Here is a 141,220-nt window from a genome sequence, read left to right on the forward strand (position 1 = left end):
TTGCAGTTATCTGGGTTTCTGTCTGGCCTCCTCCGAAGGCCTCCTCCTTCTGAGTTCCTCGCAACAGTGTTTTAATCAGCTTTACTTCACAAACTCCTGAACATGCAGCAGGCGCTACACACATTATAGGACTGATATGCTATTATTTTCAGGGTTCAAAATGATTAGTGACGTATATGATCAATTGATTTTTAACAGGGATGCCAACACCATGCAGTGAGGGAAAGGACAGTCTTGTCAACAAATGCTGTTGGGAAAAATGCATGTCCATATGCATAAGAATGAAGTTGGATTTTACCTCATGCCATATACAAAATTTAACTCAAAATGGATTGAAGACATAAATATAAGAGCTAAAACTATAAAATTCTTCGAAGACAACATTGGGAAGAAGCTTCAGGACATTGGATGTGGTGATAATTTCTTGGAATGATACCAAAGCCAAAGCCAAAATATAATAGATAAATCAGATTTTATCAAAATTAGAAATGGACAATTAAAAATTACAAAAGTAAAAGGACAGTATAAAGAAAGTGAAAAGACAACCCATAAAAATGATAGGAAACACTTGAAAACCGTATATCTGATAAGGAATTAGTAACTAGAATACATAAGAAACTCCTGGAGCTCAACAGCAAAAATGCACACAATATGATACAAAAGGGGGCAAAGAACTTGAATAGGCATGTCTGAAGAAGATGCGCAAATAGCCAATAGTACGAAAAGATGCTCCACATCTCTAATCATCAGGGAAATGCAAATTGAAACCACAATGAGATGCTACTTCACACCATTAAGATGTCTACTATCAAAAAACCAGAAAATAACAAATGTTGACAAGGATGTGGAGACATTGGAACCTTTGTGCACTGTTGGTCGGATTTAACATGGTGCCTCTGCTTAAAAAATCAGTATGGACATTGCTCAAAACTAAAGTGGAATTATCATCTTATCCAGCAATTTCATTTATGGATACACATTCAAAAGAATTGAAAGCAGTGACTTGAACAGATATTGGTACACAAAATGCTTGTAGCAGCATCATTCACATAGGCAAAGGATGGAAACCACCTAAATGACCATCAACAGAGGAATGGATAAACACAATGTAGCATATACATGCAATGGACTATTTTTCAGCCTTAGAAAGGAGGGAAAATCTGGTGTGTGCCTCCGTCCAAATGAACCTTGAAGACATTATGCTAAGTGGAATAAACCAGACACTGAAGGATCAACATTGTATGATCCCACTCTAGGAGGCACTTAGACTAGTCAAATTCACAGAGATAGAAAGTAGAATAGATGTTACCAGGGACTGGAGGAGAGGGGAGCAGGGGGTTACTGTTTAATAGGTACAGTGTTTCAGTTTGGGATGATGGAAAAGTTCCTGATGTGGAAGGTAGGGATGGTTGCTCAACAATGTGAATATATGTCACGCCATTGAACTGGACACCTAAAAGTGGTTAAAATGGCAAATTTACATGACAGTCCCTTTACCACATTAAAGCAAAATAAGCAAATGATCCGTCAGTTGGTAGTCTAGGTTAGTAAGGATGAGGTGGTTTCTATCTTACTGAATGGAGAGAAATGGGGCATTTTTCCAGAGCTCAGGATCAGGGATCTGTGATATGCCTGAAACACAGCCCACTTCTCTGTCTGCCCTCAGAGTTTCTGGCGTCTATAGAGATTTGGAAGTTCCCAAATTTCCTGGTTGTGCTCTAAGCCTATGGGTTTGAGAGAGTTTGGGACTCCCAGAATTCCCAAGAATCACAGTCGGGGGAGGGGGGCGGAGACGGAGTTCCGTACAGTGTGGTTTTGGTTCTGAAATTCTGCCGTGGAAGGAGGCTAAGACTACTCCACATCCTGTGTTAGCTGGAACACACGGGGTAACTGAGTATTGGTCCAGGCGTCTCCTCAGGACAAGAGCTTCATGTAGGGTGCTGGGAAGATTCACCTGCTGCTATGATACCCTGCATGGAATGCTGACATTTCCAGCGCTCCAGGAAAGCCACCAGAATTTGTGACTGCTAAGTTGGCAATACTTTTGGAGTGAAGACCTGGCTTTGAATCCCAGGACTTGAGCCAGGCGAAGGAGTCAGAGTCGCAAGAAAACACCTATCTTTGCCTTTGAAAGAGAAAATGCTCCCAGTTCAGCCAAAATAAAATAAAATTGTTCTTGTTGCTGTTGTTTTTAATCCATGGCTTTTGGTACAACAGTAGGTTTGCATCGTCTTTGTGCAGTTCTACTGCTCTTAACTGGGAGCCTCCTCCTCCCTTCCCTGAACACGGTGCAACCTCCTACCTCACACAGATTCCTTTTATTTTCGGAAGGTCCTTCCATTGTGGCCTGATGCCATAGTTGTCACATTCATGGGCCTTGTTAAAACCAGATTTCACCCTTGATCTTGATGGATCTGGGTTCTGGGGTGGGGATGTATACTTTAAAAACAATTTTACTGACATATAATTCACGAGGGTACTGTACTTTAAGCAGCACCTCTGGTGATTCTGATGAGTGGCAAGGTTTGGGGACCACTGGCCTGAGAGGGAAATCAGCCAGACCCGGCACTGCTCCAGGAGATACAGAGGGAACAAGTCTACCAAAAAAATAAAAATAATAATAATAATTCCCGTTCTCATGAAACTTGCATTCTAGTCAGGTAATGATAGTCTAGTTCAGTAGGTAAATGAGATCAGTACGTAATGATAATCTATTTCAGTAGGTAAATTTCAGATGCTGAGAAGTACTATGGAAAAAACAGGGTCACGTGAAATAGAGGGGCTCTGGAGGATGCTTTAGCTGGAATCTGGGAAGATGCTCTGAGCAAGGAGAAACCTGAATGATGAAAAGAAGCAGCCATGTGAGGAGAGAGGGAAGATGGTTCCAGCCAGAGGTAATATCTGGTGCTAAGGCCCTAGGGAAGGATGAGCTTGGCAGGTGCAGGGGCGGAAAGCAGTCCAGGTGGCTGGAACATGGCAGGTGGGAGGAAGAGCAGGAGAAGGTGAAAGTTCAGGAGCAGGCATGCAGGCCCTATGGGTCTGAGAGTTTGCGTTTCATGATAATCGTAATGGGAAACCCCTAGAATATTTTCAGCAGAGGAGCGATGTGATGTCGTTTATGAAGATCATATGGCTGCGTGTGAAGAATAGACTTGTGAAGAGGAAGCGCTGTTGCAGAAATCTAGGTGAGAGATAATGGGGGTTGGGTTAGGGTTGTGCCAATGGAGATGGGGAGAAGTGGTTGGATTTGGGATTGGTTTTATAGGCACAACCTATTAATGGATTAGATATTGAGTATAAGAAAAAGAGAGGATTCAGAGATAACTCCTGGGGTTTTGGACTGATCAAATCAACAGAAGACTCAGGGGGTGAGATGGCAGATGTGGCTGTGTTGGTTTTGAGGATGCCTATCGGACATCCAAGTCAAGAAGTGAATAGGCAGTTGGCTATGCAAGTGTGCATCCGACGGAAGAGTTCTGGGCTGGAAACGCACATTTGAGAGTAAACAGTGTGGACAGTCCGCCAGGCCGTAGGACCAGATAACATGGTGGAGAGTATAGACCCGGAAGAAGACCACAGACCCAGGATGACTCCAACATTCGAGGTTTGGTGTAGGAGGCTGAGAGCAGGATATGGACAAGGGTGAGCACGAGGTAGAAGAGAACCAGGGGGATGCGTTATGGGAGCCAGACAAGGCAGTGTTCAAGGAGGGAGCGGCCAGCCTTGCTGCTGCTGAGACAATGAGTAAAAATGCAGAGAGAACTGACCAACGCTCTGGTCAACATGCAGGTGTTAAGTGGCCCCACTAAGCATCGTGTTAATGATATGACAAAAGCATAACTTTGGCAGGATGAAAATAAAGTCCCTTGTCCTAGTTCTATCAGAATAGTTGCTTCTGCATTTTGGGGAAGCCTAAGCCATCAAAGATAGAGCTTGGGATGGGGGTGGGGTGGGGTGGGGCATAGTGGGGGCAGTCAGGAAGACTCGCAAAAGAGAGACGATTCCCTCAGGACAGGAAGGGACAGAGACCAGAGGGTGGAGGACCGGCTGCCCCTCAGAGACAAGGGCTGGTGGAGGCTCCACATCTCTAGGACTTGGCAGAGATTCTGTGCTTCACCTGTGGGATGGAAGGCAAGAACTTCAAGAGACCACACAAACTTGGGTCTGAGAGTACCACGGCACTTATCATAGACTGGAGGTAAAGGGCCTTCACTCCATTTTCCAGGAAGTTCTTAAGCCTCCTGGATTCTAGAGCAGGAATTCGGAGAGTGGATTTCTCCTAATCCATTGGGATAGACCTTAATTCAGAATTAAGATGACCTAGATAGAGTGAGATTTCCTTTGCACCTGAGATTGTGGACTGAAATTCATTTCCACTAAGCTCTACAGTTTTCTTCAATCTCTTTCTCTCCTCAATGAAAAGCAGTATAATTAACTTATACATATCAGAGCATAGGGGTTCATAGAGCATTGTGATAAAAAAATGCAAAACACTTTGAAAAGTTATAAACACCAAATAAATGGAAAGGAAGAGAGAGCAATGCCCTGCTCAGAAAGAAAACCACTATCTCATTAAATCAGAAAGCTCCAATAAACCTGAGACCAGGAAAAACTAGAGTGAGTAACTCTTTAATAGCGTATGATCAACAATATTAGCTTGAAAATGTTAATATCTTTTATCATCAGAAGTCTCTGGAGAGCAGGAGCAATTATGGAGCCCAGCTAAATAAGTCATCATCTTTGTGTTACGATGTTTTGTTCAACAAAAAGAAGGGAGGGAAGAAAGGAGGGCAAAAGGTTGTTTTCTTTACCTCCTTTGTGAAATTCTTTTTTTCTTTGCATTTTTTTTCCCTGTGCTAAGGGTTGTCCTTTCACTTTTTTTCTTTTCTCTTTTCTTTTTGTCTTTTGTTAATTTCCTTTGTGAAATTCTATCCTGCATCCTAATAATGTAAACACTCCTGGGGAGAGTAGGGAAGAGCAGTTTATCATTTATATTTATACTTGGCTCTAAGGACTTGAGCAGATTTGCCAGAAAGTGTAAACTCGGTGAGCAGTTAGAGGAAGCTCCCTGCTTGGGAAAAAGTACCTCCTCTTGCCCCCAAACAATCTAGAGTGATGAGAATAAACTTGGGCTACTTTGCAATCTGGCTCAGGGCATTTCAATCAGTACCAGACCAATCTGCCGTGGATGCCGACGGTAATTTGCTAACTTCTACAAGAAACTGTTCAGATTCTCATCCTACACTCCAGAGTTCAGGCTGCAATCCCCACACAGTTTAATTTTTAGAGGGCCTTTTTTTTTTTTTTTTTTTTTTTTTTTTTTTTTGCCTGGAGGCATTCTTTAGGTTGGTGGCCATGCTCACTTGAGCAAGGGCGATCCTGCACGTCGCAGTTGCAGTGTCCAAGCGGGAAAAAATCCAGAGGAAGCATTAATCAGGTGTGAATATCGCGGATGAGAAAATTGTCGGGGCTGCCGTGCAGCGGCGGAGAGGCATCTGTCTAGTGTTTGCTGGATCACCAAGCCCAGGAGGATGGGTTGCCTAGCAGCTCCCAGTCACTTCTGGCCAGCGCTAGGCAACAAGATGCAATCTGTCAGCTGCAGGCCGTCCGTGTGTTCTCCCGGTGTTTAGAAAACATGTAGGTATTTCAGAAGCATCTAATTATCTTTGGTCTCATTCACTTCACTCTGTGCCTCAGGTTTCCCATCTCAGTGTCCCCCCCCCCCCCCCCCCCCAGAGGTCCAGATGCTCTTCTCACATAGAAGAGGACCTAGACCTTGCAGGAAATTGTTCACGCATTGCAGAGAACAGGAAAATGAGAATTTGTCTCTCTGGGTATATGAAGCCAGCTCTCTGTGGTCATTTTCTTTTTTTTCTTTTCTTAATGTTTGTTTATTTATTTATTTATTTATTTATTTTTGAGAGAGAGAGAGACAGACAGAGAATAAGTGAGGGAGGGGCAGAGAGAAAGGGAGACACAGAATCCAAACCAGGCTCCAGGCCCTGAGCTGTCAGCACAGAGCCCAACACAGGGCTCGAACTCATGAACTGCTAGATCATGATCTGAGCTGAAGCTGGAAGCTCAATCGGCTGAGCCACCAGGCACCCCTCTGTGGTCATTTTCTTTTTTTTTAAAAAAAAAATTTTTTTAACGTTTATTTATTTTTGAGACAGAGACAGAGCATGAACGGGGGAGGGCCAGAGAGAGAGGGAGACACAGAATCTGAAGCAGTCTCCAGGCTCTGAGCTGCCAGCACAGAGCCCAACGCGGGGCTCAAACTCACAGACCGTGAGATCATGACCTGAGCCGAAGTCGGACGCTTAACCGACTGAGCCACCCAGGCGCCCCTCTGTGGTCATTTTCAAGGCTCCTCACCCACACACAAATTGTTAGATGTGCAAAGAAAAATTCCCTGATGGATGCTAGGGAAACCAGGAGCCTTTTTTTATTGTGTGAGCTCCCTCAAGAAAAGGAGAGACAAGGATGTGGTGGGGCAGGTCTCTGATTTTCGTGGCCAACTGAGCAATAGTCTTTCTTGTGCGCTTTCTCTGTGTTAATCCTTTTTTGACTTTTTATTTCTCATGATAAACCCATTGTTTCTTTTTTTTAAGATTATTTATTTATTTTGAGAGAAAAAGAGAGAGACAGAAATAACGCATGAGTGGGGAGAGGGGCAGAGAGAGAGGGAGATAGATAATCCCAAGCAGGTTCCGCACTATCAGTGCCTCTAAAGTGCTTCTTCAGAAACTGGGTTGAAAAAAAATATGATATATGATATATCTATATCTATATCTATCTATCTATCTATCTACCTATCTATCTCAATCCTTCCTAGCATCACAGTGCCCAACTCCCTAAGTAGGAACCTGGAAACAAACAGAGGAGATCAGGTGACTGAGAATGGAAAGAGGTGGGGAAGAAGAATCAAGAGGCTTGGTTTAAGGTCAAAGTGAGTAAGGTGAGAATTTACAAAAATACGAGCTATCTCTTCATTTGTAAAACAGCTCCCTTAAAAGTTCACTGCTTTTGAATAGGAGTTTTATGACATTTGGTTCTTCTAAGGTCTGGGCACCATCCCCTATACACATGTACGTACACACACACACACACACACACACACACACACTGTGGCTTCATTAAGTTATTGACTCTCAGACCACCTATGAAGGGTATTATATAAGGCAATGACTCAAACTTTAATATGCATATAAATTATCTTGTCAAAATTCAGATTGTTGGATGGGGCTGGCAGATTGAGGCTGGGGCCCAAGTGTTACCACTTTGGGTAGCAAGGCTGTTGCAGCTTCTTGACTGGAGAAGGAATTGGGCCTGAAGACCTCACACATCTTTCCTGGCTCTTACTTGGGACCAAAATGTGGCTTAAACGCAAACCATCAAAGGCACAAAAATTAGCAGACTCACTAAATTTCACCCCCTTTGGTTGTCTGGAAAACTCCTTGTCAATACAACTTAATTTTTTCCCCGGCGGCTATACGATTCGAAGAGATGCCTGATACACGGTGTGGGATCTCTGTGAATCTTTGCCACAACTGTTTGAGGCAGCTGTTGTTATTTTTATGTCCAAGGTGAGGAAATTGGCGGTAAGCGCTGAAGTCAAGGCTGGAACTCAGATCATTTGCCTTCATGTCGTGGATTGTGCCTGTAAACCACAGAAAAACACTTCGCAGACCCTAGAGAAAGGGATGGGTAGCAGGTGCTTATAAACTCAGCCTTGATAAGTTTGCTGCGGTTGGGACAGATTGTTTGGACTGGGAGCGGGAGCTGCAGGGAAAGCATAGATCAGTCAACTCTAATGGGAAAGCCAAGGAGGTGAGATTGTGTTCAGTGTGACCCTCTCCTCCTGGTGCTTCCCTTTTCTTGCCTCACTTCCTCTCTCTACACAGCTGGCATGCTGCCTTCAGCCTGGCCGTGGAGGCCTGGCCTGGTGAGCCCAGCGCGATCGGGCTGGAATTCATTCAAAATGAGATGCATTTATTATATCTCCTTGTTACCCAGAGGTAATTCGAAGACATTAATAATAGGCACTTACCAGAGGAGTTGGGTAGATATTTGAAAGGAGATTGTTCAGCTTCAAGGACAGAATTTCTAAAAGCGGACTATGAGAGATTTTCATCGGTGTGCGTGGGAGGGGGTTAGGGATGGGGGAGAGTGCCAGGCGGGAACAGGGCTGCCCGCAGGTGCTCAAACCCACCCCGGGCAGTGCCAGCCCAGGTAGGGAAAGGGCAGGGCCCCCCCCTCAGCAGCACCATGCACCATGGCTTCCGAAAAGTGCTTGACACCATTTAGAAAAACAAAGTCATACTAGGTGAGTTTATTCAAATGGGTTTGGAAAATGTCCCTGACGTGCGAACGCAGGCCGTAGAGAAGTAAACAATGATTAATAGCAATGTCTGCTGGGCTGCTCAAGGGGTCTTTATTACATTTTATCTAACAGCCTCATTAATGGCCTAGAAGAGGTAGATGCTGACCGAATTTTAATTAAATTCACGGTGAATATTAAATTGGGAGTGATTGTGAATCTCAGGGAAGGCAGGAAGGCAACCTAGGAGTACGCGAGAAGATAAAAGAAAATTCAGTCTTAGCGGGTGAAGAGAAACGCCTTCGAAATGATTTGTGTGGAAGTAATAAGGCTTTCAGAGATTGGCTTATTGTGCACCAGACACTGCCCCAGGTGCTTTGGAAGTGTGGCTCATTTGTTCTTTCCAGTAACATGACAGGGTAGGTGCAGGTGAGGAGGGGCAGGAAGGGGTGAAGTGGTTTGCAAAAGGCACACACGTGGCAGATGGTCTAGAAATTAAAAAAAAAAAACCACCTTGGGTCTTTCTATTTTATATTTCTTTTCCTCTAGAGTAAAGCCATGCTTTAAAAATGTTTCTGGTTCTACGGTTTTAGTGGAAATGCGTATTTTGTGTATTAGCCTCAGAATAACCTATTTAAAGAAATGCTTTTTCAAAAAGAGATGATCCTAGTATCCATTTCACGACCGCCGTGAATGTGGCCTCCCTTCAGCCTGCTCTAAAAGGGGCAGGGGCGCCTGGGGGGCTCAGTCAGTTAAGCGTCTGACTCTCGATTTCGGCTTGGGTCATGATCTCACAGTTGGTGAATTCAAGCCCCCCATCAGGCTCTGCCCTGACAGTGTGGAGCCTGCTTCGGATTCCCTCTTTCTCCCTCTCCTTCTCTCTCTGCCCCTCCCCTCCTCGCTCTCGCTCAAAATAAATAAATGAACTTAAAAAATAAAAAAATAAAATGAAAGGGCAGCCACCAAGGACTCCACCTACAGAAAGCACTCGGTGCGAGCAGGGGGTCTAATCTGCTTGGGTCACTGCTACGGTGACCCAGCTCCGAGAAGCGTGCCTGGCATGCAGGAGACATTCAAGAAATAATTAATAAATGCATTTCTATTAGTCCACATTGATTTCCCATCAGCTTCAATTTGGAATTCAGAAAGCATTAGGTAGTGGTTTTAATGGCAGGGAGGAGGGCCGTGGACACCAGGTAAGGACGCACCTCTGCTCCACGCACTTACAGGTTTGAGCTGTGGAACACTTGCTGTTTGTGATGTGTAACATGGGCAAGAAACTCACCAGTTTCCTTGCTCATATGGGAGATGGTGGCCATGACCCCTCTCCTGCCTTCACAGGGTCTGGGGAATCAAATGAGAGGTGGACTGAAAAGGCATCTGGCAGCCAGGAGGCACGGCATAAATGCTAGTTATCATGCAGTTAGAACCTTACACTGTGTTTATCGAATTTAAGATCATCCCTGGGCTACCATTTGGAAAACAAGCTAGTTTAACCACTCAAATGAATTTACTGTAGTACTGAGATAGTCCAAGGTAGTGTGGCTCATCACTTAGGAACAGATGGTAACAGACTATGCTTTCTTTCCAGGTGAACTTCAGAGCCTTTGGGCATGGGGCCCGGGACTGTCGTTATTGAAAAGGGCACATTTGGTTGTGATGTTCCACCAGGTTTGAGAAATTCAGGGAAAAGTTGCTTCCTGAGGGGATAGCAGAAAGGGGTAGGGCTGGGGGAACAAATGGCCAGAAGGCAAGGAAGTGGCCAAGGAGGCCAAACGATGGGGGTTACTGGGGACCTTGATTCTTGGCAGGGAAGAGCTCAGAGGAAATGATGTCAAAGTCAAGGCCAGGGACTGTGCCTTGCAGGGTGAATACAGGGCCTCCCGTTGCCTAGCTGAGGGCCGTTTGGGGTAACTGGTGTCTGTATCAGGAGAGGACGCAGAATCAGTACTTCCTAGTTCCGATAATTGAAGATTATCTTGCAAATGGAGGTGAGTTATTTGTAGGGTCAGCTTTCATACTGCTGACTGTGTTCCTATACCTGGAGAGGTTAATTAGTTCCCCTTTTCATTGTACCCTTTGACCCAGCCATTTCCCCAAGACCAGCGGTGAGTATAAATTGTGGTCACTCGTTGAGTCAACAGTCATTGGTTGAGCGCTTGCCAGGCTCTCTGTGTAGCCCTGGGAATACAAGAGGGAGCAAAACAGACACGTCCTTGCCCTCTTAGAGCTCACGATCAAGTGGGAGAGATGGATGTGAACGAAGTAATCAAATAAATGCATACACAATTTAAAAATGTCTGTATGTGCCATGAAGAAACGTCTAGGGTCCATGAGAGCTTATGGCCAGATATGGTGTAGTGACAGTGTCTGTGACGGTATTCCTAAAGAAGTGACGCTTGAGCTGGTATTAAAGGGCTATTGGAAACTACTAGGTGAAGGGAGTCAGGGCAAGAGTGTTCTGGGTGGAGGAAGAACTTGTTCAAAAGTGCTCAGGTGTGAGGGATATGTCACAGGAAGACCAGTGTGGCTGGAGGGGAGAGGCGGAGGGTGACTACAGTGGAGGCCTGGCAGGGCCCTGCGTGCCTCACAGGCTGACTGCAGGGTTTGGGCTGTAGTCCTAAAAGAAATGGGAAACCTTGGAGGTTTGTAAGGAAGAGTGGCAGTAGGGGTGGGGTGTGTGAGAGAGAAGGAGAGGTTGAGGGCTGAGAGAGAGAGAGAGAGAAAGAGAGAGGCTATGCTGGGGCTGCCATCATAAAGTACCACAGACTGAGGGGCTTAAACAACAGAAATTAATTTTCCCACAGTTCTGGAGGCTACAGGAGATGGAGGTGTCAGTAGGGCTGGTTTCTCCTGAGGCCTCTCTCCTTTACTTGTAGATGGCTGTTTTCTTATGTCCTCATGTGACCTTTCCACGGTGTTATGTCTGTGTCCTCATGTCTTCTTACAGAGACACCAGCCATACTGGATCAGGGCCCACCTAATGACTTTGTTTTAAATGGATTACCTCGTTAAAGACACTATCTCTAAATACCTTCACATTCTGAGGTCCTGGGGGTTAGGACTTCAACATAGAAGCTTGGGGTAGAGGGACACAATTCTGCCCAGAACAGAAGTGTGAGTGGATTTATGTTTGAAAAGGCTTCTCTGGCTGCTGGATGGTGGATGACTGCAAGGGAGGAGAGTGAAAGCAAGAGGCCCCGTTGAAGCTGCCTTGATAGGCCAGGCTTGGCTTGTGCCACGCACCGTGACATGGAACACCCATTCCGGCAGCCTTTCCGCCTCTTGTTAGGACTTCATTGCACGTTCACGCAGAATATTCTAATGCTATGAAAATCTAAACGCCGCTCTAGAAGCTATACTTTTCAAAGTAGTCAGATGAGGGAATAGAAAATTTTACATTGAAGCAGTACCTCTATGTTTGAGTTTAAAAAAGAAACCACCCAGCTCCAAAAGTTCCCCACTCCTCTAAAGGCAAAAGGGAATGATTTTTGTAACTTAGTTATGAAAACACCAGATAAGTAAAATGATGCAAAATCATTTCTCAAAGTGATCAATCATTATTGATTTTTCTGCTGAAAAGTCACTTGAAATAAAAATAAGTGAACAGATACTAGTTGTCCTTTAAAATATGGTTCTCTAATTTGTCAGTGTTTTAGAGAAAGGAAGATGAGAGAAAATGATATCATTTAGCTATTGAAAGCTCATTTTCTTTCTCTATACTTGATTATATAAAAATTTGGAACAGCAAATCTGAACAGATCAGAATTGTCTCCGGTTCAAATAATGATACTCCCCAGCACATATTCATCATAAGGAGATGCTTCTCTAAATCCCTAAAAGGTAGAAGTATTGAAGCACATCCACAAAATAAGCTGTGGCCTAGAATGGAGGAGATGACAGATACCAGAATCACTGGCCACTCAACCGTGTCTCCTTTCTAGGCACTGTGCACAAGAGCAGGTCCCAGATAAAGTTGATGGGCCACCTGCCTTAGGATCACTTGGGAAACTCGTCCCACATGCAGATTCTTGAGGCTCATCTCAGCCCAGATCCACATGTCTGCACAAGACTCAAAGTATCAACAACTCTAAGCCATCGGAAAGCTCTCCAGGTGATTGTTCAGCCCAGTAAAGTTTGAAGACCGCTGTTAGAGACCAATGTATACTGTGCTATGTGGGCAAAAAAGGAAAATCAATTCCTCATGTCTGCCCTGAGGATTTATTATTGGCTGGGGAAACTTCATGGAGATGTGAAGTCATAAGGCAACAACCCATAGCATAGAATCTCTTGACTAAGAGACCACCACTGTCATTTAGCCTAATCCTGTCATTTTGCAAAGGGCAACTAACACAGAGAAGGCTTATGGACCCAGGTCACATGCTTAGGGGGTATGCTGGGGTTTGAATCCAAGTCTCCGGTTCAGCATTTGGTCCACTCTGTGGTGACATGTTGACTGCTCCCCTTGCATTGCCTCAAATACATTCAGATGCATACCCAGCACATGGTCCTTACAGAGAGGAGGGGGCTAGCTTCCTACATAAGATGCTTGGTTTTTGTTTTATTTTTAATTTTTTTAAAACACTTATTTATTTTTGAGAGACTGAGAGTGCTAGAGCATGAGTGGGGGAGGGTCAGAGAGAGAGACAGAAAAACAAAGAATGTGAAGCAGACTCCGGGCTCTGAGCTGTCAGCACAGAGCCCAATGTGGGGCTCGAACTCACGGTCCACAAGATCATGACCTGAGCCAAAGTCGGATGCTTAACTGACTGAGCCACCCAGGGGTCCCATGGTTTTGTTTTTTAAGGGGACACACAATCCTTGCTCTTTTCCAAGTTTGAAATAATAAAGTCATTCATGCATTCTGCAAAGTGTGGCCCTGGGAAAAGCTTACCATCTGTGCTTTGTTGTTGACTAGAACACTGACTGGAAAAAAAAAAAAAAAAGAAAGAAAAGGTCACCCAGGCAGTGCATGTGGCCTGTTGAGCCTCACCAATTCCTGGAAGGCTGCAGTAGCCTTGTGGAATTATTTTTTAACTTATCTAGGTATGCTTCTTAAAATAAAATTTTGATCTTATTGAGCTAAAAATAAAGGGATTGGAGTTTGTTTGTGTTTTTTTGTCCTAAAAGATTGAGAAGTTAATATCGTCAAGAATGCAAAGTGCTTTACATAAGTTAGAACCAGAGAAGAAATTATTATACAACATCATGAAGGATTTATGCTCCAAAGAAGGGGACCGCTGAAGGATGGTGCTGCCACCCTCTTTTCCAGTGGACTTTGAGAACAAATGGACTATCACCCCTCCTATAGTTTTCTCGGGTTTTCTCAAATAAGGTCATGGCTTCGATCACCCTCTACATTCTAAAGTCCTCCGAAGCCCTTACAGCACTGACGATGCAATGGGGATCCCCTTCTTGCCTGCCCTTGGCATAATGTATCCAAAGTGCCCTGGTGGCAGATGTAGCTGAAAGTTCAGTGGGGTTCTGGCTGTGTCCACCAGTAGCTGTATCCCCCTTTGAGAGCCAGAACCTGTTAAGGTACGGAGTTCAGAGATGCTGGGATGAGAAGCCAAACTTTCCCACTTGGTGAAAAGGGAGGCCAATATTGCTCTCATCCCTCGGTTCCTGAGCCCATGCATTTTCCCTACTTGGGACAAAACACTATACTGGTCACTGGTTTAGTGTATGTACTGTGTCCTACAGGATGCAACACATCCATGCAGGGTAGTACATCCTAACAGGCTCCTCAGATGTACCTTCAGCAGATAATTTTGTCCTTCTGTTGGGCCAGCAACTTCCCTATGATGTAGAATGTGAGAGATCAGTGGGTCCTGTGGTCATGTGCTTGCTGACATAGCTCCTGCTATAGAGTGGGGCTCTTGATGTTATGTGGGCTACAATGTTATGTGGGTTGTGAGAATGTGGATCACTCTAGAGCCTTCCTTCAGATAGTAATGCTGATTGAGTCCCTGTGAACAAGAAAGGCAAACCCATATCAGAATATTGTGAATTCTCTCAAGAAGAGTCATACCTCTTCCAGGGGCTGGGCTGGTTGGTCTCCTTGAGGGAAGGTGCCATCTTGGGGCCCGGTGTGGATTTGTTTTGTAGGGTTTCATTCAGCAGTGGCATAGCCAGATCAGCCTTGGTGAGAGAGAGGCTGTACTGTTGGGGCCATGCATGGCCTCTATCCCTGCCCCATGGCTACTTTGTGCATGTGACTATTGGGTCAGTACAATAAAAACATAAATAGTTTAAAATTTTGTTAGTTTAAATGTCAAATGTGGTAAATATGTATAAATACAGCTCATATACTCCAAAACTCTTGGGGTCCTCCATAATTTTTAAGAGCGTAAAGTGGTCTTGAGACCAAAATGTTTGAGAGGCACGTCTCTAAACCAATTGTAGTATCTCTGGCTGGTCAGAGCTGCTGGGCCTGCCCCCACTCACAGGCTGGGGCTGGGGCTGTCCACCAGCCCCCCTTGAAACACTGTGGACTGTAAATGAGGGGCAAGTGGCTCACGGAAAGGAAATCTACAAGCTATTGTCAGCAAAAGGGGGAGTTCTTACTGTTCCCTGACCCAAACAAAATCCAAAACCAAACAATGGGTATTTACCACCTTAACGTTCTTGGTTTCATTGTTTTGAAATCCTCAGGGCCTAAACCATGTAAAACAAATACTGTTTTTTCAATGACTGAATGAATGAAGGAAGGAAGGAAGGAAGGAAGGAAGGAAAGAAGGGAGAAACAAGTGGATGAATACCTGAGTGAGGGAATAAGTGAATAAATGAGTGAATCAACAAAAGCTAGGGAATGATCCAGATAACCTTTTGAGGTCCTTCTGACAGTATGATTTTATGCGTCTCCCATGGAATAACCATTGGAGTGTGTGTGTGTGTGTGTGTGTGTGTGCGTTGCATACATTAAGCAGGTGGGAGGATGGTGATGATGACTTGGAAGGTGGCAATTTTGAAGCCCTCTTAGCCAAAGGGCTTCAAGATCAGACCACGGTCTAACCGGGAATCTAAAATGGGCGAGAAGGTGGGACAATGACAGCAACAGCTGGCTCACTGCCACCCCCTCCCCATGCCCCATCAGGACACAGGCATAACTGATCAGGAAGCCAAATGCTGGTAGGAGGAAGCTGGGCAACCCGAGGCAGCTCTGAAGAAGAGGCCCCATGGGTTCCCGGGTAAAAGACATGGTTGAATATGATACTTAAAAATTACAGTGCAAGAGGGCAAGTCCGTGGGTCAGTGAGCCACAGTTGTGCACTGAAGAGAAATTGCCTTTTGGCAGAGCTTAGGTATGCTGTTTATGTATCTGAATATAAAAGAATCACATTTAGGGATGAATTTACAGGGACTCAGAAAAAAAGTGCAACTAATGGAGTCCTGCAGGACTGAGTGGATGCCAAAGAGCTATGGGAGGGAAGTGACAGCAATGCTTTTAACAAATAATTGCACTGTGGGTGCCCAGGGCCGGGAGACTGCCGAAGTGAGTCAGAGCATGATGCCGGGCCAAGAGGGGTTAGTTGAGATTGCCGATCACATCCCCGATGCCCAGCCCCGTGCTCCTGGCCTCATTGGTGCCGCTGTTGGAACTCAGAGCAAGTCAGCATCACGTGAGTGTTTGCTTACTTCTCTTCCTTCTTTAAGAGAAGGGCAGGGACTTCTCGGTTTCTAAATGCCTCAGATTGAAATGTGTGAAATTGGGTATTGCTGGCAAATTTACTGAAGCCTGGCCAAGTATTTTGGAATTCTAATAGGGATTTCATCGCCCAGCAGAGATGGGCAACTCCTCTTAATTGTAGGGATGGCTCATGTGACAGCCAAACCCAAGAGAAGAAGCCTAGGCTTACGGGGGCGTGCTGATAGAACACGATGTATGAACCGTGCATGGCCTTGCCATCTGGGCGAGACTGGAGCTTGATGACTGCAATATGCAGTGACGTTATGATGAAACTTTTCACCTTGATCTGTCCTCAAAGAATAAGCCTTTAAGAACCATCCTCTGTCAGAACCTAAGGAGATATTGTTAAAACTGAGTCTGTACTTAGCAGCCACAGGAGCGTTATGCCTTTCAATCCTAGGTTTTGGATTTTTATCATTTTTATGAATCTGATGGGTCTACACTTACATGAGTAGGGAGAGTTTAAAAATATAAAGAGGAAAAAAGTCACTGGTAACCCTACCTTTCACCGATAGCTACTGTCACCATTTTAATGCATGCCTTTTATTGACATGCTAATTATATGCATTTAAAAAATAAAATGGTAATTGTATTTTTTTTTTTTTTGGCCTTTGGTAATTGTATTTTGAACAAGCAAACAAACTAACAAAAGTATGGTAAGGAAATATATATAAATACAAAAATTCTTCAAGTGAAGGTCACCTCAGAAACCAGCACCTCCATCAGGATAAGGGCTTGGAGGACAAGGTCTTTGAACTGGATTTTAGACTTGCAATACTGAATTACCCTACGTGCTCAAATGATCTGTCCAAACAAACAGAAAATGACTTGTTAAAAAAAATTAATGGGTGTTTAAACTAATGGGTCTCTGCCTGTGGGTGTACATATGTGTAATTTTAAAGGTAATAAAATTTCACAGTCAGCAGCATGGATATCTGGGGATGGGAAGACTGAAGCCAACAGAATAGAATGACATGAAGTAGAGGCCTGTGGCAGCAAATGGCAGGGCACCCGGATGTAGGAGACACTGACAAGTGAAACATAAGATGAAGGTAAGCACCTGTTATAAATGGCAGGACCGCACAAACAGTGCATGGACAGACAAATGGGCTAGGAAATCTAGGTAGGGCCACTGTGGGAAATGAAGAAACCAACGTACAGAAATGGACAACAGACAATCGCCGATACAAACTGGCCTCCTCGGGCCTGATTAGTCTTCCGTGAGCTTACGTTGGCTCTATCCTCATTAACGCTGCTTGTAATACTCTCTCACCAGTTACTTATGGTCACTGGGAAGTAAAAGAAAGCTTTCAGGGCTTCTGGGGATGTTGGGCGTTGGTGCCTTATTGCATTTGCGGGCATTTTCAGATCACCCACAAACACTTGTTCTGTCATTAAACTCTAGTTAAGGGGCTGTAGACACATGTAAGAAGGTAACTGAAATTTAATGCAGTTTGTGGTAGATACCAGATGAAAGATTTGAATGATGGGGTCTCAGGAGTTCAGATGTGAGAAGAGATCTTTGTGGGCAACACAGCTCCAATATTTCTGTCATATCTGAGCCTGGTTCTGATGCTTGCCTTGTCCCTTCAAACTGTTGCCTTCCTTTTAGTATGCCTTGTAATTTTTTGTTGAAAAATTTGGTTGATGTACAGGGTAAAAGAGACTTTTGTGAATTGGCTGCCAGTAATGTAGTGGTGAAGTGTGGGGGAGGGGAAAGTTTGTATAATCATGTGATTGGGTCTCAGTCTTTTAGTGAGACTCTGCCTCTGGACTGTGAACATCAAAAGTGCTTTTCAGTACCTGATTCCCCACCCCATTCCCATCCCATCTTAGATGGGACAAGATGGCTAGAGGGAGATAGAGTTGGTTATTTCCTAACCCCTGAGTCAGTTAGATGCTGATAAGAACCCAATAGATTAGGCTCTGGTAAAATAGTTTCTCCTGAGGGTAGACCTTATTAAGAAGAGAATGCCCTGGTGTATTTCAAAATGGTTACCTTTTCCCTCTCCAGTGGGAAGCTCAAAAGGAATTTTCTTCAATATTCAGTGTGAGAACCCAGTAGAGCTCCTGGAGGTGAAACTTACAGAAAGGTGGGCAAATCCCCCTAAAACTGAGCCCTCCCTGGAGATTTTGTCTTTCAGACTTGTCCACTGTGAACCTCCAGCAATTTGTTAATTAGAGTTCAGGTGTTCCTATCCTGTTACTGGTTCCCTTAGGGATTTCTACCAGTAGGCTTCTGCTCCAGTAAACAGTTTCCCTGCTCCAGATATGCCTCTCTGTATCTACCCATCTGTCTCTAGTTTAGGGGGCAGTAGTTTGTCTTATGCCCCCAATTTTCTGACAAATCTAACAAGAGTTGCTGATTTCAATTTGTTCAGTTTTTTGCTTGTTAGGGTTCCATGATCACTTGTGAATCCTTTCAGATTGGAGTTGGGGCTCCATAATTCTCTTCGTTACTCTGTAACACTTGGAGAATACCAATAACAGTCCTCAGTGTTCAACCAGCACAAACAACAAACAAGTATTTAAGGTAACAACTTTGAGATAGTGGGGCATATAGAAAATCAGTATGTTCTGAGGGGTTTGTGGATGCTCTCCCACCGATTTGGATGGTATTCCCTGCAGAAGCCATAGGGCTTCTGCCTTGTTTTTGACTAGATCAAGTATCTCTACCCAATGCTTAGCACCTCCTCTGCCTCAGATAGATATAGGTTAAAATAATTTCTTCAAGTCTCAGTTTCCACATACATAAAAAGGAAATAATAATAATAATAATAGTTATAATACTGACCCCCACAGAGTGTTGTGAGTACTGAGATAATGCATGTTAAATATACAACTCTAGTCCTGGAACATAGCAAACACTCAATAAAAAGCTAGTATCATTATTATTACTATAATACCATAAATTTGTTGTATTAATAAAATTTGAGAATGTAAGAGCTAGAAGGGGGCTCAGGCACGGCAAAGATACAGACTGTGGTCTCTACACACTTAAGTGGGAATTCTGCCTCTGCTTCCTCCCTCCCGGCAGGATGACCTTGGGCAAGTGACCCTCCTGCCCAATAATATGTTAGACTCACTGGGCTAGTTAAAGTTTAGAGTCCAAGGTTCCTTGCCAGGTATTTTGATTAAGTGGTTTTTTCTGTGGGGCCCAGGGATCCGCACTGTAGAACGTTCAAGGGGATTCTGATCTATGAACCCCATGGACCATATTTTGTGCAATGTTGACTCAGTTTCTTTTTCTTTTTTAAGTTTATTTATTTATTTTGAAAGAGACAGAGACAGCACAAGTGGGGAAGGGGCAGAGAGAGCGGAAGACAGAGAATCCCAAGCAAGCTCCACGTTGTCAGTGTGGAGCCCGATGCGGGGCTCGAACTCACAAAACTGTGAGACCTTGACTTGAGCCCAAACCAAGAGTCAGACACTTAACTGACTGAGCCACCCAGGTGCCCCTGTTGACTCAGTTTCTTGAAGTCTCAGGCTTTCTCCCATACAGAGGACCAGTGACACCTGCTTTGTGGTTTGTGTATGGAGAGCATCTGGCCATGAATCCAGCATATTGCAGGTGCTCGGAAGCATTGGCTTCTTTTCTTCCAGATATTGTCTATTCACATATTCCATCCAACCATGTGAGTCCAGTGCCAAAGAGATTAGATTCTCTAGAATGTGCCAGAAGTTGACAGAAATCAGCTAACAAATGAGGGAGCATCACACTGTAAAGTGCAAAGAGTCTGTGAAGCACATAAGCATATTTTGAAGAATATAGGCCAGTGATAGAACGAGTGGGAATCCCACTCCCATCCCGCAGATCAGCCACGTGTGGAAATCAAAACTTTCCCTCTGACGAGTGCATTTCCGTGCTTCCACAGGCCAGAAAGCATATGAGCGGCAAACAGGACCTGCACTATTACCATCGGCAGCAAACATTTGTAATGAGTTTTGGAAATTTGACTACTTGCCGGCCTCTGATTCATTAATGTAATATTAGAAAGAAATTAACAGGGTATGATGACCTCAGAGGACATTTGGGGAGAAGGCCGAGTCCATGCTGAACTGGCTTAGCTACAAAGAAATGAAACTTGGGTTTGCCCACAAGCACTGGAACTTTTAAGGTCCTTGTTTGCTGTGTGTGCATCCCATTATCTCAGCAGACAGTTGCTCCTGCTGTTGCTATAGAATGGAAACTTTGAAGCCGTGGTGTCTATAATAAGCCAGATGAGCTCACTTGTCAGTGTCTTTCCTTCCTGTTATACTTTTCAGTATGGTAAGCTGCTATTTAACTTTGAATTGTCACAATCTGTGGCATTACATACTGATATAATGTCTTTGCTGTATAATTGGTAAAGAGCATCGTGATACTTCTGATTGGAGGGGATAAAACTATACGGAAACATAAGAGTGTTTATAGAAAATTAAAAAAAATCAATTCCACCAGCTATCCCAAAAACAAGTTGGGCGAAAACATTAAGCCTTCTTTATATATTTTTTTCTTTTACGCCAATAATTTACTTTCAAATGAATTTTTCCCCTTTTCATCCTCTGTGGACACAGGATATATAGCAGCAGGGGAGGAGATGAGAAAAATCTACTGAAAGCTGGTTCTGTTTAACAGATTAAATTCAAATTTGCTTTTAAAAAGAAAGAGCTTGTAATGTTTTATTCAGGTTCAGCAGTGGCAACATCATCAGAGTGGAAGCCTGCCTTAAGGAAAGAAGTTTGAATTTTTGTAATTAGAAATTGCAAAATAAAGCTTTGAAACAGAATCTGATTTGTCTATGGGGATCTTTTTTGTTGGTTTGTTTGAATTTATTCATATATTTGCCGATTCATTCAGCCACCACTGGCTCCCGCCATCTGTGCTAGTCAGAGGAAAAGGGAGGAGAGGGACGGTGCCCTCAAGGACACTCTGAGCTCTTGAACCCGTGACTGTCCGTGGAGTTCTGTGCCCCATCACAGCTGGTGAGACATTTTATTGAAACTACTGATTCAACAAACGCTTGTTGAGTATTTCCTCTGTGTCCAGCACAGGGTTCTCTAGTCCTTGCTTCCTGCCTGGGGCTGTAGTGAGGATTATTGGGGTTATTGCAGGTAGGTTGACCACAGGAACGACCCTGTGGTGGTGGGCTTCAGTGGGTGGGATGTAGAGAAGGAAGAAGTTTTTACCATGTAACCCTGCGTCTCTCCTACAGTCATGCATTTTGACCTTCTGTCTCCTCACCTTGGCTTAGGTTTCTCCTTTTGGCTTCCATCACTCTGTGACTTCCTTCCTTCCTGTCTCCCTCCCTCCCTCCGGGTTTCTTTCATACTCATTCTATACATACTGCTGCCATGAAACTCCAGCAACATTTCACCCCACCAACTTTATTCAAGGAAATATAAGAGCGGCCAGTAGAGGATAGGCTGCCCAGGAGGGTGCTCAAGGGCTCCGACTCCTTGGCCTGTAGGAGTTAGGGCAGGGGCCCAGGCTCCACCCCTTCAGATTGGACAGGTCTGAGGATGGGGAACATGATGTTCCTGTTTCAGCTTCAAGTATCTAGATACATACAAGCACATTGCTCTGTACAGCTACATGTGAATCTTTTTCAGGAGAGTTTTGATATTCTGAGTTATGGAACTAAAGTGCTGGCTCCTCTCATGAGAAGCACTGAACCCAGGATGAGTGACAAGGATATTTGAAGTCAAGGAAATGAGGAGTTATGGATTCTTGGGGGAGGGGGAGTATAACTTGAAGAGTTCAGCTGTCATTTCCTTTGCACGCATTTAGATATTTTAATTATACAGGATCATAGATCAAAGAAATTATATATATTCTTCATTTAAGAAAATTTTTAATGAAGACAGGAACTTGTTTATTGCCTCCCAGAGGGTGAACCTCTGAATATCACTTTTGCCCTTCGTGAGGGCTGTGTCTCCTCTCTGGGTCTGCCAGTTCCATAAGGGCAGAACCAGGTCTATTTTTGTCACTGTAAATCCCCAAAGCCTGCTATGGTGCCTGGTGCCCTAAAGTGCTCAACACACATCTATTAATGTAAAATAATGAGGCGTATGAAGTCATTCTGAAATGCTGCATCGTATAGCCCAAGTACCCTTAAACAGGATTCTTGACCAAGTGACAAACTAAAAACCTCTCAGAGAACATAGCAAACCAGAGCACGATGTTGAGGAATATTCTACTGATGGGATTTTAAACCACTGATTTAAGTACCAGCCACATATTCCATTTTGAGGTAATTGAGGAACTCAGAAACGACAGGATGACACCCGCACTCCTACAGGGATATTCATGGTGGGGGCCCAAGGCTGGTTGTTACCATGATGATCAAAACATTTATTGTGAAGGTGGGTCCAGTTTTCAGATTGGGGGAAGACTCATTTATAGGGGAGATGTGGGGAAAATAAAACAAAATGAACCCTAACTTCAGCTTACTAGGAATAATTTTCTGGTTTTAGCATTATCAAGTTCGATGGCCATACCCATGCCATTTGAGTAATCTCTGGGTATATGGAAACCAACAACTGAACTCAGCCGAGTTGATTTACTGACTGACTTGAGTTACTATGTCGTCTGTGTAGTCAGTGGTGCTTGGTTTTAAATCAGATCAAAATATACTTGAAGGGCAAAGAAGTTGATTCAGCGGCTTACCTAAAACATGCACTCTAGCGATGACAGAGAAATCTAATTAAGCCTAAAAGAAATTCAGATGTGTCAAAAATTTCTAAAAAGATACAAATGGAAAATAAATGCTCAGAATTGTATCTGTCAATGAATTTCTGGATTACATTGATAAACTACTGATGAGAGCAGACAAGTATTTTGTTCTATTGGATGGATTTTCTTCCCCACCTACTAGAAAACATTTTTCATGATATTATGTTATTAATAGAGGGTTCCAAACCATAACTAACAAATAGTTGCTTCCTGTGTTAAGGATAATGACTTCATATAGCAGAAAAGTTTGTTTTAGGGAACTAACAGAGTGTGTCTGTAAACAGGCAGCTGAATTGGACACAATTGAAAGATTTGGTTCTCAAATTTGCTATGGCTCATTAAAATTGTATTTGGAGCAGAGGGCCTATTACTTCTTGGATTTTTGTCTTCGCAGAGTTGTATAAACAGGCTGTTGAGAAATGGAACGATCAAATCTTCTCCTTGCATCTATTTAACAGTGCATATATGCATATGGCTATTGTCTTCAGTGCCAGTGAACTGGAACATGAAAATATTATTTCTAAATACAGCCAATATCCTTAATGGAACTACTTATAAAATCAATCTTACAAAATAAGACTGTACAGGGTAGTTTGCTATTATATTGTTTTAGCTTTTGTTGTTGTTCAGTGTCAATCTCTAGCAGTTTTTTGTTTGTTTTTGTTGTTGTCTGCTTGTTTTTTGTTTGTTTTGTGTGTGTGTGTGTGGGTGTGTGTGTGTGTGTTTGCTAATTACTGTTGAAATGTGTAGTACTCACAGACAGAAGGAAATGTGTCTAGGGCATCTTTGTGTAAGGGTACAAGTCTGGACTGCCAAACCTGGGCACAGAATCTTGAGTGAATTGGTCATGACCTTGTCCCAATATCTTCTCCTTATGAAACCAGGAGGGTCTTTACTTACAATTTTCTGAGGACAATGATAGCACTAACTAAGGATGACTAAAATCATACTATACATTAGCATGAAAACTCTACACAGTTTACAAATAACTCAAGTTTGGTCATATGAAGTGGGATCCCTTAATGGGGGGCCCACCGAGTCCAATTTATCATTGAAAAAAATATATACATACCTACATATATACGTGTGTGCGTGTGCACGTGTGTGTGTGTGTGTGAGTGTGTTTGAGGTAAATGTACCAGCAGTTTCTCTTATGGGCAGGAATAGGTAGGGGTCACCTTGGGGCATCTTTTTTGTGTGTGGTAAAATATATGTAACATAGAAGTTATCATTTTACTTATTTTTAAATGTAGAGTTCAGTGGCACTAAGTGCATTTATGATGTGCAATCATCACCACTATCTATTTCCAGAACTTTTTCATTACCTCCAACTGAGATTCTGTACCCAATAAATGCTAACTTCCAATCCCCTCCTCCTAGCCCCTGGTAACCTCCCTTCCACTTTCTGTCCCTATGAACTTGACCACTCTAGGTAACTCATGTGAGTGGAATCACACAGTACTTGTCTTTTCGTGCTTGGCTTATTTCACTTAGCACATTGTCCTCAAGATCATGCATGATGTAGCCTGTGTCAGAATTTTCTTCCTTTTTAAGGCTGAGTCATATTCCACTGTTTGGACAGACCGCTTTTGTTATCCATTCATCCATAAATGGACCCTTGTGTTGATTCTACCTTTTATCTATCGAGAATCACGTTGCTATGAACGTGAGTGTAGAAATACCTTTTCAAGACCCTGCTTTCAATTATTGTGCATACAAACCCAGAAGTGGAATTGCCGGATCATGTGGTAATTCTATTTTTAGTTTTTTTGAGGAAGCTCCATGCCGTTTTGCACAGTGGCTGCACCGTTTCACATTTGGAGTGCATCTTTCTTGATGCGCATCTTTCTTGGAGTGCAAATCCTCAGGGAGTTACTGTGGAATTTCCTGCCCACTGTCCTGTGGGCTCTGGTATAAAAGAGCTCTCAGGACACAAAATTAAAATGTTTCCTTGATAAAAAGTGTTATGACAACATCAAGATCCATATTAATGGAAGAAATGCTTTGCCTCTCAGTGGAACAGTGCTTTGGGTGTGAAAATGACACAAGGAATTGAGCCGCATTCTGAGTCCTATTAAACAAAAATGAAGCTACCGTTTCATTTGTCTGAATGAGACCTAATGCTGTGGAAAAAGCATTGAGGAAGAGATTTCTGTGCATATTTAGATCCTTAAGATTGGGTCATTTTATCTCTTTTAAATGAAGATTCTCATCCCCTGGCCCCTCCCCCCACAACACACACCAGAGTCTCATAAAATAGTTTTTCTACACGAGTGATTCATTTCTTCATACACATTTTTTTTGGAATTGTCGTTTTGTGCCTATGAAACAAAAGAACTTTTGATTAAGAAGGTTAAAAACACGTTCTTGCCCATTCTGATTAAAAAGATTAAAACTATTGGGCCTTATCTCAGCCATGAACTCAGGGAATGAAACGTATGTTTCCCTAGATGTGTAGAAAGCTTGCAAGAGCACATTTCATTTGCCCAAAACCTCACAGGATAGCACGTTCCAGGTACTTGACCCTGACACCCACACGCTGTTAAATAAATAAATAAATAAATAAATAAATATATATATGTGTGTGTGTGTGTGTGTCTAAAATATATATATATTTTATATATTATATATTTTATATTTTTTATATATTTATATTTTACATAATATATATTTTATATCTATATCTTATATCTATATCTATATCTGTATCTATATCTATATATATTTCAGACACACACGAGCCCTCCAGTGTGTGTGTGTGTGTGTGTGTGTGTGTGTGTGGTGGGGACAATGACAGTCACTCCAGAACCGGGGGCCTAGTGAATGTCAAGAGGCACTAGAGGTTGAGCTATTTAAGTGACACGAAAAAAACCATTAGATATGTTGTTTTGTAAATGTTTATCTTTATGTTTCATTGTACTCAGATGAATAGCACTTCTTTTCTATGTGTCTGAATAAATGAAATGATCAAGAAAAAAAAATGTGTCCCACATGTGTTCAAAAGCAGAGGAAACTGCTAGCTAAATTTAGAATTCGATACATAGGAAAAACACTAAAAATAGTTTTTAACTGGTCTAATTACTTCCTGATCATTGAGGGTTCCTATATAGTTTTTCAATTATCTAGGTTCCTGTGATGGTTGATTTTATGTTACTTGGAGGGTGTTTTTGGATGAGATTAACATTTAAATCAGTGAACTTTAAATATAGCAGATTGTCCTCCATATTGTGAGTTGGCCTCATCCAATCAGACGAACACACGAGTAGAACAAAAAGAATAATATCCTCCGGGCAAGGGGGAATTCTCCAGCAGACTGCCTTTAAACTTTATTTGTACTATCAGCTTTCCTGGGTCTTTAGTCTGCTGGCCCACACTGCAGATTTTGGACTTGCCAGCCTTCACAATTGCATGAGCCAATTCCTTGTAATAAATCTCTCTCTCTCTTTCTTTGTCTCTCTGCTTCTCCCTCCCTTGTCTATCTACCTAGTTCCTATCGGTTCTGTCTCTATAGAGAACTCTAATACAGTTTCTTTCTTATGTTTACATTTCTTCTCCCTGAATTCCTACCTTTTGTAAGGTGAACTCCTATCAGTGTTTTATGCTTTTTTTTCTTTTAGTGAGAAATTAAAATAGCTTATCTTATAAAACTATACAAAACAAATGTAAGAGTATATAGGAATAAAGAGATAGGAAGGTATCAGTCAGGGTTCTAGCAAGTAGGATTCCACTGGAAAGAATTTAACCGCAGAGTGACTATTTATAGAAGTGCAGAGGGTGAGGAAGCTAAGGAGGCATGGTGAGCCCTCAGGGAACTAGGGTTAGCAGGAAGTGGTTACCACACAACAGCTTGAAGAGAAAGGAAGAGAAACTGTTTGTAGAGCCCAGGAGTCCTGGAGGGGCCACTGGCTGGAGCTGTAATAAAGGAAGAAGGCAGACTATGACTGGAGCAAGAAACAGTGAAGAAATGCCCTGATCCTTTCATCCACCCCTCTGATCTCCTGCCAGCACCTCTTGCCGAACCCGTGGGGATCTCAAGGGCCAGGAGCTGGGAGATGCAGTTCGGAGAGGCCAGCTTCCTGGGGCATACAGTAGGGGAGAGACAGTGGATCTGGGGAGGCCAACAGAATTGCTAGCACACCTTGAGAAATATCCAAAAGGTTTTGCTAAGGACTACACAGTATCACGCTTCACCACCAGAGGACCTTCCGGCTTTGACGGCTGCGTGGACACAGAACCTGGAACATACGCTGCGTTGCCCACTGAGATTGGACCAGACTTCTGCTTGTTCTACGCCAACCATCACTAACCCCAAGCAGAGTGGACAGATGTCCATTACCCTCGCTCAGATTGGTTTTGGCCTGCCTTCTGTCCCTGTGGGCTGCTCTGGGCACCCGAGGCAGTTTTTACCATCTCCTCTGCAGGTCCCAGCCTGGCTCCAGCCAGCCCCCAGCAGCCCTGAGAACCGAGTGGTACCTCTTGTGACCATCACAGAGGATGCAAGAGAGTGCGTGCGCACAAGTTGGAAAGGGGCAGAGAGAGACCCGGGGAGGGGGGTGGGTGGGTGTGGAAAGAGAGAATCCCAAGCAGGCTCTGCACCACCAGCACAGAGCCCAACCAGGGGCTTGAACTCATAAACCATGAGATCATGACCTGAGCCAAAGTCGGATGCTTAACCAACTGAGCCACTCAGGCGCTTTGACCATTTGGTATCTTTTAATCTGTCATTTTACTTCAAGTCGGTGCCATATATAGTCATGTGGGCATAAAAGACTATCTGAAGTTATTTTGAGGGACACAAAAATGGATAAAAATCAATGAGCTTTTTCTAAAGTTTTTGGGGAGAGGCGTATATGTAAAATTCCAAATCTTCAAGTTCAAACAAGTAACCTTGCTTTATTGTTGTATTGGCAAAAAACAAAAATCTCCCAGTTCATACATACAGTGTTTTAAAATTATTTATATCAGCATTACCCAGTAGGTGTGCAACAAGATCATCCGGAAACCCAACTTTAAGAGAATAGAGCAGATAGAAGGGGCAAGGAGAAGAGATGTGTTACCCGAGCCCATGAGAGCTGGGGTCCCTTGAATGAAGTCCACAGGATGAGAAATGTAAGAGGTGCTCACACTCTGGGTGGTGCGGTGCCCATTCTCTCCTGAAGAAAGCCCCAACTAGAGCTGCCCACTGGCTTATTCTTTCTGGTTGATGGAATTCTACCATCCATCCATTCCTTCAGGTAAAAGCATCTTTGAAAAGGCAGACACTCTCGTTTAAGCTGGGAGAGCATGGGTGATATACTTAGGTTGCCAGCACTGTTACGAATTAAGAGTTGAGATCATTTTGGGGTGCTGAGTGGCTCAGTCAGTTAAATGTCAGCCTTCGGCTCAGGTCATGACCTCATGGTTCGTGAGTTCAAGCCCCATGTTGGGCTCTGTGGTGACTGCTCAGAGCCTGGAACCTGCTTTGGATTCTGTGTCTTCCTCTCTCTCTGCCCCTCCCCCACTCCTCCTCTCTCTCTCTCTCTCTCTCTCTCTCTCTCTCTCTTTCACTGTCTCTTTTTCCCAAAAGAGTTGAGGGCATTTTGGAGCACCTGTGTGGTTCAGTCAGTTAAGCCTCTGACTTTGGCTCAGGTCATGGTCCAATGGTTCATGAGTTCGAACCCCACAACAGGCTCTGTGCTGCCAGTGCAGAGCCTGCCTGGGATTCTCTCTCTCTCTCCCTCTCTCCCCCCACCAAATAAATAAATATACTAAAAAAAGGGGGGGGGAGTTGAGATCATTTTCCATAAAAGGGGAGGTTGTAAATTATGAAGATACATTTTATATTCTTCCAAATAGTATTTCCTATGGTCAGCACAAGATTCCAGAGGCTACAATCAGCCAGCCAGATTCGTTTGGTTTTGTTTTCTCCTCAGTATAGGACTTCATATGCAGAGCGGAGGAAAAGTAGCCCAAGAAATATTGAATAAAAATTTACATTAAAGAAATGCTGGGGGCGCCTGGGTGGCTCAGTCGGTTAAGCGTCTGACTTCGGCTCAGGTCACAATCTCACAGTTCGTGAGTTTGAGCCCCGCGATAGCTCAGAGCCTGGAGCCTGCTTCACATTCTGTGTCTCCCTCTCTCTCTGCCCCTTCCCTGCTCATGCTGTGTCTCTCTCTGTCTCAAAAATAAATAAACATTAAAAAAAAAATTTTTTTAAGAAATGCTGAATGTATCTGTTTCAGTCCCCATGGTTATCACCAATCACATGTGTCTTAGTCAGCTTGGGCTGCTAGAACAAAATCCAACAGTCTGGGTGGCTAGAACAACAGATATTTATTTCTCACAGTTCTGGAGCTTGGAAAGCCCAACCAAATCGAGGTGCCTACAGATTTTCTTCCTGGTGAGAACCTGTTTCCTGGCTTGTAGATGGCAGACGTCTTGCTTGGTTCTCACATGACAGAAAGAGAGAGAGAGAGAGAGAGAGACAGCTCCGGTGTCTCTTCCTTTTCTTATAAGGGCACTAATCCCACCATGGGGCCCAACCCTCATGACCTTATCTAATTACCACCCAAAAGACCCATCCTCAAATACCATCAACACTGGGAGTTAGGGTTTCAACATATGAATTTTAGGGTGTCACACACATTCAGTCCTTAACGACACAGTACAAATAACATAGTGTGAAGATGCTTGCAGAAATACTGTCAGGAAAACAGCTGAAATGTTAGCTTTTTGACTCCAGCTTGACTCTGATCCATTGTTCTAGTTCTGTAGATAGTTGGTCTTACGCATATGGTGGTGAAATGTATTGCATCCTTCTTCACTTGCAAAGAAAATATGTGGTCCTCGCAGCTCAGCGACAGATGGCCAAAGTTTACAAAACCACTAAGAAAACAAACTCAATGTATGAAAACAAAGTTCACTGCTAACGTTGGACCCTTTCTTTCATGTTTTGATTCATAAGGTAACAGTGTTCTAAACCGGAAAAAGAAAACACCTGACAGCATTTTTAAAAGCAACAACACCCCTAGTTAGCTGCTAAGAGCAGTTTCTTTTTTTGGATTAAAATGCACAAAGTAAAATACTTCTGGGGGAATGGTTACATGTGGCAACCTTAAGGGGAATGGCTGATGTGAAGGGCATCCCACTGCATTCGCTGGGGGATAAAATCAGCTTCCTCCTAATATTTGTGGCTAAAACTTTGTTAGGCAATATGGTATTAATGAGAAATATGGAAAAGAATTAGGAAATAATTATTGTTTACATGAAAGCTGTTCAACTACTTGTGCAAGAAAACCTCTTGCTTCCATATGACCCCATTCTCCAAACATAAAGGGAACAGATACACATTAATGTCTGCTGACTAAGTGTGTAATTACAGATAGCACTCTCTTAGTTAATCATAGTATCTCAGGAATTGTAAGAATGGGAAATCTAGCTAGAAAATGCCTTCCTGACATCATAATCAATGCATTTGCCTAATTATATTTAATCGACTGAAGCACGTTTTTGAAAAAATATGTAAAAAACTATTCTGTGCACAAACCTGTCCAAGTCTTCAATAGGATGCTCTGAACAGAAGCTTTGGGTGAAAAACCTTGTTGTGTTACACAGACACCACCCGCTAATGTCTGTAATTCTCTTGGTGCACCATCCCGCCCATTTGCATGATACAGGGTGTTCTGATCATGATGGGGGGCGGGGCAAGGGCAATGAGCAAGTTCAGACATGACCAGGAGGCGAAGGTGCAGCTCTGCAGAAGGGCTGAGGGTCCTTGTGGAGATGACAGAGGGGACTTTTCTTGGGGACACTTCAGTCCTTCGTGAAAGCCCGTGTTTCTAGGAATTGAACTGTGACAGCATTTACCAGGGATGGGGAATTTAAAGTGAGGAAAGGGTCATATTACCTGTGAGCTCTTGTTTTCTTTTTTCTTTTTTCTTTTTGACAAGAAAGTGATTCTCAGTACCTGGAATAAGGAAGTAAGGGGTCACCAGTGTGCCGAAAGTGGAGAAGCAGAGAGATAAATGCAATGGAACAGAGAGGCTGAAACTATGCCACAGGGTATAATTCTTTCTTAAAAGTTGGAAGATGCTATGATTTCTGTGCCATAGCTAACCCTCCAAACCCTAAAGATGATACATGAGTTAAAACAGTGGACTCTGTCTCCCTTATTTTTTCTTGTCTTCTAATAAATTTACTAAATAACTGAATCATCTTTCCTGGTAAACAATTCAGTGGGGATTCTGGGTGGCTCAGTCGATTAAGTGTCTGTCTCACTCTAGATTTCGGGTCAGGTCATGATCTCACAGTTGGTGAGAAGAGCCCCACGTGGGGCTCTGTGCTGACGGTGTGGGGCCTGCTTGGAATTCTCTCTCTCTCTCTCTCTCTCTCTCTGAAAATAAATAAACTTTAAAAAAAGTTAAAAAAATTCATAGTCACCTAAATTTTCAATCATTTGAATGTATCCTAAGGCAATTATGCTAGGTAGGTCATGTGAGACAATTCCCCTCAAGAAACATAAATTTGAACTAAATATGTGATGACAACAGTAACATACGTTGAGTGCTGACCATATACCAGATTGTTCTAAGTGCATCACTCATGTGAGTTAATTTAATTGAAGGGACAGAACAGGCAACATACAATTTTTATTGTATGGCAAGGTGATGCATTTTTAAAATTTAGAATTACTAAATATAATAAAGTGACAATAAAACATTTGTGGCCCCATGGATCACGCGTGACACAAAAGGGTGTCTATGTCTAATCGGTAGACATTATGTCTAATCTGACAAGGGACTAGTAACCAGAATACACAACGAACCTGTGCATATCAACAACAAAATACTCCAATAGAAAAAAACAGGCAAAATATAGAAGAAGCGGTTTACAGAAGAGGAAACTCTTTGAGCTAATAAACACACGGAAAGATGTTCAAACATTATTAATAAGAGAAATGCGAATAAAATAATGAAACGTCACTTTGTGCCCATTAATGAGGAATTAATCAGGGAGCTGGATGATGTCCACCTTCAGCAAGGGTGTGAGGTTAGGGGTCCCTCTGCCTTGCTGGTGGAAAAGCAGGCTGGAACAGCCATCCAGGAAATGGTACACTACTCAGTGCAGCTAAGCTTATGGACACCCTAGGGCCCAGCCATTCCTCTCTGGAGTCGCCCCTGGAAAATCTCATTATAGACCCTTAAGCGACACATCTAAGGGCTTTGGTAGCAGATTATAGAGGCATCTGAAATCCTTCAAGGAGAGTGGGTGATAAACGGTCAGGGTAAACACTGAGGGAGGACTGTGCCATAGTCAGAAGCAACAGATTCAATTTTCATATAGGAGCATGGATAAATGTTAAAAATATAACACTGAGTGAAAAACAAACAGAATGAGACATATAACATAATTCTGTTTATACAAATAAAAATATATCTTAAAGCTATAAAATTCTTAGAAGAAAATATAAGGCAAAAAAACGTAAGGGAAAATCTTCATGACATTAGCTTTGGCAATAGTTTCTTGGATATGACATCAAAAGCACAGGCAATGAAATAAATAAATTGGACTTCATCGAAATTAAGAACTTTTGTTCATAAAGACAGAAAGTAGAATGGTAGTTGCAGGGTTCGCAAGGGAGACAGTGTCTGACGGGGACAGAGTTTGAGATGAAAAAGTTCTGGAGATTGATGGTGATCATAATCACACAGCAATGTGATTGTACTTAATATCGTTCAACCATGTACTTAAAAGTTGTTCAAATGGTAAATGTTTTATTTTTTATGTTTTAAAGACAGAGGGAGAGCATGAGCAGGGGAGCAGGGCAGAGATGGGGAGAGAGAATCTTAAGGAAGCTCTACAAGCAGCACGGAGCCAAAATGGTATATATTATGTTATGTATACTTAACCACAATTACAGAAATAAAAAATACATTCAAAAAGACAAAAAAAGAAGAAAAAATATGTGATTCGGATAGTTTTTAAAGTAAGCATGCAATCCTTTTTTTTCAAAAGGAGAAGGGAGAGGGGCGCCTGGGTGGCTCAGTTGGTTGAGCGTCCAACTTCAGCTCAGGTCATGATCTTGCAGTTCACGAGTTCGAGCCATGCATTGGGCTCTGTGCTGACAGCTTGGAGCCCGGAGCCTGCTTTGGATTCTGTGTCTCCCTCTTTCTCTGCCCCTCCCCAGCTCATGCTCTGTCTCTCAAAAATAAATAAGCATTTATAAAAAAAAAAAAAGGAGAAGGGAGATTGTGCTTATGTCTTTACTTATGTGAAACAAAGCAACATGTAATAATTAAGTGGTCAATATTGTGCAAATTTTAAAATTCATTAGTTTGTTCAAAAATTTTTTGAGAGAAAAGATGTATCTGCACAAAACAACAAATACACATTTTAGGACATTTGTAAAACACACTAGAATGTTTGATGGGGGAGGGGAACGGTTTGGCTACAGGATGAAAGGGAAGAAACAAGTAAACGGAACAGCAAAGGACAATACTTGTGACCTCTCAACTCAATTCAGTTTAATAAACATTTGTGAAGACTCAACTTTTTCCAGGCACTTTATTTGTATTTGCTCTTTCGGATGGTATCTGAGCCTAAATATGATTTATGTACATGAAATAATGAGACTCCTTTTTAATTTTTGTTAGAGAATTGCATGTGCCACAAGAACAGAGCAAAAAGTAAAAAAATTATCACTGGAAAAAAGTGTCTTCTAAGATTCTTTATCTTGCTTACATGGTTTGAAAAACTGACGTGTAATACTAAACAAGATGCTATCTTCAATATAGCTTTTGTCTCAAGTGTTGTCATTAAACCATTAAAAGCCAAGAAATAGAATTAAAAATAAGCCACAACAAAAATAATGTGATAGACTTGGAGGAGATTAAATGTTATTTAACTTATTTGTATATTAGTCTCTGATGAAAAATAGAAGTTTAGAGATATATTTAGATATTGCTAAGTCTCAAGTTACTACAACCTCTACATGTCCTAATAAAACTAACCCTTAGTAATCCCCAGTCATTCGTTAATTCAACAAATATTTATTAAACTCCTATCACCTGCCGGATACTGGGCCTCAATAACCATTACTTTCCAGTTGATATCTCCACCCCAGGTTCTCTGAATTCCAAACCTCATAGCACAACCTTCTCTACATTTCTGCTTGACTGGCTCAAGAGTGTTTCAAACCCAGCACGTCCAAAAACCTGTGACTCGTCCCCACAACTGTGGGGTTTTGCTCTGGGTTTTGCTCTCAGAGAATGGCTCCACTTAACAGACACTAAGTGATCGTCCATGACACCTCTCTCCATCTCTCTCTGTTACTTAGTGACTTCAAGGCCTGTTGATTTTAACATTTGAATATTTCTCAAATCCATTCACTTTCCCCCATCTTCAGTCACCGTGAGTCCAAACAACTATTATTATGTCATTTCTTGACGGACTCCTGGCCTCACACATGTGTGTCCAGCCCTCCACCTCACTCCACATTGAAGCCAAATCTCGTCATGTCATTTCCTATCCTTCCTCCTCTCTTAAAAATCTGTGTCTCTTTAGTTGAAGAATCAAGTCTCTAAGGTGGCCAGGGATGTATTTATGGTATTGCTCCTTCCTGTGTCTATTCTCTCCCACATTCTCATCCCATCCTCTTCCCCATTCTCTTTGTCCTTCCATACTGCCTTTAAGTCCCTTGAGTGCATCATGTTCCCTCTACGACAGGGTCTTTGCAATTCTTATGGAATTGGGGTGCTCTTTGTCTCCCTCCTTCCTCCCTTGTGTCTCCTCTTTTGCATAGTTCATCCATTCACTCACAAATATTTATTGAGGACCTACTGTATGCCAGGTGCTGATTTAGGGTGCTGGAGACTCAGTGATGAAATAAACTCCATGCCATCTTGAAGATTTAATTTTTGTGAGCTGCATTTGGACTCTGGGGGACTAATTCTGACTTAGCTCAGTGATCCTTCTTCAGAGAAGTCTGATGAAAGCAGAACAGGTCTCCTTGTTACAAGTTCACAAAACCCTGTGTATTCCTTCCTAGTACTTATCACAGCTTGTGATTATGCATTTATTTGAGGGTTTAGCTGAATATCATCTGACTCACCCATTAGTCTGTAAGATTTATTTTGGTTTGGGACATGCCTGTTTTTTTCTCATCACAGTATCCTCGGGGCCTTATCACAGATTCTGGGTGCCTAGAGCATCTTGGATCTAGTAAATATTTATTGATTGAATAAAATGTGGTAGAAAATGATCTCTGTCCTAAGGTTAATCCAGTGAGAAGGCAGATGAATGAACAAATAATACAAGCAGAGAGAGAATTCTGACTCAGAAGTACATACAAAGGCTGAGGGACACATAAGATCCCTCATTTTATTATTTGTTTCTTAAATTGGGAAGACAAGCACATTTATATGCTGAAGGTTAATAGCCAACGGAGAGAGAAAAAGATACAGGAAGGAAGGGCCCTGATGAAGTGGCAACTTCCCTGGAGAGAGGGAGGGATGGGGTCCAGAGCTCCATGAAGGGTCTTGGTAATGTTTGGGGAGCTCTGTCCGATGGTTTCAATTTCTTTGTGGAGTCATAGGCTAGATCTGCTTGGGCTAGTACAGTAGCTATTTGCTACATGTGACCACAAGCCCTTTAAACATGGCCTGGAAGCAGATGTGCTCTAAGTGCAAAACACATATCAAATTTTGAAGTCTTAGCACAAAAAAAATAATGCAATATATCTCATTAATCATTTTTATGTTAATTGTTGAAATGATAGGGTCCCTGGGTGGCTTAGTCGGTTCAGTTCGGTCATGATCTCGTGGTTTGTGGTTTCCAGCCCCGCCTCGGGCTCTTTGCTGACAGCTCAGAGCCTGGAGCTTACTTTAGATTCTGTGTGTGTGTGTCTCTCTCTCCTCTCCCTCTCACACTCTGTCCATCTCTCTCAAAAATAAGTAAATATTAAAAATATTTTAAAAATTATTGAAATGATAATATAGTCAGCTCTCATTATTCATAGTAGTTATGTTCTGTAAAGTTGCCATGAACAGTGAATTAGCAAATGGTGACTCACTGGTCTGGGGAAATACAGGATGGGGTTCCTGAGAGTCTCTGGTCACATTTTCACCCATCGATCAATACATATCTTTGCTGTATGTGTGTTTCTGTTTAAGACAACCTTATTTAACATATATATATATATATATATATATATATTGTCCCATTAACATTGAACTCACAACTGATAGCCCTCTAACCCACACCTGAAGGAAGCTTAGCCAACACATTTATTATCTCCACAAGGCACACCCCAGCCTTCTTGCTCTCAGAACACTAGACAGCGCTTCAGCACTATGCTTGGGAGCTGTTTTAACAACAAAATCACCAACCAAAAGCACAAAAGTGCAAAAAATGCAGCACTTACTAGACCACAGAAAGGACACTTGTTTCCTTATGACAGCTGAAACAGGAAGGCAGAGCGCTGGTTTCTCTGACCTCAGCTGGGAATGTGGGTGAACGTTTTTTTCATGAATTCTATTATTATTCCAAAAACCAAATTGCCTCCTTATGCCTTTGATGCTTCAGTCAGTTCCTGCTCATTAATGCGCACAAACACTATTATTTTTCCATAGCAAGACTCTATATTCTCTTTGTAACATGGTCTGGTGTCTTATTAAGTTTCTGGCCAGCTGTCTCTGCTCGGCAGATGTCTTCATTCGGCCGCCTGTGACAATTCTAGGAGCTTTCCCTGTGAGTTTTCGGCAAAGTACAAAGCTATTGGTGCACATGAATGGCTTACAGTTTTTTCCCCCCTAAAATGAACTTCCTTGTCTTTGTGAATCTTGAGTCTCATCAGGCAAAGGTGCCCGCCAGGAGTGAGTTTTGCTGCCTGCTCTTTAGGCTTTATGAACAGACTCAATGGTGGTAATTCCACAGATGCTGGTACCTCCCAGAACGGGTCTGAGATGTCTGGGGGGGTGGGTTTAGGCCGACCAACCCTGCAATTCCAGCACCACTGCATTCACCCTACGGTTTTGTTTTGTTTTTTGTTTGTTTCTCTTTCTGCTCTGATTTCTGCTGGGGCTCTTCACGACAGCAGCCCCCTGGCTATCTTGCAGACTTGATGCAGATGCTTTTTTTTTTTTTTTTAATGTGTATTCATTTTTGAGACAGAGAGAGACAGAGCATGAACGGGGGAGGGTCAGAGAAAGGGAGACACAGAATCAAAACAGGCTCCAGGCTCCGAGCTGTCAGCACAGAGCCCGACGCGGGGCTCGAACTCACAGACCTTGAGATCGTGACCTGAGCCGATGTCGGACGCCCAACCGACTGAGCCACCCAGGCGCCCCAGATGCAGATGCTTTTAATCAACCTTTTTTTCTGATTGTAAAACTAATAATCTAGAAAGCTCGGACAATAGAAAGAACAGAGAGAAATAGTCAAGTAATTTTAATACTTATATCCTTGCCACACGGAGGGAACTAGTGTTAATATTTTCCTGCTGGGCATCACTAGCCCTTCATGTGGCTTCACCAGCAGCAGACAATGTCTGGGGCGCAGGGACAGGACGACATGCCGGTGCCAGGTGGCCACTGTACCTGACAGTCAAATACGAGCACATGAGAGGGTCCCTTCTGGAGGAACTTTACAGGCGAGGCCCATGTTCTGCGTGTGCAGACGGAAACAGGAACAGAAACTTTGGCATAGAAATACTAGTGTGACAGCATTTGTGTTTGTGGGCTAGTGACGTCTTCGTTTATGGGCTAGAAGACGTATTTCTTCTTCCCATTTCTCTGTTAAAATGGGGATGTATTCTATGTATACTATTTTGTATTCTGTTCTTTTTTACTTAGTAGTGTAATTTCCCCATGCTATTAAATACCTTAAAAAAAAAAAAAGGCTTAAGCTTATAGAGCAAGTATCAGAAAAAGAGAGACCATCCCTTGTCAGAAACCTCTCCAGACATAAATACTCTGCATCACCAATATTTAGTATATGTGGAAGGTAAAATAGGAAGAGGAGAGAGCATGGAGATCTGTTTATTTGCAAGTAATGGACATTCATAATCAGTGAATCTAGTTACTGAATTCTGACTTTTGTGAGGAATGCAAAAAGAGTAAGAACAGACTTTGTCTTAAGAAACTTCAAGTCTTGGGGCGCCTGGGTGGCTCAGTGGGTTGAGCATCCGACTTCGGCTCAGGTCATGGTCTCGCAGTTTGTGAGTTCGAGCCTCGCGTCGGGCTCTGTGCTGACAGCTTGGAGCCTGGAGCTGTTTCAGATTCTGTGTCTCCCTCTCTCTCTGCCCCTCCCTCACTAGTACTATGTCTCTCTCTCAAAAATAAATAAAAACATTAAAGAGAGAGAGAGAGAGAAAGAAACTTCAAATCTCAGGGCACCTGGGTGGCCCAGTCGGTTAAGCGTCTGACTCTTGGTTTTGGCTCAGGTCATGACCTCATGGCTCGTGAATCTGAGCCCCACATTGGGCTCCCTGCTGACAGTGCGGAACCTGCGTGGGATTCTGTCTCCCTCTCTCTCTTCCCCTCCCTGCTCACATGCTTTCTCTCTTTCTCTCTCTCTCTCTCCCTCAAATAAATAGACCTAAAAAAAAAGAAACTTCAAATCTAGTTTGGGATACAAGATTTGAACTTATGAAAAATTGAATAATACAGAAGTTAAGTACTATTTAATAGTAGCATAAATATTTCACAGACAAGCTAATGCTAATAAATGGTACGGATAATAGTGAGTCATGAAATAATCATTGCTGGAAAGAACCTTTGGAATCGTGTCAGCCAAATTTCTCATTTGTCCCACTGAGCTGGCACACAAGATACTTGCTGGTTGTTTGCTTATCTGTCGCCTCCTCTATGACCCGGCCCTGCCACCCGGCCCCTTGAGGATAGGGCTGGGCCTGGGCCATCGCCGTAGGTCAGGGCTTCCTCATACAGAAGAAAAACTCATTTTAAGCACTCAATAAAGTTTGTGGGAATAAAATTGAATTGAACACGTCAGGTGCACCTTTGTACGCCCACAGTGCTTTCTAATAATAGGTGATCAGTGAGTGAAGACAAAACAAACAAATAATGACAGGTGACTTGGGAAAGAGGGAAGACCATGTACTCTCATGTTCAAAACATGATCCATCACATATTGATTGTTCTGTCTTGGGAAAATTAGTGAATGATTCTGAGTCTTTCTGGTCAGTGTATAAATCTAGCTGGTGTATATTTCTAACCCTAGTATACAGTCATACATATGTATATATGTATATATGCTCCCCTTATTTCTAAACCTGCTTTAAAACACTGCCTTTTCTCTTGTCTTTTGGTTTCATTTCATTATTAATTCGATTTATATCATCGGTAAAATTCTGATGATATTTTGAAGATGCTTTGAACTTGGGTGACCATGAGACCAGAGGCCACAATAATGGAGTAGGGACGCCAGAAGAATAAACTGGTTTTGGAGGAAGGCCATGGCTTGAAGCTGTGTGAGTTAGCTAGGACTGCCCTAACAAAGGACTAGCTAACAAGAAAAGTGTCCTGAAGAAACCAAGCCCATTCTTTTATTGTCCCTTATTTCACATTCCTCTCTCCTCTCTCACAGTGCATCTTATGTTTGTCAATACTTGCTTATATTTTTTTGATGTCTTGGTAAGGGTATATCTTGCTTCCTTAATCAAATGTTAAGTCATCTGTGCATTTTCTTAGTTTTTTTTTTTAATGTTTATTTGTTTATTTTGAGAGAGAGAGAACAGGGAAGAGGCAGACAGAGAGAGAGAGAGAGAGAGAGAAAGAATCCCAAGCAGGCTCCACACTGTCAGCTCAGAGCCTGATGCAGGGTTCAAACCCACAACTGTGAGATCATGACCTGAGCTGAAATCAAGAATTGGATGCTCAGCCGAATGAGCCACCCAGTTGTCCCTTTTTCTTATGTTTGAGGACACACTGGAGCACTGTAAGGGAACCCTTGCTGGATGAGTATGGGAAGTTGTCCCCAGCTTGGCCCTCCCAGTGGCAGGTAAATGGAAGGAAGAGAAACCCATCATGGTTCATTGGTCAAGCTTTCTGAAAGAGGGTTTGGCAGCTAAAGTGGGAAGTCTGGTGTAAGCGGTTCCACTCCCTGACCTTGGACAATATGAGGAAAAGCTGTACCTGACAATGCGACCAAGAACAACATGACCTACTAAGTGCTGTAGGTGAAGGGCAGTGATGGTCTTCTCAGTGCAGTGCCCTGCTTACCTCCCCCAGTATTCCATTTGGAGGAGGAACACTACACTACATTTCTTGAGGAATTCTTCATTTTTAGGAGGTTCTGGAAAATAAATCTAAGAAGGTATTGGAATGTCCCTCCTGTCCCCCATTTTATACTCTTCGAACAGAACTTTGAAGAGAGAAAGGGCTTGGAATGTCCTATTCTCCAGGATCTTCTCAGACCCGTGGGTTCACCTGAGCCTGGGGGAGACCACCATGGTGGGTCCTGAAGCTGCTCTCAAGTTCTGGGGCTGTTCAGGGGCACCTAACCTCCTAATAGGCTGTACACCAATCCCTGGCCCAGTATGAACAGTGCTGGCATCGCTGGTCTGAGACACAGTGATGCTCAGGGCTTCATTCAATGCCTTAAAACTCCTTTCCAATTGCTGCCTCAACTTCTCATAAGAAAGCCCTGAAGGCTTAGAGAGACAAAGCCCAGCTGCAGGATGAAATTGAGTGCATGGTTCCATCAGCAGTTCACGCTGCCGCACTTCTAGCTGACTGTATGCCATCCTCTTAATTCCACCAGGGCTCTCTTTTACCCAGGAATTTCATATGACTCAGTGATAATGATCTTCATGTTGTAGGTACTGCCTTCAACACTGGTATGTCATAAGCTGTGACTGTCCACTCGCAGAAATGCGGTGGGACTTTCAGAGATATGGCCCAGGGACCTTCGATTAGGCTGATGCAGAGATTTGTTCTGGTTTCCCATCTCATGCATACACCGGGCACCAGATAGAGACAGGCCATCAGCCATGAGCATTTCGAAGTCCCTGCTCTCATGGGACCTATATTCTAGCACGATGAGACAGACCGTATACAAGGAAACAAATGAATATGCGCTATAATGTTTGGTATGTTTTAAAGAAAATCCGAAGGGTGCCTGAGTGGCTCAGTCGGTTAGGTGTCTGACTCTTGGTTTTTGGCTCAGGTCATGATCTCACAGTTCATGGGATTGAATCTCGCGTCTGGCTCTGCACAGTTAGTGCAGAGCCTATTTGCAGAGCCTATTTGGGATTCTCTGTCTCCCTCTCTCTCTGCCCCTCCCCACCTCAAAAACAAGTAAATAAACAAACAAACAAACAAAAAAAGAAAATCTAGAAACTGATGAGATGAGGGCTGCTACTTGATATTGCTTCCTTAGGGGAGGACTTCTTCTGATATCAGTTAATTAAAGACTTGAGTGTAGTGTGGAACCAATTTGTGTGGATATATGGATAAACATCCTGAGCAGGGGGATCAGCAAATGCAAATGACTGAAGTCAAGGGCATGTCTGGTCTGTTCAAAGCAGAGTTGGGAGTCCCGTATGGGATGAGGGAAGAATAGCAGGGGTGGGGGTGAGGTTGGCAGGGTCTAGACCACACTCGAGGATTCAGAATTTCTCTGGGCATAATGGGAAGCCACTGGGGGATACTGAACAGGAAATGATTGACTTCACATTTTTAGAGCATCAGTCTGGCTGCTGCTTGAGGAATCAGGGAGCAAGACTGGAAGCAGAGAGAAGGTGATTGCAGTGACCTGGGATTAAACAACATCAGTTGGGGTGAGGGTGATAGCGGTGAATATGGTGAGCACCAGTCCAATTTGGGATAATTTATGGACATAGAGTCCAACAGAGTTTGATGATGGGTTGGATTAGGGTTGCCAGAGGGAGACAATCAAGAGGCACTGATATAAATCAAAGTCATTGGCAATCTTCTGATTCTTGGGTTGGGTGATAGGTTTGTGGATTCATTAAATTAGTCTGTGTTACATCTTGCACACATAATTTGTATATTCTTTTCTATGAATAAAATGTTACATTTAAAAACATTTTAAATTTAGTAGAGAGAGACCATGGAAAGAAAGGAATTGGAGACGGTGGATGCAGATCATTCTCTCAAGGAGAATTGCTGAGTGGTCTCACAGAGGTGTGGAGGGGGGTGTGGTATCCTGTGACACAGCACCCCGAGTTTGTATGTGCGGATGCTGATAGGAATGATGCCTCAGTAAATAAGGAAAAGAATGAGGATGGAGAGGGAACTTCAAGAATGGAGCTCCTTGTTATCGGGAGGGGATGGGGTGAGAAGCCAGTGAGGAGAAGAGGCGGACCCCTGGATAGGGTGGGGCGTTTCTGCATTATGAGAAGATGGGAGGCAGAGTGTAAGCACAGAGCCGTGTGGGATGGGAGATTTGTTGTGAGAGGTTGTGAAGTTTATTTTCCAATCACTTCTGTCTTCTCAATGAAAGAGAAGCAAGGTCAGCCTCTGAGGGTGGGAATGGGGGAGGAGGTGTTAGAGCTTGAAGAAAGAGGAGAAGCTAGGAATTAGGAAGTGGAGACAAAGGACACAGGAAATGTGCAGGGTGGTTGGGCTGGGCTGAAGGCCCACGTGGGACTTGCGGTAACAAATTTTGAGATAATCCACCTGGTGCCTTTTTATTTCATTTTATTTTTTTGGCCAGGCTACTACTTTGAAGGGAGAAGGGTAAAGGCATTGAGAAAGAATGCAAGGGCGTGATTAGAATAGCAACAAAGGAATCTCAGCTCTAGAAGGAGGGGAGTGATGTTGTGGGCAGGGTTGAGATGGTAGGACAGTGGCAAGGTAGTAGGCTCAGAGGATTCCCAGGCTTAGTGGGGCCGTCGAGTCCTTGCCAGGCAAGTACTGGTGGGAGTAAGACGGAAAGGTGGCAGGGGGCGGTTACAGGGTGGCGTGCGTAAAACTGAGATGTTAGAGGTGATGTACTTATTGATAACGACAAAGTCTAGGGTGTGGCGTGGATGTCTGTGGAAAAAGCAGGCTGGAGGCCAGGAGCATCAGAGATGAGGCGATCAATGAATTTAGAGGCCAGAGTGGTGGCGAGAGTGCATAAGCAAATAACCTTAAGGGTAATAAAAGTAGTAGTGGAGAGAAGGACCAAGTCAGGTGCTGAGGTCTTCAGTGAATGAGGGGTTGCTTATATGGTTGTCGAGGACCTTCAGATGCTGCAGTCCGATGGCTTTGGAAGCCATCCACCCCTCCCGGGGTCTGCAGGGAGGATAGAGAAACCATCGTCTGGAGGAGGCATAGGAAGAAGGATCCCTCTGCTCAACTCGACGTTCCCATGGTGTTCCTTGTCTGTTTTCTTTCCACTGCTCTGCTCAAGTGCCTGCTTTTGCATTCTGCTTTCACATTTCACATTAAGATTTGAGATATGTTTATTCTTTGAAACTCAACTGCCCAGGGGCGCCTGGGTGCCTCAGTCGGTTAAGCGTTGGACTCTCGGTTTTGGATCAGGTCATGATCTCATGGTTTCATAAGTTTGAACCCTGAGTCAGGCTCTGCACTCACAGTGCAGAGCCTGCTTGGGATTCTCTTTCTCCCTCTCTTTCTGCCCCTCCCCAACTGATGTTGTTTCTGACTCTCTCAAAATAAATAAACGTAAAAGAAAAAAACCTCAACTGCCTTTTGGAAAAGTGAGTAAATGAGTCATTTCTGAGTAAAAGTGTCCATGACCAGGGCTGGGCATAGGGAGGGGCATTAGGCTGTTCAGGAGAACTTTCTTGTGGAATTAGGAGTGTGGCTGGCTGAGAAGATGCTTCTCTGATCACACGTGGGGTAGTACATTGGGCCTGATGGAGTCAAGGCCTCGAGGCCAACCTCTATGTAGGGAAGGTCCTTAAAAGACTTTCTAAGCAGTTTGAAAAGAAGACTCTGGATTAATAACTAGCAGAGATTGGAGTGGGAGAGACTGATGACAGGAAAGCCAGCTGGGAGGCTTTGGCAGAAGTTATAGAGCCTGAATGGGATGGGGAAGGTGTGGAAAGAAGGAAGGAGGGAAGGAAAGGGCAATTAGAGAAGATATTTTGAGAAAAGAACCAAAATACTCTATTTGATCATTGCACATAGGAGATAAGGGGAAAGAAGAATGAGAGAGGACTCTAAGGTTGTTTTCCTGGAGATGGGAGACTGCTGTCAACCCTGGAAGAAACAGCAGTGAGCAGGTGGGCTAGATTTGGAAGCAAAATAGTTTTTTTCATTTTTGAAAACATTTTTTTTTTTTTTACTTCCCAAAGCAACACAGCCACTGTGTTCTTGTATTATAAAATATAAAATATATTTATACAACAAAACATAAACTCTTATATAAAATATAAAATAAAAAGAAGGAATTAGAGGTAAAATTTTGGTATACACTTTCCCAAATATGTACGGATATTTGTGTGAGAATTTTAGAGCATATGTTAGATCATATTTTACCTAAAATTGCATAAACTGCTTTTTAATTTTTTATTATTTTTTAAAGTTTATTTATTTCAGGAGAGAGAGAAAGCAAGAAACAGAGTATAAGCCAGGAAGGGGCAGAGAGAGGGAGAGAGAATCTTAAGCAGGCTCCACACTCAGCATGGAGCCCCATGTGGGGCTCAAACCCACGAACTATGTCATGACCTAACCCAAAATGAGAGTTGGATGTTTAACTGACTGAGCCACCCAGGTGCCCCAACCTACTTTTTTTTTTTAAACACTTAATATGTTGTAAACCTTCTTCTGTGTCATTGCATAGTGTACTACTATGCCATTTTGAAAAACCACACAGTAGTCCATTGCATGGATAATTTGTTATACCAACCCTCTCTTGTTGGATATTTAGGGTGTTTCCATTCTTTTGCTACATTCAACGTTTTTCAGTATCTGTTTTATAGCTAAATATTTGTTCACAGTCATAATTTCTTCCCTGTCATTCCTTTATCCTCCAAATACATATTGAATGCTGAGCCCATGGGATCAAAAGTGAATTCGATCCAGTCTTATCTCCAAGGTTCATGTGGCTCAGGGCGGGGAAACAGACAAGGAAGCAGGCCTACATTTACAAGGCGAGCATTACAATCTAATTCTCTGATTTCTGAGATTATATTGTTTAGAATTTAATTTAAAAGTCCTATCTTCAATGCTTTGTAAAATGCCACGATGAGTTCTTTAGGTTAATTTTCAGAAACGAAATTGTGATTCAACATCTCAAGATTTCAGTCTGTGTTTCCCAGTTGCCCTTCAGAGAGGCTGTGCCAGTGATACCCCCCAGGAAGGTGAGGCAGAGCCTGCTGCCCCTCCCCTGGCACCCTTTCTTGCCCTTTTCTAGGAGTAACAGACATCCTCAAGTTGTAGCTGGGCACTCGGCTTCCCAGCTGTAGATTAATTTCCTACTTCCCTCTGCAGCTCGGTATGGCCATATATCTTTGTTTTGCCACATGGGCTGTGTAGGAAAGGATGAGTGCAACTCGTGGCTCCTTCCTGTAGAGATGCTTACTCTGGACATTCCCTTGTCAGTTCCTTGGTTGGTGGCTGAGAAATGGCGATGACGGGGGCCATCTTGGACACGTGGGCCGAGGATGGCAGAACCAGCTCAAACCCTGGATTGTCTCCCCCTGGACTCTCAAGTGAGTGAGAAACAAACTTCTATACTGTTTAAGCCCCTGTACTGTTGTTGTTACACCAGCTTAGCTGGCCCCAAAGTCATATACACAGCACCTAAGAGCATCTCTTAGCCTAAACCCTGGCTAACACTTTGCAAATTTAAGGCCAAGAGTATTCTCCCTTTTAATGTTTCTTTAGTGGCCAGAAAATTGTACCTTTTTTTGTTTACATGGCTAATGGTTATGGAATTATGCTGAACTTATTAATTGGGATTTTAACAAGCAGTAACATGGTTTGCTTCCTGGTCGAACCCTATGCTCCTAATTTAATTTGGAGTTAGCCTTTACTCCTCTCTCTCAACCGCACATCTAATCTGCCAGGAAATCCTTGGCTCTACTTTCCGAATAGATCCAGAATCTGACTACTTCTAGCCACTTCTACTGCTACTGCCTCACTTCCAGCCTGCTTACTTCCCATCTTTTCCTGAAGGAGCAGGCAGAGTGATCCTTTAGAAGCCATCCGAGTTCACATCAGGTGAACCCTCATCACCGAGAACCCTCCAGCGGCTTCCCACTGAGAAGCCGGCTTCTCTACTCAGTGAGAAACAACGTTCTCTGTTCCTGCCTCAATGGCCTCCTTGTTGGTCCTGAGTGGGCCAGGTCCACCCTGAGCCCAGCCCTTTGCCCTGGCTTTTCTCGGTGTCATTTGTTCTTTGTCCAGATATACCCGTGGTTCATTTTCTCACCTCCTTCAGGTCTCTGCTGAAATTCTACCCCTCAGCGAAGCTCATCCTGACCCTGTTAACTGCAGCCACTCCCCATCAGCAGGGCAGTCCTGTTCTCTTTCTTGACTACATATTTACCTCCCTATAGCACACATCACCTCCTAATGTGCTATGTACTGAACAGTTTACTTAATACGCTTATTGTTTATTTTCTGTCTTCACTAGAATATAAATGACACGAGGGTAGGGAATTTGTTTATTTTGTTCACTGCTCGATGCCAAATGCATAGTACAATACCTGGCATGTAGTAAGCATATTTGTTTCCTATTGCTGATGTAGCAAATTACCCCAAACTTAGCGGCTTTAGACAACACAAGTTCATTAACTTACAGTTCTGAAATCAGGGTGTTGGCAGGGTTATGCTCCTGCTGGAGGTTCCAGGGGAAAATGTGTCTCCTTGCTCTTTCCACCTCTAAAGGCTGAGGCCATTCCCTGGCTCGTGGTCACACATCACCACCAGGTCTGCCGGAATCACCTTACCTCCTTCTTGGACTCTGGCTTTCCTGCCCTCCTACTTCCAGTATAAGGGATTTCACTGGACCCACCCAAGTGTGTCAGTGTTTCTCCTGAAGGTACTAATCCCATCCCGAGATTCCCCACCCTCGTGACCACAACTAAACCTAATTATCACCCAAAGGTCTCATCTCTAAACACTACCACGTTAAAGATTAGGGCTTCAATGTATGGATTTTGAGGGGACACAATTCAGTTCATAGCACCCAGATAATCCAAGATAATCTCTCTCTCAGGATCCTTAAGGACATCGGCAAAGTCCCTGTTACCGTGTAAGTCCTTTTCATATTCATAGGTTCCAGGGATTAGAACATGGGCATTTTTGTGGGCACCACATAACTGCCTATCACAGCAGGTGATCGGTGAATATTTGTTAAATGAGTGAATAAAGCCTTGTGAATATTAAATACATTTCTGGGTTTGGTCTGGTTGCTGTACATTTAATTCTATTTCAGGCCAGACTGTCCTCGCCTCTGGCATTCTAGTGGCTAATTGTTCCCAGGGGACTTTGGCTGTGGAAGTTCCCCCCTTGCCCTGGTCTGGTGACACAGCTCCAGGGCAGCTCTCTGAAACTCTTCCTTGTCAGCTGTCCATCCATAGAACTTAAGTCAGCTCGCTGTAAATTGTGAGCTGGTAACAGTTCTCACCTCATTCCCTTCCCTACTTCTGCTTTTTAGGCCTCTCGATTCTCAAAATATCTTGTCGCCTGTGCCACAATATTGGCTCTCAACACTTCTCATCGTCTCCTCTAACACCATCCACAGGTCACGCTTCCTGAAAGGTGTGGGGAAGCCTCTCCCTCCCCTACTTCGGGGAGCAGGGCTGACTGTTGGCACTTTGATGACCCTAATTTGGAGGAATGGGTTTATAAGAGTGAGTGGTCACAAGCTCAATCGTGTTAGAGTCACTGCAGCACCCAAGCAGAGATGTTTATTCACTCCACCAGTGCTTACTGAGCGCTCTGCAGGGCATGAGGCCACCACGCTCTGCCCTTGAGAAGTTCACTGTGGATCAGATGCTGCAGGAGCACAGATTTGAGTGCTCCCTCCGAACCGTAAAGAGCGTGACTCTAAGCTACAGGTTCTATGTGGCTCTTGGGGACAGAACCGAGACCCTCTGGTAGAAGGTACAAGGAGGCAGACTCTATGGAACAAGTAAGATTTGGTTTGACACTGCGGACTCTTCACCAGGTGGTGATTTCCAGGTCAGAAGAAAAGTTCGGGCAGCGGGCAGGAAGGAGGGAGGCAGAGATGACTCCATACCTGGTGGGACTTGCGGTCCTGTGACCCCAAACTTCCTTCCAAGTCTAAGATTCTCTTTCTGATTAGGTTGGGATACCAGGCTGATAAAGACACATGATTAGTACCTGGGTCACTATCAGCTGCAAAGGATGGAACCCACCCTGGCTGGTTTAAGCAGAGAAGGGATTTGGACTTGCAAGGACATTAAGTCACTCACAGAAAGGGATACATTTCAAAGCACAATGGAGGCTGAGCTTCAGGGAACAGGAAACCACTCCCACTCCTGTTGCTGCCAAGAGTCGTCACCCAGATGGAGTGGATGCCCGCTGGAAATGATCTCAGACTCGGCTCCCCTCTCCCCTCTCCCCTTCCTTCGCTCCTTCCTTCCTTCCTTTCTGTGCCGCTTGCGTCCATTCCTCAACTCTGTGTTTGTTCTTTCTTTCTTTTTTGATATTGCTTTCCTAAGAATACGAGTTCCATGTTCAGAATTTCTCTTTATATTCCCTCTCTTTGGGACATAAAAAGAATTGAAAAGAAGAGGTAGGGAGATTAGTGCTTGTTTCCATTCATACAGCATCACTTTACCCCCTGGTACTACACTACTGAGTTAATCCTTAGGTGATGACTTAGCCCACCTTCTCCTTTGTTTCCTTTTTTTTTTTTTTTTTCTGCCTCAGAAGTGAGGGATGGGCAGAAAGTATTTACAAAGGAAAAATAAAAGGAAAAAAAAAAATCCCCTCCTTCAATTCCATGCCTCAGAGGTGGGACGCATTTGGCATATCTTCAGCCAGGAGATTAAAAAAAGAACTCTAAATTTGTAACATAATTTATGTAAATTTCCCCTATTGAAGGGCATTGGGGATTTTCCTATTGTCTTTGGTCACACACAGTGTTACCAGGCATTTGTTCACATGTATCTTCACCCATCTGTTGCTCTATGGCTGTAGGATAGAGTCCTTGAAGTGGCATTTCTGAATTAGAAGGTGTGGGCACGTGTATTTTTTATAGATAATGACAAATTACGCTCCTCCAAAGTTGCAATATTTATACATTTATCAGTAGTATATGAATGTACACATTTTCTAACACTAAATGTGATTTTTTCCCCCTGCTTTTAGGTGAAAAATGGTTATCTCTTTTAACAATTTTCTTTTGTTGTCTATTAGTTTGATCATTCTTATTTGCTTATGTTTATTGGGAATTTTAATTTTTTCCTTTATGACATGCCTATTCACATTTTTTGATGATTTTCACATTGAGTCTATTGCCTTATTTACGTATTCATTTACAGAGACTCTATGGATCACAGCTATTACCTCTGCAGATATTTTCTTCCAGATATGTCATTTGTCTCTAATTCTCAGTAGTGTCTTTGATCACTCAGTGAACGTTGTCAGTCTTTTCCTTTATGTTGTCTGGGTTTTGTTTCATGCTGGAAAAGGCTTTCTTCACTACGACATTGTAAACAAGGTCTCTTGCATTTTTCTAGTATTTTTACACATTATTTCACTTTGTTAACTAGTCGCTTAGGAATATTTTGTTATTATGGTGTAAATTTGGAATCTAACTTTATTATTATTTTTTCAAATGAATGGTCATTTTCACCAATTTAAAAAAATCACCCCCTCCATTTTAGCTTATGTTAAACTATTGTAAAATTATTATATCTATGGATCTATCTATCCATCCAGAGCTGTTTTATGTATTCCAGTATGTTTTACTATTTTTGTAAATGCTTATTTATTTTTTGAGAAACAGACACAGAGCACAAGCAAGGGAGGGGCAGAGAGAGAAAGAGAAAGAGAGAGAGAGAGACAGAATCTGAAGCAGGCTCCAGGCTCTGAGCTGTCAGCACAGAGCCCAACGCGGGGCTCAAACCCATGAACCGTGGGATCATGACCTGAGCCAAAGACAGATGTTTAACTGACTGAGACACCTAGGTGCCCCTGTTTTACTATTTTTTTCACTATCCCAGTAATACATTGCTTCCCTTATAGTAGTGAAAATTCTTCCTTTCACAATTTTTGACTGCTCTTGCACAATTTACATTTCTTCTCTGACACTGAATATTTTTTATGTTTATAATATATCTGATTTTTTTCTCCTGTCTGTTCTTTGTGTGCTTTGCCGACTTAAGCATGTTGAGTTTGAGATGGGAGCTTGAAATTTCCTGGTTGGAATGCAGGGCAGGCACTGTAGGTATGGAGTGGGAGCAGAGGCAGATCACGGCAGAGATTCCAATTTGTGAATCACCCTCACAACCGCAACGAAGGAATAGATGAGCTCTCAGAAGAAGGATGTTGGGAGAGAGATGGATGGAGGGCCAAGGACTAGGAGATGGGGATGGTAAATAAGGGGAGAGGTGTCAAGTGAGGATCACAAAAGTCACACCATAGAAAAGAAATTATAAAGATCAAAATGCCCAGGCTACATAGAGGTTCTTGTTGAAAAGAAGAAGACTTTCAGGTTCTCTGTTTAGAGGGAGATGGCCCAAATAGTGTGGGTTCAACATCAGCACTGTTGGCTGAGGATTTGTAGGCAACTCAGCTGTCACTCGGTCAAGGGCTCAGACCCTACATCCAAATCGTATTAGTTACACTAAAGAGTGATATATTTTCTGCCATTTTTCCATGCTAGTGATATATTCCAACTAATTAATTCACTTTCTGCTTCAATCAATTCCCCTGGTGACTCAGGACATCAATTCAAGCCTGTGGCCAGGGGCAGAGGGACAATCATTGAGTAGACCAAACGATGCTAATTGGGCCCATCCAACTCTGAACCATTGGCCTTGGTCCTAGCCAACAACAGAGACTGGCCATATGCAAAGAAACAGCAAATTCCATTTCGTAATGTATGAGAAGTACAGCTATACATCTCAGTGAGAAACAGGTCATAATATTGTGAAAACACAGGCATTTAGACAACCTGAAGTACTATATCAAATATTTGAGATAAATGTGGTTTAGATAGTTACTTTAAAAATGCATGCTATGGAGCCTTAATCTTGCTGGTCAGCGATATTTTAATCATCTTTTGTTGACTCTTCAGGAAGTTCCCTATGGTGGCTTTGACTTTTTTTCATAGTCCTCCAGCTTGCTCCCTCTTGGCAGCTGCCCTAGCCTCCTACTGTACTAGAAGACAGAAACCATTAGTGTTAAGTTTCATGGCATTCCCCTGCCCACCGCCATCAGCCTGTCACCTCAAAATATATGTGTATGCCTTCGTTTCTGCCTCCAACTCTGTCTGTAGCTGTACCTACCTTTCTTCTTTTCTTCTCTCAAGAAGATATAATCCTTCCTCACTTTGGACCAAAATGTATTGACTTGATATTTCCTTTAATTTGCATACAAATTTAAATGTCAGATAATGTTGAAAGGTTTTATTGTGAAATCACCAAACCTCCTGATTTTGCCCCTTTCAACTCTTCCAGTTGTTTTTTCTTGGTATTTCACCACACAGTTAAAAATGATGTGTATGTACCCCCTTTCTCTTGAGGCATTGATACAATTGCCCAATACAGTTATAATCATAATTCTCTATTACATTCATATAAAGTATAAATAAGTAAAAGTCATTCACAGTGGAGCCAAGTAGTGTACTATAACTTTTCCTTTATCATACAACTTTTAATTTTTTTTTCCTAAGGAAGGGATTACCTCATTTTTTTTCTTTCTTTGAGTGTGGTTCTGATGCTTGTTTTGTCTCCTTAGATTGTGTTTGGTTGTTTTTGCCTTCTAGCATGTAATTTTGTAATGTTTTGTTGAACACCGGACATGATCTATGTGGTCAAAGGAACCGAGAGGTTTGATTGTGAGGTTTTACTTTACTCTGGCTAGGAGTCAGGCTGTGTTTTCCGTTTGCCGTAGCTGTGGTATCAGAAGCTAAAATTTCTTCCAGTGTCTTTGTTATTTGTCTCTCTTATCATCTTTCATTTTTTTCTAGAAACTTCTTTTGTTTTAAAATTTTTTAATGTTTATTTATTTTTGAGAGAAAGAGAGACAGAATGTGAGCTGGGGAGGGGCAGAGAGAGAGGGAGACACACAATCCGAAGCAGACCCCAGGCTCTGAGCTGTCAGCACAGAGCCCGACATGGGGCTCGAAATCATGAACTGGGAGATCATGACCTGAGCTGAAGTTGGACGCTCAACCGACTGAGCCACCCAGGCGCCCATAGAAACTTCTTAGAGTCTGAGGCTCACAGTACTGTTGCTTATAATCCCCTGTTATTATACAGGAGTCCTTTGATGTGGCGGTAAGGTGTGGGGGGAAGGGGAATCATTCTGTAGTCCCATGACCGGGTCTCCATCTGTTACTGAACCTGATTTGGATATATCTCTTCCTCCATGTCAAAAGCTAGTGGGAGCTGAAGTTGGGTATTTCCTGTCTCCTAGGATGGTTAGGCATTGGTAACCCCCGAGTTGGTTAGCTCTGGTAAAGCAGTTTGAGAGCAGGTCTTATTAAGGAGAACTGAGAGGTATGAGCTGTTTCAGAATTGTTACTTTTCCCTCCTCCTGTCAGAAGCAGGAGATGCCTTTTCTCCTGTCTTCACAGTGAGAATCTTGCAGGGCTGGTGGAGGCAAATTTCACAGAAGTGTGGGGGGCCCCTTCAGAGTTTTAAACTCCCAAGCTTGTTCACACTGAATCTTCAGCTATCAATTACAGCTTAAAGGTTGCTGCCTCAAAGAAGAATTGTTGATTTTCAATTTGTTCAAGGTTTTTCTTGTTGTGAGGATGGGAGTCCTGACTTCTAAGCTTTTTACATGTCAGCCTAGAAACCTGAAATCCTTCACTTTGAATTTCTTGCTAAGCTTTCATATTTACTCCGAAAACCCTATGAAATCTCTCTCAACAAAGTTTATAAGATATCTACCTTTGGTGCATGTGTTTTGTTTCCTGGAGACATCCCCCTTGAAGCCCTCTGTTCTCCCGCTTCCGTCTGGAATGCTTGAGCTCTAAATTGGCTAAGTCCTGAAGCTTCCTTTTGCTACAGTCTTACAAATTCCCTTCATGTTTTATCTGCCTTCTTACCTCTGTTTCATGCAACTCATGTTTTCTCCTTTTTTGGCTTACTTCCTTGTGTTAGTGGAGCACATATTTTCATAGCTTGGGAAAAAAGATACATTGAAAGCATCTTTTAAAAGATCTTTAGGGGCGCCTGGGTGGTGCAATCGGTTAAGCACTCAGCTCTTGATCTCGGCTCAGGTCATGATTTCACAGTTTGTGAGTTCAAGTCCTGCTTTGGTCTCTGTGCTGATGGTGCAGAGCTTGCCTGGGATTCTGTCTCTCCTTCTCTCTGCCCCTCCCCTGCTTATCCTCCCTCCCTCCCTCTCTCTCTCTCTCTCTCAAAATAAATAAATAAACTTATTTTTTTTAATTAAAAAAAAGATCTTTCTCCTATTTTCTAATGCTTTATTTTTCTTACTAGTTTTAAAGGTATTTTCTTATTTTCCAATACTTGTACCAAATTTAAAGTCTTATTTTTATTTGGCATATTTTTAACTTCCAAGAGTTCTGTTTTGGATCTCTATTGTTCCTATTTATTCTTATCCTGTTCTTGTACCATAGATGCAAAATCTTATCTTACTTGAAAATATTAAAGACACTTTTGACTCTTGCATGAGGAGTTTTCCTTTATATATCTGGTGTTTCTTGGCTGTTCTTTTATATTCAAGAATGAGTCACTATAAAGCTGTCTGGAAGCTTTATGTGCAGAGGCAGGGCTTGTGGCAGAGAGAGCTTTACTGCCAGCTGCTCTGATGGAGTCCTGGAGCCAGCTTGGCGAAAAGGGTTGCGGGTCCCACTCTTGCTATGCAGAATTTGATCTACTTTCCTAATTGCCCCACCCGTGCTCTTCTCCAAATGTGCTGTCCCCAAAGCTGCTGCCTCCTTGGATCCATTTCTTCAGAGAGAATAAGTTCCCTGTAGGGCTAGAGAATGGGTGGTGCCAGACTGTGTTAAGAGTGGAAAATTGGAATAATTGATCCCGTTTTCAGGCCTCCAGCTGCCTGTTCCTTTCATAGTATCTCAGACCTTGAGCCTTTCTGGAGCGATGCCAGGCGAATCATCTTGTTTCTCATACATATCCTCCTCAGCTAATTTCACAGACCAGTCCTTCATTTTCCTTTCCTTTCCATATACCTCACTCAATTTCAGTGAAAGCAGATATGCCTTTCATCCTCTTCATATTGAGGGTAGTTTTGAGAGAAAGGGAGCAAGGTATCTATTTTTTTTTTAATGTTTATTTATTTTGAGAGAGAGGAGAGAGAGAGAGAGAGAGAGAGAGAGAGATAGCATGAGTGCAGGAGGGGCAGAGAGAGGAAGAGAGAATCCCAAGCTGGCTCCCCACTATCAGCACAGAGCCCGACATGGGGCTCCATCCCACGAACCGTGAGACCATGACCTGAGCCGAAGACAAGAGTTTGGAGCTTTACCAGCTGAGCCACCCAGGGACCCCCGGGGAATAAAGACATCTTGACTCCAGCAACTCAGTGCCCTCAGCCCCTGGTGCCTTGCTTCTTGCTTCTAGATATAAGCCTTGTGTCAGAACATGTTTAATTGGGGTGTAAATTAGTTCCAGACTATGGAGGCAGCAGTGTCACTTAGAAGGACACGGTGGGGAGGGGGAGGAGGTGCAGGATTCAAGCCCTCAGGCTCCCTCTGCTCAGAAGAGATGGAACCATCCAGAAATGCTCAGTTTCCATAGGCTACAGAAGCAGCCAGAGCCCAATCTAGTGTCTCCATGAGGTACTTCAGCTCTAGAGAGTTTGGCAGGGCTTCAGCTTCCCAGGAACCCATTTGCTGGCGTCTTGAAGCCTTCATAGAGTTCTCTTTGTCACCTTGGTAGTAGCTTTTGGTCCACTGCCCTGGGGCACTTGCATAGGCTGCCTTCTCCATCTTTTGAGCTTTCCAGCTGCATGCTTTTGTTTCTGTGGTCTTTTTATGGTCTCCCTGTTTATTTTGCTGGGACCTTAAAAGTCTAGAATCATCTACTATAGATCATAGCTGGTGCTGCACAGTATTTTGCTTCATCGAAAAGATGAACTCCCGGACTCCCAATTCTCCTTCTCCTTGACCTTTCCTCCTCTATGCACAAACAGGTGCAGACCTCCTCACCTTGAAAAAGTTTCTCTGTACTCTGTGAACCCCCCAAGTGACCATCTTCTTGCACTCCTTCCACTGGCCAACTCCTCAGACGAGGAGGTACAGACGGCCTTTATCTCCTCGCCTCCCACACTCTCTGATGCTTCACACCGCAGTCCAGCTTGAGCCCTCTTTAGTTGTCTTTTCTCAACAAATTTGATCATCTCTCCTTTTTGAAGTGCTCCTCTCCTTAGCTTGAAACGCACATTATCCTGGGACCTCCCCTGTGGGTTTTTTTTCTTTTCTTCTCCTTTCTTATGCCACCACCTCTCCTCATAGATGGATACCCTTACCAACAGTCAGCCCTTGGCTTTTGGTTGTTTCTTCTGGAACACCCTTATCTTATCTGCCATCCCAGCATCAGAATGTCTGGTCCAAATCTCCAGGCTGCATCTGCCCTTTTAGTCTATTTCCCTGCACAAATAGGTGTTTTTACCACAAATACACTGTGAGCCCTCTTTTCTTCATGTTTTGCTTTTCTACTATCCTTGCCTCCAGATCTCCTCGTAAATTTTATTCTGTAAACCCCAAATATTGTCACATTTCTTATGAAATTAAAAAAAAATTTTTTTAATGTTTATTTTTGAGAGAGAGAGAGAGACAGACTGTGAGTGGGGGAGGGGCAGAGAGAGAGAGGGAGACACAAAATCCGAAGAAGGCTCCAGGCTCTGAGCTGTCAACACAGAGCCCGACGTGGGGCTCGAGCTCACAAACTGTGAGATGATGACCTGAGCTGAATTCTGGCACTTAACTGACGGAGCCACCCAGGTGCCCCTCTTATGAAACTTTTCCATCCAATTCAAAATAGGATAATTTCTCTTTCCTCTGAATTCCTGGAACGGGTATCATGTGTGTCATTTGTGAACACTCAACAACATATTATCAACATTCTTTATCCTGTTTCTCCAATGCAGTATTGTCTTTGAAGGCAGGGTGAGGGGTCAGCTACGATTTGAAGTCTTCAGCTCCTCATGGTTGCTTTGCCCATGGTTGCTACTCAGAGAGATTGTTGGTGACGATATCCATTCCTCCCCATAGAGGCTGAATGTTGTGGCTGAGGAGCTGAGAGCTTGTGAGGTTGGGGTTGTGTTTGGGCCCATGGAGGTCAGTGGACTTCCTTCTGCTCCCTTGCCTGGCATGGGCTGACAGAGCACACAGAGAAGGACTGACTTATAAGAAGGGACTGAAGGGTGAAGGAATGTGGATGATGGGTGGCTTGAGAACCACCTTGTGGTTGTTGAAAATCATCACCGTGACAGATCTCAGTAAGTAAATGTTAAAATTTCCCTTCCTTGGATGCATCAATAACTTCACCTTCATATTCAAAGCACAGCAAGTAATTAATCTCTTGTTTGCCAGAGAACAAAGCACTAAATGAAACCCACATTTTAGAATTCGAAGGTGGCTGTGAAAGACGAGAACCAAAATAAAACTGAACAAATGAGGGGCAATGCGAGCAGTTACTCACACTTCAGGAACCCGCCGGTCAATAACCACAAACAGAAACTTGATAAACAGCAAGTTCTGGAAATAAACCTTAATTATCATGAATGTTCATCGTCGAGTTAAATTAACTATCACCTGGGAATATCTCTGCAAATGCGGGAGCCTTTGATGTCCAACTTAGGAGAGATGAACTTCAAATGTGAGCATTAATCAACTTGGTCATTCTTTTTAGCCACGGCTCCAAAAAAAAAAAAAACCAACAAAAAAACAAAACAAAACAACAACAACAAAAAACCACTTCTCTCTCTCTTTTTAAACTGTTGGTTAAATAAAAGTAGCAATAAATACAATCTGCCCTGAACAGACCATACATCAATAAGTGAACACTTAGCCTAAGCTACTTTTCCATGAGACCCATGATGCATTTCTAATTGAAACTTAACAAGCTACGATCCAGCAAATGTTCTAGTCGTCAGCTCTAGAAGGGAAATGTGGTCCTGCATGCAGACATAAATGCTTTTTGATTTAGTGGGGAGCGAGTGTGCCTGCACAGTTGTGTGGTATAATTTTTTTAACTGCTTAAGTGTCACTGTTTGTTATTTCACATTTATTGAAAAATGTAAATGCCACATGTAAAAGAATAGCAGTATGTCTTGTTCCAGTCCGGTGGCTTAATCTTACTAATCACGATAATATATGCTAGCTGGAGTTGGGAATATTTAATAAAATATTGGAATAAATTTATTGTGCTAACATTTAAAGGAAATTAATAAAAGCACCTGCATTTGCAATGTTCAAAACTTCACCAATTTTAAATGTGTAAGAAACAGCACAGGGATGATCATCCCACAAGAACAGACGTACTCATACCTCGGCGGAGATCTTAGTCATTCAGCACAGGCACAGGTGTGCTGGGAGTGAGTCCCACGGTACTGGAGGGGGAGGGAGATATTTGCAGGATCTTACATTTGTCTGCGTTTTCTGTGATGGAGTCATCTGTGTACACATTTTTACGTTTGCATTTCACAGGCCTCAAAGGTGGCAGAGCAGACACAGACATCTGCATTTTACATGTGAGAATCTTAAGCCTTGGAGAAGAGATGGTTCCAAGATCACAGAGGTGGAGCCCAGGTCGCTCCACTCGCCACCAGATGGACATCAGTTATTTGTAGGTCATGTATACACATCTTCAAATGGATACTGTGTCCCCACAACCTGTCAAAAGGGCTCTCTCTCAACTGGGTTGAAGTCACCAATCTCTTTTGTTGTAGTGGGTGGGAGTGGTTGCTTGGGCTAAATCCCTCCTCCCCTTTCCCTTCTCCGTTCAAGAGGCATTGGTGGGACCCTGGGACCCTGGGCTCCAGCAGAGCTGCGTGCAAAACTTTACACAGATAAGTGACTTGCTAAGTCAGAGCTGAAAGCTAAACCGTGATTATTCATAAAAGGATTTTTTTTTTAAATAGGTAAATAACAGTTACTCAAAGTTGAAACCTTGGTACTTCGTTTTTTCTTAAAAAACAAAAATGTGTAATAAGAACAATCAAAACTGTCGTGACAGGAACTCGCCACCTTTCCCTTCCTTTGGGCCGTGGGCAAGAAATTCTGCAACGTCTAACTCAACGACCGGTGCTGGTTTGAAATGGTTACAAGATAACCGTATGAGGGAGAGTAAAGCAAAGTGTCAATGCAACCCACGCGTCTCCTTTGTCTTCCTTGAAGGCTTTCTACTCGGGTCCCTGGGGACCGACCCTCCGTCCCTGCACATCCCTGCTCTCCCTAAAGACTCTAAGAAAGTCCGCCACCAGTCGCTGTCTCAAGGCATTCCGAGTTCCCACCTGGCTTTCCCCACCTTACCCTCCCAATCGGTTTCAGGCAAACGGCTCTAACAATGTCGGCCTAAAGCTGTTCTCGGCCTTCGAGTGGAGGCCACGAGAAAGCAGGTGCTCCCCCACCGCCGGGCTCCGGGAGGGCAGGCAAAGAGCCCGCGCTGAGCTCGGGGAAAGTTGGTGGGCCGCCTTCCCTCCTCGACGAACACCCGCTCCGTGGCTTCTCCCAGGGGAAAGAGAAGGTGGCCGGGAGGCCGCTTGCGTCGCCAAACATCCCCCCGCGCTCCTGGGAGCAGCGAAGGACAGGTGCCTTTTCTCCGACGTCCCCGAGAGGCGCCCGCTGCACCTCGCTCGCTGCCGCGCCCCCTCCGCGGCACGCGCTCGCCCTCTGCGCCCCGCGCCCTCCCCATTCCCGGGAGCGGGGAGGCTCCGGCTCGCAGGTAATTATTGCCAGCGGGGCCCGGCGGGGAAGCGGGGGTGGGCGCGGCGGCAGGGGCGGGCGGCGCGGCGGGGCGCGGGCATAAAGGGGCGCGGCGCGGTGCGGCGCCCCAGCGCCCGGCTCCCGCGAAGCATGCCCGCCCGCGCCCCGCCGCGCCGCCCGCGGCCTCTGCCGCTTTCGCTGCTGCTGCTGCTGCTGGGCCTAGGCGGCCGCCGCCTGCGCGCCGAGCCCGGCGACGGGGCGCAGACCTGGGCCCGCTTCGCGCAGCCTCCGGCCCCCGAGGCCGCCGGCCTCCTCCACGACACCTTCCCCGACGGCTTCCTCTGGGCCGTGGGCAGCGCCGCCTACCAGACGGAGGGCGGCTGGCGGCAGCACGGCAAGGGCGCGTCCATCTGGGACACGTTCACCCACCACCCCCCGGCGCCCTCCGGCGCCCCCCCGGTAGCCCGCCCGCCGTCGGGCGCCCCGTCGCCGTCCCCGCCCGCTACCGGGGACGTGGCCAGCGACGGCTACAACAACGTCTTCCGCGACACGGAGGGGCTGCGCGAGCTCGGGGTCACCCACTACCGCTTCTCCATCTCGTGGGCGCGGGTGCTCCCCAATGGCAGCGCGGGCGCCCCCAACCGCGAGGGGCTGCGCTACTACCGGCGCCTGCTGGAGCGGCTGCGGGAGCTGGGCGTGCAGCCCGTGGTCACCCTGTACCACTGGGACCTGCCCCAGCGCCTGCAGGACGCCTACGGCGGCTGGGCCAACCGCGCCCTGGCCGACCACTTCAGGGATTACGCCGAGCTCTGCTTCCGCCACTTCGGCGGCCAGGTCAAGTACTGGATCACCATCGACAACCCCTACGTGGTGGCCTGGCACGGCTATGCCACCGGGCGCCTGGCCCCTGGCGTCCGGGGCAGCGCGCGGCTCGGGTACCTGGTGGCGCACAACCTCCTCCTGGTGAGTTCGAGGGGCCGGGCAGAGGGCCACGCGGGGAAAGGGCCTCTGGAGATGCCAGGGGCGAGTGGGGGGCCGAGCCTTCAGCCTAGAGGAAGTTCCATTTGAACACATTCCTGAAGTCACCTAGGGTTGGCATCTTGGTGGGGGGGGGGGGAGCTGAGCAGCTGGGGCTTTCCTGGGAAGCCAGACATTTGGGAACGGGGAGAGAAAAAGGAAAGTTCCTTTCTCTGGGTGTATGGGAATCCCTAGAGGTAAGGAGGGGACGATTTCCCAATAGTAGCTAAGGGGAGAGTGAGGAGGGTGGATGAAAGAAACAGGTTTGTTAGGAAGAAGTGCAGGTGGCATTAGTCTCTGCTAGTTTGTGGAGATGTCATGGGTTCAGTGTTACTCCAGTAAGATCTGTGGGGTGTGTGTGTGTGTGTGTGTGTGTGTGTGAGACAGAGAGAGAGACAGAGAGAGAGAGAGAGAGACCCATGTTCACAGTGCAGCAGATGCAAAGGTCTCAAAATGGCATCTCCTGGAGAACTGAGCTTAAACTGTCTTTGGAAGTTCTTTCTATGGCAGGCAGAACTGCGCCCATCAACCATACTAATCATCAGGGCAGTGAAGACCCCTTGGACAATCTTAAACAGGGCTGTAGCCGTAAAAATACAGAAGCAACTACAGGATGATCTAGATTGTGCCCTACAACAACAGTATTCCCAAGATCCTTTCTCCGATTCAGAGGACTCCTTGGTGATGAGATGATCACTAGCCTGACGAAATTGATTTTGACACCCCTGTGCAGAAGGCTTAGTACATCCTGACAGCAGGAGTTCTTGATATGCCATGATCGGGTTGTCTCTCAGTTCTTCTTCCTAGTTCTTCACTCAGTGCTCAAGATTAGGTCCCACTGATTTGAGGGTTCCTTTATGATAATGTCAGTCGTTGGCACATTTTGTACAGAGTTTTATACCATGAGAGAAAGAGGTTTTTTTCTGTATATGTGCAAACATTTTAATAAAAGTGTTTACATGTCTGACTTCTCGTACTCTATTTTGGTGACTAGTGGGCTTACGGAAGACCTATTTTAAATTGAGAATTAAGCCATAGATTTTGAACAAATTCAAGATGAAAACCACTTCTACACACTTTTCATGGAAGCCACTGAGGCAGAACAGGACTGGGGTTGTTGAGGTGACTAAGCACTCTGAGCTCCTGGTAATGTTGTAATAATGGCTAAATAAGATTGGATGTCAGCTCCTGTGTGCTACCACGGGGCACAGAAGAATGTTGGATTTGTTTGACAACAAAATTGTGATTTCAGATTGATACATATTCTTCTCGTTAAGATACTTTAGGGCAATAGTAAGAAACTTTATCAGTCTGTCAATTCTTTAAGGAACCAAAATACCTTAAACACCACCTGTTCATTGTTGGTGATGGAAAATGTATGGGAAGAAATGGTCCCTCTTTTGAAGAGAACAGAAGCAAATTTTAGTTCATACCAGAAACAAACAAGAAATTTGTAGACCAGTTGGAAGATCCGATCGACCATTCCTGCAAAATCACTGCTTTAGATTTAAATCATACAAGTTCTATTTTTAGAGTGCATGTATTAAACTCTGTATGTATACAAAAAGTCATCAGTTTTTATTGCAGTGACTTACGTGATCCTTTCACGTATAAAATCAGGACTGGGGACTGAAGGAGCTTTCTAGTAGACTGGTATTTGAAATGGTAAACATGCTTTTTTTTTGATCCTTGTTCCCACTCTTGGCCCTCTGATTAACTTTTCAGTTATATTTTTGTGTCTTTACACACAAAAAACTTGACAAACACTAACCATCCTTCCCAGAAACACAGTGGACTTTGTATTCATAAGAAATTAGTTAGCAGGTGGACATTTGGTTTTGCTGAGGCTGCAAACAAAATGCTAGTAGCTGTAAAATATTAATTTTGCTTTCAAATTTCTTTGGTTTGGAATGTAGCCATTCTTACATACTATGAAGAGGTAACTTGTCGTTATCAAAAACAATAGCTTAATTTTATCATATGAGATATTTTCATTGTGTTTTCAATGTTCTTTCTTGGTGGCTGTGTTAGGGAGAGGAAGGTAGGGAAGTTTGGACCTTATTTGAAAAGGTAAGACATATTGTGCATATATGGATAATAGAACATTTCAGCGAGGGCTTAGATATTGCTGTTAAGGTCACTAAGCCCCTAGCATATTCTTTTGCATTTGGGGATCTGATGCTGGTGAAGGAGCAAAGTGGCCAGCACCCCTTCCCTGCCCCATTGTGTGCTTCCACTAATTTGCAGACTAAAGAGACCCCCACCCCCCGGGGAAACTGGGGATTTGAACCAACCTTCTCTCCTAGCCGCCCACCCTCACCCCTGCGCTAACCCCGAGTTCAAGAATCCAAGAATCGTTGTCTGATGGCCTGGAGGACAGGAGGCAGGTCAAACAAACAGCAGGTTGAATAATGGAGGGTTCTGCTCAAAATGGAAGTCTCCATATTCTTTTGGGTTCCTGGTACTGAGATAAACCTTGAAAAAATTGTGTGTGTGTGTGTGTGTGTTTAAAAGAGAGCCAGAGTCAGAGACTGGGAGAAACGGAACTAAAAGGTTTTCCCCAGAGAGCTCTAGGACCCCGGGTTGTTTTGCTCATCTGAGTGTAACCCAGAAAGAGGACACACCTTTTCTCTGTGACTTATAGAGAGACCGCTATACCTTCACAGCTCCTGATGTCCCCTGAAAAACTAGCATTGAGGCCTGTAGTTGGGGTTCTGGCCCCAGCAGTGCCTCTGAGTTTTTATTCTGCCCATGGGTTTCTGAGAGGGCCAGGACCGAGCTGAAGGTACGCGTGGGCCTCCCATGTGGGAGTCTTGCAAATGTTTGTACAGGGAACCTGTGGAAAAAGACACTTTCTTTCACTTAGGACGTGGGACTAGGCGAGAATACTTGGGATGCTAATGGGTGGTACAGACACGATTGGCATCGAGCAGGCTATGCGTTAACATCAAAGCTCACATCTTAGCCGATCTGTCTGCAGCATTTGTCTAGACACTGTTCTCTTTCTTGACACACTTCCTCAACTTGACTCTTTTGCTTCCCCTCTCAGCTCACTGGAGATTTCCGTGTCCTCCTCACCTTGCCTCTAGATATTGGAGGGCCCAGGGCTCCATCATGGCACCTTTTCTCTAGATTCACTCCAGGTGAACTCTTTGAATGCTCTAGATCCTGATGACTCCAAGTTTGGAGTCTCCAGCCAGAACTTGTGCTCTGAGCTCCAGACGGTCCTGTGCTTCCCATACCCATTATGGCAACTCTGAACTTTCAGTTGGCCGGGCCCCAAGCCTTAACTCTTCCCTTTCTCTCACATCTTACTTGCAATCTATCAACAAATCCTACTGCCCTACCTACCTTCAAAACGTACCCAGAATCCAACCACTTCTCCTTCTATCTGGAGCTACAGATCCAAGTCCCTGTCAGATTCTGCCTGGATAATTGGAATAGACTCGTAGCTGATGCCCTTGCTTATGCCCTTGCGCCCTGTGGTGTTTCATGATGGACATTCTCAAGGATATCGTCCTGTGTGAGCAAGACAAAGTCCCTCATTTATTAAAATCCCACCTTTCCTTGAAGAACCAGTTCACATTTGAACTGGTCTTCCCTTTGGTTCCACACCCAAATGCCGTTATCTTCCTTCCCGGGAACCCCACTGTGCCTCATTTCTGATGCCTTCTACCACACGCCTCCTTCATGTGACCATTTCCTCCTTTCACTGCCCCACTGGCTGGGCAATTCCTTAAGTAAGGAAGTCATATTCACTTGATCTCTCCTAAAGTGCCATCTTGTCCTTGGTAGGTGCTCAGTGAGTGCTCCTGGCCATTTAATAGCCTGACTTTGCCTTTATAATCTGATGCTGCTAGGGTTTTCTTTCTTTGTCAGTCTTTCTAGCCACTCTCCAATGGGACGAGGAGTGCCAAATCCTAACTGTGTAGAAGATCAGCAAGCATAATGGGGCAGAACGTGACATTTTCAGTAAAAATTTAAGGTTCATCAGATTTATGATTCCATTGTAAAGATTACCAAACAATTAAAAACTATAGTCCCTATGCAATATTATGAAGAAGTTTCCAGAATTGGAGGTGGAGGAAATCTGCTGGCTGGCTTTAGTAGTGTGTTGAAGTAGCTTTGTTATCTAGTTGAGTTTTCATTTCCCAAGTAATAGTGGAGCCAATTTATCTGGCAGATACATGCTCAAATTATATATGCCACGTACTTTTGGGAGGCACTTTACCAATTTTCCTCTCGCTGAAATATATTTGCTGCATAGATGGAATAATCAACTGGGTTGAACGTTAAAGTATTTTATAGAATACTGCTGAATTCCTTAGTGTGTTTAATCATAAATAGTTAAAAATATCTCCCAAAGAGCTTGACTCACTCTTCTTTGAATAGCTGACTGAACACGGTGTTTTTTTTTTAAAGGTTACAGTCAAGTCCAAGAAGAATTTTAAGAATAGAAAAAGGACTATAATTTCAAATAATTTCAAAATGGTAGCAATGTTTAATAGTGTTAATAAAAAAGAGGAAAAGTACAAACTACTCAACCTTCAAATAATGTCCACATGTACTTCTTAAGTACAAAGTGAATGAATGTTCAACTGTGTACCTGGCTGTGTAGTTAGTCATGACTTTGGCATATAGAAGTCTTATGAGTTCTATTAAGTGTTCAGACAATATGGTTGCTCTAAGCCAGAATTTTATTATAATTAACTCGTACAAAATGTGCCTTTCTTTCCACGAATGTCATCTTTTCAAGGCACCAGGGAAAGTTTAGGTGTAGGAGGAGAATAGAATACATGCTTAATGGGAGGACAAGAAACAAAGAGTGGATGAGTAAAAATACACGGTGTTAGTGAGTCCTCCAGGGTCCACACCTCCTCAGAAACTCCTAAATTACACTTGTCACTCGTACTTACACAGAGAAGCACCGTCTACCTTTTGTATGCTCCACTTGGTACAAAGTCAATCTGAAGGATCACTCTACTTCTTTGCCGCTCCATCTTGGGACAAACTGTTATTTAGCCTTCAAAGACTCCACGCTGATATTTCCGTTACGTGCTAACAACAGGAAGAGTGGATTGTTTTACTCATTTGTGACTCCTTGAGGTCCCAGACTGTAAGATCATATTTATTTTTCAATTTTTAGTGCTTACCTCACAGAAGAATACGATCGATAGGATTTTTAATGAAGGAATAAATGTAGATGTAAAATCATCTCTGCTTATTTCAGTACGTGTGTCCTTTTTTTCTCTCTTCTAAATTGAATACTTAAAGTCTGTTTTCTCACACAGTGTCTGGGGAGGAGTTTAAAACCGTGAGGAAGAACAGGGAAACAATTCCTGCCCAGATAGGTGTATGACCTTTGTGCATTTCCAGGGCAAATAATACCCGCATTTCATCCAGTGACAAAGAAAGAGGGGAAGGGGAAGAATGTGGCTGTGTAAGTGCCCCACCTGGAGGCTGTACGTCCTTTCTACTCACATCGCGTTGGCAGAATTCAGTCACGTGGTGTAAGGAGCCTGGGACTTATTGTCCCGCTGCATAGCCAGGAGCTCAGCAGATAATTCTAGTTGTGTTGAAACCAGGTGGAACCAGATCTTTCAGGCAACCAGGGGTCTCTGCCACACCGCCTATCTCCCAGGTATATTGTGAGAAGGAAAACAAAATCATAAATGTCAACATGTTTTGAAAAATGGAAAGAACTCTACAGAGGTGAGGTATGAATTTATTGTCAATCACAATAATAAAAAAAGCAAAACCACGAGCTATTTAGGAGAGAGGAATTAGACAAATACTTTAGAAATTGTTGCCCTACTTAACTTCTTCACATGCAACTTATAGCACTCAATGGAACAAAATTTTCACAGTTATTGCAATAGCGTTTGACCAAAGATTATTCAAATCATTTTTGGAATAATCTATTTTACCCAAAACACATTACCAACTACCTTTGTTTGGACCCAGTTTGGTATTTGAAAGAAATATACTCAAGTTTACAACTGCTATAATTTGATATGTTGACCAAACTAAAGATAGCTATTTCGTGAAATTTTGTGGTCTCAGTCTGAGTAGATTTTTTATTGATAACATTATTGTTTAAAGTATAGATGTCAGAACATCATCCATGAACCATTATCTTTGTGGTTTGATGAAATACTCAAAATAAACTAAAAGTTGTGATGTACATTAAGTGAAATACAGTGGTTAAGCAAATACTATTTCCATGCCTGTAGTGCATCTTTATTTGATGGTTAGAAGGTTAGAAATATAGGGGCGCCCGGGTGGCTTTGGCTCAGGTCATGATCTCGCCATTCTCAAGTTTGAGCCCTGCGTCGGGCTCTGGGTTGACAGCTGGGAGCCTCAAGCCTGCTTTGGATTCTGTGTCTCCTCTCTCTCTGCCCCTCCCCTGCTTGTGCGCTCTCTCTCTCTCTCTCTCTCAAACATAAATAAACATTAAAAAAATTAGAAAAAAGGAAAGAAATACAAGGGGCTGGGGAAATCCCAGGTCACATTTCTTCTCAGGACAAACCACTCACAGTGACTCTCCTGGGGTCCTCTAGCTTCTGCTCGACTATTTGCAGGAAGAGGAACTCAGTTCCTCCCAAGTAATCCACTCATTCTCATCTTTTATATTGAGTGGGAAGCCTGTCTCTTCATTTTAGGACTTCAGTACAGGACTTACTCCTGGTTGGCTCTTGGCCTTTCCAAATCTCAAAGAATAAAATGAACTGCTTTTTGATGAGACAGCCTTTCAAATATCTGATAAGGCCACTTTGTTCTTCCTAAGTATTTTCTCTTCATGCTGAAGTCTGCCTCAAGGAGAATTAGAGGAAGCCGGACATTTAGCCAAGGCCCCCTTCTTGGGAGCCTGCCATGTGGCACGCAGGCATGTTGTTGAATTCTGAGAATGCAAATATGACCCTAGAGAGGCCTCTGTATCTTCTCACACTTGAGGATAAGGTCGAGTGGGAGGTGGAAAAGTTGACCCTCCTGTTTCTCCAAGGGTGGGAAGAAAGGCATGGTCTTCAAGGAGCAGAGCCCTCCAGGGTTGGTTGTCAGACCTGCGTGTGTCCCACCATCCTCAACAAGGGGCTGGAGATGGGTGTAGATGTAAGGGGCCAGAGGTTTCCAGACTCCGGATCCTGCCGAGAATAGGGACCTCTGGCTGTATTTACACGTTCTTTTTGTGAGGGACCAGGGGATGGCTCCAAAGCCACAGGGGGGTGAGGGGTGGTAGGGAATATATGTCATCTCCAGGCGCCTGCAAATCTTTGGGGGGGGGTGCTCCTCCTCCTTCCTGTCTGACACCCCCTTCTCTCTGGATTCCTCATCATTTGGTCTTTTCCCTCCAGCCCCTTCCCCTATCAGTGACATTACTTCTCTCCTGGTGCTGGCCTCTCTTTACTCAATGTCAGGCCTTTCTGCTGGGGCTTGGCAGAGGCAGGGGGAAGGAAGGGTGGCAGGCTCTTACGTTCTGGGATCAGGTACATCTTCCCTGAAGTGATCTGAAGCCAAATGGAAGTCAGCACAGATATTTTCGAAGTACACTCTTTGGGCTGCGTGAGAGATTCAGCTTCCTCTTGTTTACCTAACATGGGCTGTGTTTACCCTGAACCAATTGTTTGGCCCTTTCCACCCTTCCTGGTCAGGGTGACATGTCACAGCCTCCCTGGACCCACAAAGGACAAAAATTTCTCTCTGAGTCTGCAGGTCTGCTCCAGATATACGAGAGGCTGTGGCTGGGGGGAGTGATGGCGGTTTAAGGGTTTAAGGGAAAGGCTGTCACATTTCCACAAAAAGAAGGATAAGGTAAGACCCCTGCCCTCATGTCCCTTACAGATTAGTAGGGGAGATATGGTTGTTAAATAATTACATTGAAATGTGTAAGTGCCTTCATAGAAGTAAGTACCAGGGACAGCGCGGGTGCCAAGAAAGGAGGGATGGGTAAGAGTTTTGGGGGTAGTCGGGGAGAACTATGCTGGTGAGATCAGGGGCTGGCAAGCACTTCTGCAGAGGGCCAGGTTTTAGGCTTTGTGGGTCATGCAGTGTCTGTCACAAGCACTCGCTTGTGTCCGTGCAGTTAGAGGGTGGCCATAAGCAACGTGTAAATGAATGGGCACGGTTCGTTTACAAAAATAGCTGTGGGCTCCTATTGCTGGGGCTGGTGTGCAGGCACCCAGCATAAGAAGGGCTTGTGATGGTCCGGGAGAGCGGCATGCGGTTGGGGTAGGTGGCAATTCGCCCCACAGGATCAGTCGTTGGAAGGGCTGAAGCATTGGGGGGAAAGGAGGGAAAGAAGCTGGAAAAGCAAACCTAGAATTTTTCAAGTCCTCTCTTAGAATTTGAGGTACAGAACCAATTGTAGCTGCCCCAGATGTTTAGGGCGCATTTCTTTTCCTGGAAGCTGACTGAGGATAATGCCGTCCAAGACTGCATTAACCGTTTTGGCTGTCACTTCCCCGTGGGCTGGCTTAGTTTGTAGTCAGTTAAAGCCTCTCGGGCTTTTTAATGTTTCCCTGTGTAAGTTGCCGTTAAGCCAGACCTCTCCTGAAATCTTTTGTTGTTTATTTTTGACCTTTTAATCTTAGTAAATCTCATCTTCACTGTGCAACAAAGGCAGTTACCACCGATGGATGATTCAGTTAAAGGAATAGCGGGACGTGCATACAGTGGAATAGTATTTGGGTATTAAAAAGTTGATATATGGTGATTAAAAAGTTGCACATGGTATGTTGTTAAGAGAAAAATGCCAGTTGTATTATGCTTCTTACATAGCTCTGCTGATAACGACATGTGACTACGTAGTGAGCACTTTACAGTTCTTGGGCTGTGCGGGGCTCTCTCTAGCCCCTTCCTGACGTAACCAAAACTAGATTTGGCATTCCTGCTTGGTGCTTCCATAAAATCCTGTATTACTTCTCTAACCACACTTGACCCATTTTACTGAAGTGATTTGTTTGCTTGTCTTCCCTCGACAGACCTCAGCTTTGAGGTGCCAAGGACCATGTTTATCTTGCTGTTTTATACCTGGAGCCTCACAAGGGAGGCATGCAAGGGAGCATGCAGATGTTTGTTGCAGGAATGAGAGAATACACCCCCTCCAAGAACGGGGAAAGGAAAAAAGTTAACAGTGGGTTATTTCTGGATGGTGGGATTACAGAAGACTTTTAAAAATTTGTATTTTTGAGAGAGATAGAGCGTGAGCGGGGAGGGGCAGAGAGAGAGGGAGACACAGAATCTGAGGCAGGCTCCAGCTGTCAGCACAGAGCCCCACGTGGGGTTCGAACCCATGAACCCACGAAATGAGAGATCATGAGCCCAAGTCGGATGCTTAACCACCTGAGCCACCCAGGCACCCCCAGATGATTTTTTTTTCTTTCTGGTTATCTGGATTTTCTAATTTTTCTATAAGCAACATGTATTACTTTTGTGATAGAGAAATAGTAAGTAGTATTTCTGGAAAAAGATGGCAGATTGAATTTACCCACTAAAATTTTTTTCTCTTCCTTGAAACCCCATGAAACTGTAGTAAGGAAACTGCTAAAGAATGAAGGTGGGGGAGGAGTGAGGGCAGGAGAGAAGGAGGGAAGGGGGTGGAGACAAAGACCCACACAGTGGAGACAGCAGAGCAGCAGCAAAGCTTTGGAAGCTGAAAAGCAGATGTACGAGTGTTATTGACTGAGCAGGCCTAAGAAGGTAGACTGTCGGCAGTAGGAGAGGCCAAGAACAAATCCTAGGATTGCAGAATCTCCAAGAGGCTCCGAGAGTAGCAAGACCAAATATTCTGGATCTGGAGGAGAAGGGAGTTAAGTGCTCACATAAGGAGAACCGGCTGAAAGTTATTTAAGAAAGAACTAGATTCTTAGATCACCCCCTTCTCCTCACTGCTGGGCATCTGCCCCTTCTCCACTCAGGAGAAAACTAGAGGTTAATTTTCTAGAGAGTAAAAAATGGGAAGTGTCTGGGCTTAGGGACATCAGGCACATTTGAGGGCATGAGTCCTATACTGAAAATAAGGAGTAAGTGAACATATGCAGCTGACAGCTGAGACACCCCCAGCCTCCCCCCCACCCCGCCCTCCGTCTTCCCTACCAGGGTCTCAGAAGGCTGACAGTGTGGCCTACTCTCCAGGTAGAGACTGGAAGACTCTTCTCCAGGGAATCTGATGAGTTCATGTGGAAAGACCTCAGATACTGATCCTAATGTTTTCCACAACAATTAAATGAGACAGATCCCTCTACAGTGAAACTCAAAGTCAGCAAACCCCACCTACACTGTAGCTCAGACCTTCCAGTCAGGTTTTTTGTTTGTCCTTCTTAAATATGAATAGACAGTCAAAGATCAACAGACATCTGAGGAAAGCCTCTAACATGAAAGATTGAGACCCACACAAATAAAGAAACAACAACAGAACGATCAACTAATTTTGAAGGAAACTTGGAGAAACCAAGAATATGCAGGGAGAAAATGCTCAAACCCCCCTACCAAACCCTCAGTCAAAACATACAAACTTCCAGTTATCAAATAAGTCATGGAATGTAATATACAGCATGGTGACTATAGCTCATAACATTGTATTGTATATTTGAAAATTGTTAAGAGAACAGATCTTAAAAGTTCTTAACTGAAGAAAAAGAATTGCAACTCTGTGTGGTGACGGATGTTAATGAGACTTATTGTGGTGATCACTTATAGTATACACACATATTAAGTCACTGTGTTGTATACCTGAAACTAACATAATGTTATATGTCGGTTATAGCTCAATAAAGAAAAACAAATGTTAAAACCCCCAATGGGAGTCTGAGATAAGAGAAGATACTGAATACAGGATATAAGAAAAGGATAATATAACAAGATGGCGGGGGGGGGAACACTTGGAAATGAAATACATTATAACAGAAATGAAAAATTTAATAGAAAAGTTGGAACATAAAGGTGAGGCATGAAACCTAATAATGTAGCAAGAAGACAGAGAGATGAATGGAAAAAAAGTCAAAGAGGTGGGAGATAAAAGTGTAACATTCAAATAATGAGAGTTCCAGAAGGAGAAAGCAGGGGTGCAGTAGGGTGTTAGGCTGTGGCCCTCAATGAACCATGCTGGCCAGTATCCATGATCTGTGCCTCCCCCTTCCCGGACTGTGGGCTTGACAGCAGATGTCTTTTGTTCCATGGAACATAGTGAATGTGAAGCAACCAAAAGTTTAATTAAAGTGCATTCACATTAGAGTCTTTCTGGATTGCTCTGTCATGAGAACCGGTGTCAGCACGTGGGCTGGTTTACTGAAAGGTAAAGACAGACTTTGGAAGATCAAAGATCACCCTGGATGTTCTCGCCACCGGTGAGATCCCAGCTGAGTGCAGCTATATGCGTGACCTCTGCTACATCACATGGAGCACAAGAACTGTCCAGGTAAGCCCAGTTAACCCACAGAGACCAGAGAAATCATAAATCCTTGTTATTTCAATCCCCTGACCGGGGTGGTTTGTTTGATAGCAATAGATAACTGATAGAGAAGGCAAATGATGAAGTAATTCCAAGATATTTCCTAGAACTGGAAGGTGTGAATTCCCATACTGAACATGAGGTACTTGGGGAGTCATTATAGAACAAAGCTGCTGTGGTACAGCAGGGCCAATGGGTCCATGAGCAAGGGATCATGGCTTTTTATTTTGCCACGTTCTATTAAACATCTTCACAGCTCCATGTGAAGTGTGGCAGTCTGCCCAGCCATGCCAATACCATGTTATGGCAGTTGTGGCCTCCTGGCTTCTGGCTTTAAGCACCACTCACTGCCTGGTCTCTGTTACTTCAGGGTGTCATGGCCTCCATGGATGATAACAAGCCCAGCTCTGTGATGGCCTCTCCAACCATCAGCCTTGACCTGCAGAGAACTGCCACCACACCAGTGATGCTTGTGCGCCCTCACTGGCATATTCCCAATAGACTTGGTGCATGGTGTCTCTCCCTCTGGCGCTCAAATGAAACGCCAAACTCTAGTGGGTTGTTTGGCCTTACATAATATCCTCATTCCAGTACGCCTACGTCTCTCAGCTTCTTGTATTCCTTCCTTTCTCAGCTGTCAGGGAAACTCAAGCATTTCTGCCCACTCAGCATTGGCCATCACTTTTTCTAGGCTTCTCAGAGCCATTCGAGCAGCAAGTTTGCCCTGGCCAGAGCATTAACACACATTTCTGGAGAGAGTGCTCCCTAGTCAACAAATTCTGTCTTGTCTTGTCTTACATTCCAGTTCTGGAATCCAGGGCCCTCCAAATTCAATCCCGGTAGTATTCCTTGGGTTCTTGCCACTACATTCTAAATCTTTTTTTTTTTTTAAGTTTATTTATTTGACAGAGAAAGCACAAGTGGAGGAGTGGGCAGAGAGGGGGGCGGAGAGAGAGAACCCCAAGCAGGCTCTGCTCTGTCAGCACGGAGCCCTGACGCGGGGCTTGAACTCCTGAACCGTGAGATCATGACCTGAGCTGAAGTCGTACGCTTAACCGACTGAGCCAGCTAGGTGCCCCACTACATTCTAAATCTTGAAGCTACTTTGGCATATAATGTCTTGCCTCCTCTGTAGGCCCAGCTGCCTCCAGGTTTTAAACCTGGGATTTAACCCTACTTAGTGGCCTGTCAACTTCTGAGGGAGGCACCTGCTGTCTTTTAAGGGTGAGGCCTCTTCAGCATAGGGAAGTGCTATCTCTAATTAGGCAAGGGCCGGCCACCTCTGTAATCCCCCAGGGTTCCAAGGGTTCTGAAGATCCCAGCAACTATGGCCCATGTTCCAGAGTCCTAGGTTTTCCCAACCAGGGCTCTGACCTTGGCATGACAGACCCACCTTAACCGAGCATTTAAACATCTCTGCAGCTCTGCATCTCTACCAGGTCCTAGGACTGAGGCTAAGCTGTGTGTATACTTCCACTTCAGGAGATAAGCTACTAGTGAAACCCTCTGGCTCTCATCTTGAGTCTTTGCTTCTTAAAGGCCCTTTGTTCCTCGTGATCTCTCTGCGGAGACTCAGTACAGTATGATAGGAACCAGTCAGTTCGCCCCTCCTTGTGGGCATTGGAATGCCTGGATCATTGCACCTACGATGCATTCCCCTTCACCATGACATTTCCCCAGGTTCCACTGGTGAAATATTTGGCAATTGGAACACCGTCTTGTGCCAGGAAACTATCTGCCCCCTTAATATTACCCAGAATGGCATTTTCTTTCCCTTCTAGGAAGTGAAACCTGACTTGTGTTTGTTTAGGTCTTCTGAGATGCAAATGTCAGAACAGGATTAGATATGTAAAACATTTATTGAAGGAAACAACTGTGAAGGATAAAGAGGAAGGAGCACAGAAGGCAGAGCCTTTAGACCATGACTTGTCGGACATCTGTGAAAGAGAGTGGGCAAGAAGTAGGTTTAGGTGGGAAGAGTCTCAGATGGCAATACAGATCTAAGAAAGATACAGCCAGGCCAGTCAACATTGCCTATTAGAGGGGTCCCCATCCTGCAGGAATGGGTCTATATTAGTACCCCTGCTATGTTCAGTCATAAGGGAGTAGCCTGTGAGAAGCATGACCTCAGGGCCAATGAAGCAGTGGGTCCAAAGGGGTAGCAACTGGTGCTATGGGTCAGTTATGCTTCTCAGAACAGGAAACTGAGCAGTGCATTTTCATGGCTACTACAAACACTCCAAACACCAGTGAGGAATGCCACTCCCAAGAGGGGAATTTCTAACCAGAATTTTTCTAATATATATTTCCAACCAGATTTTGATATTTATTTAAACTATAAATCATTTATGAAGGTAAAATAATGAGATTTCAAACTATTCAAAGTCTCAAAAGCTAAATCTTCCATGCACCCTCCATCAGGAGCATGATGGAGACAAGAAGGAAGAAGGAAGAAGACAGAACAGTAAATCTAATCCAGGAACGTGACGGTGAATTGTAGACCCAGGAAGTCAACTGTGCAGCAGAACTAAGAGCAACCAGTCCAGAAGGGGAGAAGATTCTAGAAGTGTGTCTCCAAGCAAAATATTGGAGGCTGATGTGAACTTGTAGAAATTTATGCTGACAGGCTGTTGGAAAGTGTGGGAAGAATTAGACACAAGCACAAAGAAAACCAAGGAAATGAAAAAGCAATGCAATTAGTAACTTTAAGGAAAACAAAAATAAGAAAGAAAACAGTCTTAATTACCATGTTATAAAGCCCAGCTGTGAGTAGTAGTCACATTAGCAGCGTAATGTCAGTTATGGAACATTAGTCTTTTAAACCAAACTCTGCTGTATAGCTAAGTCCTCACCTACCATAACAGGAAGTCAGTGGATACTGCCTAAAGTGTGGAAGTATGGAAGTGTGTAAATGTCAAAAGTTATAAGAGTCAAAGGTATTAACTTCTGCCAAGGGGACCTGGGGAGATTGTAGGGGGTTGGAGAGTAGGCAGAACTGCAATTATTGTTACAAGTTGCATAAAAATTAAAAAAAAATTTATCATCGCTTAAAAAAATTTTTTTTAAATGTTTGTTTTTGAGAGGCAGTCAGATTGTGAGCAGGAGAGGGACAGAGAGAGAGGGAGACACAGAATCTGAAATAGGCTCCAAGCTCTGAGCTGTCAGCACAGAGCCTGACACAAGGCTCGAGCCCACAAACTGTGAAATCATGACCTGAGCCGAAGTCGGTCGCTTAACCAACTGGGCCACCCAGGCGCCCCGAAATTTTTATCATCACTTTAAAACTTAATTTTGTGGGGTGCCTGGGTGGCTCACTCAGTTTAGGGTCCAACTCTTGAGTTTGGCTGAGGTCATGATCTCATGGTTGTGAGATTGAGCCCCACATTGAGCCCCAGGTCAAGCCTTGCACTGGGCTCCGTGCTCAGACTCTTAAGCAGAGCCTGTTTAAGATTCTCTCTCTCTCTCTCTCTCCCCACCTGTCTTCCCCACTCTCTCTAAAAAATAAATTTTTAAAAACCTTAATTTTGTTAGTTATAGTGCTTATTTGTAACATTTTGGTCTGTAGAACACTTTTTGAATTGAGCTTGGCAGATTTCCCAAATTTCCAGATTAATACTTTGTGAATTTTCATCCTTTTGATGATAAAAATGTTGAAAAGAAATAGGACTGTGAGTAAACCCTGTTTACTTGTTAGTGACCTTGCCTCAGTGGGACAGCTCCTATTAATTAGTGTTGCAAACACCTGTCAGTGTTAGACAGGAAGCAACCAGTAAATTTTTGCTTCATCAATGGATACTCTTAAAATATAGCTTTCAAGCATCAATTATTCAAGAAGCAACAATACTATCATATAAATTCATTTCTGACTAGTTTTTAAGTACTTTTCTCTCAAATATGAATGGACAGCCAAGCATCAAAAAGTATTTGAAGAAAGTGCTCAACATGAAACAGAATAAAATAAATAAACAGAAAAGCAAACCAAGAGAAGCAAATTGTGCAGGAAATTAAATACACACAAACTGAAAAAAGAACAGAGAATATTAAAAAAAATTCTTGGACCTCCACAACGTGATTGTTTAGTAAAAAGTTTGGAGAGTAAAGTAAAAGAAATGCCCCCAAAGTAGTGCAAAATGACAACGAAACGGAAATGTTAGAGACAAGGGGAAAAGATTGAAAAGGTCAAGTACAAAAGTCCAACATCAGACTAACAGGAGTTTCAAAAAAGAGAATATGGAATAGAGGGCAGGAAATTACTAGAGAAATAACATAAGAAAATGCCCCAAAACTGAATGTGAGCCTTCTGCTTTAAACTGAGATCCTAGAACAATGAATGCACAGTTGTAGAGGGATTTCGAAAGCTTATCTTCAATGTAATCTGTTCTAAGACTCTAATGGAAGGTATGCACCAGCAAAATTACAGAGCAAATAAGAAGAAGAAACTGGATCCATGAGAAACAGAGAAAAATCCTAGGACAAGCACAGCGCTAGGCAGCATCTAGTCCAGGTAAAACCAGGAAGATGGAAAGGTCTAGCAGAGCAGGTGGAAATGTACTCAGTGGAACAGGTGGTATGGCAGTGAATAGGATGGAGAATCATGAAAGCGTTTAAGCGCACGGAATATTTTGCAGGTTTAATAATGAGGTGATTGTTTTTTCAGAGGAAAATAAAAAACTGTCCAAAAAAGGCGGTGGGGGGCAGGAGGATATTGTTAGTGTCCTATTTGGCTTTGCAACGACCAATATTTATATAAAAACCTTGAACTGATTAATGATTTAAATAACAACAGACATTTGGGAGAATAAAGGAAGAAAGTTGGGGAATGTAAAAGTGCCTTCTCTTCCTTATCATGATGCTGTATTAAATTTTGGAATAAGCAGGTCATTTAGGACCATGATGGTAATTGCTGGAGGAAACCAGCTAAAAGTTAAATGTGGCTGCCTGCAGGGAGCAGGAGAGGGAGTTTGAGGGGGTGTGGAAAACACTGTTTTTCACGGTTGGCCTTTGGTACTATTTGATTTCAAGCTACATGAATGGATTTATGTAATTAGAATAATTTTTAAAAACCTGTACCACTGAATAATGCTTTATGGAACTTGAAGTGCTCTTGTGTATATTGGGGGGGGGGGCAGGTAAATTAGTTGAGACGCTCAGGGTCTAGCTGACTTTCCCGTGGCTGCCAACTGGGATCAGAACCCAGCTTTCCTGAACCGGTTCCCAGCACGCATTCCATTAATCCAGGCTGCCTGAGCACAGTTTCATTTGGGGGTGTGCTAGTGAATGTCTAGACTGAGAGAAAGTTCCCTTCTTGTCCACATATTAGCACTCTGAAATGGAGGAGAATGTGAGCCCTAACTTGTCACCAGTGTTTTTTACCTTCATTAAATATCTAGAGACTCACCATTACTAATATTTAAAAAAACTCTAAACCATATACATCAGCTCCACTAATTATCGCTACGTCATTCCCCAGGACTTACTCGATTCCACATGGTGGGTTGGGATTAGGGAACTTTTCTCTGCAGTCATGTCACTTCGACCGGGCTGGGCTCTCGCACGATGGGCAGTTAGTGCACAGTTTGTGAGCCTCAAGTCGGTCACATTTCTTATGTGGAAGCTAGCTTCAGCTTAGCAAGCACCCCAAGAGAACCAACTAGAAGGAAGTGGTATCGTGTAGCTTCACTTCTGTCAGATCAGTCACAACCCCCGGAGTCAGGGGGAGGGGGAACACAGACCCCTCAGGGGGAGGAGTGGCAAGGTCACGGTGTACTGGATCGTGGGGGATGTTCTGTCTTTGAAAAATATGAGTTGCCACACATCACAGGCTTTCCAGCTCCCAGTGATCTGTCTGAAACGTCTTTTTCCATCTCCCCGGGACCTACACATCTTTCAATATATGGTTTGGAAATTACCTCCTACCTGAAGACCTCTCCACAGGAAGGAGTCTTCCTTTTCTCTGAAGCTCCATTGTATTTTTTTTTTTTAAATCCTTCTTATGGCCCTTTCATTCTCTTTTTTTTTTTGAAGACCTTATTTATTTGAGAGAGAGAGCGCGCGAGAGAGCGAGCGCAAGTGGGGGCAGTACAGAGGGAGAGGGAGAAAGAGAATCTTAAGCAGACTCCATACCCAGTGCGGAGCCCCACCTGGGGCTCGATCCCACGACTGTGAGATCATGACCTGAGCCGAAATCAAGAGTCGGATGTTTAACCTAACTGACTGAGCCACCCAGGCACCCGGGCCCTTTAATTTTCCATCTTATGTCACAATCATTTTGTGTACGTGGGCTTTGATCCCACACTATCTGCCCTGCACAAATTGCCTGTTGCTTAAATGTTTGCTTGGTGAAATAATGATTACACGATAACACATATAATAGTTGTGAAAAAAGTGTGTTTCAATTCAGAGGTCTTGTTTGATTTTCCTTTGCAATTCTAATTTCAGAAACATTGGAAGGAAGCAATCTCTCAGGAGTTACAGCAGAAACTGCCTAAGGCTGCCTCCCTGTGTTTATTGCTAATCTGTGAGAAACAAGGGGTGGGGAGGGGGGTGGGGGTAAAAACCATGCCATTTACAATTTGATTAAAAAGCTTCTTTTCGTTTCATGTTTAATCCCCTTTAAATTTTCCCTTTCGTCACAGAGGGGGGCTAGATCAGGCATTTCCCCATTCTGGAAACACTCTTGCAGGCACTAACACATTTGGCCTCAACTCTAACTCCTGCCCCTCACTCACTGTCCTCCAGTCCTGCTGAAGGTCTTGCTATTATGCCTTGGGAATGTTTCTCCCATCCCACCTGACCCCCAAATCCACAGAAACAGCTTCCTCACCTGTTTTAAGCCTATGCTCAGAAGCCGCTTTCTCGAGTGAGGCACAGCCTGACCACGCCGTCCAAAACTGCTTCTCCCAGAGAGACCTGGCCTGTGAAGGAAGTAGAGAGACCTACTTCCTGGCTCAAGAAGTACATCCCGGGAGGCTTGTGTAGAGGGCCGTTCGCCAAATGTGTAGGTACTGCAAATGAAATGTGTGAAGAAGAATTTGGGGGGCTTGGCTTTTAGCTTCAGAATAGAAGACCCTATAAGAGCTATTAACAAACAAAGCAAGCAAACCAACAAAATCCCTCTGGCATAATAGCGGCTATTAAAAATGCAATCTTCCATTTCTTATGCAATCCTCAGAAGCTCCAGGCCTAGTAGTTGTTCGAGTGTCATATACATACTAATTAATACCCCTTGAGGATTATTGGAAGGTCTCTAGATCATAAATGAATCCTACCAAAGCCCAAGGAGAGCAGTTTGGGGAGGGGCAGTGGCGGATAAAGAATACTTTTTGAGGGGTGCGCCTGTGGCTCAGTCGGTGAAACTTCTGACTTTGGCTCAGGTCATGATCTCATGGTTCACAAGTTCGAGCCTCGCGTCGGGCTCTGTGCTGACGGCTCGGAGCCTGGAGCCTGCTTTGGATTCTGTGTCTCCCTCTCTCTCTGCCCCCCCCCCCCACTACCTCTCAAAAATAAATAAAACACATTAAAAATTGTTTTAAAGAATAATCTTTGAGGATTATTTAAGATCACAGAACAATTTTCCTAGATATGGGAATGGGGCTGAATGACTGGGTATCTTCCTGAGCTGAGGCCTGGAGCTGGCCTACCCGGGTCAATCCCATTCTCTGATCCTTATTTCCCGGTGTGCCTTTGCTTGATTTGTTATTCACTATGGATTAGGGGTACTTTAAGTTCTGTGAGGGTAGATGTTAATGGAGATGATTCTTACCCAATAAGAACACATATGGATTTTGCCCTATAGAGATGTCAAAGGAGACTAACACCACAACATATTTAATGGGGGAAAAAACGAAAGATTGTTGCACGCACCACCAAGAAAATGCATCTCCTCTCCTTGGCGCCCAGACCACCCTTATTTTGTTCTGAATTTTCTGTACCACTTACCACCTTCTAACATTCTTTATAGTCACGTTTATTATGTTTGCCCTTTATTATCTCTTCTGCTAAAATAGAGGCTCCATAAGGGCAGAAATTTTTGCCCAATTTGTTTGCTGTTGCCTCCCCAAATGCTAGAACTGAGCCAGGCAGGTAAATAAATGCTTAGTATATAATACATATTATATAATAAATAAATATACAGGCAGCTCAAAATTACTTGCAGAATGAGAACATCCTTTAACTTAGACCAGTGATTTTCAGGTGCTTGGAACTTGACCCACGGTAAAAAATTGACATAGTCGTAACTGAAACGGAACTTTCACGAAGCAGCACTTACCTACCCTTACTATACACGGCACACTCTGATAATTTCTAATGAGTCCTAGTCTAGGTTTTCCAAATTGTTGTAGCTCCTCATAACTGGATGCCACGACTGGACTCTGCCATGAAAAAACGACAAGGAACTGTGGTAGAAATTGCCACCACATGAGGTAAATGGGAAAGAGGGCGGAAATGGAGGGGTAGTAACCTTCTACTGGCTACTCCACAAAACATATTTTATATTTCCATAATCTTACCCCATCTGACAACACAGAAACCCTCGCACGCTTACATGTCACTTTTTCTTTGGGTGGAAAGTGTTCTCTACCTGCGAGGGGAATTGAGTTATTTTGAAAGCAAAGAGCCGTAAATGAGTCTGTGAACTGATAAATGATCTTAAAGTCTCAGAGAGAGTCACTCAGTTGGCATCTGCTGTTGATAATTCAGAGCAGGAGAATTAGGAGAAGAGGCAGAGGTAAAACATTTAGAAAGTAAAGCTGACTATTACGAGGAAAGTACTTTTCTCGGTTGTGTGGAAATTGGAGAGCAGCTGTGTCATGAGGGTATTATAGATTTACGTTGGTGATTTTAGTAATGGATGTTTACTGAAAAGATTCTAGCTGATGGATGAACCACAGGATGCTTTTGCTGACTGTGTGATAAACATCCCTTATATGAGTTCTTTATCTTCTTGTCCCTTTTTCTCATCTAGCCTTATGCCTCCCTACCTGTTCCTTCACCATTCTCATTTTGTTGCTATTAGAAAAACAGAGATACAAAATCCAGGGATTGGAACTCCTCTATGTCTCCGATAACATGGTGATTAGTGGACTAGGTGGGTTTTGGTCACAAGCCAGATATTTTGTTAACAACCTGGCATCAGTGGTTTGGAAGGATTTTTAGAGCAGCATGATTTAGTATTAAGTAGAATGAATTAACTGATGTTGATTAGTTCTGTACAGATAAATGAGGCAAGAAACTTGATCTCTGATTTATTGATGTATTTACTCAAAATGAGTTATGAAATGCCTTTTACTTCATTTGAAGGAAGTTTATGCTTAAAAACAAATGAATAAGGCCTTTTATGTAACCTGCTTTGGAAAAATCCAGACAAAATGCTTATAGGTAACAAAACTCCAAAATCATGCCATGATTTAAAAAATCTACCTTGGCTTTTGTCTTGACTAGTTTAAAAGCATACCTTTACCTGAGTGAGGTCTTATAGAATCTCAAATTTGGTTATATGTGTATTTAGGGATTCTATATTTGCAAATGACCAACCCCAGCTAAAACTAGATTAAGGAAGAAAAGAGATTTTAATAGAAAGACACTGGGATAATTCACAGAATTGGAGAAAAGCTCCAGGGACTTTAGGAATTGGACTTTCAGGTAATTATTACCATGTTGGGGGGGTGCTGAGGGTGGCAATCTCTCTCTCCCTCCCTCTCTCTCTCTGTCTTGCACTTGGGTTTGCTTGGCTTCTTTACATCTCACTGCAGAGGGTCTCTTTCTATACCAACAACCCCAGATTTACTCCGGAAGGAGGGGAGAGCCTTGCCTCTACTACAGCAGAAAAATCTCAGGGAGAATCTCTCATTGGTCTGCCTTGGGTCATTCACCTTGAAGTTGAAACTGAATCCTCTTTTATGTCTATTTATTTCATATAAGTACAGATGACTCCATAAACTAGGTAATACTACACAGGCTTTATCTGTAGCTAACTATAATTTATGAAAATTATTGATGATCATTTGTTTTTTGATGATCATTTGATTATTTGCTAACAAATAATTTGTTCCATTTAATCCCTCAGTCCTGGATTATTTCAACTAATCCTTATTGTTTTCCCTTTAGATTGTTTCACCTAATCTAAGAACTATGTCTGACACATAGTAGCTACTCAATAAATGTTTGACTAAAAGGATAAATAAATAATCTCATACTGTTAGATGTTCAGGCTGGTTCAATTCAACTCTTGTTGATGAGGAGTGTAGAGCCTTGCTGAAGAGCCACTAATTTATGAAGAACTATGAAGAAGCATGGTTGTACTCCAGCTACATATGTTCAGGGTGTGGTGGGAAAGGAACGTCTAAATGCATCCAGAACGCCAAACAAGTCTTCGCAGAGGAGAGGAGAATTGAGCTGAATTTGGAAGGAGTGGACTTTTACAGAGAGTAACTCGGGAAAATATCACTAAGAGTAAGCAGGGTTAATTATGAACTCCTCTTAGAAGAAACAAATTCAAAACAGGAGGCAGGGAGGGCCACAGATAACAGAGGAAAAGTAGAATGCCATTTCAGGATTGACAGGCTGTCATCCAAGGTAGAGCCCCGGGTGAGGGGTATCGAGAAATTAACTTGTCTGTGGTAAAAGAGCTGGTCGGGAAGGGATGAGATATGAACCTCATATGGATACGAAACTGTACTAGTCCTACTTCTTAACTTGTGAGAGGCCATGAGGCTTGGTGCTCAAGCTAGAAATTCTACTTCCTCGGAAGTCCGAAGTGAAGGCTTGAGAAAGGCCAGCGGCTGCTTATTACCATACATGTATCTCACTGGGTGTCAGGGAAGGTGGAGCTGAGGCCCTGGGCACAGGTCGGGACTCGGATGGTAGAGTCAGGTCCTGAGCAACATTTGCGGAACCACCCACAGAGACTACTGGTCCTGGTATTTTTGTGGCTAAACATTTTAGCGGGTTATGTTTGGAAATTATTTTTGTGCTCTCTTAAATTGTTGTTTTGTGGAGGCTGCTTGAAATTCCATCTGTAGTAACAACAGTTTATAATCCACAGAACAGTGCTCATAGAAACAAAAGGATTAATTTGGTCTACAAACACGAACACTGGATAGCTGGCATACTTGTGTAACAGCACAGGGGGGCAGTGACTTTTAGGAAAGTCCTTAGACATGAGATTGTGATACTGTTCTTGTAGTAAAAGGATGCCAAAAGGAGAAAATAGCAAATCTCTGGGGCTCTCCAAAATTTGTCTAGTCCTTTGACCTTTCTTAAAAGAATGTACCTCTAATTTAGAACTACACAACACTTCGAGGTCTCTTCTTGGGTGGGAAGTAGACAGATATTAGCTGCTTGGATTATTTTTTGCTTATGGGCTGCATTTCAGTTCTTTAGCCACTGGTCTCAGTCAATTTAATTATGATTATTTGTAGGATTAAGTTAATCTGTTAAGAATTATTCCATTTCATTTTTTAAAAAATATATCTGAGGAATGATAGCCAAAAGTGACCCTGTCAGTGTTACCTCTGAAATGTATTTGAGTGATTGTTAATACCATCCATGTCTTCTCCAACTTTCGACGCACACACCCAGCCATCAACCAGGCATCTTCACCCAAATATCAGACCCACGGTCCAAACAGAACTTGATCATTTTCCTTCCCAAGTCCCTTACTTGTTGCTTTCTCTGTTGTCCTTGATTCTTTCCCTGCCTCACAACTCACGTGTAATTCATCGGCTAGTTCTACTGATTGATTCCACCTTCAGTGATAGCTGAAATCTGTCCGCTTCTATCTACCTCCTTTGGTCCAAACCAACATCATCTTTTACTGGGACCACAGCAATAGCTGCCTAACTGCTTTCCTTGTTCCTATGTTGCCCTCCTGGAGTCTGTTTGCCACGTAGCAGTCAGTGATCTCTTAAAAATCATAAATTAAATTCCATTACTACCACACTGACTCATAAACTTACCCGATGGGTCACAATCATAAGTTTTTTCATATATTGACTTATTTAATCCCCGTAAGGATATGAATGTAAGGTACTATACTTGTTCTTATTTTACAGATGAGGAAACAGAGGCACAGAGAGTTAGATTATATGTCTAAGGTCACACAGCTAATAAGGGTACAGATTTAGAACAGTCTGACCTAGCCCATGTTCTTAATCACTAAGCTTAACTATCTAGTGAATTGCACCTAACTTAGAATGAAATCTACCCTATGACACAGCAATTGCACTGTACTAATAGGTATTTACCCAAAGGATACAAAAATATAGATTTAAAGGGGCACATGCATCCTGATGTTTATAGCAGCATGTTATCAACAATAGCCAAACAATGGAAACAGCCCAAATGTCCATCAACTGATGGATGGATAAAGAAGATGTGGTGTGAGTGTGTGTGTGTATGTGTGTGTGTGTGTGTGTGTGTGTGTGTGTAATGGAATACAACTCAGCCATCAAAAAAAAAAAAAAAGGAAATCTTGCCATTTGCAATGACATGGATGGAGCTCAAGTGTATTATGCTAAGTAAAATAAACCTGTCAGAGAAAGACAAATACCATATGATTTCACTCATATGTGGAATTTAAGAAACAAAACAGATGAACATAGGGGAAGGAAAAAAAAAGAGAGGGAAGTAAACTATAAGAGACTCTTAACTATAGAGAACAAACTGAGGGTTTCTGGAGGGGAGGTGGGTGGGAGAGGGACTACATGGGCAATGGACATTTGTGATGAGCACTGGGTGTTTTATGTAAAGGATGAATCACTAAATTCTACACTTGAAACCAATTTTACCATATATGTTACCTAGCTAGAATTTAAATAAAAACTTGAAAAGAAAAAAAATGGAATAAAATCAAACTCTTCACTGCGCCCTATGAGGCTGAGACAACCGCGTCCCAGCCTGACGCAGGTCTGGCTCCCCAAGAAGCAGATCTTGAGTCAAAAGTGCTTGCAAGAGAAGTCAGTGAGGGCATGAGAGCAGAACAGGGAAAGGGAAAAGACAAGCTACGTTGCCATTTCAGCTTGATCCCTTGCGGGACCTCTGGACTGTAAGTTTTATCCCACAGTTGCCTTTCAGGTGGACTTTTGAACTCCCACACCTGTCTGTCATTGCCAACAGCCCACTCGGCTTGGAGGTGGGAGGAGTGGGGGCTCAGTGTCTTGTCTGATCTTCTCTTTGAGGAGATTCTCCCTTTGCCTTCTGTACGGTTTACCTCCAACCTGCCACATGCCCACGGGACCCACAGATCTCTACACTGGCCCCATCCTCTACCCAGAATGCTTTTCCCCTCCTGGGCTCCTTTAGCAGCCTTCATTTGTCATGTTATTGATAGACCTCTCCTCAAACATCCCTGCTCAAAGAAGGCTTTCATAATGTACTCCCCCATCCTGACCCCTGCCACCTCCGATTCTCTTACTCAGCTTTATTTCAAGGACCTCTCTTCCTCCCTAGAATGTAAGCTGCATGATATCAGAATCTTATTTTGAATCCTATTGATTTCTAGAAACTTAGACAAGTGCCTAGGACATTTGTTGAATGAATAAATGAGTGAGTGAATAAATGAGTATTGATCCCCTTAATTAAAAGCTAAATAACTACAAATTAAAAAAAAATTTTTTTAATGTTTATTTTTGAGAGACAGAGCATGAGCAGGGGAGGGACAGAGAGAGAGGGGGAGACACAGAATCTGAAACAGGCTCCAGGCTCTGAACAGTCAGCACAGAGACTGACACAGGACTCGAACTCACAAGCCATGAGATCATGACCTGAGCTGAAATCGGATGCTTAACCAACTGAGCCACCCAGGCACCCCAGCTGCAAAATTTTTTTAAGCAACAAATTACTACTGTAGTTTCAGAAATAAATTAGTGTTTCAGAGAAAATCAGTTTTCTCTTGCCATGTAAATCTTGGATAACTCTATTTCTGTCCCCGAAATAGCTTCGCCTATGACTAAGGTTTTCTTTCTTTCTCTATAGATCTTTAAAATTGATGCACATATTTTAATGTATACTTTGATAAATTTTGGCAACTGCATACACTTGTGTAACCAACATTCCAATGAAGATCAGAACATTCCCATCACCCCAGAGTTTCCTTGTGACTCTTTTTTTCTTTTTTCTTTTGTTAATGTTTATTTATTTTTGAGAGAGAGAGAGAGAGACAGACGGAGTGTGAGCAAGGGAGGGGCAGAGAGAGAAGGAGACACAAAGTCCAAAGCAGGCTCCAGGCTCTGAGCTGTTAGCACAGAGCCCGACGCAGGGCTTGAACCCATGAACTGTGAGATCATGACCTGAGCTGAAGTCAGACGCTTACCCTACTGAGCCACCCGGGAGCCCCCTTTGTGACTCTTTCTAATCAATTTTCACCCACCATAGGCAGCCACTGTTCTGATTTCTATCACAGCAGGCTAATTTTTGAATTTTATGTGAATGGAATCACGCAACCATAGGCATGTATTCTTTGTGTCTTGCTTCTTTTGCTAAATATAATATTTTTGAGGCCAATCCCTATTGTTGCATTTAACAGCAGTTCATTCTTTTTATTGCTGAGTAGTATTGCATTGTAAAAACAGACAGGATTTATACATACTCCTGTTGATGGACATCTGTGTTATTTTCAGTTTTTTGCTATTGTGAATAATGCTATTGTAAGCATCCTTGAACCGTTCACTCTTGTTTTTATCCTCACATTGTGTCTTTTTGTGGACCTATTTTGTCATTTCTTTTGGGTAAATACCTAGATGTGGAATTTCTGGGTTATAGAGAAAGCCCATGTTTAACTTTATAAGAAACTGCCAAATTATTTTCCAGAGTGGTGGTACTAATTACACTCCAAGCAGCAATGTATGAAAGTTCCAGCTGCTTTTCATCCTTGTCAGAATTTGCTGTCAGTCTTCAGCTGTGGCATTCCTGTGCATATGATAGCTCACTGTGGTTTTAATATGCATTTCCCTGATAATGTTGGTGTTGAGTACCTTTCCATGCGCTGATTGAACATTGGTGTAGATGCTGTTGTGAAAATGTCTGCTCAGATCTGTTGTTCATGGTGGCGATATGGTTGATTTCTTTTTTTGTTATGAATTGATAGGATTCTTGTATTTATTTTGAATACAACTCTTTTGTCAGATATATATATACATATATATATATATATTATACATATACATATTTCTCCTCAGTGCTTTGTCTTTTTTGTTAACTTTTTTGATTAGAAGATTTTAATTTTGATGTAGTCCACTTCATCTGTTTTTTCTTTTATGATTAGTGCTTTCTGAATTCTAAGAAATCCTTACTGTGAGATCCAGAGGCTATGTTTTATTCTATGAGTTTATAGTTTTATATTTTACATTTGGGCCTGTGGTCTATCTCAGATGAATTTTTATGCAAGGTGTAAGGTTGGGTTCACTTTTCCCCATAATGGTTTCCCAATTGTTGCAAGAGAGTTTGTTGAAAAGGCTTTTTTTTTTTTTTTTTTTTTGCCATCTAAGGATTTGTTCAAAATCAATTTGCATTAGGTCTATTTTTGAATTCTTTATTCTTCTCCTTTGATCTATTTGTCTATTCTTATGCCAATATCACACCATATTGAATATTATAGCTTTATAGTAAGTCTTGAAATCAGGTCCTGTGAATGTTTCAACTTTGTTCTTCCTCTTGCAATTTATTTTAATTTATCTATGTCCTTTGAATAATCACATACATTTTAGAAACAACTCATTAATGTCTACAAAAAAAATGTATTGGAATTTTGTATGGGATTGTGCAGAATCTAGAGATCAGTTTGGGGAGGATGGATAAGTTTCAGTGTTGAATCTTCCAGTGAGTAAACATGGTGTCTCCCCCATCCAACCTTGTACCAGAGATCTGAGCCTAAACAATAAGGAAATCATACACCGAAAGGCAGAACTAAAAAAATAAAATAAAATTTAAAGAAAGTGATATCCTTCTCCTTTTTCTATATCTTCTTGAGCCATTTTTAGTACTTTGTGTATTTCTAGGAATTTGTTCATTTCATCTAGGTTATCTCATTTGTTGGCATACAATTTTTACCATCTTTCCTTATAATTCTTTTATTATGGAAATAGATATACAGAAATGATCAGTAATAGCATCCCCACTTTTGTTTCTGATTTTAGTAATTTGAGTCTTCTCTCTGTTTTTCTTAGTCAGTCTAGATAATTTATCAGATAATTGTCTAGACACTCTTCTCTATCTTGTTTCTATCTACTCTAATCTTCATTATTCCTTTTATTCTGCCAGCTGTGGGTTTAGTTTGCTCTTCTTTTTCTTTTTCCTTAAGGTGGAAGGTTAAGTTCTTGCTTTGAGGTCTTTCTTTTTTAATATAGTATTTACAGGTATAAAATTATCTCTGAGTACTGCTTTTGCTGCGTCTTCTAAGTCTTGGTGCATTGTGGTTTTGTTTTTATTCAGCTTTTGTTTTTATTCATAAGTGTTTCCTAATGTTCCTTGTGATTTCTTCTTTGACCTGTTGATTTTTAGGAGTGTGTTCTTTAACATATTTATGAATGTTATTGATTTCTTGTTTCACTTCACTGTGGTCAGAGAAGATACTTTGTATGATCTCAATCTTTTAAAATTTATTAAGGATTGCTTTGAGTCCTCACATATGGTCAGTTCTTGGGAATGTCTCGTGCACTTGAGAAAAATGTGTATCTGTTCTCGTTGGGTGGGGTGTTCTGTGTGTCTCTTAGCTCGGATTGACTTCTAGTAATGTCTGAGACCTCTGTTTACTTGTTGACCTTCCGTCTAGAGTTTCTATCCATTATTGAAAGTGGAGTATTGAAGTCTGCAACAGTTATTACCAAATGATATATTTCTCTCTTCAATTCTATCAATTTTTGTTTCATTAATTTTCTTCTCTTCTTGGTGTGCAAATGTTTGTAACTCTTACATATTCTTGAAGGATTGACCCTCTTACCCATATGTAATGTTCTTCTTTGTCTCTTGTAACAATTTATTTATTTATTTATTTATTTAAATTTTTTTTAATGCTTATTTATTTTTGAGAGAGAGAGGGGGTGTGAGCAGGGGAGGGGCAGAGAGAAAGGGAGACAGAATCCGGAGCAGCCTCCAGGCTCTGAGCTGTCAGCACAGAGCCTGATGCGGGGCTCGAACCCACAAACTGCAAGATCATGACCTGAGCTGAAGTCAGACGCTTAACCAACTGAGCAACCCAGGCGCCCCAAGTCTCTTGTAACCATTTTTGACTTAAACTATATTTTGTCTCATATTAGTAATGCCATGCCATTTCTCTTTTGGTACATTAAAAAAAACCTTTTTTTAAATGTTTATTAATGTTTAATGTTTATTTATTTGAGAGAGGGACAGAGAGAGAGACAGAGTATGAGCAGGGTAGGGGCAGAGAGAGGGAGACACAGAATCTGAAGCAGGCTGTGCTGTCAGCACAGAGCCCCACATGCGGCTTGAACTCATAAGCCGTGAGATCATGACCTGAGCCAACATTGGGTGTTCAACTAACTGAGCCACCCAGGCACCCCTCTTTTGGTACATTTTAAAAAATATTGTTGTGTTTGACCTTCAGTTACTTTTTGCATATCTATTCCAGGGATGTTTGGTTTCTAAGTTTCGTTTCTTAAATTTTTTGGCAGATTTTTACATCACTGTTATGCTAACTTCACAAGTTGAATTGAGAACGACCTCTCTTCTATTTTCTAAATGAATTTTTGTGGAATTGGTATATTTTTCCCTTAAGTCTTTGATAGAACTCACTAGTGAAATTACCTGGGGTTAGAGTTTGGGTTTTTTTTTTTTTTTTACGTTTATTTATTTATTTTGAGAGAGAGAAAGAGAGAGGGCACATGCACATGAGCTTGAGTGGGGAGGGGCAGAGAGAGAGGGAGGGAGAGAGAGAGAGAGAGAGAGAGAGAGAATCCTAAGCAGGCTCTGTGCTGTCAGCAGCAGACACTGTCTTTTACTTGGAGCATTTAGTCTATTTTCATTTGAGTAATTATTAATACAATTGGGTTTGTGTTTACCATTTTGCTGTTTGCTTTCTATTTATTTCATTGGTTTTTGTTTGTATCTTTCTTTAAGCATTCTTCTAGGTGAATCAAATAGTTTTTAGTATTTCATTTTTGTTATCCTACTGGCTTTTAAGGTAAACATTTAATATATTTTTGTGGTTTCTTTAAAGATTATTCATCCTGGGGCACCTGGGTGGCTTAGTCGGTTAAGCATCTGACTTTGGCTCAGGTCATGATCTCACAGTTCATGAGTTCGAGCCCTGCTTTGGGCTTTGTGCTGACAACTCAGAGCCTGGAGCCTGCTTCGGATTCTGTGTCTCCTTCTCTCTCTGCTCACGCTCTGTCTCTCTCTCTCTCTCAAAAATAAAGAAACATGAAAAAATTTTAAAATAGAGATTATTCACCCTAATTATATAGTCTATGTAGAATTAATATTATTAATCCCCTTTGATAAAATTTTCACTTTATATATTTTACTTTTCAGTTCTAGAATTGTCATGCTTTCTTTGAGTTTCCGTTTCTCTGTTGTTATATGCGGTTATTCCACATCATTCACTTTCTATATCTATCTTTTTCTTGAAATCTTCGAACATACTTGTAATAGCTATCTTAAAATTCTTTTGGGTCATCTTGGCTTTGGTTTCTGTCCTTTTGATTTTTTTTTAATTAAGATTTTTATTTCTTGCTTTTTCAATGTCTAGTAATTTTTTTTATTAAGCCTGGACAATATAAATAACACATGATAGGAAGTCTGGCTTATGCCACTTCCTTTAAAGGGTGTGGTATTTTGCTCTGCCAGGCAATTACTTTACCAAGGATTCTCTTGAACCCACTAGGCTTGGATGTAGTCTTTGTTAGAGCTGGTGTGTCTTAGTTTTGTCCTTATTCCTCACGTATGACCTTTATGGATTTCGGTTGAATGTCTGAAATATTCAGCCATGTTTCTCTATTGTGGCTCTCTAGGTACAGCCTTTTGTATTCAGCTCTCAGACCTGTGGTGTCTGCTCTTTGTGAAGCCCTGCAGAATCTCGTCTTCTTCATAGTTAGCCAAGGACTGCCGGAAAATCCTCATGCAGAAATCTGGGCCCTCCCTCTGTGCCCTTCTCTTCGACATGTGGATTTTCAGCAGCCCATATCACTGAGCTCTGCCTTCTCAGCTCAGTAGTGCGGCTGTGTGTTCCAAGTCTGGAAACCGAACCACGGTAGAATGCTGGAGTGGACGTGGGGTTCATCTCCCATGTTTCCCGTCCCTCACTATTTTTAAATACCCAGTTTGTGTGAAAGTTTTCATTGAGCTCTGTGAAGGGTACAAATAGGTAAATGACAAGGAGTCATTTAACCAGAGAGAAAATGTTTATATGTGTTTATGGAATTCAGAATATTTCAGTTGACTTCTAAAATGTGGTGATACTAGCTGATTGGCAGAAAGAAATATAAGATTAATTTTTTTCTTAGATTTTTCAGAACGTAGATTGCAAAATCAACAATGAGGCTAGGAAGGAAGTGGAGAGGACATTATACACCGTGTCATATGCCCCACATTAGATCATTAGCACATCTTGGGACTATGCAGTATTATTCTTAAGAGCCTACTATGCCAAATCCATTCTAATTTATTTTTGTGATGGTGTGCACCTGAAAGTTTTCTGTCTTTCAAGGTCTCAGAAATAAAATACAACCAGGGTATATGATGAGAGTTTTCCTGTTCTGGCTCAGAAAAATGTTTGCTTGTGTCGACACTCTTTGGTCTGTTTTTCACTGCCAGACTTCATTCCTCCATATCTGTTTGTTATTCTGCCCCAGACACTTTGCTAGAATCTGGGAATAGACACATAAAAGACCTAGTCAAAGACTTGGAAACACCTACAATCTAGACACTTGAATGAATGCAACCCAATATGGTGAAGGTCTTTTAATAGAGGGCAGCTGTGGAGACACATGGAGTGGACACTTCAGGGCAGAGAGAGGGAAGATGTCAGGGAAGACTTCCCAGAAGGGTGATGTCTGAGCTGAGTTTTGAAGCGGGGTGGAACTGGAGGGACTGGGGATAGGAAAACTTGAGAGAGATGCACCCATGAAGGCATGGGAGCCTAGCGATTTCAGACCTTCGTGGAGGGTTCCATGCACCCGGGATTCAGGACTTGAGGCAGAGACCATAAGGCACAACAAAGAAAAATTAGGCAGGGGTTATTTAGATCACGGCTTTCAAATTACTATCATGGACAGTTCAGCAGGGCCAGCCATCCAGCTCCTATGAGCTATTTTTCATTTTTAAATTTTAAGTAAAAAAAAAAAAAAAAAAACTCTAAAGCAATACATGTGTATGGTAGGAAATGAAAAAATATAGATAAGCAAATTGAAGAGAATTATACCACCCACAATCCTGCTACAAAAGCTCTTTTAACAACTTACAAATCATTTCAGATTTGTATGTGTTTTCCTTTAATAAAAAATTCTGTTAAACTCTACTTACTAGTTTGTAGCCTGCTTTTCTGTTCAGTTAGTATTTTAGAAACAGTTTTAACATGTAAATGGACGTTCTTCCGTATTGTTTATAATGTCTGAATAGTAGTATATCTTTAGTCATACCATAATGTGTTAAAAAATGCACGTATGGGTGTGAATGTATTTGAATATTGGACATTTCAATTGTTTCAATATTTTGCTATTGGAAATAGTTCATAGATAAACATTCTTACATACACCCTTAATTACTTCCCTGAGTCTATGTCAATAGCTTTATTAAATGTCAATCTTAAAATAACAAGTTTGTAAGATTAACTTACCTGGAATAATTAGAAAGCAATGCAAAACCAAACATAACCATGTGTCCCTCTTAATCGTCCTTAGTTGTTGCCACACCTTAAGTAGGGACCGTCCCACATCTTGCTTTATAGTAGTCGACTACTCAAATCTACCATCAGAAAATGGAATGAAGGTGAATGAAGCAGGGTTCAGTTCAGTTTAACAGGCAATGGAAGGGGATGAGGGAAGCCAGGGAGCTCAGTCTGGGGAGGAAGGCATCATTACCTGCAGTAGATGCAAGAGAGGTATGCCTGAGACTCAGAGAGCACCCAGAGGAGGGACATGCAGCCCAGTGTGGCAGGTTGGGTTGGGGTGAGGGTGGGAGGCCTCCATGAGTGGGATGACCACCAAGTTGGGCTGTGGTGGAGAGCAGTCAGATAACAGATCAAGTAGGGGTTTGGGGAGTAGGGTGAGTGGTTAAGACAAGTGACATCCAAGATGCTTTCTATATTTGTTTGCAATCTCCAGAAGAATAGTTCACCCTTCCTTCCCTTTTTGGTTCTCTTCAGCCCCTCAATGCATGGGTTGATGCCAGTCCACATTGGTGAGGGTGGTCTCCTTTACTCAGCCTTCCGATTCAAATGCTAATCTCTTCCAGAAATATCCTCATAGACACACCCAGAAATAATGTTGTTATGGTTTTGTTAAATTAACATTTGTTAAGTGGAGCATAGTGCTGTATGGTGAGCCCCAGTTCAACAACAGAGCACAAGAGAACTTGAAATAGAGAAGTCTGTTACTCACAGGTCCTGGAGGAAGTACTCGGCCTTAAGGGGCCACATGGGGAGGTCAAGGCAGAGTACAGACAAAGAGAGAGGCAGAACCCAAATACATGGCTTGATTAGGGTTCTTAGGCAAGGGCCAGATTGGTCAACTCAAACCAGAAAGAGGATTTTAGTAAGCTCCATGGTGGTCTATCTAAAGGGCCCATAAGGCATACAGGGGCTGGGAGCAAGGGGAGATTCTGGATCACAAGGGCGGTTAGGGAGGTCATGTCAGGACCTTAAATTTGATTGTGACCCTGCAGGCTGCTGTCTAGGGCATGCACTTGCAGGAGGGGCTGATGTCAGGTCAAGGTCCCTCAAGGCTGCATGGCCAAACAAAATGGCTGCTGAAGCAGCATTACCATGGCATAGTTTAGCTAAACCCTTGACAAGCATTTTACCAGCTATCTGGGGGGCCCTAAGGCCAGTCAAATTGACACAGAAAATTAACCATCAACTTCCCAATGCTGCAAATATATACTTCTCTAAAATAATAAACTACTTAGTAGACATTTTTACTTGCATCATATCACATGATCCCCATCGTGTCCTTGCAGGAGAATAGATGCTGTCCCCATTGATACTGAGAAGTACCTGAGGCTCACACTGGTAATGGATGGGGGAGATGGGATCCCAACCTAAGCCCTAAGCCTCTTCTAATCCAAACCCCAGGTGGTATCAGTACCTCACTTGGGTGCTCTTGGGCTGAATTCCTTAGCAGGTGATATTCCCTGGACCTGCTATGCTTTCCTTTTTTTTTTTTTTTTTTTTTTTTCTGTTCATCCTTTAAGGAGAGAAGGAGTAAGCATTCATGGAGACCTTATTGAATGCAGACTCTGTGTTAGGTGTTTTATGTAAATTATTTAATTGTCATAACATCTCTGTGAAAGACACAAGGAAGTTAGTCTCACCTGCCAGGTTAGGTAGTGTGGTTAAAGGCACCCGAAAATGTGACAGGGCAGGAAGTTTATCTGACATTAGAGACCACGTGTACATTTCTGTGTGGCCCAGGGCATTGGTTTCCTAGCCAGACTTCCTCTGCACCGTGTCAAAGTATCCAAGGTTAGAGGAGTGGTCCATTAGTGTAGGCTATTCTATGGTAGGACTCCTACTTCTGCTACCTGCAAAACTGACCCAGATTAGGAAATTCTTGGGTTGCTCTCACTCTTGCCTGGCCTCTTATTTCTATCACAGCAGCTGGTCTGTCGAGGTGTGTCTGTTAGACTTAGAACACGAGTGCCTGTGGGCCTCAGTTGGGCCAAGTTAGGAAAGTACCCTGATCTGACATTCTGAGGACTAGCCTGAGATGTTCCTTTTCTTTTCTATTTAACTGTTAAGCGACATGACGAGATGTCTTGACAATGGGGAAGAGAGATATCGGGTGGTGGAGGGGAGGAAGATAAAGGTGGGGGACACCACAAGACCAGCAGCGTAGCATGACTGAGCCCCCGCCTTGAACCACATGGGTGAATGCTACTATTCTTCTGATCAATCTTTTATTCTCCCTTTCCTTTTTAGCATATGGGTAGATGCTTCAGGTCATGAAAAAATATATTCAGTGGAATGAAACATAGTAGATATTTACTAAGAAACTAAAAATGAAAGTTAGACATAAACTATTTTATTCCACTGAAATATTTGGCTGAACTCATAAGAACAGTGATAAGATCATTCTTGGACACCTGCACTGAAATGAACCACGAGAAGAATATTTAGGGAAAATGAAGAGCATATTTGGCATACTGAGTGAAAGAGCTTCTTCAGGCCCAGGGAGCGGGATGAAATTGGCATGATCATTTTGGAGAATATGAGTCAAACAGAGAACTGGAATGAGGTTTTCAAGGAGGATATATTAGGGGAGTAAAAGGCCAATAAACAGCCCTTGTGTTTGTAGAAAAATATGGAGAGTAAATCAAGGAATTCAAAGTGAAGAGAAAATTCAAATAAGGGAGGAAAAACCCTGTAATCCTCACTGGTCTTCATAAATACAAAGAAAACAAGCGAAAATGAGATATCAGAAGTCAGTAAGATTTTATGGGAGTATAAAGTTAATCTTAAGCAAAGCCCATTTCATTGCTGTAGGAAACTCCCAGCTGAGTGCTGACTAACTATGGACAGCTGATCTCCTCAAAGCCAAGTTTGGGTGATTCTTGCTCTTGGCTCGTACCCTCGCACTTCTGGGTCCTGTGCGAACCAACACTGTCCCAGAGTTCCAGAGGTGGGCCGAGGCTAGATATTGGAGTTGGCCCTTTACTTTATTGTGCTGATTCTTCTTAGGGAAGAATAAAAATTAAGAATAAAGGGACACGTGTTAGAATTTTAGCTGTGAGAGATGAATACAAAATATCAAATTGACTCCAACAACTTGAGTCACCTCGAAAACTCCCAGTCTCTTAGGATAAAAAATATATAATCCTATTTAGAAATTCCTGGTGTGATCATAATGCAGGATTGGTTCTTTTCACGAAGCCTATTAATTAAAAATTACATAATCCAAAGTCAATTAAGTAGTAAGATATTATAACAAATTCTTATTTCATTAACTTCTCAAAGTATGAATAATGACTTCAAGACAAGAAATTCACATTTTCCACTGGCTACTGAAAAACAATAGAAATAATTCCAGTCGTGGTAGCAGCTCACTGTGGGCTGACCTACCCCTGAAATAATTTATTGTTTCCAGGTGACTTTTACATTGTGGGGTGATTCATTAAGTTAGGCTTGATGTGAAACAGACACCAATAGAGTTGAGGATTCAGAAATGTATTACATATTTCTTCTCGCAATCAGAGAGAAATTCACCATGGCTTTTCTTTTATAGGCTCATGCCAAAATCTGGCATCTCTACAATACTTCCTTCCGTCCAACTCAGGGAGGCCAGGTCTCCATCGCCCTAAGCTCCCACTGGATCAATCCTCGAAGAATGACCGACCACAGCATCAAAGAATGTCAAAAGTCTCTTGACTTTGTACTAGGCTGGTTTGCCAAACCCATATTTATTGATGGTGACTATCCTGAGAGCATGAAGAATAATCTTTCACGTCTTTTGCCTGATTTTACTGAAGCTGAGAAAAAGTTCATTAAGGGAACAGCTGACTTTTTTGCTCTTTCTTTTGGACCAACCTTGAGTTTTCAACTATTGGACCCCCACATGAAGTTCCGCCAGTTAGAATCTCCCAGCCTGAGGCAACTCCTTTCTTGGATTGACCTTGAATATAACCACCCTCAAATATTTATTGTGGAAAATGGCTGGTTTGTCTCAGGGACCACCAAGAGAGACGACGCCAAATATATGTATTACCTCAAAAAATTCGTAATGGAAACCTTAAAAGGTAGGATTGGGGATAAAATTCTAATTTCTTGCCGAAAGCAACAGGAAAATCTTTCAGATGATCTGTAATAAACTATGTGAATTTATAGATTTTAATTGTAATGAAGAAATTCATTTTGGCAATAGTAGAAATGCACTTATGTAACACCTTTCTCATTTGGGGACTTGAGGAACTTAAATTCATTTTTAAACTCATTTTGAAAATGAGAAACTGGGTTATAATGTGTGAAAACACTTGACTTTCAGAGTTAGTACTCTAGAATTTTAGATTATATTAAGGATTAAGTGAATCCCAGGACGTCTAGATCTCTGTACATGTTTTTGGGTTCTTATTATTTGCACTGAATAAAACAATTTTTAAAGAAAAAAGAATATCAACCCTTTCTGAAGGAAATATTAAGTAGTTTATTCTTTTAAAGATTGTGTTCACTTATTGTGGCAAGCACAATGCTAGGATAGAAAATGGAGCAAGACCATCATTTCAGGCCCAAAGAACACCTACTGGAAATAAAAATATTCCAAGTAAAAACATACTGGAGATAAGCATGTTGGTGAAGACATTTGTTTGTAGAATTACCCAAGTGTGACAGCCTTTTATTAGTAAGAAAGGTCTTTGGTTTACCAAACAGTGACCATTATACGCAACTTATTTCCGTAAGTAGTAAACCCCTCAAATGCTCTTGACACATGAGGCCAGTGCCTGGCTAGGGGTCACATTGTTCTTGTCCTCTCTTCTCTTTGCAGCCATTAGGCTGGATGGGGTGGACGTCATTGGGTACACGGCCTGGTCCCTTATGGATGGCTTCGAATGGCACAGAGGTTACAGCATCAGGCGTGGACTCTTCTATGTTGACTTTCTAAGCCAGGATAAGAAACTGTTGCCGAAATCTTCAGCCTTGTTCTACCAAAAGCTGATAGAGAAAAATGGCTTCCCTCCTTTACCTGAAAATCAACCTCTAGAAGGGACATTTCCCTGTGACTTTGCTTGGGGAATTGTTGACAACTACATTCAAGTAAGTCAGCTGACAAAACCAATCAGCAGTCTCACCAAGCCCTATCGCTAGTAAGTAGTGCTTCCTTATTAGGTTGTCATGACACATTGTCCATTCTTTGGGCCAGACGTGATTCCTTAATGAGAACATTAAGGGCACAATTTGGAACATTGCACCCTTCTCTCCACAAATCTTCCTAGCTTCATCTTGCACTTTAAATCAGTCCCAAAGGAGGAACAGATTTAAAATATATGAATATTTAATATCTGAAAAGATAGTAAGATGATAAAAATACTCCCTTTTAATACAGTGGTTTTGGATGCTTTTTAAAGCAGTTGAGTTCTTCCATAAACAAGATAGGACAAACAACTTCAAATTTTCTGAGATCTCAGTGGAGCTGCTGAGTCTGAGGCAGGAGCATTAGGCAGAGCCCTGCCGGGGCTTGGCTGCACCCTGTTGCAGAAGCATCTCAAGCGGTGAAAACTCTTGCTCCAATGGTTCACTGCTTGAAGTTTCATTTCTAGAACTAGTTATCGAAAGGGTAAGGAAGTTCCTCAAAATGGTCAACCAATATTTATTGAGCACTTACTATTTAGTTAATCCTCAGTATATTTTTAACTTCCTAATTTTAAAGGAATTTGTTTTCTGGAGCTTGATGGACTATTTTAGGAGGCACTTATTGGGTGCTTAGCATGCACAAAGCCCTGTGTTCATTGCCGGGGATGCTCTGTTGAGGGGAGTGCACACTGACATGGGTAAGATTGACCCCTGATTTCAAAGATGTCTACTGCTGGGCGCCTGGGAGGCTCAGTTGGTTAAGCATCTGACTTCGCTTCAGGTCATGATCTCACAGCTCGTGATTTAGAGTCCCACATAGGGTAAGCTTGAGCCCCGCTTCAGGTGAACACAAGCCCTGCTTCAGGTGAGCCCCTCTCCTCTCTCTCTCTCTCTCTCTGCACCTCATGGGATTCTCTCTCTCTCTCCCTCTCTCTCTGCCCTCGCTTATTTGCACCCTGTCTCAAAACCAAAAAAAAAAAAAAAAAAAAAAAAAAAAACCAAACAAACAAACAAACAAAAACCTCATAGAGGTCTACTGAGGGAAAATGATTGATGTACAAATAATATAATAGAGTGCATGGGGCATGGTGTTAAGTGAGCAGGTGCTGGTGGGGTGTTGTTGAAAAGTCTGAGTGTGAAAATAGAAATCAAGACAGAGACATGGGCGCCTGGGCCGCTCAGCTGGTTAAGCATCCGAGTCTTGATTTTGGTTCAGGTCGTGATCACTCAGGTCATGATCTCACAGTTCGTGAGTTCAAGCCTGTGTTGGGCTCCATGCTGACAGCACGAGCCTGCTTGGAACTCTCTCTCTCTCTCTGCCCTTCCACCACTTGCACACACACACACACACTCCCTCTCTCTCAAAATAAATACATATTAAAATAAGAGAGACAAAGTGTGGTATCCATAGACAAGCAAAGGCATTTGGCACTTAGCATGCTGTCGGATGCTTCTAGCCAACTCACTGGTGCAGTAGGAGAGGAAAATCACTTTCCCTCTACCCTTCTGAGTTCTTTAATTATAGGGAAAATTAAAAACAGACTAAAAAGAGAAACACAAGCAGGAGTATATTAACATGTGTACCTGATATATACATGAGAGATACTCAGACAAAAATGAGTTAAGTCCTTGAGGTGACTTAGAATTCAGGCTTAAATACCAGCTTAATAGAAAAAGCTGGAAGCAGAGGTAGGATATATGTCTCTTAGGGAAGAATAAGCAATTTTTAGGAAAGATGGATGGGCCCTTAGAAGGATAGATGGGAGCCACAAGGGTCTCTGACAAAGTCTGTCTGGGTCTTATGGTGGCCTCTGGTCTCCTGTGACGTGACTCGATCTTCCCTGGGTGATGAAACTCCTGGGAGGGATTGATGAGAACAGAGTTCCTTCCGGAGCATCTGTCTTTAGGCAGGTAAGGGGAGTTCAGAGAAAGCCTTTCCCTGCATGTTATTATTTGAGTGCCTACAGCTCAAAATAGTATACCAGAGGGGCATATTTTGGGCTGGCAGGCCCTGAACTACGGTCACATTTTGGGGTGGCATATTCTGTTACCCTTCAGTTCAAAACAAGTATTTGGAAGAATGGTTGGATCTGAGGGAGGGTCTTTCAGTTGAGCTGGGTTGCTGTTTTCTTGTAAACATCAAATGGCAGTCCTTTATAAGGAAATAAATAACACATTCCTTCATACATTTTTTGCTGGGTTGTATTATTCTTAGGTCTTTTGAAGACCTCAGTTTAAAAGACTTAGTTTTAAGGCAGCTGGGTGGCCCAGTCAGTTAAGTTTCCAACTTTGGCTCAGGTCATGATCTCATGGGTTCGAGCCCCGTGTCAGTCTCTGTGCTGACAGCTCAGAGTCTGGAACCTGCTTCGGTTTCTGTGTCTCCCTCTCTCTCTCTGCCCCTCCCCTGATTGTGCATGCCCCTTCCCCCAAAAATAAACATTTAAGAAAAAACTTATAGTTTTAAGTCTCAGTCTTAAATCCCTTCTTACATTTAAAAGGCGACTGAGGGACATGTATTAGCCAGGATGTCTGAGTGTAGCTCTGCCCTGTTGGGTTTGGGGTTTTCTGCCCTCCTTCTCTCTCCTCCCTCAGCCTCTGCTCCTACCTCCTTTTCCTAATTTCTCTCCTGCAAGTGGGAACCACAGTGGGCTTCAAACAGGGTCTGGAGGTGCAGAAGTGGCTGGTGAGATGGGCTCCCCATCCTTCCCCCCTCCCCTGTATTTCTGCTCTGGACGGGTTAGTCCCTGGTCTTTGTTCTCTCTCATGACCTTGTGCCAGGCCCCGCTCCCTGCCAGGCTCTGTGCCCTTGGTCACTGAGGGCTCATGCTCCGCCCTGATGTCTAATAGCAGGGCAGGTAGTTCCCGCTTCAATTTTCCGCCAGCACCTCTGTGCAGGCAGTGTGAACTTGGGAGGGACTGGACATTGGAGGGAATTTCTTCCCTCCTGCTCTGCTCCCCACCCCAGGACTGTGTTTGCCTTGGGAACCCGTAAGTAGTGAGAAGGTTTTAAGAGGACCACCTACTTCCTCAAGAGAGCAGGGAAACTCTAGGCAGATGCAACAAGTATGGCAGGGAGGAGGAGGGCAGAGGGGGAGAGAACTGCTTTTTCTACCCCTCAGGGGCAGTTGTTTTCAAATCTGATCTGATGCCAACGAGACATTAGCCCCGACCCCTCCCCTGAGGCTGCGTTGCCATTTTACCTCATCACTTCCGGGGTTGTGGTGGTGGTGGTGGTTGGGGGGGGGGGTCTCTGTTCCTCCACCCACTGGAGCTCCCCAGTCTCTCCCACACCGAACCAAACACAAAACAACTCACTCTCAGACCCCCGGTGGGTGAACTTCTCCAGAAGCTCTCTAGTGGGAAAAGGTTGCCACTGCTCTTTTGTTCTTCCTGCTTTTCACCTTGAGCTTGGCATTATTTTGGCAGGGCCCCTTCCTGAGGGAACTTCCTAACCGACAAAGTAAAATTAGGACAGTTCTGAGGAGTGTGTGCCTATGTTTTCATTTACAAGCTGTTCTCTCTACTTTTCGTACATTGAATTAAAGTCCTGAGAAGTAATTTTTAAACCATTGAAAGTTATCTTTTCCCTCCTGGCTGGTATTTCAGTGACTCCCAGGGTCACTGTCCCTGGACCCAAGTACAATCACTGTCCCTGGACAACCACTAATGATCATAGTCAATATAGGTACAGAACCTGCCACATGCTGGGGACATAAAGCCTGTTTAACATTGGCCACTAATAGGAGAAGGTTTCTTCCATGATAAAGGAAATATATACTTTATATCCATTTCTGAAAGGCTGCCCTTAACTTTTTCATTTTTTTTATTAAGAAAAGTTGACAAATTAATAGAGGTTAGATAGAATTGTGCCTAAGTACTTATTTCTAAGTGTCCTGTAGTTTCAAGAAACAGATCCCCACCTCCCCCCTCCCCCTAGAAATTGTACCTTAGTCTCTCATATTTATTTGCAGATGGACTGAATAAAACCTGTTGTTTTGGAAAAATTGTGGTAGAAAATGTATAAGTTTAGTCAACTCAGAGCTCTATAAAAATAAGCCAAAGAACTCCTTCAAGCTATGAACACTTTCACTTCAAAAGAGCATGCAAATATTTTCTCTTGCAAAGCTGAGGAAACAAGATTTGCGGGTGCATCACAGTGGAAAAATACTTCTCACAGCATTCCCACCCTACTAGGGGACATGCATGCGTGGGTGATCTGCAAGAGACGGTTCTCCAGAGGAAGCCATTTCCCTCTGACACGCTGGGTTTTTATTACTTTTCCTTTATAAACACAGCACTGACCCCTCCAGAGGAACAGCAACTCAGGCCCGCGAAATGCAACAAAACTTCTGCTAGAGGTCCCTAAACGGAGTTAGACCCCAGCTTGCATACAGAGGGTCAAACCAAGGGGCCTGTTTGAACAGGATTGTTTCTGAGGAGAAAACTGGTCCATCAAGTGGTTCCTTGGGATGAACTTTCAGTTTGCATTTTCCTCCATGGTTTACACGTGGAGGGAGGATTTTATGATTTTAGTTTTACAACGCGTCTGCTCTTCCTCAATACTTATTTCCATTTTGGAGGCTTATGGATCAGATGATTGACAACCATTATTGTCATGATCATCACAGAAAAATAATGTAGAAAAACTTAAAAACTATGTTAAAATAGCCCGATATGTGGAAATGACAACATCGTTCCTCATTACCACATTCTCTATCACTTTTACCATCAGATTGAATTGGTTAAATCCGGTCTTTGACACTAAAGGCAATAAAAAGCAAGTCACTGGTTTTTAGCATGGTCTCTACCTACAGCAAACTTTAGTTTGGAACATGATTTTAAGAAGTACAATTTAGTTTAATTTTTTAAATGTTTTAAAATATACTTTTTAACGTTTATTTTGAGAGAGAGAAAGGGGGGGATGGGCAGAGAGAGAGAGGAAGAGACAGGGGATCCTAAGCAGGCTCTGAGCTGTCAGTGCAGAGCCTCTCATGGGGCTCGAACTCAGGAAACGTGAGATCATGACCTGAGCCGAAACCAGGAGTCCCACGCTTAACGGACTGAGCCACCCAGGCGCCCCCACGATTTAATTTTTTAGATACCATTCTGCATTTTCTGATGCTAACTCAGGTTTTAGGCTTTATCTTTTCATCCATTTTTTTTTTTAATTTGGGAGTCTCATAATATTAGTAATTTTTTTTTATATTAAAATGCAATCGTTCAAACATGCTTGCTTAACACAGACCAGAGGTGTGTGAGAAACATCGTCATCTGAAATGATCAAGAGTTAGAGCTAGGGGTAAAACAAATATGCATCAAAGAGTGGAATGTTGTTTTTTGTTTTTGTTTTCCAGGAACTTAACGACTTGGGAGGAATGGTTGAAATGGGTAGGGAGGCTCTATTTTTGCCCCTCTTGCTTGTTAGTTTCGCGGAAGGCATTGCGTGGAATTTCGTGAAGCTAACGCTTACTCCTCTGCTGGCAGGTGGACACCACTCTGTCTCAGTTTACCGACCCGAACGTTTACCTGTGGGACGTCCACCACAGTAAGAGGCTAATTAAGGTGGACGGGGTTGTGACCAAGAAGCGGAAGTCCTACTGCGTGGACTTTGCTGCCATCCGGCCCCAGATAGCCTTACTCCAGGACATGCACGTTTCCCATTTTCACTTCTCCCTGGACTGGGCCCTGATCCTGCCGCTGGGCAACCAGTCGCAGGTGAACCACACGGTCCTCGACTACTACCGCTGCGTGGTCAGCGAGCTCGTGCGCGCCAACATCACCCCGGTGGTGGCGCTCTGGCGACCCGCGGCCCCGCACCAAGGGCTGCCGCGGCCCCTGGCCAAGCACGGAGCCTGGGAGAACCCCCACACCGCCTCGGCTTTTGCAGAGTACGCCCGGCTGTGCTTCAAGGATCTCGGCCACCACGTCAAGTTCTGGATCACGATGGGCGAGCCGTACACACGGAACATGACCTACAGCGCGGGGCACAATCTTCTGAAGGCTCACGCGTTGGCCTGGCGCGTGTACGATGAAAACTTTCGGGGCTCTCAGAAGGGGAAAATATCCATAGCCCTGCAGGCCGACTGGATAGAGCCGGCCTGCCCTTTCTCCCAAAAGGACAAAGAGGTGGCAGAGAGAGTTTTGGAATTTGACATTGGCTGGCTGGCCGAGCCCATTTTCGGCTCTGGGGATTATCCGCGTGTGATGAGGGACTGGCTCACGCAGAGAAACAATTTCCTTCTACCTTATTTCACTGAAGATGAAAAAAAGCTGATCCGGGGTTCCTTCGACTTTCTGGCTGTAAGCCATTACACCACCATCCTCGTCGACTGGGAAAAAGAAGATCCAATGAAATACAACGATTACCTGGAGGTGCAGGAAATGACCGACATCACGTGGCTCAACTCCCCCAGTCAGGTGGCAGTAGTGCCCTGGGGCTTACGCAAAATTCTCAACTGGCTGAAGTTGAAGTACGGAGACCTCCCCATGTATATAATATCCAACGGCATAGACGATGATCCGCAGGCAGCGCAAGACAAGCTGAGGGTGTATTACATGCAAAATTATGTAAATGAAGCTCTGAAAGGTAAGGAGCCCCGGAAACAGCAGCCCCTCGAAGCATATGTCACGCGAGGGCGTGGTACTCCATAGGCACCCTCAAACGAATACACCCACTGTCGTATGGGAAGCAAAGTGCCTGCTATCCATTCCTTGCCACACTGAAAAAGTCCAAGAGAGAGTATTTTCCCTTCAGGATAATGGAGTTTAGCTAAAAGTCGAAGACCCTAGGCGGGGGGGGGGGGGGGGGGGGGGATGACTAGCACCTGCTGGGGCCTGTAAAAGCATGGACTTTCTTGTCCCCCATTTCAGACGGCTTCACAGCAGTCTTACCTCCTTCATTGTGCATGAAGATTTAACCCAAGTACATCATAGTAGGTTTACTTATGTAAAACCTTCTACGTTAACTGTAGCTCAGTGTTTGTCCTCGCATGAAGGAAGCCTGTTGTGATCAAACCTAATTTAGTTTTATTAAATAGTATTGAAATTTTCTCCGATGCACCAAGGCTGTGTAAAAGTGAAGTGCTGCGTGCAAAAAATTTTAATAACTATTCTCTCCTTTTGTTTTTCTAGCCTACATATTGGATGGTGTCAATCTTTGTGGATACTTTGCTTATTCATTCAATGATCGCACAGCTCCAAAGTTTGGCTTCTATCATTATGCTGCAAATCAGTTTGAGCCCAAACCGTCCATGAAACATTATCGGAAAATGATTGACAACAATGGCTTCTCGGGTCCTGAAACTCTGGGGAGATTTTGTCCAGAAGAATTGACCCTGTGCACCGAATGCGGCTTTTTTCATACCCGCAAATCTTTACTGGCTTTCATAGCTTTCCTACTTTTTGCTTTTATTATTTCTCTTTCTCTGATTTTTTACTACTCTAAGAAAGGCAAAAGAAGTTACAAGTAGTCCTGACCTTTTTCCTATTCATTTACTTTGAAATGATTATGCACACACATCAGCTGTTCACCATTTGCACTTCTCAGTGTCGTAAGACTGGATTTCACTTATCTGACTTCTAGAAAAAAAATGTGTGGCGTATGACAGAGGTATGGAAGTGAGCATAGGTGATTGTAAAATACTGACTAATGTGAATAGTGCCTGGATTTGTTCTTTCTTGGAGGATGATCAAAAACGGTTAGGGGCCATCATCTCTGCAACACATTCTGTAACAAATGTATGGGAAGTGGGACCCATTCTGGAACATTTTTATAGAAATGGAATAGCAAGATCAGTGCCCGTTCCTAAATTATCTTGAAGTAAAACAAATGTGGAAATAAAAAGTTAAGTCCCAAATAACCATCTCTAAACTTCCATGATACGCCTAATGGTCTCTGTTGGACCCAGTTTCCCTTGAAAAAGAAATGGTAGAATATTAGAGACATGACAGAGGGCCCTAGGCTAGAACGTTCCTTTTAAAAGCAGTGTTTCTATCAAATGCTGCTAATATTAATTTACATATCTGGTTAATGATGTACTTAGCAGAGCAAATTGTAGAATTTTATTTTATGTGACTTTCAAGGCGCTTTTCAGGCCCTGGGGTCCTTGAGGGCTTTGTGTCACTGGGGCCTTGTCAAGGGTCTGTACATAGAGGGCTTTAAATGTGTGCAGAAAAATAAATATGAATCATGAGATGTCGGACTCTTCAGGAAGCATAAACTGATCGTGCAATTCATTATACTGTGTGGCGAGGAGGAAAGGAGGAAAAAGTGCATATTATGAGCAACAGTATGATTAATTTGATTAGAAACCCTTTGATTTTAGAGCACTCCTTTCCATGAATGATGTGACCTTTCCTGAGTGAACAAGAACGAAATAATCACTCATCCTATGAAGAGTGACTTCACTTGCTGTTCTTTAGAAAGTGCCCTGATTTCTTTGAATCGAGTTTTTAAAAATTCTTACTAGGTTCGCATTTGGTCTGATAACACTGGAAGATTTATTTCTGTGATCGCTGAGGTTTATTTTCTATTTTTGCTGCACCTTCTGTGGAACTAGCTTTGAAGTAGTTTTGCTTTGAACTTTCACACTGAAACATGCTACTGATTTCTAGAAAGGGCTAATGAGGTCTTATCTTTTAATGCCCCTTAAACAAGTTTTGCTGATTTTCAGACAGGGGTCTTTCTATGACACTGGAGTTGTGGACGATCATAATGTTTGTTTTATAGATAAGCCAGTATCGTATCAGGCAAGGTAAACCACTATCGTAGCAGGCATAACTAATCTTGCCGACACAGGGTTATAGTGTATAATAAAATGTTGTACTGTATTATGTATCATCTTTAGAGGTGGTATGATTTTTTTCCATGAAAGATAAGCTTTTGTTGGTATTCTTTTAAAAATGGGAATTATTATTAAAATTAGAAACTAGAGAACAATAGTTTCTCTTATGTATATATATTTTTCTGATTATAAGAGTAATATATGTTCATTGTAAAAAAATTTTAAAAACACAGAAACTATACGTAAAGAGAGAAAATTACTTGTCATCGCACCCAGGTAGTCACTATTACCGTAGCCTGTGTATTTTATTTTACATAATTAGAGTCAGATCATATTGTAAATAGTTGTGTATCTTTATTAATTTTTATTGTGTGTTTCCTTTGTCATTAGTCTTCAAAAACATGATTTCTAATAGTCGTAGAGTAATTCCACTACACAAATTTATCACAAGTTATTTAACCATTCCTATCAGTTGAACTAGTTTCTTATTGTAAATTACTGTTAAATAATGTTGTTTAAAAGTTTTCTTGCTACCATATTAATTTTCATTCCCTTGAGTGTAGACAGAAGCAATTCTGTCCCTTGATGAAGTATTGTAATAAATCTGCCTGCAACTTTACTGCTTTCATAATCATTTGACTGGCTGCTGGATGAATTTCTTTAAAAAACAGGTTTTTGAGTTGACTGAATTACATAGGCTATGAGCAGTGAAGAAACGGGTGGACAGCCAGGGTGGAAGGTGGAAGGGGGTGGAGGGTGCCTCGTGCTCATCCCTGTGGTTGAGCGGAGACTTTCAGACACTGAGAAAGCAAAATAGAAGAAGAGCCGAAAGAGACCAGACATGCCAAAGCCTCAAGGAGAAATGACATCTCAAAACCATCCACAGTGAGAGCAGCATATTAACACTGAGTCCTCACTGACCTTAGGAGGAGGTCAGTGGCTCCCTACAGCAGCGGGAAAGGAGCAAAGGTCCGCCCAGACCGCGGGAGTGGGGAGGGATAGGGAGGAGGCGGAAGGGGTAGGGAGGAGGGGGAAGGGGTAGGGAGGAGGGGGCGGGGCCAGGGGCGGGACTTCCTGTCCACCACTCTCCTTCCGCATCAGTTCTAGTATTTTACTCACTAGTGCTGGGTACTTCACCACTTTGCATATTTTCTTGAAGGTAGAGACTCTTCCCCTGGAACTCCTACACCTCTCATTAGGTTGTGGGGCCAACTCTGCAAGGGCATTAGGTGGTACTGTGGTTTTCTGAGGCCTTTGGGCTAATTTCTGCCACACTTGTATTTGCTCTGCCTTCGCAGTTCCTTTCTTGGACCCCGGTGTACCCCTTGCACTTCTGCCCAGTTCCTTTTGCCTGGGTTTGCATGGACGGTTTTTCAGATTCAATACGGACACTTTTCATTTTATTTTCATCTTCCACAGACAAGAATTAGAATCTATTAATGCCTTGGAAGCTTTTCCTTTATACTGTTTATACCAAATGCGGTCCAACACAGAGATAATGCAAGCTGCATATTTTAAATTTTCTAGTAGTCACATTAAAAAATTAAAAATGTGGAAAAAATAAAGATTAATGGTATACATTATGTTTCCAACATCATCAAAATATTAACTTCAATAGGTAATCAATATAAAAATGATTAAGATTTTTACATACTGTTTTTTTTTACTAAGTCTTAGAAATCTGGTGTGTGTTTTACAGGTATGGCACATCCCGTGCTCAATTTGGATTAGCCAGACTGTAAGTGCTCAATAGCCACGTGTGGCCTAATGGCCGCCCCACTGGACAGTGCAGGTCTGTAAAGAAAGCCTTGCTCTGCCAAGTCAATTACTAGCATAATGAAGATACCCCAAATATTTAATGAACTATAAGAATAAACTCTTCAAGAGTCTTCCAGCTCTACAGTCCATGGAAATAAATTGGCAAGTAAGTTTACAATTAAGCTAAACTATTGATTAAGACAAATATTTTTAAACATCTTCAGGGAAGGGAGAATTCCGTAACTAGTTCTGAATCTTGCAGTATTTCAGGTGGTGGAATTCAACTGCTCTTGTTTCTACATAAATCTACAATTCCATTTTTTCTCTCATTCAAATTGCCTTTTTCCAAATGAATAGGGCAGTTATATTGTCTTGTAGCATCGCCATTGAATATTTAATATTGAGCAATGCTGCTCAAAATTTCTGTCTGGGAAGGAGAATGTTAATTTAGATGACATGGACCAACCTTGACAGAGAGTCTTGGTTCTAGAGGGAAATCAGAGGCCATGTCTTCTTGTTTTGTTTTGATTTTTAGTATTTAGCCCGGAGCCTCCTATAAAATATTGTTCAGTAAATGTTGTCTAGTTGAATAAATGTATGAATGAATGACGGAATACAGGAATTAACAGAATTAGCTCCCTGACATCACCTTTGTCCAGAGACACATTTAATAAAGACTGTCAAGAATCCGAAATTGCCATGTGTTAGATGCCACACAGCATCAGTTCTGTGTATCCAGAGGAAGGAACACAAGTTTCCATGTCATAACCTTTGATAGCCTTTCTAGGTAACAAGGCAGTAACATGGCTTTCCTAAGTCATCACCCCTAGACCAATCACAGAGTGAGAGGATTATAACTTGTTTTCTTTCTTATTCACATTGTCCCTTAGCCAATCAGTATTCTATTTGCAAGTACTGTTATAGGTTAAGTTCTTTATATGCAAATAAGTACCAGGGTACTCCTCTTCTAGCAGGAACTCCTTTATGTCATCTTGAAATACAATTTCGAAGAATATGTTGCTTTTTTCTCAGATCTGTTATATTTTTCCATTTTTATAACCATTAAGTATTGTTAGAGTTTTGTTTGTGGCAGTGCATTTCCTGGGACATTTTTGTTTCATACATCTGTGGTAAATACCCGTTGTTTGATATCAAGGAGAAAGAGGTCAAGAAAAACCACAAGGAACCTTGAGTAAATGGTGGAAATACTCTACTGCCTGTGATAGGACGCCTACAAATGAAATTTATTTTGTGATGTAATTGCTACGTACCAGAAAAGGCTTGGTGACTGATATTCCAGCCTCAGTTTGAGAAATAGATTAGAGAAGAAAACAGATTAGAGAAGGAAAAAATTTCAACATACCTATTAATCGATGCAGAAAGGCAGACAGAAAAGAGTCAGTAGACCTGCCTCCAAAATGTCACTGAGCCTCATTTTCTTCATCTTTGAAATGGGAATGTCTATAACTATTCAATAAATAAAGCACCTCCACCAGACATGTTTCTCTGGATTGATTCCACTTATTTTTAATGTGCATATGATTTTTTGTTAATCAGATATTCAGAGCTCAGTAAGACCCTAAGTAAGACCAGGGACTGTTACAGTTAATACAATTCACCCTGAAGTCCCTTCGTTATTTCATTTGTGACTTTGAATAGACATCATCCTAGGATGCCCATGGGTAAACCAGACTAAAAATACAAATCCCCACAGTTACTTAATAATACCAGATTACTTTCTTGGCTGTGAATTTTATGAATGTTGAGTTGATAGAATCCTGAACATCATTTGGCAGAAGATGCTTCTATATCAGTGTGCTCCGCCATCTGCTCTTTGGAAACAATCTAATGACACAGACGAAACACGGAAATTTGTATATTGTTATTGAATAATTGAAGACCCATTAACTAAATTTTTATGTGATTCAAAGATCCTTGGTAGAGTTTCTAATTTTGCTTATTATCTTTCCATATGCTTATTTTATGGTAAAAACGAATTAACTTTTAATGAGCTTATTTATTTTTTATAAATTATTTGCAATGGAAACATTGCTCCTCAATAAATTACTAGAATATGCTGATTTCCTTTTTTCTGTTTAAAATCTCGATTGATTAGCTTATACATTTTGGGTTCCTTTCACTATTATAGTAGTTATTGTCTAATGACGACCTTAAGTGTAAACATTGCTTCAGACATTTCAACCTGTTTTGATCTCCAGCTGCATGCGAATCAAAGCTTTGGCGAATTTAGTTCCAGGTTATCAGACTACAAGTTTTACAGTGTTTCAAGGCCGTGTCACTTAAGACATGAAGGTTTTATCACTCCCCACCCCCCCCCGGTTTAAATTATGGGTATTATGAGTCTCCAGTAAGTAGCCCAAAGGCTTCAAAATGTAGCATTATCAATAGACAGGGGCAGGAGTGGTAAGCGTAAGCCACAGAGCAGCAAAACAGATACACTTCGAAAAAGATTGACGGGTCAGGTGAAAATATTCCATTAGTAAAAGATAACAGATGAGACATGAACATGATTTTATTTCAAACTGTACCACTCTAAAATATCCTGATTCTATCTGTGCCTTCTCCTGGACCTAATAACCCACCAAAACCAACACAGTGGGGATTACTCGTCCATCAGACTGACAATACCAGAGCTGCGAGATTCTGGCAGTATTCACCTTGAGAGGAAGGAAGGAGACAAAGGAAGCCAGAAAGCATGGGAAGGGCCTGCAGGACTGGGGAGAGCCCATGAAAGAAACATTGGAAACAATGACAGAATTTTTCCATTATGGAACATTAGAGTGGGCTAAGGTTGGATATTTCCCTTCTACCAGGTCAGCTGGGCATTGATAATAACACGCAAGAAGGTTAGGCCCCGGTTAGCTGGTTTTTCATGAAGGTAGGACGTGTTAACAACAGAGTGCTCTCAGGCGCCTGTCCATAAAGCATGACACTCTTGTTCTCTGGGTCGTGAGTTTTGTTTTAATTTTTAAAAAATGTTTATTTATTTTTGAGAGAGACAGAGCGCAAGTGGGGGAAGGAGCAGAGAGACAGAGGGAGACACAGAATCCAAAGCAGGCTCCAGGCTCTGAGCTGTCAGCACAGAGCCCAAAGTGGGGCTCAAACCCACAAACTGTGAAATCAGGACCTGAGCCGAAGTCAGACACTTAACCAGCTGAGCCACCCAGGAGCCCCCCGGGGTTGTCAGTTTGATAGTAGAATTTACATCAAACAAATAAACAAAGTGCTCTGGCATATTCCAAAATGGTTCCTTCTTCTCTCCCCTTATCAGAAACAATCTCCAACATACTATAAGAACTTGGTAGAGCTCTGGAGAATATCTAACCAACTGTGCACCTCCCCCCACTGCCATGACTGGGTCTCCTCAGAGTTTTTTATTCTTCGAGTTGTCCACACTGAGCCTTCGACAATTCATGAATTCCTACCCCAGCACTGGTTCTTGAGGTGGTTCCCACCCATGAGTCTCTGCTTGGGTACGCCACAACTCCCTATATTTGTCTGTCTGTCTCTCCGTTTTGGGGGCAGCGATTTGCTGTGCGTCTTCTCCTCTCTGACAGATCCAAGAAGAGTTGCTGATTTTTCAGTCTGTTCAGCTTTTTGCTTGTTGTCAGGATGAAGAGGTGACTTCCCTCCCATCGCGTCTACAGGGATAAAGAAAAAAAGGAAAGGAAATGCTGCCATGTTTATAAAGCAGACTGGGGGCGGGGGTGGGGGAGGTTATCATCAACCTGATTGTGATGCGGTTGCAAAATACAGTCTCTGTCATCTCAATGGTCTCTCCAGCCTTGGTCAGGAAGGCACAAATACATAAAGAACCCCAAGGATCATCACTGGTCATATAACGGACATGTGTGAACGGGTGGATCTGGAATTCTCCAACCTCATCCTAAAAGTCTGGATGACATCATCATCACCACTGTGACTTTGTCAGAGGGAGGTGAAGGCACTACCTGTGTGATGCTTGCGTGAATGGCACGGCTATTTTTGAAAGCCTTTATGAATATTGTGCTAACACAAGAATTTATATTTTTATTCACAATATTTTGGACTACAAATGACAAGTGTTTTATTTCTGGTTACAGTTACACAAGAACAATCTTACAAAAAAGAACAATTTGGCGAACAGTGAGTGTTGCAGTGCGCTCACCGTGGATGTTTCTTGTTGGGTATCTCTCTAGCCTTCAACCAGACATGTCTGAAGAAGAATATTCATTTTGTTTCCCTTCAAACTAGCTCTTCTTTCTGTTTCCTTCATTTCCCCCAGTCCTCCCTGGGGGACATTTAGCATGAAATTCTATGGATTCTTTTCACTCTGATGTTTCTAGCATCCACCTGGCATTTGACTGCTGAAGTTGTCCTCTTTGAACTGTTTGCTTAGGCTTCTCCCAGACCCCCTCAATGGTTTTCTGGCTTGTGTCCATTCTGCACGTCAAACGCCATTTTGATTCAGTTCATTTCTCTCTTCAAGTGCGTACAGAGGGTGTCCTTGTTCCTCACCATCACCTGGCATGTGCTCTAAATCTCCCTCTGTGTGTCCTCTGACCTGGTCATCCACAACTTGGCTGAACATTAGGATCAGCACCTACTACCATCTACTACCAGGATTTGTTTGTCTAATCTCTGCCATCGGACTATAAAGTGCTCTAAGGCAGGTACCTTATTTGTCTTGTTATTCTCTGGAATGAATATTAATTAGTTAATAAATATTTCTTGTATGAATAAATGCTTGATGAAAAAGGGCTAGAAACTTATTACAGGTGGTTCTTTAAAAAGAGTTAACTGTTTGTTTGTTTGTTTCCCAGTTACCGAGGCTTAGTTGACCTTTATTACCTGGAGTTTTGCCAATCAGGCTTCTCGAGTCAACAACATTTGTGATGATAATTGGTGTTCATAGTGATTGCCCTGGGGCTGGACAAAATCTTGAACTGCCTTCTCAGTCATTTAAGAGAAGATCATATTAAGATGTTTATTTCTAATTAACTGGTTCATTACATGTATCATCATGGATTATCCATTTTAAAAGAATTAAAATACAATAAAAAATTATGATAATATCACACTGAACATTAATTTTCCTTTGACGATCAGTCCATTCAACAAATAACTAGCACACACTTAATATGTGCAAGTTAATAGAGTTATTACCCAGGAATGTTCTACTCCAGTCATATTTATGTATATCTGAAATGCCTTGTGCGTCGATTGTGCCAGTAATTGGCATACACTGTGATAGTTCATCAAGTTTTGCCAACAGACGTTTAGCAAAATATGGCTCTTTAAAATAGTGTATTTTGTAGAGCAATTACTAAAAAGTTGCCTATGACGCAACGTTCTATAAATCAAATCCAGCTCTGTGATGTATCTTCAAGGTACCTTCGAGCAGGTTGGCTGCCTATCTAATCGCACTGGTAACTTCAGTCTCTGTGGTGGTGTCAGTAGCTCCTCTCCCCACGTCTGCACCGCCCAGGAGAGATGTAACACTAGGTAAGCAGATTCTAACCGGATGCTTTGAGCAGTGGTTCTCAAGCCTGGTGGCACACTGGGATCACCTAGGGAGTTTTAAAAACCCCTGATGCCTGGTTCCATTTGCAGGGATTCTGACTTGGCTGGTGTGGGATGTGGCCCTGTGTGCCTCTTTCCTGGCTCTAGTGCACATTGGATGGGCTCGCAGCCTCCCCCAGGGGACCCTGGCCCTGCGGTCCAGGAGCACCTTCTCCTTCAGCTAGTAGCTCAGGTGAGGCCCTGGCTTTCTGCTGCTGCTCCTCCCTGCGTTTCCTCTCTGTCCCTGCTGGCTTCTCGGCCCTTCCATCACATCTGTAACCAACTCTGTGGAGTCCATTCTCCCTTTTGTAAAATCTCAAAGGCCTTCCTCTTTTCCTTGTTCTGGTTCTCAGAACTTGGAACGTGACTGAGACAGCTGGCAGTGAAGACAGTGAAAACCGCGAAGTAAGCGCAAGATGAGACACCCTTGGACAGCCAACCTGAGTCCTGCCTGGGGGGCAGAAGAAGCCCAGGCGAGAGGGGATGGGGGAGTGGGAAGGACACAAATTTGGTGACCATTTCCAGACCACTCTTTTAGCAGCACACTTTGCAGATATTCTATAACACAAGTCTCATGGGAGAATGTCATGAAATGTTCTAATTTCATCATTTTCTGATGATTTAATATCCTTGTCATAGGTCACACTTTTATTTTGTAAAGTCTATAGGGAAGAAATTAATTTTTTACGTGATGCCTATCTTCTGGTATGTAGGGTTGACTGCTTGTAATGTTTTAGTCCATATTAGTGTGGTGGAAGAAACGTAAATGTGAGTTTCTTTTTACGTTTGCAATTCCTTTTTACCAAACCCTGCTTTTAGCTTATGCTTCAAATTCATGACCAACCATAAGGTAGGTTTGGAAAGTCTCATCCCAGTTAAAAAAAAAAAATCAACCTCAACAACTGCCTGTTCTTTGTCTTGTGCAAGCAGGAGTGCTCTGTTCTGTATTACCTGTGTAGTCCTTTGGAGTTCTGTTGCCGGCTGCTGTGTAAACAGGAGGAAGCAATCCCAGTAATCAGAAGGAAGTTCAAGGCTGATCACATGCAGACCCATAGCCTTTTCTTCACACATGCATACACACACACACACACACACTCACACATAACTGCCACACCTCCAGCTAACCTTACAGCAGCCTTCATCCAACTGTACTTTCTGAAATGGTCTTACTGAACGGGACTCTTTTTCTGTTCCTTTGTAGACTCCTTCAGAAAGCGGTTGTGAGCAACTACATTTTACACAAAAAAATTGTCAGTCAAAGCCAGCGTTTTTGTTTTCTTAGGAACAGCACTGCTATAAGCAGAGAGATTGAACCCCGTTTACCTAGAAGTGAATATTAATAATAAACATTTGTTAAGCCCCATCTTAAAAGGTGTGCTACTATCACCATTTTACAGATGAGACAATTGAGGCTTACAGAGGTTAATACCATGCTGAATTTGAGGCTTACAGAGCAGGGGAGTGGAGGTAAGAGTGGGATCCAAGTAGTCAGGACTGCTCCAGACCTTGTACTCTGAATTTATGTCCATCACGTTTTAAATGGCTGGATGAATGCAAAGCTTCTCTAAGCCTGAGCTAATCAGTCTTGGGAAAATTAGAGGCTCAGAAAGACCCAGCAACTAATTTAAGTCATTAGTGACTATTTAAGGTTAGGTTCACATTGCTTTCCTAGGAAAGGTAGCCAACTGATTTACAAGGAGAAGAGAGACAATCGCTGGCTAAGAGAGCTCCACAAGGCCTCTAGAAGGAGAGACTGTAAATGGCAGATTTATAAGACAAATTACAAGATTGGCAATAAAAAGTGCATTAACCACTCCAGTCCAAACCACTAGTGGGTGGAAAACCAGAAATTATGGTTGCTATGAGGCAGAGGCCACAGTTACAAAGGGCCCAGGTTGAGAAGGACTCTGTGCTTGGGTTAATGTTCTTCTATGACTGTCTGGAAATTCTTCATCCACGCCTATCTTTGAATTTGTGTTTTGTGATGATGCTGTTTTGTGATGATCCAATGCAATATGCACATGGATGATGCACCAGGTGGCAGCCCGCGTGTGGATGGCAGTGGTCCAGCACAGTCCACGGGCACACAGCGGTTGCCCCAGACCTTCCGTGCACGCCTCAGGGCAGTTCAGCCTTCCCAGGGCTGTGGCCAGGACAGAATCTGGGTCCATCGGTGGTGGGAACGGTGGCAGCAGGAGTGGCAACCACAGATGTGCAAGTTCAAGGAAATGTCAGAGGAAACGTTGAAATAACATCGTATAAATTCTCATGTAATGTTCCACTTACATGAAACCTATTTGTACAGACAGATAAATCTTTTAGAAGAAGTTATTCTGTTATAATCCTCAGTTCCAGATGTAATAAAATGTATATTTTGATATAATTTATCAGAAATGTATCTGCATATATCTCCAATAATCCCAACAATGTTGTCACAGCATGTAAAATAGCTCCAGTAACAGATGCATATGCAGAAAGAGTCTTCTCAAAATTAAAAATGATAGAAAATATTTTTGTAATCTTGCAAGAGGGACTAATATTGTTTTATATATTTTTAAAAATTTTTTAACATTTATTTATTATTGAGAGAGAGAGACAGAGCATGAGCATGGGAGGGGCAGAGAGAGGAGAAGACACAGAATCTGAAGGAGGCTCCAGGCTCTGAGCTGTTAGCACGGAGCCTGATGCAGGGCTCAAACCCACAAACCCAGCGAGATCATGACCTGAGCTGAAGTGAGTCGCTTAACCGACTGAGCCACCCAGGCGCCCCGGGACTAATATTGTTTTAAATCAATAGCTATTAACAATAAAGTTGCGGGGCTCCTCGGGGGCTCAGTCGGTTGAGCATCCGACTTCTGTTCAGGTTATGATCTCCTGGTTCGTGGGTTCCAGCCCCGTGTCTGTGCTGATAGTTTGGAGCCTGGAGCCTGCTTTGTTCTGTCTCCCTCTCTCTCTGTTCCTCCCCTGCTCATGCTCTGTCTCTCTCCTTGAAAAATAAATAAACATTAAAAAAACAACAACAAAAAAGTTGCTAGAAGTATGGATTTTGATGTTCCAATTAATTAGCCAAAAAGTCAGAAAAATCATACGATCGATGGAGATACCACTTTAACAAAGCATAATCATTATGACATTATATAAAATGATGACACCAAAATATCATTCTGCAAATTTGCAAGTTTGTGTTGTTACTCGTGCATCGCTATTACTCCTGTTACTCTTTTGTAGGTAACACAAAACTTTTGAAGGAGAACTTTTTATATTTTAGTATCTTCAGTAGCACTTTTCCCTGCTCTTTCAACCGGAGCTTTCATTTTCATTTTGCATGGGGTCCTTTACGTTAGGTATCTGGCCCTGCTCCCAGCAGAAGGAGATGATACTATAGAAGAGACAAAGAGGATGAGGTTCCTTACCAAGCGTCCAAGTTTCATTTTTACCCTGATGAGATATATAGCTCCAAGCAGAGGGAGTGGTCAGCTCAGGGCTGGGGTTGAGTGAGTGCTGAGCCAGGTGCTACCTTCTGGCATCTGGCCAGGGCGAGTCTCGCTTTGGAGGCTTTCTCTGGTTGCCAGAGTAGCACATTAGGTGCTGGACGGCATTCCAGGCAGAGACAATCCGAGAAGAAGGGATTGTGTCTTTCCTTAGTCACTCCTCTAGTACAAAGCACTGTATGTTTTATGTGTATTTTTATTCTCATCTTCTTTTCCTTCTCCCCAGAATTAGCGCTGCTTCCAAGGGGAGAGGGAGATGGCCGAGCAGTCTGGTGTCTGTTGTGCTGGGCTGGAGAGCTGGATGTGGGCCTGGCTTTGCCCTTTGCTGAGACCTTTAGAAGCTACTCAAGTCTTTCTTCATTGGTGAAGGATGCAGTGACAGCTGATGCATATTAGTGACACTGCTTTGACTCGTTGCTTTTGTGTCATCAGAGCAAATGTCAACAGCGGGAGAAAGGCAAAAACACGGTAAGATTATTACAACAGTGCTTGGTCGTGTACGTGCCCCGAACGGGTCTTGGGGACCTGCAGGGTTCTGTGAACCACACTTCGAGAACCACTGTTCTGTGGCATCGTTTGAAGACGACAGAAGCCCCAGTGTTCAGAGGAGACCCAGGAGCCCGAGAGAGGAAAACCCAGCAGAACACACAGGACAAGTCCCTACGTGAAAGATTAAAGTTTGAACCAAAATGCAGAAGTATGTCAACGTAGTCAATTATGCTTCGTAAAGACTTTCTGCATGCTTTTTGAACTAAAACTGCTAGCAAATGAATTGGAGGGCAGCAGTGGTCACTACTGAGACTGTTAGTGACCTGGAAATTCACCTGGAAGTAATATCTTAAAACAGAGCAAACGAACGAGGACAAGATAATCAGGAGAAAAAAACTGGATTGTTGGCAGCTGTATCTGGAAGAATTAACATGTGAGTAAAAGAAGATTTAGAGAAGAGAAAAGGAACAGATGGAGAAGAGGCAATAATTAAACTAATGGAAGAAGAAAATGTCCTCAAGATTAAGAAAGACCTGAATGTGCAAACTGAAACTATTCACAGAGTTCCAAGCAGAAGGAATGAGACAAAAATGTCCCCAAAGCTAGTCTGGAAAATTCTTAAACTCCAAGAATGGAGAGAAACCATTACCAACTTCTAGACAGAAATAACTGATTGCTTAAAGAATCAATGCCATTCGATGTTTCATATGCAACACCTTAATTTTTTTTTACGTTCATTTACTTTTCAGAGAGAGAGAGAGAGTGAACAGGGGAGGGGCAGAGAGACAGGGAGACACAGAATCCGAAGCAGGCTCCAGGCTCCGAGCTGTCAGCACAGAGCCCAACACGGGGCTTGAACCCACGAACCACAAGATCATGACCTGAGCCGAAGTTGGACACTTAACCGACTGAGCCACCCAGGCGCCTCTCAAATGCAATACCTTAAGCATAAGATGGCGGGTATCTGACCACTGAGAGAAATGAATTGCCACGAAGACCCTTTCTTCTCTGAGCGTGTCAGTCACCTTTCAGGATGGAGGTAAAAGCAAGTGTGCTGTGATCCAGACAGCGTATCAGTTGTGCACCTGGGACTCTGGAAGAAACTACTAGGGGAGGATAGAGCAGGCAGACCTCCACCCACTGCCTGTACCACCACCGAAGGTACCAGAGCACGGGGAGGAAGAGAAGCAGCGGTGAGCAATGTGTGCCCAGATGGACAGCAAGAGACCAGGATTGAATACTAGCAACCCCAGATAAGAATTCTTAAAATAGAAAGGAACTATGCAAGGGTAATTCTAAGAATAATCTGGAACTAAAAGTGCTGAACTATTTAAGGGAAATCTAAGAGCTAGGGGTGAAGGAGGAGAAAAGCAATGAAGCAAAGCATTACGAAGATTTAATCGTGGTCTGGATAAGGGCAGAGTTGAGAATAGGAATGAAAATATTCTTAGGAGACTGATCTCATTAGTACAGGCTGTCTTGGCGAAGGAATAAATGATATCTTTTGTGTTTTTTTAAAGAAAATTACAGAAATGTGTGTTTTGTTATGAGCCCCGAGAGAGAGGAAGCAAACATTTATGGAATAGAAACTTCCAGCAGAACAACAGTATTAACAAAATGAAAAAGACAATGAAAGGAAGTTTATGAAAACCAGCAAAAAATAGCAAAAGGAAAAGGAGACAGCAAAGTAAAGCAAGCTGAATACAAAGTAAGCATAAAATGGAAGGGATAAAATAACGCACAAAAAGCACCATGAGGTCAAAAAAGGAAAAAGAGAGAAGTCTGAGAAACACTCACAGCAGGAGAAGCCTGAGGAACATGACAATTACATGAAATGTGGTATCCTGGACAGAGAACAGACATTTGATAAAAAAACTAAGAGAATCTGGTTTGGTTTTTAGCTTAGTGGGAGAGAAAGACATTACTGTACTATTTATGCAAACAACTATGTAATTACAAATAAGAAAAGTGCGAAGGACAAAAGGACTGTGAGACTGTTTCCCCAACTTAGTTTAGGGTATGAGGGAGGACTTCCTGGAGGAAGTGACTGAAGCTGAGACCTAAGTGTAGATAGGAGTTCCCTAGCCACTGGGGACAGGTGTGGTGAACACTACTGCAGAAAAGTTTGGAGGCGGGCAGAGGGAGAGAGGTGGAAAGCGGACCTATTTATCCTAAGCCTATAGCTAGTGTCTACTTTAAGGTGCAGTCACAATTTTTTTATTTATTAAATATGAATCTATTTATTTACTGACTCCTGAAGAACATGCAGGGTTTTTTGTTTTTTTTTTAACATCCATGCATTACTTACAAAAATAGTTGGTCATGTACTTGACCACACAGAAAACCTTTATCTCAAAAAGGTGATTCAGAAACCTAAAAAACACTGATGATCTCCTAGGAAAACATAAATTATTAAAATTGAAGTAGAAGTACAAACCTTGAATTAGACCAAGCACCATAGAAGAAATGATAAAGGTGATTAAAAATGCATTGCTGAAAAAAGTTAACAGGATTTGATGATTTCATAGCTGATCACTAAGCTCAACAGGCAAGCCATTCTGAACCATTTAAGACCCTAGAAGAAGACAATTCTCATTGTCTTTGTGAAAGCAATCCTGTTACTACAACCTAATAAAAATACTGCAAAAAGGTTGATGTCATTCTAATTAGATGCAAAATATTTTAAATGTGATATTAGCTACAATAATCCAGAAATATGTAAACAGACTAAGAAACTATGGCCAGTAGAGTTACTTGCAGGAATGCAATGTAGGTATCAGGAAATCAAGCAATGTAATTCATTAAATCAACACATTAAAGCCAAAAAATAAATGAACATGCCAAAAGATGCTGCAAAGCCATTTTGAGAAACATTCAGGAGTTCTTTACTTTTTTTATTTTTAAGTTTATTTATTTATTTTGAGAGAGACAGAGACAGCAGAGATGGGGAAGGGGCAGAGAGAGAGGGAGAGAGGAAGAATCCCAAGCAGGCTCCACGCTGTCAGCACAGAGCCTGACATAGGGCTCGGACCCAGAAAGCCGTGAGATCATGACCTGAGCCGAAACCAGGAGCTGGCATTTAACCAAATGAGTCATCCAGGAGCCTTAGGAGTTATTCTTAATAATAACTTTAAGAATATATGTACATGAGGAACCCTTGTAAATATGATATAGACTACAAAACACCAGTAAACATTATCCTAATTAGAAAAACACCCGAATCATTTTAATTGTAATCAGGAACTAGATAAGATTGCTGGCTCTTGTCATTATTATTCAGCATTGTCTTAGAGGTTCTAGCAAAGATAGTAAGAAAAGATAGTAAAATCATTTTAAACACATTTAAAATCATTTAAAAACATTGGAAAGGAAAGGATAAAACTTCCATTTTTTGTTGGTAATATTATATTCTTGGAAAATACAAGAGACGTAAGAAAAAAGCACTTGAGATGGTAAGATACAGAGATAGAAAAATGACATACAACAATGAATAGCAGAAATCACCTAAATGTGAACATGGGAAAAATTAATTTGCGGTTGCAATAAAATGTAAGGCAATACTGTGTGAAGAAAAGTATAAAATCCTAACAACAAGATTCAACCTAATGGAAAATCGTTCTATGTTGTTAGATATATCCTAAATTCTTAGATTTATAGACTGAATGTAATTAAAATGTTAGATCTCCCCAAATTCACTATACACATGTATATATAATATTTATAATACATTAATTATGATATATACTACAATTCCAGTTAGAATCACAACACTTAAAAATAATATAAAATGTTCTTAAAGCTTATTTGAAAAAAATTAAAAGTCCAATAATAAGATGTATAAAGAAAGCCCTAGTGAGTGCAGATATTAAAACATACCATACAGCCACTATAATCAAATAAATAGGGCATTGGGTTTTGAAATACATATGGTAGAATAATTGAATGGAAAATCTAGATTCCAAAATACACACTATTTCAATCTATCATGAAGTTTACATTTCATTTCAGTGTGAGAAGAAAGGTACACATTCAACTGGCTATTCATCTGGAAGAAAATAGAAATGTATTTTCTGGGGCGCCTGGGTGGCGCAGTCGGTTGGGCGTCCGACTTCAGCCAGGTCACGATCTCGCGGTCCGTGAGTTCGAGCCCCGCTTCGGGCTCTGGGCTGACGGCTCGGAGCCTGGAGCCTGTTTCCGATTCTGTGTCTCCCTCTCTCTCTGCCCCTCCCCCGTTCATGCTCGGTCTCTCTCTGTCCCAAAAATAAAAAAAAAAATAAAAAAAAAATAAAAAGAAATGTATTTTCTATTTTCTCTCAGCATTTAAATAAATAAACCCCAGATAATTGAAGACTTCAGTGTAAAGAACTAGATAAAAAAAAATCGAGGAGATAGACGAATTATCTAAATTATAAAAGAACATGTAGGAGCCTCCATATACAGTTTAGGATTTGTGGAGAATGTTCTCACCCAAGACAAGAAACCAACAGCTAGACAAGATTTAAACGAGGTCAGTGAGGAATTGTAGAGGTCGACATATATTTGCATCACAGATGACAGATAAAAAGTTAGTAGCCTTAAAATGCCAAGAGTTTCACTAATAGGCAACAGAAAATAAAAATAAATATGAATGGATAATTTAGCCCAAAGTGGCCATAGTGGCCATAAGGTACGGATATTTAAAATCATCTGTAATCAGAGCACCTGGGTAGCTCAGTTAGTAAAGCGTCAGACTCTTGATTTGGGCTCAGGTCATGATCTTATGGTTCATGGGACGGAGCCCCGCATCAGGCTCTGTGCTGTCAGCTTGGAGCCTGCTTGGGATTCTATCTCCTCTCTTTTTGTGCCTTTCCCTCGCTCACGCTCTCTCTCTCTCTCAAAATAAATAAATAAACGTTAAGAAAATAAAATCATCTGTAATCAAAGAAATGCAAATGAAAGTAACAACACAATAACCCTTTACAGCCGCGTAATGAACAAAGACAATAGAATGGTAACACCGTTACTCTCTTTGGAGGGAAGGATGCAGAGGAAAAGGTACTGTTGCACTTTGCAAACTGAAATGTGAATTGTTACAGTCCTTTTTATTTTTTTAGTGTTTATTTATTTATTTATCTTGAGAGAGAGGGCACATGCCCATGAGCAGGGGAGGGGCGGGGAGAGAGGAGACAGAAAATCCCAAGCAGGCTCTAGGCTCACAGCAGGACTTTGATCTCATAAATAGTGAGATCATGGTCTGAGCAGCAACCAAGAGTCAGGTGCTTAACTGAGCCACCCAGGCGCCCCCTGTTACAGTCATTTTTAAACTAAAGTTTGGCAATATCTTCTAAAAATAAAAATTCACATGCACTTTGATCTACCAATCTCATTCCTAGGCAGCTATTCTGAAGAAATAAAAATACATACCGTAATAATATAATTTCACAAGAATGGTGTATCATGTTTATGACAGCATTATTCATACAGTTAAAATTCTGAAACAAGATGAATTCCCATAAAGAGGGGAATGGTTGAATCAATCTTTAAAATAAAAATTTTTAAATATCATAAAACATTATGCAGCCATTAAAAAGAATGAATTATAGCAAAATCAGTTGACTCCGTTAGGATTTCTATGAAGTATCATTGAGAAAATCTAACTGCAGAAATGTATTAACACTGCATTTCTGTAAATAATACTAATAAACGATGACAAAAGTATGTCATAATGTTGTTTGTGAATGTGTGCACTTGTTTACAAGGCTAGGTTAACACAGAATACTGAGTGTGGTTTGGGAAGGAAGGAGGGAAGGAGGGGGAGGGGAAGGGGAAGGGAGGGGAGGGGAAGAAAGGAGGGACTGAGGGCTGGGGGAGGGAGGGAGGAAGGAAGGAATAAATGAGGGAGGTAGGGAGGGATCTGAACTATTTAAAAAGCCAGCATGATCTCCATTTATGTTCTCTTTGTGGAATAAAAACAAATAAAAGACTGCTGGGTTACCAATAGGCAAGCTTTCAGTCACTTTTTCATAAGACCTGACTTTTCTACCTTATTGTTCCTGTGGCTACTATTCTGTTAGCAATTATGTTGCACTTGGCACACTGGGGAGAGTTCTTTTTCATCTTTCCAGCCTATTAAATAAACAGGCACTCCATGTTTCTTTATCACTCCATTTGTCAGGTGGTGTTTGTGCCACATAAAAAGACAGAACATTGCACAACCGTTTTGCCATGCTTGACAGTTTAACGTACCTGCCAATTGGTGTGCCAGCTCCATATTTTAAATATTTTAATTAAACAAAAATAGAAATCTATACAAGTGAACTTCTGAATAGCTGCATTTCTCTTAAGTCCTCGGGTTATAGCGTATTAAGAAGAGAAGCAGGAACCCATGCCTGTAAAGAGCTTTGCATAATAATTCTTGATTCTGGGAATGCCCATAAAACCAGGAGACTAAATCTTCAAGGCCATCTACTCATTTGGGAAATAAAGAGCAGCCACAGGGCGTGTCACTGCCTTCCTCAGTCTACCTCAAATGCAATCCTGCTCCCCTTCCCTAGATTTTCTACTTCTTGTTGGCTTATTCCTTCTCCTCCTGGGCCATCATCTGCCTGGTTCCCTTGACTTTTGTCTTGTGATCTCTTTGAAGCCTTCCTTCTCTCCAAATCCATGGAGATCACACAGTTAGTTTAAAATCCACTGTTACATTAACTAACCTTTATAGCAAAGGTAGGTTGCAATGACCCTTTACACAGATCTGAACAGAAAGTCAGTACTCACAAAGCTAAGTGGATAGAACAAATCCAGTCCAAAATGTCTTGGGATTTCTTCATAGGGAGAATTCATATTCTTGTCTTCTGCAAATGCTCTCGTATCAAACTCCTATCACACTCCTCCCTAGTGGGAGTTGTCTCTAGTGCAGCAACTGAGTATTTTGAGAGGAACTTTTTTTTTTTTTTTTTTTTTTTTTTTTTTTTGGTATTAGAAACAGAAAATAATTCATTGCATTACTTTGGTATTCACACTCATGTGGAAGCCTGGAGGTTCAAGATGGAATATTAGAAGACAAATCTTTCATAGCTTGTCCTCCAAAAAAGAAAACAGGCTTTGGGAAATTTCAGGTTTCTCAGAAACTACACTTGACATACTGCTAAGCACTGTTCTGTTCCTGTAGAGACAGACAATTATGGGGAAATAATTTTGGGAAGCATGGCCACACTAAATGATAATGACCAAAGATGCCCTGGTGAATTTTGCCATTTTGCGTGACCTTGTACTTGTTCTAAATATCAGAGGTGTTAAAACACCAAGAAGAATGGCTACCACAATTTTAATTTGCCTAACGGTGCCCCGAGCACCAGTTCTTTGAAAACAGCTTGGTTTCCAGGCTGAGGTTACCATGGGGACTCAGTCTTTTGCAGCCCTCAGATGGCCATTCTTGAGGACTCTGCTGAATTTATGGGCTCTTGTTTTTGAGAATGTCTGACCATGCAAATGTTCCTTATGGTTGGAAATAGTAATTCTCTAAAACTGCTTGTGACCTCCTAAGGCATTGCCTGATGAATCAGAGGTGTTTGCTTAGTTGCTCAGGGAGGCCCAGGGTGCAGAGGAACAGGCATGGCACGCTGTTTTCTGTGACCTGGGGCGTCCCTCTGAGGCTGTTCCCACCCAGCGGTTTCCCGATCTCTCCTCCCAGCATCTGGGTTTGCTGCTCTGCTCTGAGGACTAAACCAGCTTCCAACCCTGCATGCACATTATCTCCCGATGGGGCCCCCTGGCGTGGGAGCAAAATCCTCCTTGGAAGGAAGTGAGATCCGTGAACACAGAGCAGAATTGAGACAGGAGAAAGGGGCGCTCATGGCCTCTGTCCTCTCAGGGACAGGCCACTGACAGGAGAACCAGACTGGGAGCCTACCGCCCAGATTTCTCTCTTTCCCAGGCAGACCTTGATGAGCATTCCCAGTGTTTACCTCCGAGATTTCCTTTCTTGTGGTTCCACTGCTGACAACTGCACATGTGGGCAGAACATTCTTTCTGGTTTCATAGAATCAGCGTCTAGTCACTTTGAACTGGGAGCTGTTTTTGTCTTTTGAAGGTAACCACTTTTTTGCTTGACCCCCTGGTCGTGCCTCTCAAAGGCTCACCCCCTTTCATGCCTAAGTTTGAGGGGTTCTGAGTACAGATCCTCTCTCCCTGCCAGTGCTGGCCAACGTCTGCGGCTGGGAAGGAATGCATCTGAATTTCTTTTCCCCTGTTCTCCTCCTATTGGCCCCTCGAAGGTGTGTTCATTTAGCACATTTTTCTTCCTCACTCTTAGGGTGGAAGCTGGAAAAGGAAAAGAGCACAAGAAAGCAGAAAGCATAGCCCTAGAGGATTTCAGACGGGGGGTTAGGGAGAGAGTGCCAAAATATGTTCTCTGTCTCACCCTCTTCAAGAACACGAGCGAGTAGAGTTTGGAATTATTCTACCTTGTTTTGGGCATAATCCCTGTGATTATTTAAACTGCAGATTTGAAATAATCAATGATAGCAGAGTGATTATAAAAAGTGAGAACCACAATTTGAGTTAATTGAATTCTATCATTTCCTCCGATCACTTGGAAATTCTATTTTTGCTTTAAGTTTAAAACAGTGAACAACATTTAACACTGCGAATGACTTCACCCCACCCAAAACATGGACAATAACAAGTGTTGATGAAGATGTGGAGAAATTGGAACCGTCGTGCATTGTTATCAGACGGGTAAAATGGTGCCACCGCTTTGGACACACTTTGCCATTTCCCTTAAAAGTTAGATAAACAACACACGGATGGTCCAGCAATTCCACTTCTAGGTGTCTATGTAAGAGCAACGAAAACCTACCCGTACGCTTACTCTGCCATTTATACCACTGTCCATTTGTTAGAAGCAACTCACTAAATACAGCCCACATTCAAGGAGAGAATTAAGCTCTGCTTCTTGAAGGGAAAAGCATCAAATACTTTGTGGACATATTTTATTTATTTTTTATTTTTGTTAATATTTATTTATTTTTGAGAAAGAGAGAGAGAGAGAGCAGGGTAGGAGCAGAGAGAGGGAGACACAGAATCCAAAGCAGGCTCCAGGCTCTGAGCTATCAGCCCAGAGCCCAACGTGGCGGCTCACATGAGAGAGGAACCCCCCTGCTCGTTAAGGGAAGCGGCACAGCAAAGATCGGGTTGCCTGGATTTGAAGTCTAGTCCTGGCTGAGTGATGTCAAGAAGGTCACTTGTCCTGTCTGGGCCTCGACTTGCTCTTTATTAAAATTGGAAATGATAGTATGTGTTTCATTGGATTATTGTGAGGCTCGATACATCAATGCCGCATACCTCTGTACATATGTGCGAACGTGTAGGAAGATTCTTCGGCATTCAGCAAGACCTCAGTGCATACAGTTGTTGTGAGCTTCTGTCTCCTTGGCAGGGAGCTGATTCCACGTGTGGTTGGGGCTGGTCTGAGGCAGGAGGATAAAGAGCATATAGCGTCTGGGGACTCGTCCCCTGATGTGTTTACTTCCAGGTCTGAAGTTCTGGTTCACGGTGATGCCCCCCGTTAAGCTTCTCAGTTCCACCCGGACAACGCTATGGAGAACCGCCACGCCCACCTGCCACTTGGTTGGATTTTCTTTTTGTTGAGCAGAGTACAAGTACTTTTAGCCTTGGGTCCCTCTCCTAGCCTCGACTGCCTGGTCACTGAGTGATGGCCTTAACCCTGTACGGGCATTACTGCCCTGGGAGATGCTCTTCCTGATTTGCCCGGCTCACAATGTCACCTGAAACACTCGATTTCCGATCTCTGTGTGACATCTTGGCACCGGAATGTGGGGCTGTGAGGAACGGTTTGTTTTCCACTCCCAAATCCTTGAACAAAAATTACAAAGCATTCAACTGTCTTCTCAAAAACTGCCCTTCTCGTCCTTCTTCAGTTCCACGAAGCGACAGCTGTTGCTGTGCGTAGGATTGTTTAAAATTCTTTCAATTCATGTGCAGGAATCCCGCTTGATGCCTGCTTTGCAATAATCTGATCCCTGAACAGTAATCGGCTCATCAGGACTGTAGGGGAGGGGGGCTCTGTGCAAAACGAATTTGGGGATGTACGGGGGAGAGTAGGATGGACATACAGCCTTCTGAAAAACGAGCAATGCGGCGAGACAACTGTAGGCTTTGTAGAAAGGCTGCGTCTCGGGGCTGATGCTTCCACTGAGTCAGCTGGTGTTTCTCGTGCTTTGTACGTGGACCGTGTTTTGTACTGGACCCACTGCAAACGGACAGGAAACCGGGAAGAAATTTGCTCTCCTTTGCCACTTGCAAGTCGCTTCTGAGTGGAACATTCCGTTTCGTTCAGTTTCCAGAATAGAAGCACTGCCCTGGAGCGAGTGTTCCTTATGCTTGGTGTCCAGAGGGTGGCTCCAGCAGATCCCAGCGATGGGTCATCCCCAGTGGCTGCTCCTCCGAGCGCATGGCTCCTTTCAGACGATCGGATAGTTTGCTTTTTCCAAAATAATTCAAACCATCTCCACGGAAGACAGCACAGTCTATCTGCCAGTATGTCTGGTTTCCTTTTTCTTTTCCCCTCACGATGAGGACTAACAGAGAACCTAAAGGATTCTGAGGAAAACCAGTGACTGCTCCCCAATCCAGCCATCTTATTTGTATGTGTGTGTGTGTGTGTGTGTGGGTGCGTGTGTGTGTGCCGTGCCCCCAGTTTGGCACTTTCTTACCTGATGTCTTCAACTCTTGTCCCCTTGAAGCATGTCCTGGCAACAGGGCGTTGCCCCACCAACCCCGGGACAGGCTCTTCCCCTTGGCTGCCGCCTCAAGCGTGTGATGTGGGCATTCTCTTGGGTCCTCCTTGGGCACACAGTTCCTGACAAAGCTGTGCATTACGGACTTTAGACGACATGGACGTCAGGCACCGTCTTTGGGAGTTCTCAGAAAATGCCTCAGGGGCTTAGAAACCAAAGGCGAGGGGGATTTTCAGAGAAGAAAGATCAGATTTAGACAGCTTTGAAGCGGTGGAAGGGGGGAGGGACAAGGTGAGGGAAGGGCCAGGTAGGAGGAGGCTGCCAGGAAGACCCCTTCTGAATCAAGGCAGAGCTCCCCCATCCCTCAGGGTCCAAGAAAGGTGCAGCGTCCCAGCTTCCCGGGAGAGTAAGGCCCACGCAGAGAAGCAATCCTCCTGCCCACCCCAGTTATCCTGGAACAAGATCAGATCCACTGTCGGGTTTAGGCTTTATTTTACACGGTAGTGTAATTTCAGCCTCTTCCTAACTCCAAAAATAGCTGGCACCGACCTGCCGATGCCTGAAATCCCTGTGCCCCCTGATTCCCAATAAAGAGATAAAAGGCTTAATTATGCAAATCTCTGGCGGAGGAGCTCGGGCTGAAACTCATTCATATTAAAATGTCATCAATCAGCTTTGCAGCGGTGGGATGACTGACACCAGGCGTGGCGGAGGCTGTCTGCAAGAGGCGGCCCTGGAGCCTGGATGTGAGGCAGGCACCGGGAAGGGAAGGCGAGGACGCCCCGTTCCAGGGCTGGCTGTGGCTGCCGGCTGGCTCTTCTGCTATGCCCGCCAGAATCAACGTGGTGGTGTTTCCTCTGAGATAATCCGGATTTAGGGCAGTGAATCAATGAAGTTCTGTGTGATCATTGGCGTCCAGAGGGTTGAGTTGCACCCTCGGGTGCGTCGCCGAAACTGGAGTTGGGACTCATTCTTTTGGCCAAGCAGTGCCAGCTGTTCATCACATTATGAAGGCTCGGGGTGGGGGAGGCTGGTGAAGAGAGGTGGGCTTGGGACCAGACAGGCCCTTCCCTGCAGGCGAAGACGTTCGCCTGTCTCAGAGTGGACAGGCTCAGCTGGCAGGGGTGAGGCGGGGCAGGCCGGAGCGCTGGGGGCCTCTGAGGTCAGGTTGGGGTCAGTGGGCCAGAAGACAAACTACTTTCAGGCGCAGCTTTAAGTTATGCCTTATTCTGAACTTCTCCCCAGGATATTGGTGGAGACACTGTAAGGGACAGCCTGGTCTCAGACAGTTGTGCTGTGGGGCTTTAGGGAAGAACTGGGGGCAGCTCCATACAGAGGTCCCAAAAGGAGAACCGGGTCTTCCCCACCGAGACCCCCCAAAAGGCCAGTGTGACAGGAGCAGAAAGGAGATGTGCGGAGCCCGGCAGTGAGCTGAGGAGGTCATGGTCAGCAGGGGTGGCTGCTGTGTGGGGTGCGATGAGGGCACCAAAGCCGATGAACGGAAGCCTGCCCCTGACCACACCGGAGACCTGGTCTCCAGAACTCCCTGGAGTACCTGGGAACCTTTGAGACGTGCTACTATCCGGGAACCAGAAAGCAGGGGCCTCAGGATCATTCAGGCGTAAGAAGAAGATGTTACAGTGCGGGACACGTGGGTTTCTAACATCTGTGCCTCCCTGCTCTCCTTACTTCCTGACCGGCTTGGGAGATGCAGCCATTCTCTCTGAGCAAGTGTTGTTCTCAGGGGATTCATTTGTCTGGTGTTGCTTTTTATTTAAGAGAGAAAGCGAGCGAGAGCGAGCGAGGGAGCGCCAGGGAGAGGCAGAGAGAAAGGGAGAGGGAGAATCCCAAGCAGGCTCCACACTGTCAGTGTGGAGCCCCATCTGGGGTTCGAACTCCTGAACCATGGTATCCTGACCTGAGCTGAAATCAAGAGTGGGACCCTTACCTGGCTGAGCCTCCCAAGTGCCCCTGTACTTCTTTTACTTCTCAAGGAATAGGTCTCTGCAAGTTGATTAATGAATCGATCATTCCTACCACTGTAATTTTAGAAACTCTAGTGGAGCCGGAGAGAAAAATAGGGTGTCTGTTTGAGTAGTTCTCTACCCCAGCCCTCGGTAAGGTTTTTCTGGACTACCTGATCTATCTCCTGCCTTTTTTTTTTTCCCCCTCTATAGAGCTTACGTGGCCAATTATTTATCTTGTTTCTTGGCTATTTTTCCCACTAGACCAAAAGCTTCATGAGAACAGGGATTTTTTGCCTCTTTTGTTCACGGTTTTATTGACTAAGAGTCTAGAACAGTGTCTTGCACTGTGCTGTATACATATTTACTGATTGAATTAACTAATCAAACTTTTATTTGCTGTGAGCAAATATTTGTTATTTGACAGTATTTGTTAATTTCAGAAATAGCCATGTTTAACTTCTTGGGACACCAGCGAATTCTCCGTTCTTTGTTGGAGAGGTGAAGTAGTCAAAGCACAGAATGGAAGTTATTTCATTAGCTTTGGAAAACTTTACACAATGTTCCTATGTGATGACTTCCTTGTCTATGGCTTCTGTCCTCCTAATGCCCACTTTATTTTAACAATATTTATGGGATAATATAGCAGGAAGTCTAAGATCTAGAGTTTCAACCATGCCCTCAAGAGCTTACAATCTAGTAGAAGAGTTGGCTTTATTGCTAAATAATGACATGCAATGTGATTCATGCAATAAGAGAAATATGGAAAGAAACAGGTGGATTCAAGAGGGATGGTCAGGAAAGTCCATGCCCAAATAGGGCTTTGAGGAATAAATAAGTTATCACATGACCAACAAGAGGGAGAGAAGGTCAATGCAACATCACAGAGATGTGAAACAGTGGTTTGGTATCACTGGGCCAGTAAGGATATGGTCAGAAGAGGCAGGAATGACAAAACTGAGGTGACCTAAGGGACATAGCTTCAGCTTGGGCACCGGTCACTCTCTTGGGTTTCAGTCCTGTGTGTTGAACTGGCTGGTGGGCACCTCCACCTGGATGGCTCCCAGCCATTGCAAGCACTACACGATCAGAGCCCAACTGACCACCTTTTCCAACATGGTTCCCTCCCTGCCCCGCTCCCCTCTGAAGCGTGCTCTTCCTCTTCCTTTTCCCTGTATCAATTAAAGGACAAACCACAAACTAGAAACTCAGAGTAATCTGTAGCTACTTCCATTTCTCCATCCTTCTGCAACCAACTGATAACATAAATCTTATGAATTCCAGCTCAGAAATATCCTTAAAAATCTCTCTACTTCTGTCCCCACAAATATTGTCCACCTGGACTGGTTACCACAGCCTTCTGCTGGATTTTCCACCGTCACACTGCTCTTCGTCACTCCAGGCTGCCCTCATTTCAGCCGCTAGTCATTCTCATGGCTGTTACCTTCTGGAAGCTTCTCCTCAGCACCCATTAGGTCCTGGGCTAATCAGAAAAGGACAGATTCCAGTCTGGCCTATGGGAGGGGTCTTAGGTACATGTCTTGGCCATGCTGGAGTTGAGGGAGGATGCAAAGTGACAGGTCAAGCTCCCTTCACACAGATTAGAGAGGCCTTCTCTCAGTTAGCAAGTGGTCTGGGGTTAGACCTTGCTCATCACCAGAACCAGCCTACCCCCTGCGACAAGCAATGGGCATTACAACCAGAGAGGGAGAAGTCAGGCCACCAGCCCGGCCTTTCCTGCTGATTTGTTGGAGTTTGTCCTTGGAGATCTCACCAGTAAGCTCATCATACCAGCTCTTGGCATCTTTAGCTCATATGGCACCCAGACTGATCTGGAGCTCCCTGGGTCTTGGCATTTTGGTTTGAAAGTGTCTTCTCTGAGGGTGTCGAATGAACACTACATTTACATAAATACTTCTGCAAGTAACAAGGAACGGGGGAAAGCAACATGTTCTAGAATGAAAGGAAAAGCAAGTTATCATGGATTGGTATCAGCTCAGGAAGGCCAGTGGTAGCAATCACTTTATTTCTAAGGAGAAACCAAAAGGAAGAGGGAAAGGCAAAGATGGGGGTGTCTTCATATCCCTGCTCCTGCATATAAGAACATGCCAATTCTCTTTTCGCCCATTTTAAGTCTCTGCCATCAGAACAAATGTGAATCCACCTCTCTGCTTTTTGGCTCAATACAGAAAGCCCAACGTCCCTGCTGCAGCTGAACAATTCCTGGCTCGTGACCATCCAGCTTTATCTCCTGCTCCACTCACTCCTATCCTCTGTACCCTCTGACCTCGGCCTGAGCCACACCCCACTTCTACCTGATGCCCAAGCCTGTCCTTTCCCTTCACATCCTAGGTTTTCCATGTGCCAGTCCCTTTGTCACTCTTCTGAAGTCGCTGGGGTCACCACCACCTCTGGGCTTCATAGACTTTGCAGTAACTTACTACTGGGTATTGTATATATATTCATCCTCATTACTTACAGAATCTGCATTTGCAAATTCACCCACTTTTCAAAACTTACTTGTAATCCCCGAATCAATACTCACTGCTCTTTCCTGGTCATTCTTGGCACAGAACTGGAGTCACCATTGTTCATGCACATTCCCAGCTGAGACCAAGCAAATGTGACCTCTGCCTTCCTGATTCAGCTCTCACGCCGTAAAGAAGTATCCTTTTCACGGTGTATTCAGTACCACGTTTTCCCCCTTTTTGAGCTTTTTGTTAGTGATTTTGCTGTTTAAAATGGCCCCCAGGTATAGTGCTGAAGGGCTGTCTAGTGTTCCTGAAATCAAGAAAGCCGGAATGTGCCTTACAGAGAAAATATGTGTGTCAGATAAGATTTGTTTAGCCAAGAATTTTAGTGCTGTTGGCTGTGAGTTCCATGTTAATGAATTGACCGTATGGTACATCTAGAAAAAGAAAGAGGAAATGCACCGATCTGTAAGTGAAGCGACTCTGGAAAGTAACACTGATAATGCATGATGAAGTTATGGAAAAGATGGAAAGCGTCTAAATTTGTGGATTCCTGAGATGATGGCCCATTAAAAAAAAAAAAAAGGTAATAAAGCATTGTTGTGAGGCTGAAAGCCTAAGAAATCTACAATCACATTACTCGGGGTCAGGAAAATATTAAGCCTTTCTTGACTGTTGTTTTCCTATAAAGAAATACCGTAGCTCAATCATTATTAGTAAGAAATAGATATTGAGTAAGACATGTTTAAACAGAAATTCACATAGAACAAGGTTTATATATTTATTGGTTGACACAAATGTTGTGAGCAGAGGCTCCTGGGAACCTGCCCCTATATTTCTGTCAGGAGCGGTGGTCTGGTACTCGCTAATTCAGTTCACGGTGACTTTAACGAACAGAACTGCTACAAGTAACAAGAAAGGACCTGCTGCTCATCACTGTTTCTGTTCCACACCGTCTTCTCTGCAGCCACACCTCTGCCTGCCCGGTGTCCCAGCCCCCTCCAATGTCGTGTGGATGTGGACCGCACATGTGAACAAACGTCCTCTGCGGGAAATTTTGCTGCAGAGGAACAGCACTACTTGGGATTTTGAGCCTCATCTGGGCACAGGAGCATGTGGGTTAGGAGACATCTGGGTGGCCTGTTGGGTGGGGTTGCTAGAATGGAAGTAAACACTCACTCTCCAGAGGATGTAGTCGGCCAGGGGCGAAGGCATGTGCAACATCGCATGCTGTCCGTTGTTCAAACCTGCTGGCTTTGCAGTGATACAGAGCTGTGACTGCAAGTGTTTATTTCCTAACTCCTTGTTCGGTCAGCACACGCTGATTTTGCTTTTGTGTCAGCATGTGCCACTGCCCTTAGCTGGGGTCTATTTCATCCCTGTACATCACCTTCCTGAGAAGAAGACATACAACCGGTTTTTGTGCGGCCAAATATCAAGAGCCAGCAGAACAACATCATCCCTGAGAATTTCAAGACGTATGCTTGCCATCAGGTTTGAATTCATATGGTCTGGGGGTTCAGGATGTTTGTAGCCGGTGGCCGCCAGAATGACCACCGTGTTCTCTTCTTTCCCATAGGGGGCAAGTGAAATTCCTCCTTTGGCTAGGACAGGAAACCTTTCACGAAAGGGGGGAAGGCATGAGAGAGACGAGCAGAGGGCAGGGTTTGGATAATTTTTATGCGGGCATATGGTCTCTTGGGCTGCTGTGACTTTTGCAGCCTGTAGCCGAGACTACCAGGGAGCTTCTGCTTAACTTAATGAGGAGCTACTTTAGTTATTTGTTAGAAGTAAAGCAGAGAACAAACAGAGTGAAGGCCAGAGGCTCGGGGTCAGATGTGGCTACTCTTCGTGGCCCAGTGGTGCAGCCAGAAGTCCCTTCATCATATCTCAATTTCTCATCTACCCTGTGAAAATGAAATGTAGCTGTAGTTTCCTGAATCTTCAATAAAAATACCGTAGATGTGTTTTTAGAACTTCCAGACTTCATAACAATGAAACGTAAAAAAAATAAGCCCTTCCCATCACCTTAATGCCTTAGATGCAAATTAAGGCGCCCAGACTGTTAGTGTTTGTTGGTAACAACATCCTTGTATTTGGGAGAGGTACTGAAGACAGGTTTTCCGCTTACAGGATGAAGCATGAAAATCAACATATATTTTTATAGAAAATAGGAAATATTTAATGTATATAAATTTATTTGCCTTGGCAATTATTTACAATTGATGATTGATACCAACAATTGAGGTAAAAATATACATGAGGTATAAATATAATATTTAAATGCAATATCATATTTTATTTCCATTGGCAAGATAACAATGAATAAAATACTGTGGTATTTGACAAAGAAGCTCGATGCATCTTTTCCCTCATTTTTCCTGTTTTATTTTTTTAGACGCACTAGGTTATGCAACAGTGACATGATTAGTACGCGCGCAAAAATGGGAAAGTCAGGTAATTTGAAGAGAAGGGGGGGTCATGAATACAACCGTATTGGTTTTAGTACCCTCTTGTTTCCCAGAGTGTGGTCTTTGGGCCAGCAGCATAGGCATCCCCGAGACTTGTTCGAAATGTAGAATCTTACTCCAGACTGCCTGAATTAGAGTCTGCAGTTGATCAAGATCTCCGGGTGATTCGTGTTCACGCTAAACTTGGTGATACAGTACGATTCATCCGTGTGTGTCTAGCGTATTTTCCAAACCCCTAGGATTCCATCTCTGGACCAGTGTTAAACTAGATTAAACTTCATTAATCTTGTCTATGCATATTAAGGTAATCCAACATATATGGTTGAATTTAAGATGCATGGCAGAAGTGAATTTGTTTTCCTCACGGAGCATTGCCCAACTTGAAAATTATGGGTTTGCTGGCCACTTCTTTGTAGGCAAGGAAATGAAAAATTCCCAGGTCATAATTCAAATAGTATGATTTTCCTTGCACCATAGAGAACTCATATATAATATTTTTATTTCTCTCAATAAAAGAATTGCACATTGCTGATAGGAAAAACATTACATAATAACATAAATGCATAACAATACAAAAGAAAGGGAAAACACTCATTTAAGGTTTTTTTTTTCCTCCCATACCAGTTGCTAAGTTATGATGCCAATCTTCATGGATTACCAAAGAAAATCTCTTCCTGAAGCCAAGCATAATAACTTATCTTTCTCTCTACCGTTGTCAAATTACAATTAACAAAAAAACTCCACAACTTAAATCCATTAGCAATGGGTTAAGGAGAGTCAATCTGCTTAGTCTATACAATAATAAATAAGTTTGGGTCAAACGTGTAGGTAGCTTGACAGGCTAATGAAGAAATATGAAATTAAGAAACCTGTTTATATTTTCTAAGAGTTCTTTTTCGCAGAGTACAGTTTTGGTCTTATCGTTAGTTTAAAACCCTGTCTTTTAAATTGCAAAAGTTTAATGAATTATATCTTAAGAACATCCTCCATGGCAAAATAAGAATTCCCTGAAGCTGTAATGGTCCAGGACTCTCAACTGACCATCGCCTCCCCCTGTCTGGTGTCCAGAGTTAAATTCAGTGCAATGTATCGGTAAGAAAATGCCGATTAACTGTGACCAAATAGGCCACTGGTCATACAGAATGACATTTAGGAACATGATAAAATGTATCTATGAAAACTCGATAAAACACAGAGGCTCCCTTGGGCTTTGACTATGCAAAGGCTATTATATTTGGCTCTAACCAGCAGGGCAATGAAGTTCTTGCAGTCACTTGCCCTGACTCCAGTGGCCCGTGGGCATCTGACATTTCACCAAACTGCATCCGGCTGGGTCCACTGGCTACTGGCAACCTAGCCTTATACTTGGTCATGACTTCTACTCCACTTCTGTGCTTTTAAGAGGAGTAAGTATTCTTTTCCCAGCATTCTCCAGCACTCCAAGCTCAGTTTTTGAAGGACGCAAGCAAACTGACAACACATAACAACTTTCAATGTTGTTTTCCTTTGGTTAGCTAATCTTTGGTTAGACATCGGGGCTGACCGACAGACTACACATTTTCATACCTGGGTGTTAGCAGCAGGACAGTGGGGGGCTGGGCCCAGAGCAACTCGGAAAGAACCACATGAGTGAGGAAGGGACTCACTGAGTCAGATGCATTCCTTTTCAAAAGACGCAATTATATATAAAATTGATACTGTGCATATATACAGTGAAGATAGAGATATACACACATATGTACATATGCTATACATACATTTATTTACAGTTAAAAGTATGCTTCTTAGAAGCCTTTAAATAGCAAATTAGGCAATGCACAAGAAATAATCTATTTAATTTTAAGTAACATAGATAAATGTTCTGATTTTTAAAAATATTATATTAGTAGGGATGTAGCCGTCTCCAGGAAGGCTAGGAAAGTTCTCAGCAATTCTTGCCTCTTCAACATTCCGACTTCTCAGTGTTTCCATTTTTAAGCATTAACCACGTCTCTCTCTCTCACTCTCTCTCTCTCTCTCTCTCTCTCGCTTTCTCACGAGCAGCCTCTCCCACAAGTGTTTCCGTTCACTTCCTCTTCCCTGAGTTTGATGTCGCACTGGGGAAAACTCAGATTTTAGTTTCTGGACCCTCAGCAACGAGGGGCTGAAAAGAGTTTCTAATCCTGGCAACTTCTGCTGCACACAGATGTCCGAAGCCTTTACTGTACCACTCTGGGGAGTGACCTCTGTGGGGACAAAAATGAGAAAGGAAGTGGGAAAGTCTTTTCCCAAACCTCAGCATTTTATCACGGCAGACTGGGCTGTGCTGTGGCCCGCACCTCGGGGCGCATGCCTACAACTCGGGGCTGACGCCTCGAGGGTCTGAGAACCTCACTCTGTCATCAGGTGCCTGGAAAATGCCTTTTGCCAAGTATTCAGTCTGTCTCTTCAGGGTTCACTGGGTGCTTCGCAGCAATACCATGTCCCCAGAGAAGATTCAGACTGAATTCTGGAATTCACTGAGAACACTCAGTGTCCACGGACCCAGACCAAGAACCTGTTCGGCATCGTGAGTGCCTTGACGGGGTCGGAAGTAAGTTCGTTTCTTCTCAACGCACGGCAACAGGAGGGGGCGGCAAGAGGAGAGCAGGCGCGACAGAAACACACGAGAAGGGGACTCGCGATCACTGTGCTGCCACCAGGCGTGTGTTCGCCCTGCCTGAGAAGCACACAGAGTGGGAACGGCACTGAACGCAAAGAAAAGCAAAGGGCTGCAGGAGAACGTCAGAAGCTTGGGAAGGAGGGGGAAAAGGAAAACAGAGAGGGGGAGCGATCACCTATGAAAGCACGCGAACGGCAGTGAAAACACCAAGTAGGGTGGACCGGGGGATCGGGACGACGAACGGCGCCCTGGCGACTCTGGCCCTTGAGTGAGCCTGGCGTCCCCGGGAGGGCACACTTACTTCAGGTCTATCCTGCAGATGTGGGTCAGTCTCGATTTGCCGGAGCCACAAGGTTCTATCAAGTACTGAGAATCCATCACCACGGCCCGCACGCCGCCCATGAGCTGGGCTTCCTCGTGCTCCACGGAGAGGGACACCAGGGTACACGTTCCTTTGGGCAGGTCCGTCTTCCAGGTCCTGCGGCAGAGCACCCAGCACCGCAGGATTAGGGCCGAGAGAGAAAGAAACACCTGGGCGCGGCACTGAGGTTCACGCCTCTGTTTTCCCGCTCAAATCCCAATCCTGGTTACTTCAATGGATGGTTTCCAGAAGGGTGTGTAAAATCTTTACAGTACAGTTCAAAGCAAGGGTCTCAGCCCTCCAACCCAGAGGCCAGAAATGGTTTTGCAGCTTTCCTTTTATTTTTATTTTACTTTATTGATTAAAAAAATTATTTAAACCTTTTGTTTTAATGTCTGTTTACTTATTTTAAGAGACAGAGACACAGAGAGCAAACAGGAGCAGGGCAGAGAGAGAAGACAGAGAATCCCGAGCAGGCTCCGTGCTGTCAGCGCAGAGCCCGACAAAGGGCTCAAACCCATGAACTGTGAGATCATGACCTGAGCTGAAATCAAGGGTCGGATGCTCACGTGACTGAGCCACCCAGGAGCCCTAGTCTTGCAGCTTTCCAGTCTCTGGAACCCCAAATCAAGGCTGTAGAGGTTCCTGGCCATTATTGAACGGTTGGTCTTACGGTTTTAGAATTAGGACTTGCCCATTCAATTCATTCAATAAACATCTCCTGGACATGTGAGAAGCCACTAAGAACACAAAGATACACAGCCAAGGAGGACAAACAGACATACAGAGCGACATCTAAAACACCAAAGTGAGTGCAGTGATGAGGCTATGCACGGAGTGATCTGCAATCACGTGGAAAAGAAGGTGAGGCTGACAGGGGAAGGCTTTCTGGAAGTGATGCTCAACTCAGCCTTACAGGAAAAATGAGCTGGTGTGCTTGGCCTGAAGCAAATTAGACACATGTGGACTGCTAATTCTTTTCAAATACCTGAGTGGCTCCTAAGCAGAACAAGAAAAAAAAAAAACAACACAGTCGATTTGACTCCAGCAGGCAGATGTGACGGCGTGTGTCAGCTCAGTATAGAGAAGACCTGTCTCACAAAGTACACTCTCCAAAAATGAAACAGGCTGTCTGAGGAGTAGGAAGTTCCCTGTTACGGGAGCCATTCAAACAGAGAGGGGGCTACCCCTTGGAAAAATGTTGCAGACGGAAATCAGGAACTGTGAGAGAATCTGTGTAACCATCATTTCTACCGTAAGACACAGGTTTCATTATCATAATCCCAGTTATTTATATCACCAATCCCCTCCCTCGCTTGGCCATATCTTCTATAACTTTGTCAGCCCTGTCCTACTATACCAGGAAGAGAAACTACTCCGGGTGCCAAGCAAGACCTTGGGAAGAACAAAGCCCTATACAAACGCTTAGCAACTTCTCCACGGGTGGGACCCTTCCCTTCACGTGAGATGAAGTGATTAGCAATAAAAACTGCAAGTTGTACAGATTTGTGGGGGTAAAATGGAAAAATCCTCAGTAGCTACCACTGGAAGCTCCTGAGGATCTAGGGAAGGAGACAAAGAAGTAAATGTGGGGTCCTGAATGGAGACCAGCCACGTACAAGCTGGTCTAGAGAGGGAGACACTCTGAACAGGAAGCATCTCAGCCTTGTGAGCTCCTCACCATATGTGTCACCTTCTACCTTCTTGTGTCGGAACCACCTTCTACCTTCTTGCGTGGTTAATTTTCTCGAGCGTCGAGGTCTTCCTGCTCAGAGCCTCATGATGCAACCACTTTCTCCTTCAAGTTGTGGATTAACTATCGGTGCTGTGAGACTCTGCCCTAAGCACTATGTTTAAAATTCAACCCCTTACTATCCTCCTATCTTCCTTATCCCCCCACCCCAAGATAAGGAACCTGATCCCCTTACTCATTATTTATTGATCCTCCCTCCCGGATAAAATGCCAACCCCAAGAGAGCAGGATTGCAGTCTCTTGTATTCATGGCATTATCCCCACAGACTCCCCACGGTGCTGGAATGATGTCCTGTACTGAGAAATAGGCTGGTGGGACTGCGGGATGGATAGAAGGACGAGGCTCCATGCATGGACTCTGGCCCTCAACCTCCTCCAAAGGGAGGGAAGAGGCACGCTATGGCACGGTTCCATCCCAGAAGAACTGGCTGCCATCCCAGAAGAACTATTTGCAAGAGTGAAGATGTGAACTTTAACTTCCACGAGATGACTAATGTCCCAACAACTGTGGGACTAAGCCACCCTTAAAACTGCCCACGTTCTCCACCAGGATCCCAAGGTTGCTAAGATAAACACACATATTTCGGCAACAATGACCCTTAGAATTCAAGGTCCCAAGGACCAACTCCAAAGGCATAAATAGCCTGTGTGAAAAGTAACCTGTGGTTTGCCATCAAAACTAGTTTCATAAAGTATTTGAAACAGATGTCGGGGAATTTCACTAGTGATTCCTTTTCACTGCTAATCTATGGGAAGAGACACTGTCTGCCACCAGTTATCAATAAAAAAAAGCATATATTGGTTTAATTACATTTTATTTGGTTTCTTGGCATCCTCAGTCCCTGTCCTTTCTGATTCGATGCTGACTCCCCAGCCCATGTGCACAGCTATACTCTGCACGCCTCCTACTGCTGGCTGAGCACCCCTTCCAAACCCAGAGGGCAAGGGGCCAGAACTCAAGCCAGAAAGCTATCAGAAGCAACACCTGAACAGAAGACACAAGGCTAGCAGGCCTGTCAGGCCCTGAAATCCTCCTGGATACCCAGCTGTCTGTGCATAGTTGGGCCTAAGGCACAGTTGGGTCTCGGGGCTGTGCCAAGGTTTCCACACATGGCAATGAGTTATGAATCTCTGAGGTTGCACAGATGGATTTTGAGGTTGCACATACTTCTGTCTTAAGAGGTACACACACCAAAGACTTGCTTCCCCAAGGGAGAAAAGGCAAATCAGGAGAAAAGTCAGAGGCAATTTGCATAACATGGCAGCAAGTCCCACTGGACCAACAGCAGCTTATTCTCGGGACTCTGTTCTGAGGAAATGAGCAGTATTTATGGCCTAATAAACCGTCTGCTCCGTAATGAAAGGGGCCAGAGGAGAGCCCAGCACAGCTGTAAACTGGGTGAAGGAAGCAGGAAGTCGGGCATAAATACAACAAAGTCAGATGTCGCTGAGGGCAGCAAGCACCGGCTCAGAGTTCCCAGCAGAGGCTGAACTTAGGTGATAGAACTGTGCGAAATGTTTAAATATGAAGCTCTTTTTTTTTTTATTTTTTATTTTTTTTAAGTTTATTTTTTTAACGTTTATTTATTTTTGAGACAGAGAGAGACAGAGCCTGCTTCGGATTC

At 43.1% G+C, this 141,220-nt stretch overlaps 2 protein-coding genes across 4 annotated transcripts in view; one reads left to right on the forward strand and one right to left on the reverse strand.

The window, feature by feature from the left end:
- Positions 1-58,780: 58,780 nt before the first annotated feature.
- Positions 58,781-106,510, forward strand: KL (klotho). Of its 2 annotated transcripts, XM_049646789.1 has the most exons (5): positions 58,781-59,664; positions 95,557-96,067; positions 96,811-97,079; positions 102,600-103,701; positions 104,247-106,510. In XM_049646789.1, the coding sequence occupies exons 1-5, from the start codon at positions 58,852-58,854 to the stop codon at positions 104,582-104,584; spliced, it is 3,033 nt and encodes a 1,010-aa protein (XP_049502746.1). In that variant the 5' UTR covers positions 58,781-58,851; the 3' UTR covers positions 104,585-106,510. The 2 variants fall into 2 exon arrangements, 1 of the variants encoding a protein (XP_049502746.1); XR_007461071.1 differs by lacking the exons at positions 58,781-59,664; positions 96,811-97,079; positions 102,600-103,701; positions 104,247-106,510 and adding an exon at positions 79,317-79,587 and having other exon boundaries at positions 95,557-95,644.
- A 27,863-nt stretch (positions 106,511-134,373) lies between these two features.
- Positions 134,374-141,220, reverse strand: part of STARD13 (StAR related lipid transfer domain containing 13) — a 182,092-nt gene continuing 175,245 nt past the window's right edge. The window contains exons 13-14 of one of the 2 annotated variants that reach the window (XM_049646792.1): positions 137,783-137,959; positions 134,374-137,065 (exon numbers count right to left, since the gene is read on the reverse strand). In XM_049646792.1, coding sequence (XP_049502749.1) covers positions 136,948-137,065; positions 137,783-137,959 — 295 coding nt within the window. In that variant the 3' untranslated portion in view covers positions 134,374-136,947. The remainder of the gene's footprint in view (positions 137,066-137,782; positions 137,960-141,220) is intronic. The other variant, XM_049646791.1, reaches the window with a different exon arrangement.

This window comes from Panthera uncia (genome assembly GCF_023721935.1).
Source record: "Panthera uncia isolate 11264 chromosome A1 unlocalized genomic scaffold, Puncia_PCG_1.0 HiC_scaffold_16, whole genome shotgun sequence".
Taxonomy (NCBI): domain Eukaryota; kingdom Metazoa; phylum Chordata; class Mammalia; order Carnivora; family Felidae; genus Panthera; species Panthera uncia.

Coding starts and splice junctions, on each gene's coding strand:
- KL (XM_049646789.1), top strand. CDS start 58,852: ATGCCCGCCCGCGCCCCGCCGCGCCGCCCGCGGCCTCTGCCGCTTTCG. Junction 59,665..95,556: donor TGGCGCACAACCTCCTCCTG/GTGAGTTCGAGG, acceptor TTTCTTTTATAG/GCTCATGCCAAAATCTGGCA. Junction 103,702..104,246: donor TGTAAATGAAGCTCTGAAAG/GTAAGGAGCCCC, acceptor TTGTTTTTCTAG/CCTACATATTGGATGGTGTC.